The 119019-nt window shown below is 36.9% G+C and overlaps 2 protein-coding genes across 7 annotated transcripts; one reads left to right on the plus strand and one right to left on the minus strand.

Moving 5' to 3' along the window:
- Window positions 1–3618: 3618 nt before the first annotated feature.
- Window positions 3619–37509, minus strand: POLK (DNA polymerase kappa). Of its 5 annotated transcripts, none has more exons than XM_041414564.1 (15): window positions 37340–37509; window positions 28986–29164; window positions 26453–26572; window positions 20771–20923; window positions 20265–20396; window positions 18436–18589; window positions 16370–16585; window positions 14586–14710; window positions 14222–14388; window positions 12205–12237; window positions 10402–10498; window positions 8993–9164; window positions 7283–8203; window positions 6098–6149; window positions 3619–4958 (listed from the first exon to the last, which is right to left on the minus strand). In XM_041414564.1, the coding sequence occupies exons 2-15, from the start codon at window positions 29121–29123 to the stop codon at window positions 4892–4894; spliced, it is 2547 nt and encodes an 848-aa protein (XP_041270498.1). In that variant the 5' UTR covers window positions 29124–29164; window positions 37340–37509; the 3' UTR covers window positions 3619–4891. The 5 variants fall into 5 exon arrangements, with proteins under 5 accessions (XP_041270498.1, XP_041270494.1, XP_041270495.1 ...); XM_041414560.1 differs by having other exon boundaries at window positions 3619–5946; XM_041414561.1 differs by lacking the exon at window positions 37340–37509 and adding an exon at window positions 37019–37309 and having other exon boundaries at window positions 3619–5946.
- A 185-nt stretch (window positions 37510–37694) lies between these two features.
- On the plus strand, window positions 37695–116927 carry CERT1 (ceramide transporter 1). 2 transcript variants are annotated; one of them, XM_041414566.1, is made up of 18 exons: window positions 37697–38100; window positions 41424–41558; window positions 61416–61532; window positions 87050–87157; window positions 87927–88065; window positions 89005–89088; window positions 94470–94627; window positions 99342–99434; window positions 102047–102133; window positions 103075–103167; window positions 103748–103825; window positions 107994–108089; window positions 108775–108907; window positions 109036–109106; window positions 110396–110524; window positions 111281–111410; window positions 112657–112793; window positions 113973–116927. In XM_041414566.1, the coding sequence occupies exons 1-17, from the start codon at window positions 38005–38007 to the stop codon at window positions 112782–112784; spliced, it is 1875 nt and encodes a 624-aa protein (XP_041270500.1). In that variant the 5' UTR covers window positions 37697–38004; the 3' UTR covers window positions 112785–112793; window positions 113973–116927. The 2 variants fall into 2 exon arrangements, with proteins under 2 accessions (XP_041270501.1, XP_041270500.1); XM_041414567.1 differs by lacking the exon at window positions 103748–103825 and having other exon boundaries at window positions 37695–38100.
- The last annotated feature ends 2092 nt before the right edge of the window (window positions 116928–119019 follow it).

Here is a 119019-nt window from a genome sequence, read left to right on the forward strand (position 1 = left end):
GCATTTCTTGACAGTGGCTAGGCACTGAATGGGATCATCCTTTCCCCATCCAATCCCCCTCACGTCTTCCCTAGTGGCTAGTCTTACGTGCCAGGAGCACCCTCAAGTGCTCACGTCAGACAAAAGGCAGTCCTCTTGGGCCAGACAACTTTTGAAAAGCCATGCCATAAGCAAATGTGTACACACACATCCCATCCTGGATGGGATGCCTGGAGTCAGGTGGATTTATTACTAACTACTTGGTAGTCATGGAGCTCTCTATGGAGGTTGAAGACCATTTTTGGGGAGTTATTCTCATAATTGTAACCAGTGTTCAATGGACAGGAGAGGGTGACCATCCCTGCACTGCTGCGTGCTTCACTCAGCCTTAGGATGTGAGAGACTGAAGTGCTTCTGACATTAATTTGTGCATAACTATGCACACATGGCAGCAGTATTTGTCCAACCACAAGACCCTTGAATTTCAGGTAAAAACTGTTTGCATTTGCTTTTGTCAAAGTCCATTAAAACCAAAACACACATGCCCAAATGTTCAGGTTTTGTGACTTGACATACTGATATCCATCTAACCTACCAATTTCTCAACTTATCTTCACATCCATGATGACTTTGGTCTTTGGTATTTCCTTTCACATAGACAATTGATTTTTCCACAACAGGGCATATATATATTTTTTTTTAAAGGGACTACCTTGAATTTTACTTTAAAAACAGCCTTTGATATTGCTATTCAAAATAAATATAGGAAAAGTAGTTCCAAGAAAGCAGAACCACCAGTATTCAGCCTCACACAACTATAGACACATTGGAGTTCCTTTGCTGTAATTTTTTCTTAAATTAAATTACACGATCACATTAATTTCCGAGATGACTAACACTGTATCTGTCCATAATAAAATTAATCTAAGACTCAAGAGTTTGTAAATTTAACAAATTTGGATACAAAAATTATTTGCTCAGATTCTGTTTACCATATGATAAAGAGATTTCACAGTTCTTATCTCCTTTAAACATTTTTGGTATAGAGAGGTTGTGATGTAAAAAAATCTTTTCAATTGATACACTTCAGTCTGATAAGACAATTTCACCAACTGTAGTTCCAGCAGGTGAATGTAATTCAGCTGAAACAAAAAACAACTCTGGGAAAGTAAGCTCAGTGAGAAGAACAAGCCATAACTGATTTAGCCATAACTCAATCATGGAGGTTTCCTCTGAGTCAAATGTTCCAGCAATTTCTTAAAAGTAAGAAAGGTAGGTCTGTATTATTTATACTAATACAGACTGTTTTCAATGTTAATGCTCAGTTTCAAAATGAGTGACAACAGACAACTACGGAGTGATTAGGTTAGCCTACAAAGGTGGCACCAAAGGAGGGACAGATTTGTAGTCTCATATAGAGCATCAGTTACAGTAAAATCATAATTTTCAGTCATGACACAAGCTGCTAATTTCCAGTTCTAATTATTAATACATAATACTATTTCACAGCGTATCCTGTGCTTAAGCGTTATATGTAGCAAGTTTAGCACATTCTCTAACCACTTTCTACCATCTTGAGTCTTTCAGATGGCCCCCATAGACTGCAGGCAGCCTGGGACAGAAACTTACAGAGCTGAAGAATCTGAAACAAAGTGCAGAGCAAGGAAGTACTGTAACATACTCCTTACTTGCCTTCACAGAGCTCTCATTCTTACAGGAAATTGAGCATTTCCTTTAATACTTAAGATAACAATTTCATACAGAAATGAGCAGAGCCAATATAAAAATAAAATGTAAGGTGAGACCCAAGCAGGTTGAATGTATAGACTGTCTAAATTTCTTTCTTTAGAAATGGCAGAGGAAATAACATTAAGATCACAGAATCACTACCCTTTTTCTCTGTTATTCAACTAAAAGAGGAATTCAAGATTAAGTACTTACATGTATACCTTAAATAAGGAGGTACTAACATTGCACAAGAAGTGGCATCTGCTGCTAACCTAGATCATTCACATGCTTCAGAACTATGGATATACTAAGTGTGGAATGGCTCACATACAGGAAATAATTTACACTTAATTAAGGACAGCTAAAAATAAACTGTCACATATTAATAAAAACATATTTTAATTTAAGAGCAATTGAATAACACAGAGTCACTGAGGAAAATGCAAAATAAAGACATTGCTTATACAGTCTTCTCCACAAGAAACAAGAAAAATTTTATCACAGAAATTGTCAACAATGCTTAATCATGAACTAAAGGCCTTCTTCAGATGAAAGCAGTAATAAGCATGGTATAAAAACCTGTAAGAAGTAGGGAAAAAAAGACTTGTAAACCAGAAACACGCACAATTTTGTATTGGGTTTGCATAACCAAACTTTAGTAGCAGGGATGCTACAGGAGTGGCTTCTGTGAAAAGCTACCAGAAGCTTCCTCCATATCCAGAAAAGGCAATTCTAGCCAGCTCAAGATGGGCCTGCTGCTGGCCAAGACTGAGCCAAGTGGTAAGATCTCTCTGATAAGAGATTTGAAATGAAAAAAGATTATTGCAAAATTGTCATTGTGACCACAGAAGAACAGAGTGAGAATACGTGAGAGGAACAGCTCTGTACACACCAAGGTCAGTGGAGAAGCAGGAATATGGTGTGCTCCAGGCACTGGAGCTGGGATACCCCTGCAGCCCATGGAGGTGAGGGGGGTGCAGGGACCCATGCTGGAGCATAACTGAGACGGATGGATGGATGTCTGAGACGGGGCTGTGACCTCATGGGAAGCTCACACTGGAGCAGGGACCTGCAGACCTGTGGAGAGAGGAGCCCATGATGCAGCAGGTTTCCTGGCAGGACTTGTGACACCGTGGGAGACCCACACTGGAGCAGCCTGTCCTTGCAGGACGGCACCCCATGGAAGAGTGACCCACACTGCAACAGCTCAGAGATCTGTTGCCCACGGGATGGACTCATGTTGGAGAAGCTCATGGAGAATTGTCTCCCATATATGAGGGACCTCTTATATTGGAGCAGGGAAAGATTCCTCTCTGTGAGCAGGAACAATGTGTGAGGAGCTGACCATAGCCTCCATTCCCTGTGTGCCACTGGGGAGGAGGAAGAGCTGGGAAGGAGAGATGGATGTGGGAAAGGTGGTTTTAGGTTCTTATGTTACTTCTCATCCTGCTCTCATTTTTTTTTAGTGATAAATTCAATTCATATCTCCAATTAGAGCCTGCTTAGCCCATGATGGTATTTAATGAGTGATCTCTCCCAGTCTTTATCTCAACCCATGAACCCTTCATTACATTTTTTCTCCCCTGTCCGCAGAGGTGAGTGGGAGCAGCTTTGGTGGCTGCAATTTGGCATCTAGCCAGGGTCAACACACAATGGAATTGTAATAAATAATTTACAGTCACACTATGAGTTTTATTTTCACGTTAGTACTGACACATCCACAACTTTTTCATGATACTAGGATAACTCTATGACACTTCCCTTTTAAACAAATGGCAAGGCAACTTTTGAGGCTAAGCCAACTAGCTTATTTTTTTAACCACTTAAGAGCAGCTTACTTTTTGCTATGTAATGCTTATGTAAAAATAGACGTTTTAAAGATAGACACACAGTGACAAGGTAATGCTTAGATGCTACACTTTATTGAATCAGAGATACAAACTAAAAAAGGAATAAGCATTCACTTTCTAAACAGCAGTTTTTTCTAAACAGCAGTTGGCACACTTATGTTCCCTCAGTTGCTTTTACATCCTTCCTACCAGAAGTTCCCATGTCTGTCAATAGAACAGCTCATGCTTAGTGCTCACTGACCCAGTTTGAAGCAGTTGACTGAATCAATTTACAGTCTGAACCAGTCCTGCTGATTTGGTCCAAAGAAGATAAGGGAGCACTGACATGAATTCAAATGACAGAGCTGTGGGCACAGTGGCATCTGACAAACAAAAAGGTAAGCAGGTAGAGATGGTGTAATCATTCCAGCAATTCTGGAAACAGGAAAGCATATTCTGAACTGAGCTTGGGCAGCTAATACATACCACGTATACATTGGTTTGTTTAAAAAGCAAGCAAATCCCAATACAGTTGAACAGCAAAATAGATGCTTCTACTGCAGCCTGCTCTTTAAAAGACCTTAGAGTTAAAAAAGCAATTTATATTTCCTACAGGGCATGGCACTGTTTGTATAACTTCTAAGAAATATGCTGTTATAATAAATTATTTGTCTGATAAATATTTAATTATAATAAAATGTCTTTAAACAATTTGGTGTGAACAGAAAAAAATCTAAACAGAGCATTTTAAATATTTGCACTTAGATTCCTCTTTCCACATATGCACTCACAGAATTCACTTAATTCAGAAACACAAAATAATTTAAAAGAGGAAGATAGCTAAACAATAAGAAAGTTCATTATCTTGTATTTGCACATCATTCATTATTATTGCACCATTAAACCTTTCCTTTAGAGTAAATTTAGTGTTACTCACTGGTAACAATTTCAAACTGTAAAAAAGTTTTCAGTCCATCTGGAAAGGCCAAAGATCAAACAGCACTTTTCTGACTATCCTGGAGGGATCCTCTCAATCAACAGATTTTAAAATATTTTTAAATAAGTGAAGTCACTGTATATCTCACTGCGGGAACCCCTGGGCAGGTGCTGTTGGGGTGACTGCCTTCCCGAGAGCAATCCCCTCCCGGTCCAGATGACCAACTTCTCCAGCCCACCTTACACTCAGATGGAACAAATGCACACTCAACCAGAGAATGAAGGAGGGCTCTTGACTCGAGGCATCCAACTGGGTTTTATTACAGCACCAGTGGAGGGTCCAGGGAAAGTAGAGTCCAGGTGAGGTGGAAGGTAGGATGAATTGGAAGGTCCATAACCACAGTTGAAGGGTCTCAAGATCAAGGAGCCGCGGAGTGAGGATATTGCTCTCTCTCACAGAGGCACACGGGACCCATGCACAAGACACTGAGAGCCGTGAGGGGATGAAGTATATAACCAGGGATGAGTGGAGGGGTTTGGATACAAAAAAGCAATGGGGATAGGGGAGAAGGGAGGAGCTGGGAAGGAGTGACACAATTATAGCCAATGGAGAGCAGAGAGGGTAGTGGTGCTGAACAGGGGCCAATGGGCGAACAGGAGGTACAGAATCTTCTAGAACAGAGAAGGGAGTATTATTTGAGTGATGAAGCTAGACTTACAGAGAGGAATGGAGAACCTTGGGAAAATGTTTTAGTTTCTCACCCTAAACTAGAAAGCAGTTTCTTCCCAGGATATTCCTACTTCAAGGCCCGACCCATGGCCTCCCACATCTCACCACGACGAGTCCTTCAGATCTGGTCAATCAACTCTTACTTTAGTAATTTTCAGTAACAATAAGAGCTTCATAGTGCTCTAAGTTCTTGTTCTTACCCTGTGCAACTGCGAGACTAACACATTTTTGTGTCCACTATGAAGACAGACATTAGCTGAAATCCAGCAACTCAACTCTGTTTTCGCACAGTTAATCTCACTATTTTATTTTTACAATAGGGAAGACAGAAGTTCAGGTGTGGGAAGATGGCCTTCAGCAAGTAGAGTGCAGCACCCTAGCTAGTAATTCATGTGTATTCTAGGGAGCTAAATCAAAGTGCTAGCAAATTCTGATTCGTGGAAACAATTGGGAAAAGAAGTATTATTCTTCAAAGAAAAGAAAAGAAAAAACCCTTCATTTTATCGCTTCTTTCATCTCAGACATCATGTTCTTATTACACAGATATGGAATGGTTCCAAAATGACAGGAACCTGAATCCAGCCTACTGCCAATGCTAAATTAACTTGCAGTCATAAAACTCTATGAAATGCTTCATATAGAACACGTTTGCTACACAGTCATTTAAAAAACATTTTGATTGTATGTTTGGAATTGCTTGACTTGGGTTTTTTTGATACTGACTGTGAAGCTGTTAGTCCAGACCTAGGGTTAAACAAAGGAAAGGAAAATAAAAAAAGTAAGAGGTTAAAATATACAATGCATACCAACACAGGTTTTACAACACTGAATCAATTTTTCTAGACTTCATTACTTTAAAACAAGTTGCATACTCAAACTTCCAAAAACTACTTACCTTTTTGTTCCTTGTGATGGATTTGTGCATGGCTGCCCTTTGCTTAAACCTCCTTAAAAGTAATTCAAAACAACCAAAATTAGTTACTTCAATAAAGAAAGAATGCTTCTGAAATTACATACATGGAAGGACTTTTTTTTTAAAATTTAATCTGTCTCAAGAAGCAGGTAACATTTTATTATCTGCAACTTGAATACTGTAATTTATATTACCATTTTTAAAAGAGAAAACCAAAAAGCCTTTATGTTACTGAATTGTAAGGGATTACTTTGAACCTTGTAACAGTTTTCAGAAATATTTCAGCATAATGTTGTTGATTTTCAAGGTGGTAGTTAAAAATCGTGGTTTTAATTTTTTTATCCTGCAGGGGGCAAAAAGAAACTTCACTTAAAGTAAGTCTTCCATTTAAATTAAAGCATGCTTGCACATGTAACAGCAATATCACTTTAAAAATTTTCTTGTAAAATATTCTTATTTTAAGTCTTAATTGTATTTTGAAAATTCTAACACACTAGCATTTTAATTTCCTTTTATAAGGCTCCCAAAATAGATTAGGGACTACTTTAGGCAGATACTTTACCGCCTGCACATGCACTCTAATCTGGCTGAAGATGAACTCTTTGTCAAAAAGAGAAACTATTTCACAAAACATGAATGATACTGCTGTGGCATGTTACAGATGGAGTTACGTGATATGTTTTATAAGCTACAAAACAGAATTGGAAGTTTCTTCCTTTAAGCTCTAGTTCTCATCTCTCTATTTTTGCCAGCACATGACATAATGGAGCCTCTCTGTTAACTGAATCTGAAACAATACAAGTTGATGTTTTCATTAATATTCACTTCAATCTCAGTGACCTCACAAACACCTTTCTGAATCTGGTTGGGTGTAACCAGCGTACAATTTCCATAAATGAGCGTACAATTTCCATAATTCCTGTGTCACTTCTGTGGCAAATGGGAGGGCACTGACAAATTAACATCACATTCATAAATCTAGTTTGTCATGAAAATCAATTTGATATGTTTTAAATAAAAATGTTCACTCCTATACAGACCTTAAATAAACTTGTTGAAAAAAAAAATTCCAAGTCCCAAAAGTTCAAAGTACACCACTGCCAAAGTATCTTAATTGCAAAAGCAGACAATTTGAATAATTAAATATATACTAATGCACATGCTTACCAGAGAAAACTCTGTTTGAGTTTTTCATATTATATGTCTTAGTAGGAAAATCCTCTTTTTCTATCAGCTCCTGGATAAGGCCTTTATTTAAGCAGACATCAACATGTCTGTTAAATGACATAAGATTAGTGGTTTTCTGTTCCAAATTACAAACTGGACAAACAAGAACACTGTCTTCTTTGGCTTCAAAGAAACAGGATGAACTACTTCCTTCTGTATCTTCAGTCTTGTCAAAATGGTCTTCACTGTCTTGTGATATTAGTTTGGGGAAGAGACACTGTTTCATACACACATTTCTAGCAATGTCACTGAGATTGCTAGGCTGTCGTTCTCTGGGAGATTTATCAGGTATTATCTGACCAAATTTTTCTGTGCTATTGTCAGTAGAGCTGTCAGATAAACTTGCAGACTGGTCTCTTCCTGATAATTGATCTGTTTCATTTTTTTGACATTTATCAACCCACTCACTTTTAAATTGTGGAAGAAAGTTAGATGTATTTTTTCTTGAACTGTCGTTCTTGGATATTTCCATAGTATCTTTAACACACATCCCACTGAGGCACTCATCAATGTGTCTATTAAGTTCTTCCAAATTATTGCTGCTTTGCTTCTCAAAGCACACAGGACATGTGAAGATCTTACAAACATTAGAATTCGGTAAATCTGTGACTTTCTTTGTTTCTTCCACAAAATTTGCTGGTGATTTATCATCATTACTGTTTAGCTGTCTTGCTGCTCGCTTTTGATCAAAAAAACTCCTTCTATGAGGTGCTTCTGAATTTTTTGTGAAATACTCTTGGTTGGACTTCTCTGGCTGAAGCCTAAAGAAACCAATTTCTTTTCCTGATTTTAAGAAACTAGTAATGCTTTTTTGTTGGTATTTCTTTTCTTCTTCTGTTAGAAATCCTGATACTCGTACACCTAATGATGAAAAAGAAACTTATAATAACAATTCTATGAAAGCTTGATAACAACTCCTAATTAACACCTTTTGAGGTATACATTCACTCAATAAAGGCAAAATTTATCTTTAAAAAGATGCCAACCTACCTCCAAACACATCACAATGCCAATACCATTTTATCAGACCCAAGCACTAGTCCAACCATATTATTAATTTTAGTACTCTGAAGTTTTAACTCATTGCTTTATAACACAAAGTTATAAATACAGTTACACAGAATTGAGTCTGAAGGTTTTGCATGAAATTCACCCATCAAAACATATTTTTCTTCAGTACTTTCTAATATCTTAGACAAGTAAATTTTATATACCACTCAATGTTTTAAGTAGAAAGCATAAGGACCTGAAACACATGTCTTAGGGTCACAACAGAGAGTTTACTATTAGAAATGTTCACATCTCCTGCAGAACACTGCATTTTCATATCTGTAAGCACTTCTGTTGTTGTGGCGCAAAGTAGATTTGAAAGTTCTTCTAAAGAAGCAGAATTAAGCACTGCTATGATGAAGTATCTACGGTCATGATGACGTGACTGTTGTTGCATAAAACAAGTATGACCTCAATTAGTAAAACTTCCTAAGTTACTCACTCAGCACAGATCTGTTTCACTTTGAAAAAAATTACCAGGGCAATAGAAAAATGGTAAATGCATTCATACCAGTTTTACTTTAAAGTATGGTGTGTTATTTCAGAACACTATCAGATTTCCTGACTCTGAAAAGGAAGAATGAATTTGAAATATCTTACCCATAAGTCTTATCCGTAGAGGGTGAGGAGCAACACTACCAATTTCTGTTCCTAACAAATCTTTAGCAACAGTAAATATTTCCTCCTCAGTAGAAACAGAAGACAGCACAGTTGAAGCTCTTGTTTTAACTTCGAAGTTCACATTCTTAAGCTTCAATGTAACTGTTTTACCCTAGAAAAAATAAAATTATAAATAAGGTTTAAAAGATATGTCATGTATGACACAAAAGCAATTATTATGTAGAATCTATATAAGGGCTCTTAAGCCATAGTTAAGTCTGCTTATATTCACTGTGTGCTTATCTGTGCACACCAAGGGGCACTCCCAAGAATTTGTCTGCATGATTCTGTACTTGCCCCTAAATTTCTGCCAAAGTTAAACTGGGTCATTTGACTGCAATTCTCAGCAGACCTTCTGCCACTAGTGCATGTTCAATTGAGTTCATGTTTTGGCTACAGATGCAACTTCTATCCCATCTAAAAAAATTATTTCCTCATATGGAAATTTTCAGTGCTGGATATCCTAACTATGAAGAACAAAAAAGTGATACCCCATTACAAATTCATAGAAAAATTACTTCCTCCTGCACAGTGCTATCACAACCACACACAGTATTTGTGTTTGGTGCAGATATTTCCCTGGCAGCACCTCCCAAACAATTTGTGTGATTTATAATGTCCATCCAAATGTAAATAACTAGCACTCTCTTTGGTGCTTTTGTAAGCTTCTCCCCTTTGTCCTCGTTAGCTGATCATCTCCCTTTCAAACTGTCATCTTTTGAGACAATCTTTTATGGCTGAACATTAACAACAATTATTTTAGGCTGTAAATGTAATCCCTTGCTTTACCGTAAGACCTTCAAAGAAAATATTTACTCTTTCCAAGTAAAGAACAGGTATCTCGGGAGAAGGAATAAAGGGACTGTTTCTACTATTGATACCACTGAATGGTGTGAGTAACTGGTCATCAAGTTCAGCACATGTCAAGATCTTAAAACTAAGAAATTGGCTACTGAATGGGTCCTGTATGAATACAGGAGAGAAACAGTGTTTTAAATACATTAGTATTACACAATTGACCAAAACATGTCTTATGGATGATGAGCTCTATTACTGCCTTACAAACATTATGCTTTTAGCATAAAATGTTTACATGCCAAACAACTTCATTAATTTTTCATATTTCAAAACTCGATTTAATTTTTATCCTACACATATTGCTAGACAGCCACTTGGCACAACAACAAAATGCTGCCTAAGTCATCCTAAACATCTGCAAATTAAAGAATGCAGGCTTCTGAAGAAAGATTGCATGGTACAATGCTTACTGAAAGCACACATACTAAAACTGCATAGAATTATTGGAGTGCAAAGCATCTTTTTGCAAGTGACCTAAATAATATAAATACCTTAAGTCCCTCTTTCTGTAAGTCTTGAGCAAGGTCTCTGCAGAGCTCTCGACACAAACTGTACTGGTCTTCTGCTGTGTTTATTTCACTGAATGTTCTAAGACAAAAATATGATATTTTTCAGTATGAATCCTATAGTATGTTCATTGTCTGCAATCTATAAGTATTTTTTATACAGTTAAACAATACTATAATCAGAAGAATGTTATATAGGTTAAAAGTCTTACTTCAAGACACAATAATTATTAATAGGGATTTTTTTTGCAAAATGTTTCAAAGATCCTTCAAATAATGAAATAATTTGGTTTCAATTTTTCATGTACTATTTGAAAATTATTCAAATTTAATGTCATTAATGCTTAAGCATTTGCAAGGCAGAAGACTAACAGTAAGTGAATTCATAGAGCCAGCCAAGTTATTGGTATTTAATCTCATTTGTATACACCATATAACATCAGAAGAAAGCCAGGAGATGGAGGTCAACATCAGAGCCAAGTATCAGAAACAGATAATGCAGACGCTAAGAATAAGATGCCAACTAGGATAATTATGTCTAGCCTCAGAGGAGGAAAAGCTGTCTTTCTGCCAAAAAATCTTGCCAACTGCCTTTGCTAGAGCTTCTTAGGACAGAAATTACAGTGTTATCTTTTTGTTGTACATTTGCTTTTCAGTAATAACATCACAGGAAAAGCAACCTTCAGTTGTTTCAAGAGAAATAGAAAGCAAAACTTACAGACAGCACAGGCTTTGGAAAGGTCTCACATTGTCAGGCTTTATATTTACAAATATAAGGTCAATAAAATTACAGTGGATTTTGTATCACTAAGTTATAGTCAGTTTTACCTGACTGAACCAAAAAGACATCCTCTATTATGATTCACATTCCCCTAAGAATGTTTGCATGCTGTCAAACTAATCGGCTGAGTATTTCACTGTACTGCTATCCAAGGAGTAACTCATGCTGTTCAGACAATACTGCAGCGACTGAGAAGTTGTAAAAGTCCAAGGCTTGAAAGGGATAGGATAGAGAGAATGCTATTTCAGAGGTGTCTTTTCCCCCATATAAAGTAGTTTCATGATCTCAGAAGCCTGTAAACATTTCTGGTCTAAAACCATTCCCTTGGAGGAAAAAAACAGAGGAAAAAAAGCAGTACAGACACTATAAAGATGTCCAAAATATCTGTCTGATTGCAAGGCAGCACAACACCAAAGCCATAAATTTTTCACCTGTGATGGTACCAAAATCGCATTAGGCTTTTTTAAGCTGCTCACAGCTATTAAGTCACAAAATGACAGGCCTAAGCATCTTTTCTTACCACCTTTTCTAAGAAGACACATGATGATGGGGATAATTATTAGAGTGCTTTACAGATTCTCCTGGCAGAACTAATTTTAAAAAATTAACTACCTTCTTAAGAGACTTTACTCTAGTAAAAACTTTAGTTAGGAAATACAAGTGACTGCAGACTACTACACTGATATTGACATTAAGCTTAAACAGATAAAAAAATTTCAAGTCCTTATATATCTCCACCTTATCTTATGGTTTAAAGATCACTTTGATGCATTAAAGGCTCTAGCAGAATTGGATGATAAGAGAATACTCAAACAAAAATACCTCCATGGAGTTCTGGAGCCAAGGACAAAAAATAATCAAAGCTTGAATCTGATTTAGTGAGCCTATTGTATATGTGCATTTTTAAATAAATACACAGTAAAATTATACGACTAATAAGTATACATTACTTGGTATTTAGTGCTTCCAATGGTTAATGTAGTTTTTTCAATACTAAAGAAGCATACCTTTCAGTGCTCATACTTTTTCTTTCTCCATCCCTTTAAAGAGAAAAAAGTTGATTATACTTACTTGATGTAGAAATGTTACCTTTTCAATAAACTCAGAGTCAACCAATCATGCTCAAATAACTAACAGTAGTCTCTTCTATGAAGTTGGGATGTTAATTTTTTCTACAAATCTTTTACATGAATTTTAAGCAAGTGCAAAAACGGTAATTCAAAAAATACTGTAGATTAAGTAAAGACATAGATCAGACACAGATGTCTTATTTTAAAAAAAAAGTTTAAAAAACCAAACAAATAAAAAATTCCCTCAGAAATCACCTATTATGTCAGAGAAAGACTGATTCAAAAAGAAAACAAACTACAAATCCTATGCCTATAGTCTTAGCTATAACTGTGAAGCATGGCTATTAGAATCCCATACATACATGTATGTTTGAATATTTCTTTTATCTGAGGATTTGAGGAAATATTTTGCTTTCAGGCTAAAAGATTGTTCAGCTTAAAGTTGATGTGTTAAAGCTTTTTTTGTTTGTTGCTTTCTTTCTTCTCAGTGTTAATTGAGTATCCTTTAACAACTCTTCTGCATATAAGGAGATACAACAGAGCAATTTCAGGTCATTCTTCTGTTTTCAATTATTGGAAATAAGAAATTTGGTATTGTCAGATTTTCTTAAAAGAAGGTAGTCAGACACAATAAGATTAACTATTTACTGAAGACCCAAGTTTTAATATACTAAGTGTTTGCTTTCTCTACACAAAAATCACTGAAATCAGGTTGGTGCTGACCAAAAAAAAAAAAAAAATTTCCCTTTTTTTTTTCCAAAATGTACTGGGAGATATCCCAGGCTGTAAAATACCTAACCACCTAACTAGGGTGAATAAGAAGAAAGAGTGCACCAACTGTTAAAAGACTATCCAAGGTCTGTTTATATATTAACTGAAAAAAATATTTTGAAAATTGTGTTTTATCTTTTATCATGTCACCTTCACCAAGTCAGTCTTACCACATATTTTAAAAAAATATTTTTATACTCTGAATAAAAAAAAAAACCATAAAAATTTGTGCTAGCACATTACTGGGCTTCAAACTGCTAACTACCTATATTATTTTGTAGTCAAATGGAAAAAAGGGAAGATTATTGTCAGAGAAATTACAGATATAATACAGAATAGGTCTTTCAGAAGTGCATAAGACACTTTGGAACTTCTAATAAAATCAAATCATTGTCAAGCATTAAAATAGAATTTCAGTGCTGTGGAAAGGAATATATTTTAAAAAGGAGTCAATTCTTAATTAAGGCTCTTAGTTAAACAAACAGTAAAATGCTATGTTTTGGGTTTTTTTAAAGAACATGTTTGTCTCCAGGACAGGCTTAGAAATGACAAATATTGTTGAAAAGATATATACACTGCTAAGACTGACTTCTCCCATCCTAAAAAGGAGGCTAAAAGCCATTGAAGTACAGCCAACCTTAAAGGAACATGTATTAAGAAGGATATAATAATCTTCAGTTCTATTCCACCAAATTCACATGTTGATATTACAAATACGTAATCCTGATAAGAGACACAGAAACTTCCCGACAATTCACCACCAGAAAAGATCAAATACCTTTGTGATTTTCATTATAATCCCAGAATCATAAACACCAATGAATGTGCATAGTTTTTGAAGAAAAGGGCGTGCAGAACTCTTTTTAGGACATCTCAGTTATGTTTAGCTATTTTGATAATTATAAGGTTATCCTAGATCTCTTGACATACACTTATGTACAACTTCCCTGATGAGATTTTTTGGATTTCATATTTAGACATGGCTGTACAAACCTTTGTTTTTTCATGTTTGGATACTGCATCTTAGACATAACAGTAACAGGCATCAGACATTTAAAAAAATACATTAAACAAGCGTATTTCCATAATATTTGCTAATTAAATAATACGTTCAGTATGTAACATACACAAGGAAACATTCAGAAAAATGTTAACACAGAAGGAAGAAACCTCCATGACTTACTTTTCCAAATGTGTTGAGCCCAAGCCAAGGGAAATATCCAAGAAATGACGCCAAGATACTTCTGAAAAAAGAAGAGAAAGCAGCGCCCTCTGCTGGTAAAGTTCTGAGCAAGTTACAATTCCAAGGGCTTTTAACATCTTCTCTGTTACTTTTCCAATACCTGGCACCTAGAAGAGTATGTAACATTATAATGAAAAATTTTAATTTGTAGATCCATTACTAAGAAAATCTGAATCAAACACAACATGGAAGATCACCTAGAAAATTCTACCTCTTCAATAAAAATCTTGCTTCTAGAACATAAAAACAGTTCTAGAACATAAAAACATAATGACAGAACAGTAAATGTCCTCGTGTCTCTTACCTTTCTAATGGGCAAATCTTTTAAGAAGTCTAGCACTGCTAGTCTCTCAGGAGAAATTCTGTATTGGCCATTAGGCTTATTACGATCACTGCACATTTTTGCTAACATTGTATTTGGTGCTATTCCTTAAAAACAAACAAAAACATGGCAATTTAAAAAACGTAAGACAAAGTTTAATTTCAACTACCCAATATTTATAAGCCACGGAGTAGTCTTTATACTTGGCAAAAACTAAATTAAGGAAAAGAATTATGATTACTGATAACCACATTTGATACAATTCTGCAAAGAAATTTTGTGACTATCCTGAAAGAACACAAACACATGTAATACATAAAATATAACTTAAATAAAGTGTATTTTAAGACAGTCAGGGTAACATAACAAGCACTCGTCGAGAGGGCTTAAATAGTAAGTCCTTAAAAATGACATCAGTTACATGAGTCAACAATTTTATGATGGTGATTATGGCAAGAAAGAAAATACGTACTATGGTAGTTACAATGAACTCTTAAGTGAGTAGACCTTTCTTCCTTGTATTTCAGCAAAAAGCCTTTTTTTGAGAGACTTTAATAAATTCTATTATTTTGTGGGCTACCATTGGAATGTAGTAATTATAAATTTATATATATTTCACAGACATCAGAGGAATTAGGAGGGATAGCTCTTTCCTATCAAAGTAACTGTTTTTACAAATTAACTCTGAAATTTGTTTAGCAAAAGAAAGAATAATTTTGTCCTACAGCCCTAGAAGTCTGCTCACTGATATAACATATTATTCAAGATGGCAGAAATAACTCTACTTATTATTGATTATCAGTATTTTTTCAGTTACCCTTTTAATTATTTTTAATTTTGGAGCTTAAAACCCATTTGCACTTGTAAAAGCTATGCCTGTTTTCTACACACTGACTTATCCTTAAGAAGACAAAACTTTAGTAAGCAAAACCATTATTCTGCTATTATTCATGAGATAACATACACGGGAGGGGGTTTCATCCTGCTTCTTCTTACTAGCTGTTTCTCCGCCTCTGCTTACATTCCACATTTTCCTGACTCTCTGCAGCTGCTTCATAAAGCTCACCGTTTCCTGATGCCTCACTGACCTGTTCATAAAGCAGTTTGGATGGCATCCAAACAAAGTGGCTAGAGACACACATTGGTTTTAGTCAATCGAAATAGCTGAGGTTTAAAAGTGGGTTGTCTGAAGTCAAGACATAGAACTTGATTGATAAATATTAAAAAGCTATTAAAGAGTTCATTAACTTCAGCATATATTTACTTCTCCAGGACTAACATTTTAATGAATTTTGATATTGTTTTAAGCAAGAACAGTGTGAAGTTAGAAACACATAATAGCACACATCTGCTATTCAAACTAAAAGCAGTATACAAATCAGTGATAGATTTCATTATGACACACCGTCTAACAAAAGCAATTTACACGATGCACTAGACTAGCCAGCAGTGCTAAGATTAGTTCAAGTGCACTGCTCATTCTTCCTCACTGCTTACTCTTATTTCAAGTAGAAAGAAGCAAAAAGATGACATAACTGTTTTAATTTAAAAAAGAGTAAAAAAGAAAATAAACAGTAGTGGCTTGGATATTCATGATATCTCTTGAAATAACTCGAAGTCACATTCTTTGCAGACCTTCAAAGACAGCATATTTTTGTTGCACAAGTAGACTGTGGCAAGGGTAAATTTTTAATTAATGCCCTCTGAGATGAAAGTAGAAGACATTATGGAAATACAAAGATTAATTTTCCTGTGTGTCTGAATACCTGCACTAGCAGTCAGTTGAGTTTTCTGCTCAATCCTAAAGCGAATTTCCTTCACAACTTCCTCTGCAGAAGTTCCAAAGACAACTGAGTTTTCCACTGACAGACCTCTTTGTTCATGTTCGCCATCCATCAGAGATGAGTTGTCTTCAAACAGTACTGGTGAAGAAGAGACTTCACCTTCATTAAATTTGGCAGACACATTCATACAATCTTTATCTAAGTTAGACAGAAACACGAACAATTAATACATCCATACAGACTGATTTCCTTCTTCAGTGGCTTCAGTGTTCATAAGCAGTTTTATTTCTTTCTATCTTTATTTAGAGAAAGCAGTTGCATTGTTTGTTGTTTAAAGACTGGAGAGATGTAACTGCTTCATTTTTGCTATGATTTGAGCTTGGCTGACATTGAAGGAATTGGCTAGTAAACTGGACATAACTTCCACAAAAACAAAAGGTTTAATGGCCTGTTACTGTAGCAAAACCAGTGAGATTTTATCATTGTTTTTTTATATCAGATTGGAGGTCAGATGCTCTCTTCCACAGAATTTTTTTCAACATTCTCCAAATAAAATAAGGAGTCTGGAATATCTAGTTCTAGAATGATCAGCCTGATGACCTTCTCATTTTCAACCGCAGGCATAATAGAACAAGTAATGTCAGCAGCCCTTTATTTGACTGTACTAACATTACTATTACAGTTTCACACTCTGAGCACTTGTGTTTGAGAGGAACAAAGATATCATGCAAGTGTGAAGAAGCACATGACCACACATCAGTGACACTGATTTTGTAAAGACTACGCCAGTTTGTTGCTTTCTATTTTATTAATGCTTTTCTGTAGTAGTGTACACTTGATTATCCTCTTAATGACTGTTAGGAATTTAGAATACAGGTAGTATAAATATTCCAGTTTGTGCATCATTCAACCATTTGTATGACTACATATCTTCTATTATTTTCAAGTGGAAATACAAGTGAAATCCAGTAATATCTTGAACATTTCTAAAATCCTGCAGTGCCCCTGCTACTTATTTCCAAAATTATCAAGCTGAATTGTAACGCAGACCTAAACCACACCATTTGGTTTAGAAAATCTAGCACCACTTTTCAAACATTTTATTCACATTAAAAGAAAATAAATTCTCCAAGTCCAAGTCATTAGCAATGTACATTTTATTCAGAGGTAAGCAGTAGAGAAAGTTAATCTGTAAACTAAATTGGATGCAGAGAATATATGAGAGGACAAATTATGGAACGACCGAAGTATCTACACTTTTAGTGGGTGCAGCTTATCTGAAGCTTATAAGCACATGACTGGCAACCCCTGCTCCCAACCCCATGTAATGGAGTCAGCATGTCTTATGCCATTTCATAAGGCAAGTAGCATTCTCTGCTGCCGTGCTCACTCTGCTCCTTGTCCTCCTGCATATCCCAACACCCGGCCAGCCCAGTGCTGTGGATGACCCTGTTGCAGCACTGGGAAGCTGCAGCTCCCAGAGCAGTGTCTGCCTGCAGCCCCCACAGCACTGCCTGCAGCCCCCACAGCACTGCCTGCCTGTAGCCCCAGAGCAGTGCCTGCACCCCCAGAGCTGTCTCTCTGTCTCCTTTGACAGGTTCTGAGGAGGACCTGTCAAATGTGACAGAGACCTGGGACCAGAGCTGGACAGTGAGACCTGGGACATCCCAATGGCCAGGGACACCTCTGCCTTCATCTGCTTCCTCTGAGGATTGAGGGAGTTACTTATGTTCTTTTATATTATTTTTGAGTCTAGATTATGATTGTTATATTGATACAGCAAACTGTGTGCTATTCACCCAGTACAGGTCATACTGTACTATAAATTTTTTATTTTGCTACTTATAGATTGCACTGCACTGATTCTGCTTGTAGAAGTCCTTTGCCATTTGAATGACAAATTCTGTACTATTGTAATAAAGTAACCCTACTAAGGAAAATAAATTCTAACTATGATTTAATGCTTTCATGGTTCTGCCTAAGATCTCTAAAAGAAACACTCTGTCTCAGTGTCAGGTGACCTCATGAAAAGTGAGTAATTTGCTTACCTATTCCTGTAGTGCTTTCTGTATTAAAAAAGAACCTTCTTCTATCTTCAGGCCAGTTCAGCCTTTCCTCCAAGTGTTCTGTTATGTTCAGGTAGGCTTCATCTAGGCCCATAGGCATAAAATTGGGATCATATTCAGCCAGTATTTCTCTAACCTCAATAAACACATAGTAAAAGTTTAAAGCCGTGTTGCTGCAAGAGCAGATCTTGACACAAAATCAGGACATGAACCAACGTACTCTGAAAGTTCCAGATGATCAATAAATAATAACGATACTAACAATACAAATTACTTCTTGATATTGTAAAATTACAGCAATGCTTCTCCAAGTAGTGAGGCATTAATAGTAAGTGAGAGCTAAACAGATTTTGAGCAGTGTATTTAACAGCAAAGGTTAGTAAGATAAGTGTATAAGGACTGCACAGCCATGGGTTCACTGACACTACAATAACCATCTGAATAAAACTCTGTTGACCTGGAAACTCAGCAAAGGAGATAAACTGATGTCATTTTCTGTGCTCAGTGTGTCAGATATCACATATACAAAGGTTAAAGAAACCCACTAGGAACAACAAAATCCTAAGTTTTAGGTTACATTAAACTGAAGTTACAGAAAATATTTCAGAGCAGTGGTTAATGCCACAGGCAAAACCCACTGGGAAAACCTTAGTTGTAAGTCCATTTTTCTAGAAGGAAACATAATAAAATAAAAGGTCAAAAAGAAAGCTCTACCTTCTCTCCTCTCTCTTTTTTAAACCTGAAGGGAAATCTGACTATGTTATGGTTTTTTCTGTTTTTTCCTATCAGTTTGAGTCAAGTTCTTAGGTATTACATTTGTCCACATGCACTTCATCTTTCTGAAACTCAATGAAGATAGGATTCACTATAAACTTTAAAAGACAAAATGAAATAAATTTAACTACTTTCAATCCAAATCCCAAGAGAAAACCATAACTGAAAATCCAGACCAAGCCAGATCTCTAATTCTTAATACTTTACCCTATCAAACAACAAATTAAATATGCACTGTGAAATACATATCATGAAATCCAAGATCCTTAAGTTCAAACCCATTCTGAAATATGGCATATTTATATATGCCTTTTTTATGTTTTTTTTTCAGATGTGAAAAAATCAACTAATATCTTACTTTATATTTGTACATTTGTTGCTTCATAAAAATAAAGAAGGCCTGACACAATTTTTTTAAAGTCAGGAGACTCGTGTCATACACTAGTTTGATTTAATAAAATGTACAAAAGACCTCTTATCCTTTTTTTTAAACAGGATTTTATCTATCATAACTATTTCCTCTGGCACTAAGTAAAACTACTTCCATTAAAGCAAAACATTATTTCTTTTCTCCATATTTCTTTTGCTCTATGAAGTCCCTTATTTTTTAAAAAAATCAATTTGCATTTATAAGTCACTAATGCTCTGTTTTTCTCTCCAGTAATTAGTATTCAAAAGTATGATTACGCATTGCACGAAATTAACATCTCCATGTCTCCTATGTACTTGCAACTACCTAGTAACTAGATTATGTTCCATGATTTTAACTTTTAAGAATAATAAAGATCAAGAGATTTTTCGAAACTTCTATCAACAACACTACTAACTTCAGTAGAATTGACAGATTGGGTAAACGCAATGCTTTTTCATCTCCTTGTCCAAGAGCACCAATATTTTGTTAGGCTTATGTTTAAAGGTACATTACTGAAGAATTTAATATTTAAATTATCACTTTTTATACTATTTAGAACTGATGTTATTGACACAGTCTAAAAACAATGCACTCACTTTTGGTTAGAGACTACTTTCAGACTTACCTCTCTACTCACTTTGCCGTATTTTTCAAAGTTTAGTGGTACTATAGTTAGATGTGGACATAACCTTTTAGCAATAAATCCTGGCATGGCTGCACGCACCCCGAATCTTCTAGCATGGTAATTTGAGGTGGACTTAAGAGAGATTAAGTAAGTTTAGTGTTCAGTAATCAAACTTTAAGTTTAGAATTAAATAATAAAAGTTCTAATCACGTATCTCCGTACAGAAAAGACTGACAAAGCCAAGAGTTTATACACATTTTCACACCCCCTCCTCCTGCCTTTTCATTTAAAGTATGCTTACATACTTTAAAGATTAATTAGTACACTTTTTACTGAAAAACCCAGCCTACATGGTCAAGTCTAACAATTGATGTTTCCTTTATTATTTTTGGGTTTTCCACACTTCATATAAAACAGTGTCATTATATTTATGCTATTGTTTTATTGTTTATTAGGCTTAAGGTCCATGCAATTGTTTTTTGTATTAGTTTAACAGTCAGCCTTACCAACATACTCATTGATCCCACTGCTATAGGTTTTTCCTTCAGCTCTGGATTGTCTCTCATTTCCACAGCTGCATAGAAGGCATCCATGTCAATGTGTACAATTGTACTGCTAAGGTTACGGTTCTGTTCCAGTTCTATCACAAGTTTGTCCACCTGAACAGAACAAACCAGTAATTTAAATATTACTAACCTGGCAGAAGTGCAACAGTATAGATGATCCTAAAACTCAGATGAATCTTGCATATAGTTAGAGAAAAAAAACCTCAACAAATCCAATCCCCACCAAACCAGTACCAACTAAAAACCCCAACAAAGCTTTGGACGAAACTTGTTCTCAGAGAGAATGCTGCTGCAGCAATTGCTGAAAAAAACCACCCCAAAACCCAATGGAAAAAACCACAGCTGTTGTGGTTTAGCCCAAGCTGGCAACTAAGCTCCTGCAGCCACTCAGTCCCTCATTGTGGAAGAGTCTGAAGAATAAAAATGAAAAAACCCATGGGTTGAAATAAAGAGAATTTGTCACAGAAAGCAAAAACTGCATGCAAGCAAATCAAAAAGAATTCATTCACTGCTTCCCATGGGCAGGTAGGTGTTCAGCCATTTCCAGGAAAACAGCTTAATCATACGTAGGAGTCACTTGGCAGATAAATGCCAAAGCAGCAAAAGTCCGTCCTTCATTTATCTACACCTCACTTTGTAGGCTGAGCCTGATGCTATGTGGTCTGGGATATTCCTGTGGTCAGTTGGGGTCAGCTGTCCTGGCTGTGTCCCCTCACAGCCCTTGTGCGCCCTCAGCCTCCTCATTGGTGGGGTGGTGAGAGGAGCAGAAAAGGCCTTGGCTCTGTGCAAGTGTTGCTCGGCAACAGCTAAGCATCTCTTCATTATCAACACTGCTTTCAGCAGAAAACCAAAACACTGCCCCATGCCAGCTCCTGTGAAGAAAATTAACTCTATTCCAGCCAAAACCAGCAGATAACCCTACCCACCAAACAACGAAACTCCTCATAACATGACAAAAAAAAAAATGTATTTGATTCAAACAAACTTTGTAAGACCCTTGAGTACGAAGCTTTACTTAAAGCACTTAGTTTTAGAAATGCAAGTTGTTAAAAAACCATGAAAACATGCTATTAAAGAATTCCTAACATTCCTAAATAAAGCTATCACACTTCAAAAAATTGGCATAGAATGGTGAAGAGAAGATCAGCAGCTCACAGGACATATCCATCTATTTTGTCTCGCCAGAAATAACGTCTCAAACATCCATGTTCAATTACTACAAAGCAAGCTACTGTCAATCCCCCAATAAAAGTCCCCAACTTTTGTCACAGGAACCCATACCATTTAAGGCTAGATTGCTAAGAAGAGTGCAAATTATTTACAGAATAGCCTATACACGAAGTGTGTTTCACTCCAAATGTTAAAGATGTATGTCTATGTGAGCAGTACTGTTTCATCAGCACCATGGTGTTTTGAGACAGATTGCTTTACAAAGTACTCTGATTGTGCTTGAAATGCAATGTGTTTTTACCAAAAGTCATGCATATCATGTGCTTGTTCCTGAAATACTGTTGACCTATGAATGAAGTATGTGCTGTGCTGTCATGAAAAATTGTGAAATATTTGACATGGGATTTTTATGGTAACTATGTTGGCAGCAGCAACACACATCATTCTAGAAGAGAAAATAGAGGAAAAAACCCAAAAGAACGTGCTATGAAAATAAGATTACCTAATCATACTCATGACTAGGCAACATCAATCTACACACAAAAGGCTGCTACTGCTAGTAATAAGTCCCAATAGGCTACACAACAAGACAACACAGCAAGAAACAGAATTAGCAAAAATGAACCAAAGTTTTACTTTGCTTGCAGGCACAAGGATACATACACTCTCATGACATCACGGTACCAGTACAGAAATGTCTCTGGACTGACTATAACGCATTTATAGTTCTGGAGAGGAATATTTACATGAAATTTGCATGGTTCTTCTCTTTTTTACCCCCCTCAACAGAACTGCTTAATAAAAAACCAGAAAAACCTCACCCACAAGAACCGTCTTTGAGCTCAAAACACTTGAACCAAGGCAAGTGAGCTTGGAATGTTCTATTTAAATTGCTGATTAATGATTTACAAAGTCTTTTCTTTGTTTTTTTTCCAAGTTGCTACGAGGGATGAAATGCTAGACCAGAGCCTTAAACTAAGCTACTCAATACAGAAGAGCACAGTATGTTCTCTGAGGCTGAGAAAACTAGTTCAGACAGATTAAAAACACAAAGGGGAAGCCATTAAAAGAAACAAACAAAAACCAAACAAACAAAAGTGGGGTATTTACATTATTTCCATTATATTACTAATTCAAAAAGATTCATGCCACAATTCATCAAAAACATCCTTATTCTAAATTCTACTTTACAGATAATTTTCAGGTTGCTCTCAAATTCAAATTGTGTAATTAATACTATCAAGTGCTGCTCTAGTAGCATAACTTCTGCATTTCAATTTATCACATTTATAACTAACTTCTGGTTTGCTTTTTCTCCCTAAATATATTGCTAGCATCATACTTACTGATTAGCTAATGTACACACCTAAAGAATGAAGCAAAATTACATTAAACTAATAAATACAAAAAGATTACTCTTCAGCGAAAGAAACTGATAAAAGTAATATGCCAAAACAAAACACAACCAGATCTGCCCAGGGAATTCTTGGCAACTACAAAACTTCTCCTTAAAATTTGTGGAGTAATTTCTTACATGCAAGCCAGGCTGACAAGTTTTTAAAAGCTGCTTTCAATAAACATTTGTAAAGCAGAGATACTTTTTAATATATATTTCTAAAATAAAAAAAAAAAAAAACAAACCACCAAAAAACAGAAAGTACAAATTATAATTAGAAGTTTAATTTTCCTTATAACTACTTTTAGACAATTTGAAGAGAAACTTCTCCTTTTTTTCTTATCCCACAGTAGAATATATAAGTTTTCAAAGCAAGACAGAAAAGTCAATAAAAGCAAGGCAATGGTAATTATTTACAGAATAAACATCTGGGATAAACCCAACATGGATGAAAAAAACCAGCAAAGATCAGTACAGCAGTTTCCAAATCTGGCAGCAGCTGCACACTTTTTAATTTATTATAAATTACTGCTGAACCTCAAGGAGTTCCACACATTCTAATGGCAAAAACAACAGTATTGTGTTGCAGACTCTACATTTTATTCATATTACTGTTTCCATCATGTAACAAGGATTTTGTCCAAAAGTCCAGTATGTGGAGATCTTTTTGTTTGGTTTTACCTTACAGGACTTAAATCAACTGCCAGCTTAGGAAACCATACCTGAGCCGTTGACCATCCTACAAACAAGACTTCACTTGCAGATGAAATTCACTTGCAAAATTTTAGCAGAACAGGTTCTCTTATCAGAAGGCAGTACTAAAAAGTAGAGTTAAAAACTCAAAAGATAAGAACAATAGAGAAGATGATGATAAGAACTGACTATATCCACAACTGAATGGAGCTGATTAAACAATACACAGCAATTATTAAGAAAACCAAACAAGACAAAGATTTGCAAAGCAAAAGGTGGAGGCCTGGGGAGATGTAGCTGGCAGGTAAGAAACAGAAAAAGGGCAAGGTATTTAGAATATCAAATACAGAGAGAGAAGACTGGCCTCAAGTCTACAAATCTCAATGAGGACTCTAGAACAAGGACCGTTTTGTAAAGAGGACTGATGGTGATCTGTGGATGTGGGACAAGAAATAAAAATTCAGGATATGGCAAATTAAAAGAAAGCAGAGGAGAGAGCAAAACGGTCAGAATTTGTGCTGGGAGAAAGATAGCAGCAACAATCATAAACCAGAGTTTATTGTCATACAGAGAATAGAACAAAAATGCAATATGTTTTTACATATTGCAGTAAGGATCTCAAATTAGCCAGTAAAAAAGTGTGCCTACTGTACTCCTCTAATGACATTTCTCATGCAGTATGACAGCTGATTTTACAGCTTATTTATTGGAAATAAAGATGACTGCTACTTCAGCAAGAAGTACATTCAAGCATGGAATTTGAAACCCAAGTCCCATTAAAATACATAGGAGAGAATTTATCTTCTTAAGTTTCCTATTTCCTCTACAGAAATCAGTTTTCATAAGAAACATTAAAAGATTATAAAGTTATATTGCAATATCAAGGAATCAATTTCTGAAAAAGACAACATGAAGACAGACAAAGCAACAGAAATTTTTGGGTTTCCAGAAAGTGCACTACATATTCTCTCATTACATAACTAAATAATAACCTTATTTATAGAATTTGTGTTATTAATGTAATTCATTCTGTAAGAAAGACTATTCTCTGTAAAATAAATAGTTCTCTGGTGAAGGTAGGATGGAAACAGAAGCATTTTTTCTGTAATTATATTACTTAAAAGCTACCTTAGCTAACTGAAAAAACCCTGGACAAGCAGAGTCATAACTAATCCATGTTAAAGATTCACTAAAAACAATTGTGACACACAGGCTTACAACAAACTTTTCAGAGGTAGTCAGAATGGCAACCTTTTCTTGGAACAAATTTGAAACACTGGCATCTAAAGTATTGAAGTGGTTTGTAAACCTGAAATGAACAAAAGGGTTGTACACCAAAAAGAGCTCAACCTCTAATCCTCACAATGGCACTGAAAATTAAAGGATGTGTTTAATCTTCATGTGTTTCAGCTCTCCATCTACAAACAAAAAAAAAAATCAGTCTACTTTGCTGGAACATTGCAAGAATTAAGAATTCACAGCATGTGGGGTATAACATTAAAAACTCTATTAGGAAATATAGAGTTTTTTATGTTGTAATTCTGTATTCAAAACTGAATTAGACTAGAGTTCAACAAATAAAACTAGAGCCACCCATCGAACATTACAGACAACGGTAAATACTGAATAATTTGCCCCTCAGTGAACACAATCTGCTATGTGCAGTGAATAAAACAGGAATCTTGTCAAGGAAAACTAGCAAGCAATCATTTAAGACTAAAGAAAAGCACAAATGAAAATGGAAAGGAATTCAGCTCCTACAAACAATTTTAACTGTTGTGCCTAGTAATGTTTGGTGTGCAACCTTTCTTTAAATGTTTCATACACTGTAATACTTCAGACTACTATCTATCATTTGAAAAGAAAAACAGCCTCTTCACCTGTCTACTTCCAGACACTTGCAATTCTTTTGACTGCTTCCCATTATGATTTTTATTAATTAGCTTAAAAAAGGCATATTATTGACAACTCTGATCTTTCTCATTCCATCACAGGCCACTGAACACAAATATACATAAATTCCAAGCTCAGTAGTGATATGACACTTATTAGCAAAGTATTTAACAAACCTTTACATAAATCATAATGACATAACTTCAAACTTGTCAGACTTGGAAACATAGGAATTGATTTGTTTCATTTTACTCATTTAGACAGCATTTCAAAGTAATTTTACGAACTATTCTTCTTACAAGTTTATATTAAGATGACCATCAAAATATTGTGCAGTTTTCCTTGTATATCTAATATCAAATGGTACTTTAACATCACGCCTGTTGGCAAAATTTAATGCAATAAACCAGAACACACCAAAATGTTTATGATCCAACATTTCGCCCAGGAAGTCTTTAGAAGATTAATACCTGCATCTGTGCTTTCAAGAGCTGTTGTGCTGTAATTTTCTCTTTCAGCTGCATCATTTTTTCAATTCGTTGGTTAACTTGTTGATCTTTCTTAAGTTCATTTTCATAAAATTTAGACCCCTGAAAGAAGAAACCACAAAAACACTACATTTTTCTTTTTGTCCTTATCTTGTCTTTAAGCAACCACATTTGATCTTTAAATACAGAAAACATAGAACACAGAGATGATTCCTAATGCATGCTTTGGATTTTCATGTAAAAATACACTAAAAAGACCACTGGTCCTTTACATCTCTTCAAATGACACATATATTTCTCCTGCATAAAGGAGTTTAAGGAGTTTTCAAATAACTTTGTATGTTTATTTAGCCTAACACTTGACAATAAAAATTTTGAAAGAGTAGATAAAAGTCAAATTATTCTTTGCAACACCTCCAAGGTATGGAGCACCAAACTCTAATAAAATTTATTTTAGCATTTTTTCAGACTTCCAATATTAATCTGTATTTATTATAGCTTAATAAATATGGAAATGTATAATGACGTTGTATAAGTCAAATTCACTTGTAATGTTGAGTATTTTGTTGGCCATTTAATCCTGAAGGACACTGCAGAATCAGAAGCTACTTGGAAGAGGACGATGAAAACCAAATGAGTATAAAAAAAGCCCTGTTGCTCTCACATATGTAAATGTTCCTTCAAAAAAAGGCATGAATACAAGGAGACACAATAAAAAGACAATAATAATGTACAGAATGTATAATGTGACTCTCCCTCTTGACTCAGAACAAAGAAAGGAGGGCATATAATGAAGTAGAAAAATTCAAAACTAGGAAATAAAGTATTTTTCTTGCAACATGTCTTAGCTTACAAGTGAAAGCAAGAAAAAAATCTTTTGTCGATCTACTTGGTAAAATCTGCAAAAATGAACACATCTTTAGGTCAAAGTGTCTGACCACCAAACTGTCACTGATACCAAGAATTATGCCTAGTCAAGTCAGATTCAAGCACTTATATAAAAAGCAAAAAATATCCACTTTCATAATAACTATAAAAAAGATGTTGGCAGAGCTGTAATATGTCATGTTTCATTACAAGAAATATCAAACTAGAAAAAATTAGGGTGTGTTTTGAATGTCAGATATGCCCTTTATCTTTTCTCCCCTATGCCATCAAATATGGCTTGCTGAGACTCACTGAAAGAAATGAGTGCCAAAATGTAGGTGTGGAAAGCAACACAATTCTTGAGATTATTAGTAAGATCTTATTTTTTTTCCATTTCTTCCAGTATTTCACAGTTGAAATGCTATAAACCTTCTTGCAGTTTGTGCAAGTGTACCTTACTGCAGGTAGTGTCTGTGGTGTCATTTTAAAGATTATAGAAAAGCTTCAGGAAAAGAATCAATGCTTCTTTTTGGATTTCTTGATGTGTATCTGGCAATTATAAACTCTTGCACTTTTTTGACAGAAATATATTCTAGTAGTTAGATGTCTATATGTCAGTTTTGAAAGCCAATTTTATAGTTCACTCTATTTCATACCAGGAAATAAACCAGTAATTGCCATAACAAAATATTTTATGTAAATATCATTATCTGGGATATGTCTGACAAAGCACTATTTTCCAGAATGAGTGAACACAATATACAGAAGAAACACTTATCAATAATGAGCTAGATAGCATATAAAGTATCATCAATGTGAAACTGCAAGCAGGAAAAGGAAAAAGCTTGCTACATAAGAACTGTTTGCAGCATGTTTTCTCTCTCTCTCCTCCTTTCTCCCTCTGTCCCACCACTGCAGATCACTGCAGAGCAATATTAGTCAACACAGAATGCATAAGGAAAACATCAAAGCACATAATCTCAGGCCATGGTGACAACAAAAAAATACACACTTGTGCAAGGAAAAGTTAGAAAACCCTGAGTTTCTCAGATAAAGTATCATCCCTATATTGCTCTATTGGACCTCTCCAGTAACAACTAGGATGACAAATATTTCAATGGTTTGAAGAGTTGTGAGGGCCTCTGTGGATCTTTAGTATAAAGCTGCATGCTACTGGCCATTTCTCTGGAATACCAAGAAGACAGTCACGAAGACAGGCAGTAAAAATTTGACTATAAAAAGACTTGATTACATCAAATTCATCAGTTTCAGGAAGGTGACCAAAAGAAGTAAATCTGCTTGGCTGATTAATGATGGGGTGGACAAAAGGAATGGAAAGCAGGAAAAAAAGAGGAAGCTGAAACCTTCATGATTACCTCTGGAAAATGCTGCAGTATTTATGTACTGCTTTGGACAAAAAGGGAGCACTTAAGCCTATACTCGGTTGTCCTCCCCAATGTCCTTGTGGATGAATCCAACAACACCCTGAAGTATACTAAACTATGGCTCCTCTCCTTCCTCCCCACATATAACTTTCTTCTAAGAAGATACTATCCATATACACATGTGAGGGATAAAACTTGGGGAAGGGAGCCTTAAAATACTGAACCACAAATAAAGCATCAGGAAAAAAAGTAATCAAACCAACCTTGGTAGCTTCCATGATGATTTTATTGATCTTCTCCTTATCCAAACCCTCCATTCCAGCTTTGTTATCATTAAGGCCCATTCTAAGTAGAAATCCATCATTGCAAGAGCTGTTAGAAACTTTTTGCATGTCATCCATTGTATTTCTTGAAAACAAGTACCTGTTTTATGACTTAATATCTGAAAAAAAAGTAATCAAATATTTATGTTTCAACTGAACAACAACAATAATTAGATTAGTCATTAGTTTTATTTATCATAAATATGAAGACTTATATTGCTACGAAGTGGCTGACCTGCCATATAAACCACATCAAACCACCAATAACTCTATCAGCATTTGAAGAGAGTAAGACTCTTTTCTCATTAAATTAAAACCATTTTCCTTTAAAACCTCCCCTACAGAAATAAGTGAGCACAAAGTAGCCCCACGTAAAGGCTAGTACCTTTAAATGAAGCAGACTATGTACCTTTATGTGAATGGACATTCACTATACCTTACATATGAACATGACTTTTCTGCCTTACATTATCCTGTCAGATGAAACATTACCATCTTAAACACAAAATACTGCTCACTATTATATTAAAAGAAAAAAAAATTGCAACATCTTCAAATTGAAGAAAACCACCACTCATTTGTTCATCATCCCTGCCTGAGTCAACCTGCAGAATCCTTTCCAGTAATTAGTAGCTCAAATTCAGAACTTTGTTTGTGTCAAAACTCATATTTTAAAATCAGATGGCTTCAATTAAAAGTTTTGAATAAAACCCTAATGCAGGATAAAATTAATGCACTTTTTTTTTTAATGTGTTGAGTCATGGTATCCAGCTGGTGGAACTTACCAAGTCATCTGTAATTTCTTATACACACAGATACTTCTGGTACGTGACCTTCTGACATCTTCCCTTGTTCTTTATGAAAGTAAATTGCTGAATTCTCAATAGGCTCTTGTTATATGGTGAACTGTTTAGTTATTAACTTGATCTCAAAAAAATAAAGAAAGCAAATCTCATCTTCTGTACCATGAACCAGTGGTCTTATTTTAGCCGATTCAAATAGGCAGACTCACAGGTTAGTTTGAGTTGGAAGGGACCTTTTAAAAGTCATCAGGTCAAACCCTCTGCAATGAACAGGGACATCTTCAACTGCATCAGGTTTTTCAGAGCCCTGTCCAACTTGCCATCAGATGTTTCCAGCAATGGGGCATCCACCACTTCTCTGGGCAACCTGTGCCAGTGTCTCACCACCCTCACTGTAAAAACATACCTAATCTATACCAATTCTCCTCAGTAAAACCATTACCCCTTGTAATATTGCAAGAGGCTCTACCAAAAAGTCCAAGTGTGATAATGCCATAAATTATTTAACATGTATTCATTACTGAAAAAGCATACAGAAACCATTTCTTCCTACCTTGAGTCCCTGACTCATAAACCACTCATTTTATTGTCATGCAGAATGGACATTCAACTGTCAACCTTACCCTGCTCCCTGTTACAAGAACTCTTACTATTTGGAGAAACGCCATCCTTTTAGGCAAATATACCAGTTTCCTTAATCACAAAATACAAAAATATAAGAGTGTGTCATTTTTCCTTTAAATGCCCCTTTCCCATACCAGAACTTAAGTGGGCCTCATTAGCAACCAAACACAATCAAACACAAGAAAGTCATTATTTGTTTTTGCATTAGAGGTGAATTTTTGTTACTAAAGAACCACACGAGTCACTTCTAAAAATTAATGATGGCAATGTTCATATTTTCCTGAAGTTCTTCTACTGAAACATACTAGCCAACTGAAGGCAAGATATTAAAGAAACCCATGTTTACAAAAAGTATTCTGTCAAAAACACATGAATTTCAATCATATACTATTAATTCACATTACTATTTATGGTGTCTGCTGAAAAATGCAAGATCAGTTACATAATGCTGTGTTTATATACAGTGTGTTGTATTACAAAGAACATGAGTTGATGTAGAGATCAGAACTCTTCTCTTAATCCTTTGGTAGCACTTGAGTTTCTGGGAATGGGAGTGGCTTCATAGCTCTTATGTGTATTTATCAAATAAAAGACTACAATGCTGAACATCTTCACAAATTTTTCAGCTGCAGTAGGACAATCTCTTACAGCTAACATATACATTTATCAGAAGAGATTTGCTAGACTTCAATCAAAGCAAAAAGCACTGCATCCCAACCAACATTACAAATTTCATCTCATGCTTATAAGCACCCCTGTATAATTATCTCCCAGTAATTCCATTGTTACTGGCAATCTCTGGTAAGTAATGAGCAACATTTCCAAGGAATACTTTCATCAAAGTAAATATCCCTCCACTATTCTCCCTTCTTTTATCATCATTGCCTTCACGGAGCAACAATGAACACAAGATTGCTTCCATTTCTTAAAATGTTTTCAGTTGTTCCTTATTCCTGAAAGTGTCTTTTCCCCTACCATGTACAAATCTTTCTTCTTCCTCATTCAGAGCACTCTTAAAGGCTCTGTTTGTAGCAGAGGCTTTAAAAACTAATTTATGTTAGTCAGAAGAAAGTCTTCTCTATCTCATTGTTACATATCTAACAATAAAAAAAATTACCATGATAATCACAGTGACGGAAAAAATAATTTTCATTATAAAGTCTCATAAATGGTGATCACTTGGTGTATTTTATCTTTTGAGCTTATTGTGTGGAACAAAATATATTGCTAGTCTCAGATGAGAAAAGGTATAAATAGCAAATAATACCTTAGCAGAAATTAAGAAGAAAATATGTATCTGAGGACACGACATTTGTTGCCCACCAGAGCTTACAGGTGTACAGAAAGGAAAATATGAATAACAGGTGATATGATTTCCAGCTGCTTAGTATGAAGAAAGCCTGAACATTATCTTGGTTTCAAACTAACAAGTCTGGAAAAAAAATCCATAAAATACTTAACATATTGAAATTAATCACAATAGCTACCATAAGACAACTGATATAGAACTGTCAGATAAAACCAGCGCTCATTTGCCACAGATGAAAATTAAAATATTTAAATGCAACAGACAAGCAGCAGAGTTTTAAAGTGTGCAAAATGTGAACAGTATGTCAACATAGTAACTGTTTCAATTAGGCTAGAGAAAACACTAAACTTGTGGTGACCATTTTTTTGCTAAAAAGATTTGGAAAAAGTGGGTAAGGGACTAGAATCTAATGAAACAGTCTACACAGAGTGACATGCTTTTGGCATACTGTTACCTCAAGAAGCTGTTGCGTGACAAAGCTGTTTCCTCTACTACAAAACATGCCATCTCCGACATGAAACCAGAGAAATCTATGACGGTAGTCTACACTAATAAACTACCCTATTATTCCTGTGACTGGGGAATGAGGGGAAGCAGGAAAATCATATGTTAGTGGAAGGAGAAAACTTTCCAATTGCTAGGGAAGGACTTCTAAAGGTAAAGACTTTGGCAATGAATGTCAACAGTTAATGTAAAGGAAACCACCGAACAAGCAAAAACATTGAGAAGAACCACAAAATACCATTACTGTGTAAAAGTTTCATGAGTAAGCTGGCATTCCTACAAGTGGGAAAAGATCACTAATTACCTGTAATCAAGCTCTTCTAGAATCAGGCACAGAATCTAAACTAAAGTAGTAAGACAGGGTTATATAATATTTGAAAGTGTCAAGAGATTGAAGCAGCAATAAAATTAGAGCAACAATTTAATTTCAAGTGCCTCTACCTTCATTCAAATTTAGCATTTTTTAAAATGGCTTGTATTTGATCCTGTGCAACTCTTCCAGCTTATCTTCATTAAAAATCCTCCAATTCCAGCAACTTAAACCCTGCACACAGTATGAAAAGTTAAATGCCTTCATATTACAGTTTCCATGTAATAAAATAATGCAAAATATACAGTATTTGTATATGAGAATATTCAGTTCAGTAGGCGTAGTGCTATTATGTACATTATTAACATTTGCAAAGTTTGTTAACAGTTCATCTTTTGTTGACCATGTTAACAACATGGGAAGAACTATTAAGACTGGAAAATAACACCAGTATGGAAAAGCTTGAAAAATAATTTATTTGCATACTGAGTTATAGTTTAATGCAGGTAAGTTGTGTACTTGTCCTCATAATTAAAACAAATTCTGATATCTTTGCTATCACATATTCTCATGACAATGTGAACTGTAAAGAAGTTACTAAGAGACACAATTGTCTACTGAGCCCAGAGCTCAAAAACTCAACAAAGGAAGCCAATCATAACATACAGATATAAAAGATTGTCTTTTACACCCTAATTATCCTAAGTAAGTCTCCATGGTATGCAAGAAGAATTGAAATAAATGTTGCAAACAGCAACACAAATATTAGAGACTATTATTATCCTCAGGATGTCTAAAACAAGCATCTAAATTAAATATTTTCCTTAATTTCTGTAAAACTCATAAAAGCCACCAATAATATTGCATCAAAATCTGATACATCATTTACTGTAGCAAGGGCCCAAATTAAAACTTCCTATTTTCTCTCAATTAAATATTTCAGATATTCCTTTATTTAAAGGCATGTTCAAGGAAGCATATCATACTGTCCTTCTAACTATCTGCTCAACTCCTCAGGGTGTTTGATTTTTACTTGAGGCTTGGCTTCTGAATAGCCCTGAGAGGACTCCTGTCAGTTTTAATCCTGTAGCGATTTACAAGAAAAGAACTGGCAGAAGGAACTGCACAACAGTGTTGTCAGCATTTAATACATATACATTTAACATACATGGTGTTAACCACATAGATTCCTAGCTAGTCTGTTCAAAACTACTGTTTCACTACTGTCTCTCTCTCAAACTACAACACAAACAAGTTCCTTAGAAAAAAGAATCTTTCAATAAAGATGTAATATCTTTACAAATGTAATAAGCCAGAGCACATGATAAATTAATATTGAACAGAAAACTGGGCCAGAATTCATGAAAGTGAGGATTCCAAGTGCTCAAGCTGACACATATGAAATGAGAGTACTTTTAAAGTAGCAGATGACTCAGCATTTTACAATAATGTAGATCCCATACAAGCACCTGGAGTTAGCCCTGAAAAAACAAGGTCCCAGAATTATGTCTTCGGTATACTCACCAACTTTAAGATGCAACAAATTACAGGCAAATCCATCTTTTAAAACATTAAATAATTCACACGTAAAGTAAACAGTTAATAGAGACTGCTTCTGATAATGTTCAAAAATGTCAAAATATTTTATGCCATTCACCAAACTGTCTGATTAATTTTTTGCTTATGTGACACAAGTAAAACAAGTGCAACACTCACCCCTATCAATTTTCTGTAGGCAAAATGCAAAGCAATTCTGTTCTAAATTCTGCTTTCAGTTTCTCTACCAAAAAATACTCATGTCTTTAGAACATATAAGTTTATTTGAAGGGTAAAGAACCATGGTATCTTCTTCTGCCTCTATTCAGTATTTTAAAGGACCTTTTCAACTCAAAGCTTTATCTCAAGTCTTTAACTAAGTTTTCCTTATGCTTCTAGATTACTGAAAACAAAGGCTTTAGTAGTTCAATCCATAAAGAAAATAATGAAGGAACTGAACACTCATCACTAAAAACTACACTACAGATAGCATAGTTATCTCCAACTGGGCTTCTACAGACAAATTTAGTGCCAACGGATTCATATATGGTTGTTTTGGGTTTTTTTTGCTTAGAAATAAAAGCTTAACACAGTGATTCAGAGAGCAAAACTGTTTTAGAACAAAGTGTCTGAATCATTAATATTTCTGAACCTATGCTATTAAGCAATATGCTGTGGCATAACAAAGCTCCTTTAAGGATCCTCCTAAGAAAAATAGTCTTAAATTTCAGAACAAATATAAAGGGAAGCATGAACACACTAGAAAGTGATGGAGATTCACTTTTAAAAACATGAAATGAACACCCTAAAATAGAAGGTATGGGAGTGGAAAAAAGATACATAAAAAGGGAGTAGAAAAAAATAAAAGTATTTATAAAGTTACCCACTTGACAGTGCTTATTATGACTGACATTCCAAGCAGCAAAACTCAACAATCCCAATGTTTGTACTACAAGTAGTATACTCAACAGTAGTACAGAACACTATCTGATCCGCTGTTCTAAAAAGGTAATGACTATTTCCACTTAAAAAAGTAAATTGCAAACTTCTTGCAATCCCTATGACTCTAGAAGGGGTACAGACTGAGTACAGAGACACTTGCTATGAAAAAACAAACACAGCAATAAATCACAAAAAAAAGGTTCAGTAGAAAAGGTATAGAAGGAGCTGAAAAGGAGCAAGTGCATCTGGAAACCAGTATGATTTTGTACATTTCCTAGGCTTTGGTTTGCATCCCAGATTGGTTTTGGCACAGGCAAACCTGATTCTCTTCAAACAATATGTAACTGAAAGACTGCTCTTCCAGAGCATACCTGCTAAACCACAATTGTTAAGGTAGTGCCCTCCAAGGGACCAAACAACTGTAGTCTGAAAAAAACACCTCTCAAAACATAAGAAAAACTTCAAGTCCTCAGCACGAAACCTTTTCTTTACAAATCTAGTCCCTCTGCACCCCATGGTTGCTGAAAAGGGTATGGCCTTATCTCATTAAGAGTGACAGACAGTACGTTATGCTTCTAAAAAATGGTCAGAACATTGGAAAGAAAGGGTAATTTACATAAGGCATTCACAGTTGCAGTACAGCTTTTGGAAGAACACAAGCTGGTGACACTGTGTTGAAAAACAAGATCCATTGGGAGCATGTGGCAGATATAAACAAAAATCTAATACCTAGCACAGCCAACACATTATATGAAAAGCTGAAAATGCAAACCTTTAAGCATGCATTTTTTCACTAAAAGTTCGTAAAATGCTAGCCACAATTAATAAATAATACAAATACTCTCTCTAAAAAGGATGGGTATGTTTGTTGAACAATCTGTAAAAATATCTACCCAATGCATTCTTAGTATTGATTGACTCAATGTTCTGGAGGGGGAAAAGAAAAAGCAAGCTTCCTCTGTAACTAAGTGAATAGTTTCAGATCAAAAGCATGACAAGAAATGTCTGTGTACATGCTACTGCCACTGCTAAAAGGACTTGCTCAGACATGTCTCTTCAGCTCCTGCTCCTGATAAGAAGTTAATTCAGAATTTAACTGGGAAAACACAACTGGCTTTACAAGTAATGTCAACTAACTTCAACAACATATTGCAGAGAAGAAGTATAAATTAGTCTCATACATATCGATACTTACAAAGCCTGCTTGACAAATACAATACATTGAAACAGACACTAAGGAGAAAAACTATGCACTTGGTTTCTTTCCAAACACATAGTGAATGGTTTTTGGCAAATTGTCTGAAGTAGCACCCACAGCAGACTTCTCTAAGTTTTTTCCTGTACACTGCAGTGATCACACAAGTATTAAGATGTCTATTTTTTTTTATTTTTAATAATTTAGGAACATGATGCTGCCTTTTGAATTATCCTCAGTTCTGCATTCATGGTAAGTATCTTTATATCTGAGGTATAGTAGGTATGAATATTATTTAACTTTTAACTGCTATATATAGAGAGTGCATATAAGTAGATGTGTCAATGCTCTTTCAAAAAAAAAAATAATAAACCCTCAATGGAAACTTTAGAACAGCCTAACAGTGGAAAATTTATCACAATGATTTATAGTAAGGAAAAAGTCAGAGAAAACAGAATTGTGCAGCATTGCTCTAGCAATAATAACAGAAGTATATCTTCCTGACCCGAAATTTCCTCAACCAACATTCTTTAAGACACTTTTCCCCAGCCCAAGAAATCAAGAGAAAGGAGATGAGTTAGTACAAACCTTAAGTCTTTCCCAAACCACTATATTCGCCGTTCACAAACCGTGAAGTGACAGGTACAGGGTGGGTTTTTTCCCCCATCCTACAAACATATCTCCACCCCAAATATCGACAAAAGCACGTATTTCAGACTAAGTCTGAGGAACAAAAAAATAAAATCTCACCGTTTCTTTCCCTAAACTACGAAAGCGGTTTAATAAACGGCAGGCAGGACACTCGCGGCAGCCGAAGCGGAACGCTGACGCACCACTGCGCCTGCGCCTGCCCTGCCTTGCCCGCCTTCGCGCGCCGCCGGGCGAGCGCAACCCGCGCGCCTCCGAACGCCTCGCCTTCCCCTCTCGTTTCACCCAGAGCCGGTACCAGCTCCCGCCCCTCCCCGCCGCCTCCACCATGTTTGATTAGGGAAAAAATTGGCGCTCAACCCCCTCAACTGTCCTCCGAGTCCCGCCGGTTTGAGGCGAGGAAGAGAGGCTACATCTCCTTACCCTTGAAAGCAAGCAGAGTCGGACAGACGCTTCGCCTCGCTAAAGATAAAGCGAATATCTCTGCACAAAAGACAAAGCAAACATCGCCCTGGGTAGCACCGTCGCCCTTGGTAGCGGACGGGCCCCTCCCCCAGTGGCACTGAGGCGATACCCGCCGGCGCCGCCACAGGAACGACGAAACCAAGATGGCAGCCGCGCTCCGTCGGAGTGAGACTACATCTCCCAGCACGTCCTGCGGCACGAGTGAGGGGCAGTGGCGCCCAGATTCACGACCGCTCGGAGCAGGACTACAACTCCCGCGGGGCGCCGCGGCGGGGCGGGGTGCTTGTCGATGGTGGCATTGAGCGCCCGCCTCACCTAAGATGGCGGCGGCGGGAGCGCGCTGAGCGGGTGCCCGGCAGGCGGACGCGCGCTCGCCCCTCCTCCCCTCGCTGTCCCGGTGTTGTGGCTCTGGCCGCGGGCGGGGTCTGAGGGGCCGCGGCGCGGGATCCCGGGGCTGTGAGCCTGGTTGCCGGCCGGTCGCTGGCAGGGGCGAGCGGCGCTCGGCGGCGGCATCCGCTCGAGTAGAGCCCGGCACTCCGGTCCCTTCGGCAGAAGAAGGCTGCTGTGGGCGGGGGCAGCTCCGGCTCTTTCCCAGCTCGGCGGTGGCTGCGGCTCCGGTCTCCATGTCGGACAACCAGAGCTGGAATTCCTCCGGCTCCGAGGAGGACCCCGAGACCGAGCTCGGACTGCCTGTTGAGCTCTGCGGGGTGCTCAGCAAGGTAAGCCGCCTCTACCTCATTCCTGCGCCCTGCCTCCACCCATCTGCCTCGCTGTCAGGCCCGACCGCCCCGGGGGCTCGGGCCGAGGGGCCCGGTGGCGGGGGGGGGCGGGCGGCTCCGCGGGCGGCGCTGGCACGGCCGGGGCACCGCCACCTGACGGCGGAGCCGCTGCCAGGCAGAGCCGCGGTGGCGCCGGGCGCCCCCTCCCTCAGCCCCGCCGCCCCCTGCGGCCGGGGGAAGCCTTTCTTCGAGCAGAGTCGCTGTCCCCGCCGCCGGCGGAGCCAGCCGGCCGCACGGTGCGGGGCTCCGGCGGCCGCGCAGGGAGGGCGTCTCCCCTGCGCCTCGGGCTCCGGCCGGAGCGGCGCCGGGCCTGGGTGTCGCGGCTACTCGGGAGCTCCCGGAGGCGCCCGCAACCGGTCGTGTGTCCTCGGGAGCGGGCACGGCTTTGAGTGCAAGTATCCAAACAGGGCATTGAAAGACTCCTGCGGCAAGAGATAGCGGGAGGAGAGGAAAAGGAAAATGGTTATACGGCTTATTTCCCCTTTTAGAAATAACCATAGTTATTTTCTCTTTTATCGCTGAAGATAAGGTGGCTTCCGAGCATGTGTCGGTTTATACTGGAAAATTTTATTTTCAGCAGTACTTCAGAGTAGAATATTGAATTACTTAGTTTTCATATGGATATTTTTTTTTATTATTACAGAAAGTATATTGAGAATAATATTGAAATATCTGTAAGATTAAAGTACTATGTTTTGTATTTTTTCTTGTCCTACGCAATAAGGTTAGGCACAAACCAACGTAGGAGGCACGGGATACGGAGATCTTACACTGCCCTGAATGCGTAGAAAACAGCCAGAACTGAGTTCACATTGTTGTGAGGGACTTTGTGAACTCCTTCCAGGCTGGAAATGTTTCTAACCCCAGAGATAAGAGGAATGGTTAGGAGAAGAGAATGATCTCTGCTCTCATCTGTAAGATCTTATCTAATAGTGGATGGGGGAAGGAGGGGATGAGATGGATGTGAGATAGTGTTAGAGCAGTTACAATAAGAGATTTTCGTTTGGTGTACTTTTGCTGTTTTGTTTGTGTTTTTTTCACAGCAAAGTTTTCATTGGGTAAAATGCTTCTGTCCTTAGAAGGGAAGTAATTTGTGGGATGTAATTAATTTTTATGTTAGCAAGTGAAATACAAAGTCCAGGTGTTCTTTCTCAGTGGTGTAGCAGGTGAAGGCATAGCTTCAGACATTCTAGCTGAGGTATGTGCAAACTTTTTACTTTTCTGGATGATAATGCTGAGTGCAGCAGAGAGTGTCTTTCCCATGAGAACCCAGAATTTAATCTGAATAGTCAAGTATGACGAAACCTGTCTCAGTGAATATGTTTGAGGGGTAAGGTTACCTTTTGTTAGTTGATACCTCAGTAATTATTAAGGTAAACTAATTAAAATGGAATGGTAGCATACTGAACTTTCTAATAAGGAAATACCTATTTTTAATATCTTACTGTGTATAATTAAGTTCTAAAATCATAGAAGTAGGCTGCAGTTCACTGTGTGAGTAGTAGTTTTAGTAGTTCTTGACTTCAGTATAGAGAAAAGCTGCGAAGGTAATGGAGGAATTTGGTAAGAGAAACTTTTTAGAAGTATATCCTGCTGCTCTTTTGAAATGTTTTGAAACTCTAGGCTTTTTTTCCATTGTATTTCCTGCTAATGGTTTTAAGGTGGAGGAAAGAACTTCAGTGGAAGAGGCTTTCAGGAAGCATGAGAATCTGGATGCTTGGAAAAACACTGATCTTTTCTCTGCCAAAACCTCATGCCTGCCCAAGTATACTTTAAGGATGGCACATTTGGATTGCAACAACAAGCTTTGATTGCAACAGCAGATGCAAGATTCACTGCTATACATGTTTCTGTTAACTTTTTCGGAGAAGGAAAGCTCGTTGTCTTTGCTTTTTTTTCACCCCAAAATAACTTTGGACTCTGCCTTGCATATCCTGGGAGGAGTTGGGAACATGAGAGATAGGAAAAGAGGAAGGCAGGAAATAATACACCTCTGAATGCTTGTGCTACCACTTCATGTACTAAGCACACTTGAGGCTTTCTTTAAGTAATGCTGTATTTAACAATTAGGTGTAAGAGATGAAAAAGGGCTTTTTATTTTAACAGCAAATCAAGGTCTTGCCTACATTTGAAAATTGTTAAGAATTTCTTAGCTATAATTTTTTTCTTTAGACCTCATCATCTTATTACAAAAGTTAACATGTAATTATGGAGTATGTGTTAACTAGTGTATGTAGTATGATGTGGAACGAGAATGAGAGTTGACTCTTCCCCCTCATTTTTTTGATTACAAAATAATGAATGATGAATAGACTTAAATGTTAACCAGAGTTTTTAATCAAAAAACATTTGTCAAAATCAAAGAAATGCTTGCATGATAAGATTGGTTCCAGTGCTTTTGTTTCTATTTTTATCAAACGTATGACATTTGCACCATGATTGATTAATAAGGATCAGTGCATTGTCAGAATTACGGGATAGTCCTGATTTTCTATCAGTGCCAGATGATGCTATGAAGTTCATATGATTCTACAAAGTGCAGTCAGAAAAAATGTTGCAAATGTAAGAATAATAATCAGAACTTCTGGTCACTTCTTACTAGATATCTCTAGAATTAATCCAGAATTTGTTCCCAGAATATTGGTTTTATTCAATATGTGAATGTGGAGTCCCTAGAAAAATCTGAATAGCAAATACCTGATTGGCTGTCTGCAGATAACCAAAGCAGTATGTATAGGCAATATTAAATTAATAAAACACTGAGTCCCCCAGGCACTACAATAGTTATTTACTGTGCTGTGGGATAATGGCATGTTTGTATTTTTATGAGGATAACTTCATATAGTATTTTATATAAAATAAATTATGCAGTGTTCCACTTAAGTCTTTTGGCCCAGCTCCAGCTTTTAAATCAGGTGCCTAAACTCACCTTAGTCATTAATGTTTGATTTTTTTGTCCCCCTCCCCTTTTTTCCTCAATTTGTGTCAGTATGTTTATTGCCTTGATTGTGACTGGCCTTGGCAGTTCAGTTGGAGTCCAGGTATCTGTTGTCTTATTGACCCTTCAAAACCACTGCTTTTTGGTTGCTTTGGGAGTTTGTAAAATTATTCTAGGATCTCTGAGGAGAAAAAAGTTCTCATTTAGAAAGAACTTGTAAAAATAAGTTACCTTTTTCTTCAGGTGCTCAAAAGCCTAGAAGATATCCATCATTCTTTTATTGTTGTCTTTCTGTTGGCTGATCTCTTGAAAATTTTTTTTACAGTGGACCAACTACATTCATGGGTGGCAGGATCGATGGGTCGTTCTGAAAAGCAACACACTCAGTTATTACAAGTCTGAAGATGAAACAGAGTATGGCTGCAGAGGCTCTATCTGTCTGAGCAAGGCTGAGATTACAGTAAGTACAATTTTATTGTTGACATCATTCATGTTTTGAGGTGCTAGATATTTGTGTCTGGTGAGAGCAAACGCGGATATGGCAAATTCTTAAAGGTCATCTGCTTATGACATTGGCGTCAGCGGAACACTGTGGAGCAGGGCAAGGAATTCCTAATGCTAAAACAAACTCTTTTAATTTGTGGCTTCGGCAAGCAACTTTTCATTTCTTACGTTAGAGGATTTTGTGGGTGGATAGACTATCTGCCTCTGAAGGGTGCAAAGATTTCTCTATGGGTCAATTGAAGACCCCAGACGAACTTCCCAGAGGAGGTACCATCCTTCACAGTCTTTGCTCTAGAAAGAGGGTAGTGGTTCTTTGTGGTTGTTGACTTTCTGAACACAGCTCTGTAGGTTTCCAACAGGAAATGTTCTTCTCTGTACTTCTTTTTCTGAACAAGTTAGTGTGTTGCTGTTTTTGTCAAATGCTAAAAGGTTTGGAATAGACTGGTAAGAATAAAGAGCCTATATATAAATGAGCATAAGTATTATGACGAGTGGCTGAGGGGGCTGGGGTTGCTTAGGCTGCAGAAGAGGAGGCTGTGCGGGGACCTTATGGCCCTCTTAAACTATCTGAAAGGAGGTTGTAGCAAGTTGTATTTCAGTCTCTTCTTCCAGGTAGGAAGTGGATGGATGAGAGTAAATGCCCTCAGGTTGTCTAAGGGGAGGTTTAGATTACACAGTAAAAATACTTCACAGATGGGCTGTAAAACGTTGAAACAGGATGCTCAGGGTAGCAGTGGAGTTACCATCCCTGCAAGTGTCAAAGAAAGTGTGGATGTGGCACTTGATGGCATGGTTTAATGGTGAATGTGGTGGTGCTGGGTTGGTGGTTGTACTTGATAACATTATAGTTTTTTTGCAGCCTTTATGACTCCATTAAAAATTTAAAAAGATTAATTTGTCTTAGAAGATAAAAAAATCTGCTTTTTTGGCTTTCAGAATTACAATACACATTATGACTATGGTTGTCAAGAAACATGCTGTAGTCTTACTGCAATATCATTAAATAGTCTGTCCAGTTATGTGATTTAGAGTAAAAATAGCCAGACTTTGACATAGCACACAAATTCCTAAAGTAGCAGTGTTAAATCTTAGCATGTATGTTCTTATTCCACCAAATACGTGGAATTTTTCAAGTTGAATTAAGGATGACGAACAAGAAGTATTCTTCCTTACTGATAATCAGCTTACAAAGAGAATTTTATTTAACGCCTCTTGGTTTAAAAAAAAAAGACTGGATTGATTATATTAACTGGATATATTTTGGAGAAAAGCTTGTGAAGAAAAGGAGGTTTTTACATTTAGATGTCTGGCAAGTATTCTAGTCACCTAAAAATTTAAACAGATCATATAATGTGTTTTATTTTTTTGAACTGTTTGCACTTCTAGAACTTCCTCAACATGTGGCTTAATCAGGATTTGATTGTACAGGACAGTCTCTAGGAGTTCTCACTGAGGTGTATCTATGGCAGTCTGAGCCTATGATTCGAACTTCCAAAAATCTCTCAAGAGGCAAGAGCTTAGCGTACCAACCAGGCAGAGACAGGAAGGTGCTGGCAAGGATGTAGCCAAAGGGCATTTGCACGTATTCTGTACAGCACATCTCAGCAGCTTGAATTCCAGCTGTGGTGGTAGAGTGAGAGGTTACAGGGATACTACCTGGAATGTTTTGGTAAATTGCAGTTTACAAAGGGAAGCTGGCAAGCATGTCTTCAGACTAGGATGTATGAAACCCTGGAACTTCTTACAGGTACCTTTTTTCTTTTTCTCTCTAGCACTTGTTAGACATGGTAATTTGGAGTTGAATTGATGCATCTGTTTTTTAAGTTCTTGAACTTCTTGAATACATGGAGAAAGAGTTAAAAGCATCCACAGTTCTAAAGGTTAATCAGATATTTTAGTTCCGTTTTTGTTCAGGCTCGTGCTTTGTGAATGCTATTTGACAGTTCAGTTGGTAGATGGTATTCCTGAAAACTAGTAGGTTCCAGTTAATTATATCTAGCTGCAATTAAAGTTATTGTTGTGGAAATTTTAGAAGTTGAGGAATACTATTGGATCATTTCCTGTCTCTAGGATATAGAAATATACTTTTGAAACTGTCTTGTAATTATTCTCTCTTTGTTTTTCAGAGGTTGTGCTTTAATGCCAGAGTTTTAGCATTGATGCTTCTGTTGCTTCTGCAACATTTATAGTTGTTTGGTAGCAAATTGAATATTGTGTTTTATATTCAAGTTAAAACTTAAGTTTTCAATGGAAAATTTATTATGCTCAAAGATAAATATTTAAGATATTCTTCCTGAGACCCATAGTTGATCTTTACTTTTGTATCCTCATAGTGTCTTCAGAAACTATAACTATCCAGCATGTATTTAAATGCATAGGAAAACACCAATAGCTGATAAAATAAGTGTTGAAATGATAATGCGTGGAAACTGTCTTTGCTCTCAGTGGAACTTATTATTTACTGAATGATTGGTAATTAATTTGGTAATGAGGGGATGTCAAGTTTCTTACTGGCTTAATTCAATTGCACTGATTTGATGTAGTTGAAATCTTAATCTTTAACATTTTTCAACAATCTTTCACTATACTCCTAAGTTCAGTTTCCCTTGATCTTGCTGATCCAGATTCAGTAGTATTAACTACTTTTATCTTAACCTGTTGCATTTCAGTTTTCTGTAGTATGAGATGGTGTTAACTGTAATGTTCCCTTGTAGGAAAGGGTAGCTGGATTTTCATAAAGCTTTTAGGCACTTGGATTAGATATGCATGTTTGAATCTGATGGGGAATGTAATGATTTTTTGTGCATAGTTAACTCTACTGTTACTATAGAATGATGACATTTTGTTAATATATAAGCATAAATTTGGAAGTTTGCTGTCACTGAGTAGTATTACTATACTTTCAGCAATGAAGGTGAGTCTAATTATAAGTTGTAGTATTAACTGAGACATGAATATTGTATGCAGAAAACCACTGTTGCTTCTGCTCTTGTTGTATTATTTGTATTTTACTGGATAGAGATTGATAGATAATTTCACAGGAATATTTTGTAAGACACTCGCCTCTTCCCTTATTTGATGACAGAATACTAGTTAAATTTGTGCTTATTAGAATAGCTTTTTTGTGTTTCAAGTGCAGAATTACTCTCATACGTCCCAAAAAGGTATGGCCATGTGACAGTAACCTTTCATTGAATGAAAAATATGGGATCTGGTTAGACTACTGGGACTGAAAAGAGCTGATTTCTCTGGAATAGATGAACAAAGGATGAATATTTATTGTATTCTCACTGGATTACATCAAGTAATGAACTGGCCATATGAATTAAGTTTGGGGAAGGATGATGAAAGTCAGTGTATGAGGCTAGGTGGCTTGCTTTTATCCACATAAGACAAGACACCTCAGAAGTGTTTAGTTGATCTATAACAGGCTGGAGGCTGAAAGTGAAGATGAAAGTTCTGCTGTATGGTCAGTGGATGAGATGAAATTATGCATATTATAAAAAGTTCATATATGGACAAACTTAAGCTGTGTTGTTACTAATATAGGCTGTGCTAAATTACTGCTGTTGATGGTAGTCAGTGCCAGTTGGTCTTTATTAAGAATACCCTTCTTTATTTTAAAGTTTTGTTGTTCATTCATTCTTGAAGTCAGACTTCCAGTGGGGAATTCTGTGTACGAGGGTAAGAGTGGGTGTTCATGGCAGTCGTGTAAATGTGGATCCCTGGGGCATGGTTTTGGAGTTGGAAAGTCTAGGATCTGTTATTAAAAGAACAAAAAGAAAATGTCCTGTAGATTTGGAAGTCCAACTTTCAGGCAACCCAGTCCATAAGGTTGTGCTGGCTTTGCTTTGATTGCTGTGTCTGTTCTTACAGTGCCATCACCACTGTTGTACAGAGTGACTTGCACTAATTCATGTAGTCACAGCATGATAAATCAAGAATAAAATTGTATGCTCTGCTCCCACTTCAGGCAGTCTAAGAGGAAGGCCAACATTAATTTGATCATGGTAGGAATTTATATTAATAGATTCTCAAATCTCTTTATAGAATTCTTAATAACAAAGTGTTTATCTGATGAATTTTAGGGGGTTTTGTCTGGTCATAGTGGCTTTTCTGCATGGATGTATATGGAGGATATTAAAAAATATGTAGAGAAATGTAATGCTTGGTAAAATTTTAAGTGCTTAAACTCAGCTGTGTGTGAACTTAGTATTTTTTGTCCCTAGAGGTGACTATCTACACAGGAAGAGTTCCAGAAACTTATGTTTCAGTTTAAAACTTCAGCTTTTCTACTGATGGAATCTATATTTGCCATGTAGCTTTAATCTAGTTATTGATATTAATCTTCTTTCCTGTGTATCTTATTTATGTAGAAAAACCTTTTGGTTTTAGTTGCTTAAACCAGCTGCAATAACTGTGATGCAATGGTTTTCCTTGGCTTTGGTTATGCTGCAATTATGTATATACATATCAAAACCTTTATGGAAACTTGCTGTTGATTTGTAGTTTGGGGTTTTTGAAGTATTTTGTTTTTTAATTGTGTTGTAAAGAGACAGTTAGACAGCTCTGTGGAAATGCCTGAACTAGGACTGCACAATAAATTCAGTTTGAATAGTGGAGATATTTTCAAGTAAACACATTTGTTGGGGCTTTTTTCTTCCAGAAGCAGCAACTGGAAAGCACAGTTGCTTAATGAAGGCAGTAATAACATTTTATATTAATATAAAATTGCAAGCCAGCCATTTAACTTTAGAATGAACTTCTAAAAGGTGTGGGAGTTGAGTATCTATTATGAATATCTGGAGCTCAGGAAAAGCAAGAAGATAGAAAATGGAAGTCTGTTTGAGGGACAGCTTAGTGAATTGTCTTAGCTTTTTTTTCCTTTAAGTAGTAGTAAATTGTTGTTGTAAAGAACTTCATAAATACTCATTTTATAAATTAGAACAGATGTAAACATGTGTTACTTTCAGTTTACAAAATGAACAAGAACATTGTACATGAAAGAGCTAAACTGGCATTTTTCAATATTAAATTTCTCATTTCCTTATATATAGTTTGAAGAGAGACTGACATGTTTGTATCCAATAATCAACCACTAAAAATAAAAATCTTCTCCACTTTTTAAAGATATGGTTAGTTGAACAGCCACCTTTCCTCACTCTAGTAGTATTTCTGTTTTATTTATAGAGTGATACCACTGTTAATAATTGGGCACTTGTGAGAGGAAGTACACAATTATACTTGAATTGACATTTTTAAAAATAGATTGACAGGTTAACAGAAAATGCTTCATGCGCTTATCAATTAAAACACATGCAGAACTTTCCTATGAGTTTTTTTCACATAAATGTCAAACCTACAAATCTCTAAGTTTTATAATAAAGATGTGTGTTTTTAATTGAAGGAGATGTCAGTGCTGGAGAAATGTTCTTAGTAGCATGAGGAATCATGTCTTGCAAAGCAGACTTTCAAAAAGTCATCTTGACATTAACAATGTATTGATGTGTTTCTTTTACGCTTTATATAGTGTGAAATCTAACAGTATTTTGGATTCAGTTCATGTGGTAGTGTATAGAAGTGGTATAGAGGAAATAAAGTTTGGATTTACTTTTTTTTTCCTAGCTACTGTGTCAAAATTTGATCTTGCTAAGATACCTGCTTATGATAAAAGAATGCTGTAATTGCAGTTTGTATCTACTGTTAGGTTTGCTTGAGTTTGTTGCTAGTTAAGTTGAATGAGAACAGATAAGGTGTTTGTGAAAGTTTTTATTAAAAAGGCTAAGCCATCAAGACCATGCCCTGGGCAGAAACACTAGCAGTAAATTTGTAGTAGATACTAATTGCTTGGGTAAATATTGTTTCCAACTCTCTGAGGCTGGAAAACAATCTGGTGTAGCATGACATGATGGGCATCTAATTGAATAATTAATTTTCTGTAATTTGATAAAGTGCCTTGTCAGCCTTAGTTACTACTAAAAAATTACTTGAGTAAACGAAGACTTACAATACAAGCTCTAACTAGGTCGGGGTTTATCTAGGTCATGTGGCAGTTAGTACTGTTTGGCTTTGGTATGTGTCTCTATCAAGTAGTTAAAACAGAACTGGTGGGAGATTTTGGCTAAATGGGAAATGGACGTTCTAAATAGAGGCAAATGTATTTAGGAATACTTAGTCACATGTGAAAGGCCTGAGGTGATTTTGTTCTGGAGAGGAAAAGGCCAAAGAGTAACAGGATAGGGAGGAAGAGAAAGGGAGTAAATGCCTAGGAGATAATGGCACTGGGCTGCAGTTGGTGCAACACATGGAGTTCCTTGAAATACAGGATTTTGCTGGACAATTTTGGCATTCACATCCTCTGTACAAATTTGTGTATGCCGCCTGAGTTACCTGAACCAGCTGTTGATGGGTTGATGTGAAATGAAAGTTTGTGTATATATTGAATTTCTATAAAGTGCTAATATCCTGGTCAAGCAAAAAAGAATTATTTGGCATGGATGAGTTCTTCTGTAGTGTGTAATGAAGAAATTAAGGCAGAAATGGAAAAATACACATCCAGATCAGCTCAGTGAGGCTGTTCTTTGTACTATGATGCAGGTTCTGAAATGATTAAAATGTAAAAAAAATCTACAAATACCTTACCCTTACTTAATATTTTTCAGGAATTAGTTTTTAGTATTTGAATATAATCATGTGTTACCACACTCCGGAAACTAGGGCTGTAATCCAGCAGTATTTTTGTCATTTTATTATCAGAGAGAATATAGTTCCCCAATGTGACTTTTTATTAAGAAAATTAAATAACACAGTTCATTATTTGACATACACTGCAGGGTCATAATGCTTGCCTGTGGATCAGTTTCATGCTGTGGAGTATTTCTTGCAGACGTATACCAAGTTTTGAAAAATTCTAGTTGTTTAGGTATTAAAGCTATGATTTTATAGCTCAGCAAATTTTTCTGTGCTACTTGCAATCCTTATTCTTGCTTAATCTGAATTTCTGTACATTTTGGTAAGATTGATTTATAGTTGATTTCTTGCTCATGAATATGGTTGGTTCATATGTCACCCCCGCCAGGGCTGTACTGTTGCTCAACAGTTGTCCTAGGCAACTTGCTATTTATTATCTGGTGTGTCTTGTGGTAGCTGTTAATGACGTTTTCAACAGCACTGTTGAGGTTTTGTACAATAGTAGACCTTACTTTTGGATATGCATTCATAGAATGTATAGTCAAAAAGTCAGAATGTTTTTCATCTGCCAATATGCAGCTGCAGCTGGCCATCTCTTTTTTAGGTGCTTCCCGAAGCTTAACTGCACTTTTTTCTGTTCATACATTCAAAATAGTTTGTCATAGATGACTGCTTGAGTGTTGTTTTCTTCTTCTCCCAGTTCATCATCTTGTCTTCTTTAGGTGTATACTTTAGTTGCTATTTTCCCATTGAATTCTAGTTAGGGTGAAATCAATCAAATAGTGTGGCCAATTCCGCCACTTTTAAAATCTGTTTGATGTGTCCTGCTTCTCAGCTGAAGCCCATCATTCCTTAGTTAAGAGGACTAGTTGGAACAGAATTGACTACCCCAGGTCTCCAGGTACTTAACTGAGGTTGTACTGTAAGTGGTGTCCAATATGTCCTTAAAGCTTGTTAAGTTGCTGTCTTTTAAGGACAAGTGTTGCTCTTTCTTAAGTTCTCTTTTACAGCTCTTTCAAAACTAATTATGTGTGCATGTATGGATCTATATGTATACACATGCAAATATATATTAAAGAATTAGAGGTAGCTGTGATGGCAGAGTTTAGACTGACAGTTCAGGTCAATTTTAAACTTCAGAATGAAAGCTTTTAGACTGACATTCATTAGCAACATGCCTTGTCCTTTTAATTAGTTCTTGCATATTGTTAATTATTGCTATAAGTTACTTATTACACAGTAACCATTACCATCTTGTATTCAAAGCAGTCACTTTTATCTGACTTACATCCTAAATTACCTGTAACTGTGCGGTACCATCTAACCACTACCATATTTCTAGCCTGATACCTTTGTTCTTGATGGTCCTAGTTGCTGAGGTTAAGGTAACCTAATTGGAGAACTCTTCAGTGAGGGATGGGGAAGGTTGGATGACAGGACGGGTATAGAACCGAAGCATACATTTTCTGCCAAAACACACACACAGGCCCAAAACTCGATCTTTTGTAAGCAGCTTTAAATATATGACTGGAGCACTGTGATGCTGGAGAGGTGGTCCTTTCCCAGGCTGCAGCCTTGTGTCTTCCTTGCCCTGTTGCTCAGCTGTTTGGGTTTTTTCTTTTAAGCAGCCTTTGCTACCAAGAGCAAAAACAGCCTTCCCAGCTGTGGAGGTTGCATGTTTTCACTAACTGGTATATGACCATTAAGGAATTGTTGGTGGTTCTGGGGCTATTGATTTTCATCTGTGTCCATAGTTCCAGGTCTTTGATATCTCATGCTTAAATTTTGTATCATAACAAGAGACATCTGGTTCCAAGGTCTAGTTGATAGAGCCGGTTTTCATAACAAGTTAATGAGATCAGCTCAGGACTGGGAATTGCATAGTTAACATAAGTCCTGTTGCTAATAATGTTCATACTGCATTTATAGAAATGCTTACACAGTCGTACTGTGTTAAGTTGCTTATGTTTGGATTCAAACCAAGCTAATCTTAAGTCGTAGTGTGGTGCTTCTGCAGGTACATCAGGCCTTTATTCTAGTTGGAATGCCACTGATTTCATAGAACAGGAATTTCCATTCCCATTGCCATGAATCTAGGTCCAGAATGTTGTATTCTATCTCAATACAGTGCTATGAAGCATGGCTTTTCAGTTAGAGTGGAGTACCTTCTCTGGGTATTCACTCATGGTTTACCTGCGAAATCCGTATTGTTCTTTTGCCAGTGGTGTATGTGAGAGTGCTGGGTCTCCTGTGCCACACTACAGTACATTGTGTGAGGTACAAGTAAATTAATCAATATGTAAATACTTATAGGAGTGCAGCAGTGAGAGTGTGATTCCTGCTCCTATATTTCACTGTCCAGTAAAATTAACTTTTAAGAAAAGTGGCTCAGACAGTATTTTCTGCGTTCTCTAAAGTTGATGCAAAATTGCTTGACTTCCTTCCTGATTAATAACTCTAGTTTCTTGCTGTATGTTATGTGGTTCCTAAGAAGTTTAACATAGTGATTTGTCATCAGTTCTTCCTTGATGTTTTTCTATAGTTTTTTAATGTGACTGGTGCATGTTGTTGGTGGATAATGCAAATATTTTGTTCCAAGTGGAAACCTGAGAAGTATCATATGAATTTGTTTGCAGGGGATTCACTTAGACTTGGTTCTCACCAAAGTAATAACATGTATGCTTCCATTTCCATAACTGATAGTTAGCTCTACAGGTAAGTTTTATAAGTTAGAACAAGTTTCAAGTTCTTCAGACTGTGTTTAAATAGGACAGCCCCATTAGTTATATCCTGTTAAGTCCTACAGGCCGAGAATTATATCCTCTCTGTGTGTCTCTAAATCTGTTAATACCCATTTACTAATCCATGGAACTTTTACACGTATCTGTATTCACTAGTAGATCACTTGGGTTACAGCTGCGAGCACACGCTGGTTTACAACTATTTCAACCTTGCCCCCTTTATTCTAGTAACACAGTGCCAGTCCGTGTCTTTGACTACTTTTTAGCTGACATTTCAAGTGTACATTTGTTATACTCTGTCTTGCCATTAAGTAATTGTTTTTTCAGTAGGCAGTTGAGAATAGGAATGTCAGGGATATGTTTACATATAAACCAACACAGCATGACTACCTACCAATTCCACTTCATTAACACAAAAATAATTTGATAAAATACTAATTTAAAAAATCATATCAAGTAAGATACTGTCCTGTAAGATAGATTAATTCTTCACAAATAATTATGAAATTTATTTTTTATATGATCACTTTCTGCATCTGAATCTATTTGGCAGATGTGCAGAAAAACAGATTGGCCAGGTTTACACTCGAGATCTGTAATTTCAAATTTTAAGTGTGATACTTGATCCAGACTTAAAAGCACGGTTCTCCCATGGGAGAGCTTCTTTGCAATGGATTAAACTGAGCTAATTTTAAATTTGCATGCTATGCTGACAAACTAATTTTAAATTCTGCTTAGATGCTACTCCTTTCACTGGCCTCTACTTTAGCTAGGTTTTGAAAAGAAAAGATCATGATTTAGAAGAAAATTTAGTGTTCAAAGGCATTTTGAGAAGAAAGTAACCTGACTCAAGACCTGAAGCAGAATATTTGGATAGTAGCAAATAATGTAAGAACGTTGAATAGCTTTTATATTTTTAAGCCTGTTTTCTTTATAAGTTTTTTTTCTACATGTGCAAATATGCCATTATGAGAGTTTTCTTTTTAATGTGCTAGTGAGCAAGAAGTTAGATATCCCATATTTTGCCCCTAAAGGTTTATCACTTCCAATAGGCATAGAACTGTCTTATTTATTTGATTGTAAAGCAAACTCCTAATCTGTCATAAAAAAAAATATAGTACAAATAAATATAAAAAGAATAAAACCAGTCAGTGTAACTAAAAAGTGGGTTCTTATTGTTTATGAATAATGACAAGGAAAGGCCAAGACATTGTAGTCCAGTGTTTCTATTAGGCTTTGATGGGAAACCGGAATTTTGTGTTGTGACTCCTGGTAGACCTTAATTTGCCAGATTTGTGGATCTACTTGGCTTTTCTTGGGGGCAGCAGGGCGCAAATATAGAAAATTAGAACTTGTAATGTCTTTTGGGACTTCAGTACATTATTAATAATATGTATTATAAGTAATGAAGTATAATGCTGTCCTTAGGTTGTTCCTTCCTGAGACTTAGATCCACGATAGATATTGATATTTAAAAAATCCTGCAAAATTAATTACTTCGGTGTTTGTGGTTCTAAAGCCAAGTGTCATCAAAAATAAGTCATAGTGAGAGAAGAATCTTGATGAGCTGTTATGATTGCACTGAGTGTGTGTCATGGGGCTGGGGTCTGCCATGCAGCCTCTGTAAGGAGACTCCTGGTTGTCCTGCACAGAACATGGTCAGCTTCAGGGGACAACAGTGCAGGGCACAGCTGAGCCTCACAGCCACTGTGTGACATGTCAAAGTAAACAGAGTTAAATGGCAAAAATGCTGCTCAGCAGTGTGTGAGAAAGAGAGGAGTGAGGAAAAGGTGTGAGAAACAGCTGGCTGGGCAGGTAGAGATGCGCTAGCCACAGAGTGAGTTCCCCTGCAGCCTGTAGAGGAGAGTGTTGTGCAGGCGTTTTTGGTGTAACCTGTGCCGAGAATGACGCCAGACCAGATGACCACACTGCAACCTGTTTAGAACCCAGCAGTGGCTGCTGGATATGTCTTAACAGAGCCTGCAGCCTCCGAAGAGCCCATGCTGTAACAGGTTTAGCCTGAAGAATTGCAGTGATGGATACAAACCTTGCTGGAGCTTGTGAAAGCATGAGGAAGGAGTGGCAGAAATAAAGTGTTAGACCGTAGCCTTCTTGTTTCTCACCATCTAACTCTACTTTGCAATAAATTAAGTCAGTTTTCCCTAAATCAAATCTGTTTGACCATGCTGGCAGTAGGTAAGTGGTCTTTCTGTCGTTATCTTGACCCGTGAGCTTTTCAGTGACCCTGAAGAGAAATACACTAACTTGAAAAATACTGCTATTTAGTATTCAGTAAGGCATGAATGACCATGTTTTGACTGGTCTCGTCAGGTAAAATCCTAACCACACATAATATTATTTGGTAAAACACACATTGTGATTCAGCTGATAGAATTTTTCTATTGATGACTTTAAGTAATAGTCACCATTTAGAATGCAACTTTAAAATCATGTGAGTGGTACTTTTTTCACTACCTTTCTGTTTAAAGTTTTTTCGAAAGTTAGCATGTTCTCAGCCATTTTACATTTTGGAAGTAGGGGACAAGTTCTTCACAGTTTAAATCTCATTAATTAAGTGTTTTCGAAAAATAATTTTAAGATGTGCACTTTTTCAAACTTGTTTTTTTATTTGCTTTTTTCTAGTTAACTAATGGCAGCCTTTGCCAGTTCCAAACTGGTTTTACATGATAGTTGAAATACAATTCTCATGTGTGCTTTTAGAACTAATTCCTTCAGTCACACAGCACAAATCTTCACGTAAACTTTTTTGGGAGGTTTTATTAGCACCTCAATATAGATACATGTACAATGTGTTCATATAACTTTTTTTTTTTTCCCTGATATCAAATAGGCTCTTTTTTTCCTTTATTCTCATAGTCAAAGTATGTACTTCAGTGTTAGCCTCAATTCCCAGTAACTGCAATATTTTCTTGCTTTGATACATGCTGCTTACTGAGAATCATGGAGTGATTTTTTAGTTTTCTTTATTTAATGTTGTTACCTGCTACATTGCATTGCTTTCCCTTTTTTATTCCATCAAGTTAACTAATTTTTAAGGTGCTCATTATCTTAATTCTATTGCTCATCATATGTTTAGCTTCTCTTTTTTTAACGTAGGATACTGGTGTTGTCCATTGCATCCTAAATTATCACATGCACATCTCTCCCTTTGACCAGTTTGCTGCCCTCTGTTGTGAGTTCTCCTTGCTTATGGATGAATACAGTGCTCTTTTGAACTTCTGTCTGTTTCAAAAGTACTACTACGTTACAGATGCAATTTATTTTATTCTGATAATGGCTTGTGCCCCTCTGTCCTTTCTTGTCCTATCCATATTATCCTGGAGTGATCTTCTGAATTTCTTGTTGAAAACTTGAGAGGATAGAGGTGGTTTTGGCATTTGAGTGAATACATCCAGGTCCAGAACATATGGAATGATCTGTGAAAACAAATAAGCAAATCTGTAGGTTGGTGGTAACTGCTCTGAACATTTGGGTTTTTTTGTGGAGGAAGTGGTAGTTTGTTCAGGTACTCTGTAACTGGAGAATTTCAGGCAGTTGAAGAACAGTGCAAAAGGGATGCTTTTTCCTGAATGCCATGGGAATTGTAAAAAGCTAACCAGTAGATAAATTGTACCTTGCATGGTAGGACAGTGACACTGTTCGCATGGGAAAAGTTGTGTGTTCAGCTTTGTTGAGCTGGAAAAGTTGTCTATGAATAGTTATAGTCTGGCTTGTATCTCATTTTCTAGGGTATAAGTTTTCATGTCTACTTTTATAAGAGGTATTTAAGTTGAAACTGGTGAAAAGATTTATAGGCCTATTAACATGAAGTTGTGTGCAGATAGACATCAGAGTTGCAGAGTGGTGTTTCAGTATTTCCTCAGCAGATGAAGCAAAGGGCAAAATGCAAGTTGTATTCCAAGTGGAAAAGAAGTGATTGCCGGATGGTTTGTCCCTATACACATGCTACATGCAGAACAAAGCAAAAAAAAAAATCTGCAGGCATGAGTTACAGCATTTGCATGAATGAAATATATACAAAATACTTGTTAGTTTTACTTGATAAGGCTGGTTTTTGTTTCTTAAAAGCTGAGTATTTGCTTTTTTAATAGCTTTAGGTACTCTGATATAAAGCATGTATGTGTAGGCCATTTTTCAAAGAAAAAACCTGGAGTTTGATTACCAAAACTTGGATTTGTCTTCTCAATTTTCAGTTAAGTAACTTCTGACACCATACTCAAACCCACTCAGAAAGAAAGAATGTGAAGTTCTCTTAACTTGCTTTGAGTTGCACTAAGAGAAGCAAAGGGGGAATATCAGGTTTCATGTTTTTCTTATCAGGCTAGGTGACAGTCTCTGTTGAATTTATGCTAGTGACATTCATGTCTGAGATCTAAGGAATTGTAGTTTTCATTTTCTGTAGGCCTCTATTGTTTGTCTTGTGCCCTACTTCCAAGCTCAGGATTTTCTAAATAAGAAAAAACTTCGAAATTTTAAAATAATCTCAGCTTAGGTAAATTCTAGTTCTGCAATGAGAATAGTGGCAGAAGTACTCTTTAATAATGTAATATGCAGACTTGAATTGTATCTGCTGTGAGCCACCCTGGCTTTCCTCAGTAAGGAAAGGACAAAATGCCATTAACACCATTTGCAGTAATGAGAGAGATCAAGCAAAAGTTTTTTCATTCAGTGTTTGATTTTGAGGGTTTTTTTCTGTCATGGAGTACTCTTGATGGTTATAAAGTATATAAAAACACTTAATCTTTCCTGTGTGATTTGCCTTAAACACCTGAACCAGTATTTTTCAAGCAGATACTGCTCTGAAGCTTGTTTTATGAATATCTCAGGCTTGACAGCTGTATAGCAGGAAGGATTTTGTGGCAATGCAATCAGCTATGACTCATGAGACCGGGGCTGGCTACTGACTTCCTCAGTAACTGTAAGCCAAGTGAGTGTTTTCTCATGTAAACTGTTCTTGCTTAGAAATGTTCAGAATTTATGAGCTACTGTTCATTAGTTTTGGAAAGATCTAGGATGCTTGAATACTTGGAATTGCTTTTGTTTCTGCAGGATTTTCTGCAGGTGCCTTGGAAAAAAGCTTAGGAGTCCTACAGAAGGGCTGTTTGTGGATCCTGGAAGCCTATTTATTGTAGCATGTTCTTAAACAGAATTATGATTTAGCTGTGGGGACTTTCTGTTGGTTTTGTTTATTTTTTAATGAGGGCTCTTGAAGGCACCCTTGGCATACACAGAGATTACCTCTGCCACAGACAGTTAAATCTGTGCTTAAAACTCAGCTTTGAAAATGCTGTAAATATTTTCAGGTGCCCTCATTCAAAGTGTCTTGATCTGGGCTTTATTCCCCAGTGCTCTGTCAATTTATGTACGTTGCTTGAGACTGCAGTGAGTTGGGAAAAAGCAGCTGAAGTTTTCCAAGGTGCTTTAAATCCTGAGGATAGATAGCGAACTCCTACTTTCTTCCTGTTTCCTGCATAACATTCCTCTTTCTTGCCTTATCTTTGTTGTGAAAGGTCATTAGGACATATTCTGGCCTCAGCACATGTCCTTAGCTTGTTACAGATGAAAATCCCTATTTATCCTCCAAGGTCCTGTCATGTGACTGGCTAAGAACTGTACCATTTTAAAACAGCTTCTGAATGTAAAAAAGGGAAAAGCAACACTACGCTAGAAACAGTGACTCTCAGAAAGAAATGAGACCTAAATGAAATGAGTTGTGGTCTACAGGAAAAAAGGCGAAGAGAAACGGAAAAACATAAAGGAATCAAAGTAGTCTTATGAGAATGTTAGAAGAATAAAGGACAGACCTGAGAAGTTGTGAATAACACTTTGTGGTCTTCGCTAGATGCAGCTACAGAAAACAATAAAAGCTGTTATAGGCAGAGGTAAACCAAGGAAGTTTGTCTGTAGCTCAGGGGGAGGAGAATGTAACAGGTGCTGCCCATTACATACAGAGTATGTATCTGCAAAGTAACATACAGAAGCCAAGTTACCAGTGAAAATGAAATATGAATTCCATACTGGTGGAGAAGGGGGTTAATCAACAACAAGCTTATTTGTTCTGTGTTAAGAAAAGAACACATCACATGATTCAGGTGATTTGTCTTTTGTGTTCAGTTAATTCAGGGTTCTTCCAATGAAGTGTTTTCAAAAAAAAACCAAACCGATCAGAGGAGAAGGATGATAAACAATTATTTCAGTTGCCAAAAATAAGGAAAACAGGTAAATAATACATACTATTAAAATAGGTAAACAGCAAATCATGTATCACCTGCCTAAATTCCTTTTGAAGCATATTTAACCTTGTAGTTGTTATTTCTTTTCTTTAAGCAGCTTGATCTAACAGGATCATCTGATCAGCTGTACTTTTTTATAACATGAAACAGCATGATGAGCTGAGTATAATCCTAAACCTGATTTATAGAATCACAGAATATGCTGAGTTGGAAGGAATGCACCAGGATCACTGAGTCCAACTGCTCGTCCTGTGCAGGAGAGCTTCAAGAGTCCCACCGTGTGCCCAAGGGCATTGTCCAAATACTTCTTGAACTCTGTCAGGCGTGGTGTTGTGACTGCTTCCCTTGGGAGCCTCTTCCAGTGCTCAACGACTCTCTGGGTAAAAAATTTACTCTCTATATCCAAAATAAACCTCCCCTGACTCAGCTTCATGCCACCTCCTCTGGTGCTGTTGCTGTCCGTGAGAGTAAAGAGATCAGTGCCTGCTTCTTCATAAGGATGCTTCTTATAAGGATGTTGAAGACCCACAATGAATTCTCCCCTCAGTCTCCTCCAAGCTGAAATGACCAAGTGACCTCAGCCTTTCATAAGGCTTCCCCTCCAGACCCTTCACCACCTCCATGACCCTCCTTTGGATGCTCTCTAGTAGCTTTATGTCTTTCTTATATTTCCATGCCTGAACCTGTCCACAATGCTCAAGGTGAGGGTGCCTAAGTGCAGAGCAGAGCAGGATGATCCCCTCCTTTGACTGGCTGGTCAATTATATATATGTGTGTCTGTATATTTACAGTATATATATATGTGTGTGTGTGTGTGTATATGTATATATATATATATACACGTATATATATATATACACACAGACACACACACATGTATATATATACATGTGTATACACACACACACACACACATATATATATATATAGATAACTTAGTCTCTTAACTACATGTACTGCAGAAGTGTTTACGCAGTAAATGGTAGAGAAAAGTGTTTAAAGTATTCTCTGGACCTGGACAGAGAAAACGTCTTCTTTCCATGTCTTAGCAACAAGGCATGAATTTTCACGTCTATTAGAAGCTGTTTTGGAAAGAAGGTGAGTACGGAAACATGTCTTTGAAAAGAAGAGAGGTGATAGTCTTTAAGTTGCATTAGAAGATATTTAGGTTAGATATGAAATTCAGGGGAAAGCAAGGATGATGGTGAACTGAAGTAAGTGCAGCATACGGAAGTGTGGGATCAGTAGTGCTGCAGGCTTTTAAGACGAATTTTGGGAAGTCTTTCTAATTGCATACAATGTAATTGCTTGTAACACTTCCCAAAAGACTTCAAGAATGAGAGATCAAGCTGAGGAATGCTGTCATGTCAGGAAAAACCTTGATAGCTAATCTTTCTGTTTGGGTGATTTTTTGGAGTATCTTTGGTTGTTGTAAATCATCACATGACTAAATTAGGGCCTGTCAGAGGAGTGGCTGGGAACAGGAGTTTAAGCATGACGCATTGCCTTGGCAAGTTTGCTGTTCTAAAGCAGATAAACTTCTTTTACATATATAATAATAATAGTAATAGAAAATTCAGCTTGAAGGGACCTGGACTAGAAGACCTGTTTTGTCCTGTGTTAGGTCTGTGTGGCAGGTTTTGGTGGTGGGGGGCTACAGATGTGGCTTCTGTGTACAGATGCAGAAGTTGTCTCCTTATCTCACAGACCCAGCTCAATCTGCATCCAAGATGGACCTGCCAGAATGGAGTTCATCAGAGATGATGGTATATTGCCTCTGTGATAACATATCTAAGAAAGTGTAAAAACTGCTGTGCAGCATGGATTGGGAGAGAAGGCTGAGAATATTTGAGAGCCATAGCTCTGCAGAGACAGAATCTGTGTGGAAGGAGGGGGAACGCACGATCAAGTGCTGGAGCATAGATTCCCCTGCAGCCTGTAGGGGAGACCATGGTAAAGTAGATTGTCTCCCTGCACCTACCAGCATCCATGGGGTGTGGGAAACCCATGCCGGAGCAGCCTTCTAGCAGGACCCGGGGCCCCATGGAGAGAGGAGCCTATGTTGTAGTAAGTTTGCCAGCAGGACTTGTGGCCCCCTGGGAGACCCGTGCTGGAGCAGGGTGTGTCTGAAGGACTGTGCACTGTGTAAAGGACCCACGCTGGAGCAGTTAAGGAAGAACTGCAGCTTCTGGGAAGGACTTATGTTGGAGAAGATCACAGAGGTCTCTGTCCCATGAGAAAGTTCTTACGCTGAGCAGGGAAATAGCATGAGGACAGAGTGACAAAAAGTGTTTGAACTGACTGTAACTCCCATTCCCTGTTGCCCTGCAGTGCTTGGAGGGATGAAGTAGAGGAAAATAGGTAGTGAAGCTGAGCCTGGTAAGGAGGAATGGGGTGCCTTTAAAATTTTCATTATCCTACTCTGATTTGACTGGTAATAAATGAAACTCTTTTCCCTGAGTCAAGTCTGTTTCGCCTGTGGCAGTAACTGATGAGTGATCTCCCTGTCCTTATCTCAATTCATGACTCTTTCATCATATTCTCTCTCCCCTATCTGGCTGAGGAGGGTAGTGACTAAGACTTTGGGCACCTGGCATCCAGACAGGGTCAAACAACATTGTGTCCCTTTTTACACCCTTTTGTCTGGTTCAGTGAAGGCAAAGGAGTGTATAGAACCAGTTTTGAAAGTTGGTTGAATTTAATTAACATGAAATGGTCAGGTATTAGGTAATTAGTAGCTATAGTTGTTTGACTTGATTTTCAATTCTTTCAGTTACTGGAAATTTTTCCTGTGGGAAGTTTAAATTTCTTTCACATTGAACATTCAGGTGCCTGACAAAGTATATGGAGCTTTAAGCTTACACTTCGGTTTTTTATGTACTTTTGTTAAACTCTTTCCAATTCATTTTTTAAATTTGTAATTTGTATTATGTTATACTTTTCTTCTTCCTTATATATTAAAAACAGAAAAAGAGAAAAGTGTGTGTTTGTTTGTTTATGTGAAAGTAGCTTCTGGTTTCCAAATTCTTTGAAAAAAAATCTCACTAAAATTGAAATGGTGTGCATGAAAACAAATGAGACTTAGTTCTAGGTTTTCTTTTGTGGAGTGTTTAGTCAGTGATTAACAGTGTTTTAGTTTGTATTGGCAATGTGGTCCTTGTGTTGTAAAGTATATTTCTAATACTTGTCTTTAGCATCTGGTACCAATATTTGTGGTCCTTCAGACTGTGTCACTAGCCTTTATCCTGGAGCCTCTTAGCCTCCTGCAGTTATTTTCATGTGTGTTTTTTCTTTGTATTCAATTTCAAAAAGGTGTTCAGCTACATCTGTATTACATGTCTTTAAAACTGGCTTTCAAAGATGAAGGGTGTGGGAAATATTAGGCTCAGTTGGATGTTTGCTAAGGAGTAACTTTGAATTGACAATGTCAGGGTACAGGGCAGATGAGATCACTGTTTCCTGTACTTTCCTTACCAGCTTCACTGTTGCATTAGTAAAAGCTTACTGGTATTTAAGGCATGAGAACTGAAAGTTAGATACAATTGATTGGAGAGTGATGTGAAAGGATTGCATATGGCCTCCAATTATCTGTGAATATTCATGGTGAAAATAGTCGAGGCAGGACATGTCACAGCTTGTAAGTTCCCGCTCTGACTTGTCATTTGGATATAGTCTGCTTTTATGGCTCTATCCTGGTATTTTTTCGCTATGATGGGTGTGTTTACCTAAAATTAATACTGGTAGCACTAATGTTATGGAGTTCCTGTCCTGTTTTGAAATTAAAATGTATATGTAGGAATATTTTCCAGTATGGTAGATATTTTGCTGAGGGATTTGTTTCAAAGTATTTGAAAATATGGAACTTATTATGTATGGAATTTATTCATGAAAATTTTATTTAATAAGAATGTATTACACAGGCTTTTCTATTTCAGAAGACCAGCATCTTTCCTTATGAGAGTATATGTTCATTATTTGAGACAGCTACATAATACAGAATTTAGAATCTAGGATGAATTTGAGACAATAGAGACAGATTTTCAATTTAGTGTTTGATTATCAAAATCTGTGAGATAATGTTGATCATGTTGCTAATTTTAGCTACTCTTACACTCTCTTCTGTCACAGCCCCATGACTTTGATGAATGCAGATTTGATATCAGTGTGAATGACAGTGTTTGGTACCTCCGGGCTCAGGATCCAGACCACAGACAACAATGGGTAGATGCAATAGAACAACATAAGGTATGTTATTTTCTATTTTCTAATTTCCATTCTCATTCCCTCATTAGGTCAAGCATAGTGCTTGCAGAGAGTTTAAGATTCCCTGTGCAGTCACAAAAATGCTCAAGGTATTTATGACAGGTAAAAGCTCAAGACTGAACCTGTGTTAAATGTTTCAAAGGAATTGACTTGTTCTTCACATAATGTCGCCCTGATTTTGTAAGACTTTGTTAAGCCTTCTGATGTTTACATTCTTTCAACAAACTTTCTCACACACAGTTCTGTAAATAACCTATGTTTTGCATTCTTTCATGGAGGTGGAGAGAATTGATGGACCCTTGCAATGTCCAGTGGCACTGGAGAGGTGGCACTGTCACCCTCCAATCCACTGTCACCTTTGGAAAACTATAAATGTTAGAGTCAGAAAATAAAGTTCTTCTTTTTCTTTTTTGTTCCCCTCGAGAGCAGCAGTGTCTGTGTCATCATTTTGTGCCTTATCACAACAACATACGACTTTACTGGGGGCTAGCAGCTGTGAGCCTTTCTTGAGCTCTCTAGCTTGAAACTAAAAAAGCCTTTATTATGTTTGAGTGATGTTTTCAAGGTTTTATCCATCTTCTCCCTGACTGTTGAATTGCTTCTTAGCTATCTTGTTTGTCTTAGAGTCAGTTCTCTAGGTTATCATTCTGGTTTTGGGCTCCTCTTTTTCATCATTTGACCACTTATACTGTACCTGATCACTGACTTTTGTCTCTTTGTCTTTTAAGGCACTATTGTTCATCCGCATTGTTGTTCAGCTTTCTTGATCTGTTCTGTATATCTTCCAATTAATTAAATTAATTTAATTTTAAAAATACCTGACCTTCAAGCCCTTTAGGTCAGGTAGAAGGTACACAAAACATCCCTTATGTTTTCAGGTATAAGACAGGCACTGTCTCAAGGTGTAGCATTGAACTACAATACCTAGCCCAGTGCAGCCTCTCAGTCTGGGTTACACAGGTATTACAGGAATACAAATTGAAATAGGTATCCAAGTAGGTATGAATTTTTACCTTCAGCTTCTTGAAGTGTTGTCTGCGTAGGTACTGTGTGTCATTAAGAGATTTCACCTTGTATTGGCCATTCCTTGCATTAAGCGGTACATATTCTTAAATTTAAAGTGCTGCCTTTTGATAAGGGTTCTCTAAAAAAAAAGTCATCTCAATGGGACTATTCATCCCTTTGTAACTTGGCATTTTGCCTTCATTTTGATGCAGAGGTAATATTAAAGCATAAGAAATTAAGTTGAAAAGCCAGGATTATTTCCTGTAATCTAATGAAAAAATATAAAGTTAACAGTGGCATGTTCTTGAGACAACAATACCACAATTTATTCCTAGTGCAGTACCTGAGAGAAATTTCTTACGAGGATACACTGAAGAAGTTACAGGATTCCACATCTGTAGAACTGGCGTTTCAAAAACTGGTAGGCTTGGGGCTTTTCAGGTATGGTTTAGAGTAGTCATGGAACTTAATAGCCCTAGGCTAAAATTTAGACTGTTTCATTAATGATTTAGCTGGGGAAATGCAGAACTTTAACCTGAAGCTGGATAAGCAGAAATGCAGTCTGTGTCATTGAATTCTACCCTGTAGGAATGAGTGATGAAAAAACCCAGATCCTATCTTAAACTCTGCCCATCACTACCTCAAACCTTTTTCATACTATTTTTCTATTACCTTTTGTAAGATTCATCTGAACGGTTGCTGAGTTTTGAGCTGCAACTTTATGGAATCACCAACTCATACTACAAGATTATTGAATAGTAGTAATGTAGAGTTTGCCGTCGGAAGTGTTGATTTGGTATTGTTTCTCTGTGCTACTTAAAAAATCCTGCGTTTTTCAACACTGATTTTTTACCTGCATTAATACTCAGCCCTATCATGAAGTATCTCTTAATTTACTTTTTATTGGTAAGCTTAAATTGTCTTATTCAACCTTCTTTTCAGATCATGAATGAATATTGAAATTCTAGCATTCCAAAAATTATCTCCTTTTATAAAGAAGACTGATTACTTATACAGTTTTTTTCAGCTTTAAAAAATGATCTTTTAACATAATTTAGGTTTGGACAGTTTAGACTTCGATTCTTTGCAAGAGTTTGGTAGTTAGTTAAATAAATAAATTGTGCCAGATCTCTGCCTTTATGCTTAAAGAAGAAGAACGAAGGTTTGATTATTTACACTACCTATTTTTTTTGAGTATTTATAATTAGTATAGAAATAGGGATAAGAAAGTGTTTTTCATTATTTTAATGAAGTTACTTTTCAGCTTATTTTTTTAAAGAATTAGGGTGTTCTGGAATGTTGTAAAAACAGAAGAAAAGTATATCTACAAGTAGGAAGTGGTAAGAAGTCCTTCTGTATATGCTGAACTAACAAGAAACAGTTCAGTTTGCATCTTGCTGTCCTAAGGAAATTATAGTGGATTTGACTGTTCTGAGTCTTACAGCTTTTCCACTATGTGTAGTTTGCAGTTTCATGGCTATTTGACATTTTTCTGTTTCTTTCATACTCTTTTTTACTCTCTAGTGTTTACAGTACTTAAGGCAAATAACAGTTGTTCTCATTCTTAAATGGAGTAGAAAATACTGTGGCACGTCACTTCTAAATAAGCTATCAAAACATTTAGTATGTTAAAGTAATACATTATTTTACATACGTACTTACAATACATATTTTTATTTTAAAATATAATTTTTGTATTATACAATTAAATATCAAGAATATAATTATCAAAACAGCAAGGAAAACAGTAGAAGTTACTGCAGTCTTTTAATAATAGTTTAAACTCAAGTTGAAAGTATACAATAAATATCAGAGTTACTAATGTCTTCTTTCCAGTGCAATATTCTGTTGTCTTCATTATATGGTAGGAGTTTTGTGTGATAAATATAGGTGTAGAAGTGCATCTGTTGCTTCTAATGATTTTAGAAAAATAAACAGTAATCTCATGACCAGAAATTTGGAAATCTTGACCAGCACTTGAAAAAGTGCTGTATTTACGTAAGTAGGTGTTTGGTAGAATTAAACACAACACAGAAGTGTCCAAATCCAGTCTTTAATCTGATAATTATTAGCGGTTCTTAATGAATATGTCTCCAAATATCTTGTTTCTGTACTTTCATTGAGGGATTAGTGCTATAACCTGTAATTTTTAATATAGGTTTGCATGGAAAATATTTAAGAAACAGTACATTTTTCCAATATAACTTTGATGGGATCTGAAAGAAAATATTTTCATGGAATCTGGAAGTCAATCCCACTTATCATTCAAATTTGTATGAACAACACTTAACTGAACCTTGGAGTAACTCTTCAGTCGTCCTTCAATTTACTTCAGCTTGTGGAAGTTTTATATCTAAAACCTTGACTGAGAGTAGGGGAAGATGGCCAAAATACCTCGTTGCACTGAAAAAATCAGATCTGTCACCTTACTCTGACATTTCCTGAAGGAGCTTTCTGGTCAGGTTACCTAACCTCGTGCAAAAGCTCCATTTGGGTAAAAAATGTTTTTGTTTGAGAAACAGATCTTCGAATGGCACATAATAATTTGAATAAAATCAAGAGAGGAAATTATTTCCTGTACTAAACAGCCATTTTTCTTAACATTAATCTACTGCTGCACAGAGTACTTTCTTGTTTGTTTTTGAAGTTCTTTGTTGCTTACTGAGTGGGTAGATAGTTCTGGTAGGCTGCTTAAGCTATTTGCTAACAAAAGTGTGTTTGTGAGACTTAATGGAGCATGTCACAAGGTTGTTGATCTTCCGAGTAAGAAAAATAGACAGAAACTTTGACTGCGTTTCATTGTGCTCCAAACAAAGAGAAGACTGATTTAAAATTAATTTTATATCAAATATAAATGAGTAGCTGATGGCTGAGAAATGTAAAACAGCTTATGTTCAGGCATAAAAACCATTAGAATTTTCAGGGGGGTTTATAATTGTACTTTTTTCTCTTGTATTGAGGCTCCTGAATCCTTACCACATTAAGTGTTTCAAGTATAGCTCAAAATGTTTATTCATTGCCCTGAACTGGAGGAGGGATACATATAAAACTACTGTAAAGCCATCAGTGAGACAAATGAGGAAGTAGTTTATGTGTAACCAGGAGTCCATTCTTCTACTTGAATGTTTCATTAGATGTATTGATCAAGCATTTCTCTGGTGTCAAAACATTGATGGTACTTGAGCACCACAGTGCTGATCTGTTTGGAAAGTTAACCTCTTCTCAAGAATAATTTGAAAGATTGCCTCCTCTGGGTCTCTCCCATGGTTTCAAAATGGAATTTGGAATTTCTAACCTAATAGTAGATAAACTGGCTTAAATGCTGTTAGTTCAGTGTTGTGAGAAAATGAGAGTGAATTGCTGTTTGTTGTGAGAAACATCTGTATAAGTAAACTTATTTTGAGCAAATGAACTCCTGAGATCAAGATAATGATTTCTTGTAATGTTAATCTACCACCTGAGTTGAGAACATGATGAGAATTTATTTAGAAATGAATACTTTATGAGAAATTTTCCATCAGTTTAGGTTTGTCCAATTTTGTTCCATCGTAGGTTTTATTTTCTGCACACAGACTCTTAATGTCTTCATTATTGACTTCATGGTTCTTCAGCAGTATAGGTTGATAGTTTTTTTGGTCTTTTATTTGAAAAATCTTTTGTTTGTCAAATCAAAAGAAGTCTTCCTGAACTTCTTACAATATCTGATTTTGCTGTTTCAGACTGGAAAAGGTAATTTTTCAGAGGAGTACCTAGATATCCAGCAAATTGGCATGTAGGGAGTAGGTAAATTTTCTTTTTAATTTTGAAATGATTATGTACGACGTGTTTATATCTAGAGTAGAAGGCATGAATCTCAAAGTTTGACTGTGAAAGGCATCAGGTAGCTATTTTCTGAACCTAATTGACATACATCCCTTTTTGGGGGATGAAGGGACCTGTCCTCTTTAAATGAAAGTGGCCTGTCTCCCTCAGTAAGAATTTTCCTTGAAGGAGTGGCTACTGCTTTAGTGTTTTCACTCTTAATTAGATACTGTGGAAGGAGTTAGCTAGTTAGAATAGAGTTATACAGAAACATCAAGAAGAGTAAAAGTTTTATCTCCTTTTTTTAGTGTTTTCTCCCCAAATGGGGAGAAGACATGGCTAGTTGGAGGTCCAAGATAATTTAGCTTTTAAGTAATTCTAATTTTGTGCAATTCTTTGTGTACTACAACTTGTTTTTTAAAATACCACTTGTCAAACCAAGTAAGATGCTTGAGATACCATTTTTGCGTTGTTAAATGGTGGGAAAAGCCAAAAACACCGGATTTGACAGTCAGATAAATTCAAATTTAAGAAAAAGTTGAGTAATTATTAAAGCAGTTGATTAATTTTGTTTCTTTAACACTGATACATTTTCAAACAAGTAACCTAGAATTGAGATACTTAGTTGTGAGGTGGTTATTTTCGACTGTTGATCTCAGTTCATAAGTCAGTTTAGAAAACTGCACAGCAAACTTGAAACAGCCTAATTTTGATTGCTGTCAATAAAGGCACTTCATGATACTGTTGTGAGAAGATTCAAAACCCAAAAACATCATGTGAAACTTTCGGAAGATTGTTGTTAACCACATAAAATGAAGTTCCTTTTTTCCCATGTAACCTAAAAAAAACTAGTAATTACCTTATCTATAAAGTATTAAGAATCATTAATTTCACTCTTATGGTAATCTGCCTGTTTTGTTTTCCCTTGTCAAAGGCAATTACTGAATATGCTGTTACACATTGAAAAATGTTGCTAGTAACAGTAATGGTAATGTTGAAGCAGGAAGCCAGATAGAGAGAACAAGGGGTAGAAGTGGGCTTTTACTAGTCTAACATGGCTGCAAAACCATTCAAAAGCAAAAGTCCCAATGGATGAAACCAGAGCACTACAAGATTTTGCGCTTGAGAAGCATCTTAATAAGAAAGTAACTCACAGAGTACCTACCCAGTGCTAACAGATGCCCCCTCTACCTGCTGTAATTGTTCCTCTTCTGAATGGTTGAGCTAATTGCTTAAATCTGTTGGTAATACAAATCAGCTTGTGGACTGAGGCAAAGGACTTTGGGTAAAATATTGCAGTAAATATTGAAGTATTTATAAATTCAAATTCCTTTCTATCCTTGTGTTATTTCTCTTATGAACTTAAGTATAAGAGGTTATGCATGAGTAACTTATTAAACTCAGGAGAAAGCCTTAAATTTCACTTCAGACTTGGTTATAAGCACCCTCAGTTCCTAATTTTTGTTCTGTAATTGGAATGTGTCACCTTCAGACTGAGATTCAAGTGCATCTACCTGTTCCTTCAACTGCAATGCCTTAAAAATTTTCACATTAACCATAAAGTCAAGCTTTTGTTTGAATGCTGTATGTAAATACTGATGTATAAGATTATTTTTATTTAGCTGTTCTAAGAAAACACTAAAAAAATGCAAATAGAGTTAACTTTCTCATAGTAATATTTTACTAGCAGCGGATGCCAGAGCAAAAAAATTGACGCATTAATCAGGTCAGAAACCAATGTCAGAGTTTCAATTAGTAAAATAATGAGCTCGGGTTATCAACCAGAAGGGGAGAGTACAGAAAGGTAGCACATGTTTAATTTGTCCACAGGCCTTCAGCAATTTTAAGCGGAGCTGTAACATTTTGTGAAGAGAGGGTAGTTTTCTCCTTTTTTGCACATTTCTAACCCTGCCATAGAATGGATTTAATATACCAGTAATGGCAATAAAGACATGCCAGTAAATCACTCCAAATCTGTTGCCAGTCTGGACTGAAATTAAGATAATTTCTGATAATTTAGAATGAATAGTATATGCAGAGAAATTATACAGAAATATTTTAACTCAGCATACTAATGTAACAAACTTTTAAAATATATACAAAATGAGAAGTATATATTTCTGCCATCAGTAAATAGTTTTGTACATTAAATTTAGTATTCCTGTTATCTGGCAGACCATTGAGGAGCTGCTGGACCAAATAGTTTAGAAGTTTGTGCAGACTGCATTTAAGTGCATATTGAAGTGCTGCAAATAGTCTTCAGAAGTCTATTTTGATGTTCCGACCTTTACAAATATATTTATTTTATCAGCTTACTATATTATTGACAGCTAGTCACTGTCAATTTCTAGCAATGGTAAATATTCTAATATTGATGAGTGAATGCTAATTATAAATACAGTCTTGTTAATTATTTTAAAATAAAAACTTTCCAGTAGTGTAACTTCAGATATATCATATAGCAGGGAGCAACAGGAACAGTGTCTGGTGCCATTTCTCCCTCTACTTCCTCTCCTGAAATTCATCTGTTTCAATAATGTGTAGTGTTTAAAGTATTTGCTTCCTCAGTAGTTATTGCTGAGGTCTGAAAAGAACTGTGGCTCCCTAATGTTTTAATTTTTTGTCAGTTCATACTAATCAAGTTCCTCTGGCCGTACTTCCCCCTATACCCATTCACAAGTAAGACTGACATAGGTGAAATTACAATGCAGATCAAGGAAAGCAGGGGATATATGGGAGTAGATATATATTGTTCAACTTTGGTTTTATTTATCAAGTTCATAAAGAGGATTGTAGGAGTGCGATGATGAGACCTCCTTTTGCCTTATGTTGGTGTCTTGTGTCCTAAGTGTTGGAACAAGTGTCTTAAGTAATCTTGGTGTCAGCTATTGTTTCCTATTAACTTGATTTGGATTTCCTTGTTCTTTTCTTGGATTTCCTTCTCTGGTGCTCTGCAGCATGCAACAAACTCTAAATATTTCTGTTGGATACTGATATGGATTGTGTAGTATACACTCTTACTGTTTTGTGGAATGCATTTTGCTTCAGAAGCTAGTGACCTGCTCTCCCTCTGTGGCATTGTGAGGCTCTGGCTTGCAGCAGTAGTGCAGCTTGCCTGAGGAGGCTGGAGGACAGCATTCAGATACCTATATTAACCTGTAAAAAGCTGTTTTAAAAGCCTGTTAACCTGTTTAAAGGACTGAAATGTATAGGCAAGTCACTGGTGAGTGGCAGAGACACTCTTAAAGGTGTTAGAAAAGCACCCTGTACTAGTTTGAAACTAAAAAGTCATGAACTGTTGCTCAAGCTTATGCAGGAGCGTAGATGTGGGTTTTTTGCTGTTTCTGTCATTGTTTTGTGTTGATGTTAAAATGATGTGTAACCTAAGTTCTTGTGTATTCACATTTGACATCTCCAGCAAAGCTGAATTTGAGGTGTTTGCAAAACTGCTCCTTGGTAACTAAATAGCAAAATATGTTCAAGCAGAGGCTTCTGAACTTGGCAGTAATGAGCTTACTTATTTTATATTTTGACCAGAACCTTAGGTAGAGTGGGAAATAGATAGGAGAAGGATGTAGCTGTCTGAAGTCTGAGCACCCTGTCTTAACTTTTCAAATTCATTCGTTCTGCAGTTGGGAATACTGTCTTTTTTCTTTTTGGTCTTCAGTGACATCTGAGTGGTATAGAGATCAGCAAAGAAATAAAGTGAAGTACTGTCCTGAAGGCAGACTTATAAAGTTAATAGTAATTCTTCCCCTAATGTGAATGAAAGTTATCCTTACTAAGTGCTATGTTTCACTGTAAGTTAGATTGGGAAGTGTTGTAACAGTAAAGGCTTGTAGAATCATTTTAGGCTGTTTCTGCCACCAAAGGGATTTCTTGCCATCCTCACAAAATGAGCTCTCCTTTATTAAGTAGTCTTACAGTAAATCTAGAGAGATTATTCTGTGCATTTCTGAAACACCTAAGGTTTCTTGTCTTTTTCTGTTAAAACAGTTCCCTATTCCTTAGTTGTTGTTCACGTGGATGTCTTTTACAGCTCTCTGATGCCTGTCATGGCTGTCTTCCAAACTCAGTCTTCATCTTTCTGTGAAGTATAGCACCAAAATAGAACTCAGTATTCCCACTAGGATCCTATATGTGTTGTATAGAATGTAGGATTATTTTGTCAATCTTGTATGCTACCATTTTACAACACCATGAGTTTTTTAACTTACTCAGCTTGCAAATCACTAAATCTGATTCATCTGTAGAACTATCTGCAGATCGTTACGTGTCCTGTATGTGTACAGTGCAGTATTTCCAAGTAAATAAACAAGTAAACTTTGAATTCCATTTTTCTCATGTGTACATAAGTGTTAAGTTTGTGTTGCTCTTCTGTCAACTTAAGTCTTTCCAGCTCAGCTGCTTTGGGTAATAATTATTGTGCTGTGTGGGTTTGGTTCTGTTCCTTAAGTGACGGTGCTTCTTCTATTATGTTGTAAAATTTGGGGACATGAAGAAACTGCTAAGTAATCTAACCTGTCTCAGTTCACAACTGAGCTTCCCTGTTACTCTGTTGGGAGCTGCTTATCTAAATCTGAAGCTGTACATATAATGCACTTAAGATAATTTTAAATCTTTGTATCCCTGAAAGCTGTGATCACCTATATGTTCCTAATTTAAAAAGTGTTCTCTTCCATGTAGTCGGAGCAGAGATAGTCTTCACAGTCTTAATAGAGGTCTGGAGCTCTCCTCTCAAGCCCCTGCCCCCAAAAGGTAGTGAACTTACGAGATGGCTTACTCCTATCTTTCCCTTAAATTAGCTAAATCTACTCATTGATTCAAGATTCAAATGCACAGAAAGGTTAAAGTAAATTTTTGATTACTGCATAGCCAGGCTGGTGAACCAGGGTGTTCTGAAATAGCTAATGAATGCCTGAAAATTACAGTTCACGTTGCAGTTTAGCAGAGTGTTGCCTTTTGGGTGCAATACTGTGTGAAGGAAGACACAAAATTGGTGACTCAGTATCAAATAATGTGAAAGGTTTGTGACACTAAGCTGTTGAGTATGTCAGTCAACATTTTTGCAGTGCTCTTTAATGAAGAGTGGTCTACATGGCTGAAGTAAACTTGGTCTCAAGACTAATGCTCAGTCTTGAGGTGACCAGAGCTCTAGAAGAGTCATCTTGCAGCTGACTGGGCAGTAAATAACCAGTGTTATTGCTATAAACAAGTGTGATTCCAGTATTAAACTCAGAAGTGTTATTTATTTACTTTGTAAATCATTTGGATAGTGTATACTTTCATTTAATAGAAGTAAGGGGAATGTCACCAGCAGAATGACATGCAGCTATCTCTAGGAGTCTGAGTTCTCCAAGTGGTAGCGTGTTTTACAAGGTCTGTCTGAAAACAGTATTGTTCAGTGAGCGAGACCTTTGTCAAGCTTGACTTTGGTGTTAAATGCCCCTTCAAATAAGGGTAAGTTCTTGGTATCAAGAACAGAAAGTAGAAAGCTGCAATGTAAAAGTTGTGAATGCTTAAACAGTTCAAAGTTGTCACTTACCAATACTGTATGCTACTTACTCAGAATTATTACTCATTACCTCAAAAAATACTAGGCATCAGCAGCTTAATAGAAAAGTCTTGGGTACTCTGTAAGTATGTCTCAACCTACCAAAGGTGGTCTTTTATAGCTTTCTCAAATAACTTTTTAGGAGGTAGCTTTTCTTTAGTGAGTTTTCATTACAGTGAAACTCAATGAGGTGATATTAATAGATTATAGTTGATCCCCTTGCTACGGGGACTTGTGCTCAACCACATGGGTGGGGTGCACAAGTACCAATGGGACATAGTGACATTGAACAGAGGTAACTTTTTGGGTCTTTTGAGAGGCACACACACCCCCGCTATCCAGGGAAACTCCTGAAAAAAAGAGTAACTCCAGAACCTAACATGACTCAAAAGAGTTGGAGGAATTCTTTTGGAAACACATCATGGCTTGGGGCACCTGTTCTTTTAATTTAATGTCCTTGCCATTTATCAGAACATCTTAAGGTAATTCTTCCAGTATAATTTTCACCATAGGTCAGCAAAAAAGATCTTTTTTTTTTTCCTCTGAAAACAGATCAAGCAGGAAAATATGCATTTGCTGTTATTTTAATATTGTCTATGTATAGACTGACTGCAGAGGAAAAGAAAGTCATGCTCTTGAGCATACCTATTTTAAATAGTAGATGAGAAAGAAGGGATTTAATATTTAACTGCTACTGTTGAAATATCCCATATTGCTTGGTATGAACATAGGCATCAGAAAACTGGGGGAATGGAGGGTCAAATAGAGAAAAGTGTCCATCTTTCTATAGGTTTTGTGAATTATTGTAAAATTGCTTGTTTAAGCAAACAGATACACTTGAGGATGCACAGCTGATAAGAATTACTTGCCCTGATGTACGGTATAATGATGGTACTGAAATTTGGTTAGAAGCTGCACTTTCAGGGAAAGATTAGATGGGTTATTCAAGTTATTATTCCTTTGCTATCAATAACAGAGTTCATTTTTAAAAATTGAATTAAATATTAATTAAATTTCGGTGAGGGAAACTAAGCTTGGGTATATGTCTTGTACATTTCATTATTTTAGCACTGCTATCAGCAGTAACTCTGATACATATGATAGTGCCTGTCATTTGATGTTGCTAAATTTGCTAAGTGCACTTACTGCTGAAAACTGTATTTCCTGAAAGAAGACTAGGGGAATGCCCGTGAATCAGCAGTTTCGGTTGACTACACAAGCATGTTTGCTGCAGCAAACCTAAATGTTTTCACTTCCAAATTGTTGAAACTTCCCTTTGAGGACTGAAAACAATAGTTCTTTGTCTGTCTTGGCACCCTTTTGCCCATTCTTGGGCCCATGATCAAGCAGCAGCTGTTAAATTGCAGCTTTATTAACAAGTAGTTACAGGTAGCACTGTCTAAAGCTGGACTAAAGCTTTGTCCATTCCAGCCCAACACACTTGATTAATTATAAACAAAGCAGATTGTTTCACTTTGACCAACCCAGTCTTTCTTTGCCTGTTTGTTCCACTTATGTTTCATAACAATTGCTTTGGCTTTGAAAATAGATACTATAATTCTCTAGAGATTGAATCCTTGTGGGGTGTAGATGTGGGTACGTAATTGGACATGCTCTGATCAGGAGGTGGTACTAGAGAGATCTTGCATCCTAGTTATTCTGATTCTATGGTAAAAAGGTTAACTGCTTCTTACATAGCAGTTAATTATTCCTTTTTTGTGTTATAGTATTTTCTGCTTCCAGCAAAAGCATTCCTCTGTCTTGAAACAGTTCTTTTTTAACGAGATTAAGGGTTTTTGCCTCAGTTTGCTGGTTCTCAGACTTTCAGATGTAAATAAAAGGTTTGGTTAAATTCTATCTCCTTTAAGTTTTGCTTTATTCTTGTGCTGTTCGAAAGCGCATCATTTACTTATTTCCATTCTTGTTTCTACCTGTCTCCAAATATGCTAGGCAAGGTTAAGCAGAAAATATTTAATTTGTGTGCTTAGTGATATTTAGTGGGCTTGAGGAAATCTGTTAGGTAAACCTGCCAATTTTGCAAAGTAGGAAGAAAGAGCAAAGATAACAGCTACTTAGACTATAGCTCCCATAATCTAATCAAACATTACACACTGAATCACTAGGCTGGAAGAGACTACAAGATCATTGAGTCTAACCCATGCCCTAACATCTCAACTAGACCATGGCACCAAGTGCCACATCCAGTCTTTTTATAACACATCCAGGGATGGTGACTCCACCACCTCCCCAGGCAGACCATTCCAGTACTTTATCACTCCTTACGTAAAGAATATCTACCTGTGTTTTCCTTGGCTCAGCTTAAGATTGTGTCCTCTTGTTCTGTCAAACTGTGTCTCTTGTTACTGCCTGGAGAAAGAGACCGACCCCCACCTGACCACAACCTTCTTTCAGTATAAACTGTTCCATTACCTTAGCGGGTACCAAGGTCAGGCCAACTGTCCTATAATTACCAGGATCCTCATTCCCACCTTTTTTGTGAATGGGTGTCACATTGGCCAGCTTCCAGTCCTCTGGAACCTCACCAGTGAGGCAGGACTGTTGGTAAATGATGGCTCATGTGCCAGCTCCCTTATCACCCTGGGATGGATCCCATCTGGTCCCGAGAATTTATCAACATCCAAGTGGTTTAGCAGTTCTCTGACTGCCTCCTTCTGGATTCTGCTCCCTGGCATTATTTGCCAACCCAGGAGGACAGTTGTCCTGAGGACAAGCTGTCTTCGCACTAAAAAGTGAGGCACAGAAGGCATTAAGCACTTCTGCCTTCTCATCTGCAGTTACTGAATTCCCTCCCTCATCCAGTAGAGAGCAAAGGTTGGTCTTACTCTCCCTTTTGCCTTTAATATATCTATAAAAACATTTTTTATTTTCCTTTACACAAGTTGCCAAATTAAGTTTGAACTGAGCTTTGGCCTTCCTAGTTTTTTCCTACAAGCCCTCTCAATGAATTCCGCCAGTTCATGAGTTGAAATTTTTCTATCTGTAGCAGAGAGATGCAGCCCATCCAGTTCCAGCAGGCCAGGTGCTGAAAAAGTTGGCCCATGATCAAAGAACTCAAAATACTGCTGACACCAAACCTCGAGCCGCTTCTTGACAATGTGGGATCTCATATTCCTTTCATTGTTTTTGTCTGCCACCAAAGGAACTGAGCAGAACACTACCTGTACTCCTGCCCTATCAACCATTTGACCCTGTGCCCTAAAGTCTCTTTTAATTGCCCTGACACTCCTCTTTTCAATGTCATCATTGCCAGACTGGAGTATCAGCAGTGGGTAATAATCAGAGGGCTGAGTCAGCCCAGGAAGTCTATCAGTAATATCCTGTACCCGGGCCCCAGGGAGGCAGCACACCTCCTTGTGGGATGGGTCCAGTCCACATGTGGGGCCCTCTGTTCCCCTCAGAAGGAAGTCACACACTATGACTACCCTTCTTTTCTTTTTAATGTTAGACGTGGTGATCCCTCTGACAGATGAAATGTTACTGGGAGGCCCACTGGGCAGATAATTTTCTTCTGTATCATCTGGCTGACCCTCTGGATTCAGGGCCTCATACCTATTCTGAAGTGGCACCTGGCTAGGTGATGGGGGTCTGGAGGAACTTCTATTACCTCCCCGAGTAGGAACCCATTTGCAGTCCCCTTCATCCACCAGGTGTCTTCCTGTTGCCTGGCAGTGGGAAGCATGGGAGTCCTCTGACTCCTGGTGGGCCTCCCTCAAGGTTGGCCGGGCAGAACTCCACCAGTCTATTTCCCTTTCACTTTCCCTAATACTCCTTAGTGTTTCAACTCCCTCCCTAAGCTCAGCCACCATTGAAAGGAGGTCGTTCACCTGTTCACACCTCAGGCAGGTTTCCTCTGCAACGCCCCCTGCTACCACTGACAAGCTCAAACACTCCGCGCAGGAAGGGGTCTGGACAGATGCGTCCTTTTTGGAGGGCTCCATCAGTTACATACACTTGTGGTAACTGCAGTTTTTGACTGTGTAAAAACCATTACTAACAAAAAACCCAAAACCAACTAACCAACAGAAACACTACAAACAAACTAAAAACCCCATTAGTAGAAGGAAACCTGCAACCCTGCCTGTGTGAACTGCCAGGTGAGCTGCTGTGCCACACCCCTGTTTGCCCACTCCTGTTCACCTTGCTCCCTAGAGCTCTCTTTTAATCACCCTGCCTCTCACTAAGAGGAAAACTCCGCCCTGAGCCTGGGTGGCTAATGAGAGCAAGGAGCCAGCCTGCTCAGCGCTCTTTTAATCACACAATACATCGGACTTAAGGTTTGTGCAAGTATATCTAATCGATCCTCAGAGTGTGACAGGACTGGATTTTGTTTTTAATTCTTGAAAAGAGGCCATCATGCTGGCTAGACATGTCTTCAACAGATGGACTGTTCAGCTGATAGTGCTGGTCATATGTAGTCTCTCTCAGATATCTACCTGAATAGACAGAACCTGGAGTGAAAAACATGCTCCATTTTGCGTTTGAACTTGGTCATAGGGGAAGAAAGTCTGAAATGTGGGCCTGGGGCTGCATTTAGGAGAAAAACTGGTGTTACACTTGACTGGAAAGGTTCTCTGCCCTCTTTGTTGATTGATACTGCCTTGATATAAGAGCCCTGTGTTAAGCAGCAAATCTGCTGTTTTTCTTAACTTTTCTCAACTGCTAAGCAGATTTGAGTCTGGAATGCTTTTGGATGCAGATAAAATAGCTTCACTTTCATAATTTTTTGTGGCTGCTGCTTTTTCAATGCCTGAACTGGAATATAAGATCTGTCAGAACTTGAAAATCTGGTAACAGAATTTATGTTTTGTCATTGCCATGCAGAATGGTCAGGAAACACCTTACCTACCATCAGGTGGGAGCTTCCCTCCCCTCAGTTCACAAGGGGATAAAGGCAAGTTTTAGTGTGTTGCAGTTCAAAGTAGTCAACAGCAAGAAAATCACCATTCTCCTGAAGTCTTAATGTCACCCATATGCACACTGGGATCTCTGCAAGCAATAGCATCAGTTTCAGTTTGCCAGCTCTTAACACATGTGAAGCTTTTTCACAATGAATTGTTGGTTCTCTCACTTCTGTGAGAGAACTAACAATGGTATTGGACTTCAGCAGTATGGAGGAAATATGAGTCTACAGAACAATTGATTACGTAGATGCTGAATGTGTTTCTGCAGTTGCCTGGGATTTCATAGTACGATGGGCAATTAAGGCAGAAGTTCTTACAGAAAGGGTTCTACAGCTTGTACAAAACAGGCTGCCATGAAATGAGATAATTTACTTACTATAGAAGACCTAAGTTAAAATAGGCACTAAACTGCTTGTTTTATTATACTATTCTCTATTCTCTAGTTAATGCTTATCACAGGGAGGTTTTTATGTTGATACCAGCTCTGTTCTTGGCACCCTTTATCTTGTTTATACTTTTTACCCCTCTGGAAAGCAAAGTAAGGCCAAAATGTTGTCCCACGGCTTAGTGCATAGCCTAATAAGGACCAACAGTATTACAGTTCTGTGTAGAACTCATGATAGCATTTATCTTCAAAGTCCTGAACATTTTAGGGCTAGATGCTTTGATTTGCTTTCCTCTAATGTACTAGAAGCAGCCTTTTGTGAGCTGTTTTCCAAACACTTTCCAGATTTTTCCTTCAAGGGCAGGGTAGGTCAGCTTATTGTAGAGACCTGTGCTGTGCTTGAAGTTGTTTTTCCTATCACACAGAGAGTGTTTGCTTTCAGCAAATAAAAGCAGTCTGTTTCTTTTTGCATCAGTAATAGTGTGGACGTTGTTTTTGTATTGGCGAGTGAGTTTAATATCTTTACTGGTATGTTTGTTAATATTGTATGTAATATCACTTAATATTTTAGTTTTCAAAGATGAGTTTTCTGAAAGTTGCATTTCATAAAATAGTTTATTATTCCCAAATAAGCCTGTATAAACTTAAGTGTTACAGATACAGTAAATAACTTACTTGAGATGAAATATGTCTGTATCATTACTTCATGACTTTAAATGGGTTTGGTAGGCTTTAACTAAAGCTTTGTTTCTTCTAATGCTTTTCAAATTGAGCATACATTACAGGGAAAACTAGTTTGGTGAGGGCCTATTTAATGTATAACCTGTATATGAAGAAATCCTGTGCCTATAAGTTGGGCTGGTATATAAAAGTGATTTTAATGATAAGCAGAGTGTTTGCAGACTAGTAACAGAGCAGCTGAATGTAAAGAAAAATCTACTTGGACATGATGCTTGAGACACATATGCCCAAATTTCTCTGAGACAAGTATTAAACTTTTTTTAAAGCTAAATTATATTGAGCCTAACTACTTGTTGTCAGATGAAGTTCTAAAAATCTGAGTCAGAACATTTGTCAGATTGATTTGGTAGTATGTCTTTGGACAGTCTTAACTGAAAATGAGTTGTGTTCTTAGTTGCTTCACTGTTTTGAACTGGCTGAGAAGTCTGACTTCAGAATAATTTCTTCAATCTCTGTTACAATTTCTAATTCACTGTCATCCATTCAGCACTAAATGTCATAGTTGCAACTTGCATGCTGTGTGGAAAACTTTATCTTCTCTAAGCAATGTGTCTCAAATGTAATTATAAAGGCTAAAGGTAAAACTGCTCTGATTTTAATTGTCTACCAAGAAAAGGAGGTTTCTATGCCCAGGGAGTGAAGCAGAAACAGGGTAAGGGTTACTATTGGTCAAAGACCACTAGTAACCTCCAGCAGTATTTGTTTCCTTTTCGCTATTTCCCTCTAGTGGTCACACACGATACTGACTTGGGGAGATTAAATAGATGAACTGGTACTAACCCAAAAGTAATATGAGTGTATGACAACTTAATTTTCCCAGTCCTGATCTGTTAGACCACAGAGTATTGTGAAACCTTGTGACAAAAGGACATATTCTCATGTTTGGAATTGGTTTTGGAAATTATCTGAATTTTTATCCTTTTAGATATCCAAATGTGTCTTTTATATGAATATACAAAGCTTTTAAGTTAGATAAACTCATAATCTGAGTTTGCTTATAAAGTTTTTTGATGTGACATCTGCTTTATATGCGTATCTTCACCTTTCTGTATATGTGGCTAGGTCTTACATCTAAACATCTAAACAACTTTTCCCTTTAGCATTATGTTGGACATGTTCTTAACTCATAAACTAAAATGAGATTTATAGAATCATGTGGTTTTATTCTTTAAAAATATTAAACTTCTTTTATTATTGGTAAAACAGTGTTTTCATGTAACTTTTTTAGATCTTGGTAAGCCATCATGTATCAAGTGTTTAATAGAATTGCTAAGATAGAAAAATACCTTTAATATTTCCACATTCAGTTGTCAACCCAGCACCCCCACCATGTTCACCACTAAACCATGTTATCAAATGCGATATCCACACATTTTTTAACACTTTGTGGTATGATGATTCCACCACTTCCCTGAGCAGTATATTCCAGTGCTTTACAACCCTTTCCATGAAAAAATTTTCATAATGTCTAAACTAAACCTCCCTTGCTGCAACTTGGGGCCATTGCCACTTGTCCTGATACTTGCTACTTGGAATAAGAGGCTGACACCCATCTCACTACAGCTTTCTTTCAGGTTACTGTAGAGAGTGATAAGGTCTCCTCTGAGCCTCCTTTTTCCAGGCTGAGCTACCCCAACTTCCTCAGCCACTCCTCACCACACTTGTGTTCCAGACCCTTCACCTGCTTCATTTAACTTAAGCTCCTGCAAATGTTGCTTCCTATATAGGCTGGGGCAGGCACCTCGGGAAGAGTATGAGGATATCGGAAAGTCATGTAGAGAAAAAAATCAGAAAGAGGAAACCTTAGCTAGAACTCAGTCTGGTCACTGCTGTATAAGAGAAGATGTTTTTCCAAATGCATTAACAATAAAAGGAGGGCCAAGGAAAGTCTCCATCCTTTAATTGGCATGTGGATAAGGAGCACTGTCACCAAGGATGAGGAAAAGACTGAGGTACTTAATACTTTCTTTGCCTCAGAGACATCAAATATCCTCCCTTAGCTGCTAAATAGGAATGGTGATCAGAATAGACTTCCTGTATCTCAGGAGGAAGTGACATGACACTTAGCTACTCACAAGTCTACGGGGCCAAATGAGATTCACCCAAGAGGACTGAGGGAGCTGATTAAATACCTTTCCAAGCCACTCTGCATCACTTACGGTCAATCCTAGTTTAACCAGGGACACCCCAGATAACTGGAGATTTACAAGTGTGGTGCCCACCTACAAGAAAGGTCAGAAGGAGGATCGGGGGAACTACGACCTGTCTGCCACACCTTGGTGACCTCAGTGCTGGGGAAGGTTATGGAACAGAGTATATTGAGTGTGATGACTGGAACATACAGGACGGCCAGAGCATCAGACCCAGCCAGCATGGATTAGTGAAAGGCAAGTCCTGCCTGACCAATCTGGTCTCCTTTTATGACAGAGTGACCTGCTTAGTGGATGAGGAAAAGGCTGAGGATGTTTTCTATCTAGACTTCACTAAAGCCTTTGACACCATTTCTGATAGCATTATCCTGGAGAAGCTGGCAGCCCGTGACTTGGATGGGCACACTGTTCACTGGGTAAAAAGCCAGCTGGATAGTTGAGACCATAGAGTGGCAGTGAATGGAATTACATCCAGCTGGTGGCTGGTCGCCAGTGCTGTTCCCTAGGGCTCAGCATTGGGTCCAATTCTGTGTCATGTTCTTACAGACAGCCTGGATGAGGGGATCAAGGGCATCCTCATTCAGTTTGTAGGTGACAAGTTGGGTGGGAGTGTTGATCTGCTGGAGGACAGGAAGGCTCTGCAGGTTGGACATTGGGAAGAATTTTTTTACTGAAAGGGTGATCAGGTATTGGAATGGGCTGGCCAGGAAACTAATGGAGCCTCTGGAGGCATGCGGTAAAAGTCTGTATGTGGCACTTAGTGTTGTGGTCTATTTGGCATGGCGGTGTTGGGTCAAAGGGTAGACTCAGTGATATAGGAAGTCTTTTCCAACCTTAATGATTCGGATTATTTTCTGTCTGTCATGCAGGATGGTAGAGTTTGTCCTTAGATAATTATGCTTTCAGAACTCTGATACTTTATGAACAATATGTTCATTTGTTGTTTGAAAGTAAAATTACCTTTGGACAGAATTATTGCCTAGATAGTTTGAGCTTAATATATGGAATCTTTATATTGTCAATTGATGTATGATTAGAAATGCTGTTAAAGCTTCTAGAGATGGCAGAATGCTGTTGCATAAAGAGCTTTTAAATCAGACTGGGCTTTGTTTTTAAACAAACATGGTTTTGACTCAAGTACTGGTTTTTACGAATCTTCAACCCTAGACAACTTGAGCAATCTGAAACTATATCAGGAACATGCAAAAAAGTTGCCTGTCCTGGAGTCCTTTATTTCATATAACTTTTGATTCAAATGTATGATAGGTCAGTGAGCCTCTGTTGTTTTTGAAGGAAGTAGGTGTTGAGAGCTGACAAGGGCTACAGCAAGAAGGAAATAAGAGTAGGTAATAGGTTTTGAAAGTGAAGAAAATTGTGTTAGTTTTAATAGGGTGTGAGATGCAAAATAAGAAATGTATTAAAAGTAAACCCTTTTTCCCCCCACTTTTTCCCAAATTACTGTTAGGAGATGGCAGTTTAAACAGCATGTGTTTGCATGTATTCCCTTAGGGTGTGAGATAGTTTTCCTAAAATTCTTTGTCAAATATATTATAGAATTTGACAATTCCAACTTTTTTATCCTCCAATGTTTCCTATATATTACATTATGCCAGCCATTTGATAGAGATATCTATTCTGATGGCTAAATGTTTAAAGATTAGGGGGGGGGAAACAATCAATTTCTGAATTTAACAGGGCCAAGGTAACTGGTAATTGCACTAGATGAACAAGGGACTTTGTGGGTTTTGCACGAGCATTTGCTTTGGCAGTTTTTCTTCTTATTGATAAGATGCATAGATAGCTAAGACTATTTATCTGCTGATAAATAGTCTCTGTGTGGCTTTAAAGCCTTTTGTAGTCCATTTCTTTTAGTACAAGTAAGAACCTTGCCTGCACCTGTACTTTGAATCCTAGTGTTTCTTGTTGGAAAATGTTTATTCTGATTAAGCAAAGTGTAGGCCTCTCAAGACCATATCCAAAACAGGCTCATGCTTGCAACAAGTACCTTTTCACAAAGATGAATAAACCCCCATTGCTGTTTAACTATGCCCTTTGGAAATCTCATTGTGGTCTTTAGCCCAAGATTCTTCATCATAATACTGATGGTGGATACATTTTTCTGCTTCTACAGAGGTGATATTAACATAACACTTAACTATTTTTGGTTAAAATAAAAATAAAAAATAAAACTAAACCAAGAATTGGAGTAAGAGGCAATCACTCTTTCCCTGCCATTTTGAAGGATAAGTAGGTTGTCTAAATGCCTGTTAACTGTGAACACGGTGTGTGTCTTAGTCTTCTTGCTCCATCCCCTTGTTGAGACGGGCTGGGTTATTCCTGCGTGCTCAGTCCCTGCAAGGCACGGACTTCTCCCTCCACCTAGTGGATGCTCCATGAGAGGGCCAGTTCTCCGACTCCTGCAGCAGTTTTTCCTGCTGCTCATCTGCCTGGCTTATCTGCCTTAGTTAGCACTTAACCCTGGCAATTCTCCCTTTTGAATTTTATACATTGTGATGATGTAATAATATTAATATAACTATTACGCATTTTTGTATAACTGCTGAAAATACCGATGTGACTACTTCTTTCACTTGGGCTCATAACTGTTCTTTTTCTTAAAGGCACAGTTACACAAGTGCTAGCCAGACAATATGTAATTAATTAATTCTTTAAAATCCACTAGCTTTCAGAGCATGAAAACAAGTAAAAGCATTTTCTTTAGTGCGTTGGGAACTGACACCAAAACATCAGTGCTTTTTCGGCCAGTGTCTAATAGAATGGAATTTATTAATTCTTGTATTACAATACAGACCTTATCTATCCCTTTCCTGACAGCCCAGGTTCATGGAAGGGATAAATGTAGCCTCTCCCAGACTTGCTTATAGTCCCATGACCCAGGAGTACAAGCTGCTTTAGTTTTATTACTAAATACACTAAATGTAGCAGTTATTGTCATCTTGGGTTTTCGCAGTTTTGCTCAATGAAGAGTTTTATTTTCATGTGTTTTTCAACTTGGAATTCCTGTGCACATAACCTGAGTGTTTACTGTGGAATTGCAACATATGTCACTGCTGGAGGAAAAAGTTAGGTCTACATGTCTTTCCTTGTTTTTGCAGTTGCAAAAAAAAAGGTCAGATTAGAAGCTCTTTCCTTTTAAATAGTCATCTGCACTCTGCCTGGGAGGGATGTTGGTGGAGGAATCACTATCCAGCTGCCCTGACCTGGATTGTGGAATTTTTATCTCTGCCTTCCTGCTAACTACTACCTTAATTTTGCAACCTTAAATTTCCATTATCAGCAGCTTCAGAACAACTGAAAAATCAGACCTACAGCCACATGATAATTATATGTTTAATTTCAGTCCTCAGAAATGCATCCTGTACTGCCCAAAGCATAGTGTCTGTTGTGTTTTTACTGTCTGCAATAATTTCCTAGGGTAGCCCTACCTTGGCTCATCCATGCACTGACCCATCTTTCTAAAGCATTTGCAGCAAGACTAAAAATTGCCTTTGGAATATAGTTGTTTTACAGAGCTTTTCTGCTTATTTTCCACCAAGCCTTTCATAGTACCTTCCAGCTCTTTTCTGTTACTACCTTTTCTATCTTCTGTTTTTTTCATAAGATATTGTGGCTTGATCTCTTGGATGTTTGAGTGAGATTGAGCATATTTTCACAAATACTGTAGAAAATGAGATTAGAGTCACTATGTCCTAATATCTGTTCCATCACCTTCTGAGTGAGCTGTATGCCTTAGAGGGAGGAGCTACCTGCTTGTTGTGTTATGTAAAATAATAAATAATTTATAATGCTAACTGAATATATTTGCCTTGGTGAACGAATGTACATTGAAGTGCTTCACAGGCACATATTGAGACAAAATCAAAAGAATTCCTTGAACATATGTGAGAATAATTTGCTTTATTTGATTTTTTAATCAAAAGGAGAACTTTACTGTTCAAGGGTATTATTTTCCACTTAAGGATCAGTGCAAGCAGTAACAGAGATCTGCAATATGATTCTGCAAATACTTAGCTTTTTTTATTGAAAGCAGCTTTTCTGACGTACTGCATTGTTGCTGATACTAGCATCTGCTCCTGTTAAAGGATCACATGAAGCTTTGGATCATGTGGCTCTTTCCTCTTGTCTTTTGTAACAAAAGGATTAATGGATTTTGTGCATTGCCTTAGAAAGCTGAAGGTGTTGCAATTACTATCAAATGCCAATTTTAATGTAGCTTTGAAGCTGTGGTATATGCATGGAGTTTCCAAGAACTGCATCTTTTTACCGAGCATGGCGATTTGCTTTAGTGCTTGATGGTATGAATTGATACGACTTCTACAAGTAATTTTGTTTTGAAGCAGAGACTGTTGATTCCTATCATATGAACTCTACCGGCTTTTCCAGTTTTTATCTTGGGAAATTAAAATTTATATAAACAGAAGAAACTTTGTCTACATTCCTGTTCTCAATGTAAATGATTATTTCTGCAGTGATTAGTTAACGATGATCTGCTCTGCAAGACATAAATGCAGCAGTGACCTGCTCTCGTTTAGATGTTGCGGTAGTAGAATGGTGGGGCTTTGCATGATTCATGCTTTCTTTGTTTGTGTTCATCTGCCTGCATGCGTCTGCTGTGAGCAGGATGGCTTGTCTCTGTGGATCAGTTTGAAATGAGTACTTGTTTTCTGGTTCTTCTGAAAAATAAGTATTGTCTATGTAATTTTATTTTTTTTCCTCTTGACTATTCGAACATAATTTTTTGACACAGTTTTCTGAACGTGGTCTGTAAATGTCCATGCTTTTGATTCATGATGTGTGCTGTTCAGTCTGCTCTTAATGCCTGCTGAATTTGCTTGTCAATAACAAATAATTGATAATGTTGCACCTTTTTATTGGTAGACTTTGCAAGCTGATAGCTGTATCCATATAATCGTGTATGCTGGTACATGTACGATTCTGTAGCATGGATAAGTTATTTAGTGGAAATAATAAATCACAAGCATAAATGAGAGAAATAAATATTCTGCTGAAAAGGTACCTTAGAAAAATCAAGCTTACATATTGATGTGGAAAGAAGGGTTGGGTTTTTTCCTTTCACCTTCAGTTTTTATTTGTGAACTAAATTAGTTGAGCATTGGCTATATACATAATATATATGTATATATATTATGTATAAACAAGAAAAGGATTTAATTCAGATGTAGAATATAAGGCATCAGATTTTCTACTTGTAAATTTACAAGTATTCTTGGAAGTTCTAAAGTAGGACTATATACGTGTGGCTTTGACTAAATCTCAAATAAAGAAATCAGAAATTTCACTTTCTAAGCTTAAAGCAAGGTCTTGAATAGGTGTGTCTTTCTCACTTTAAGGACAAAATCAGAAAACACTTCCTATCCTTAGTTAAAATACTCTAACCTCAATTCATTTTGGCTACATTTTAAAATTGATCTGTTCTTTAAGCCATATCCTGTTAAATGAAGTTTTATCATCTTTCCTAGTGTGTACAAGTTACAGAGAAAATTAAATGAATTTTCACTGTCAAACTGACTATAATAAAAACATGTTGGGTCATCTTAAGATTTGTGGCATATGCTTAAATAAATATTGAAGACACTGATTAAGCAGTGAAGTCTTTTTATATTTATGTTTAAAGGAAATTTTTAAAGAAATGTTTCAAAGTGTTGGGTGACTTCTTTTCAGGTTTGTGCTTATTAAATGCTTTTGAAACAAAGCTGTATGCCCAAACTCTTGATTGTAACTCAGACATACATGCTTTGTCCCACTTTGCCCAAATTCTTAACCAACACTTCAAAGAACTCTTTACCTTTCCCTGCTTTTTAACTTATCCACAATCTTTTGCCTTCTCAAAGCGTATACATCTCCCAGTTTTTCCATAAAATGTGCAACAACTGGAATTTCATAATTGCTTCTTCTTTGTTCTATACCATTTGTTTTGTCTCCCCTCTCCCTGCCCCATTGGAGTTTTGGTGCTACTGCAGAATTTATTTGTGTCAGAAGTCCTTCGCTGTTGTCTCTGTCTACTTGATCAAACTCATCTACTAACAATATTTCATATGTTATTCTGAACCATCTGCTTATTGCTTACGTTCTCTATCAAGATCTTTCATCTCCTTTGCCATGCACATCATTAACATTTAGAGAAATTTATTTTCCTTCAGTTCCTCAGTATCTGCTTCTGTTTGACTTGTGAGGAAATTTGTCAAACTCTTTGTTTGATCTTCTAAATGTTATTCTAATAAAGAGATGTTTTTCTTTTTTTATTGTTTAGTTAGTTACTATTATTGTATCTTCTCTCTTACTTTTAGTCTTATCTTGGTTAATGTAGACTTTTGTTCTAACGAAATACTAATTCCAGTCTAGTATAAATAATTTTGCTGAAGAAGCCTGAAACAGGAAAAAAACTTGATAGAAGTAATTTTCTGATTTTCTTTGATTTCTATTTTGTTGCTTTTAAAAAGAAAATGGTACTGTTTGTATGATTGGACAGATTGACTGAAGTTGATTGTCTTGAGACTGAACCATGTTTAATCCCTCTATTAATTATAGAGTAATGTAAGATTTTTAATAGGCTATGTGAAAGTTACTTAGGAATTACACAAACGAAATTAATGAAACACTGTCCCTTTTTTAAACCATTAAATATATATTGCTGTGTCCTTTGGGGAACACATAATTCAAAACAAATTATTTTACAAATTGATTAATTGTTAATAAAAAGTTTATAATAATTTCACAGATACTACATCAGCATTTTAGATGCAGGCATCTAAAATGCTGATGTAGTTTGAGTTATTTAAACCTCTACTGCAAAAAACAAGTGGGTGGATTTCAGAGAAAATTACATTAATCTTGTTTTCATTATTTCTGTTTTATCAAAAGCCTCAGTACTCGAGTTTTTTGTGTGGTTTGATTTTTAGACTGAATCTGGCTATGGATCAGAGTCAAGTTTGCGACGTCATGGCTCCATGGTGTCTCTTGTCTCTGGAGCAAGTGGATACTCTGCAACATCCACCTCTTCATTCAAGGTTGGTGCAAAAAGTTTTCCTAATATTCGTGTGTAAATAACGTGCAACTGGAAAAGTAATGTATGAAGACTTATAATTATAGAAAAGACATGAAATGTTTAGTTTAAATGTCAGTAGTCCATCATACAGATGATACAGGGATCTCTCTCATGCTGCTCCTGCAATTGTCCCTTTTAAATTGTGGTGTCATCTTCTGTGGCAAGAAAATCAAACTTGTGGCTGTGTTCATTAACTTTTTGTAGTTTACTCACCGGAATATCTGGTTTTCATTTTCCAAATGAAAGCAAACACTAATTCTGTAGCTTAATATGTGTGATATAGCCCTGCCTGACAAGTTATGGCTTTCCTTGTGTTACACGTATAAATATTTAATATATGAACTGAATGTGCTGTACTTCTGGGAGAGCAGAAGAGGAACAACACAAGAAAGATCTTAAACTGGAGCTGACTGCTTTCAGGCAAATATGTATAAAGCTGGTAGCATGCAAGTTCACATTTTTAATAAGTTTTTGTGGAGTGCTCTGAAGTAGCAGTTGCAGTCAAGAGAAAACATTGAGACCAGTGACAAGATAGTAAGGAATACTTGATTATGTTTTCTTTTGACCTAACAGTATTTCATAATTGATAATATCTAAAATGCCCTTGGTACTTCAATTTCTTTTTCATAGCTGCAGAAATATATTTTTTTAAGTTAAATTGTAGCTATACGGCATCAAGCTATTGTTGAGTGTGTAGAAACATTTCAGGCTTTTTTCATTTGTGTTTTCAGAAGGGCCATAGCTTACGTGAGAAGCTTGCAGAAATGGAAACCTTTAGAGACATCTTGTGCAGACAAGTTGATACTTTACAGAAATACTTTGATGCTTGTGCCGATGCAGTTTCCAAAGATGAACTCCAGAGGGATAAAGGTAACACTGTAGCTGAAAACTCTTCCCTCCCCCAAACATCTTGATAGTGTTACAATACAATTTAATGTCTTTTAAATGAAATATGTATCCTACATTTAGTTTAGTAAAGCAGCAGTCATTTGCATAAATGCATAAACATGTTGATTATTTTTACTTTGGAATTCAGATTTGCTTTAAAATCTGCTTGATGTTAGCCTGTAGCTGTCAACTGTACAAAAGCAATGCTCTTAAGTGTTTTGTTACAGAATACCAATTGCTAACTCTCACGAAATAGATTCATTGCTGTCTCTTACCTGTTATTTTGAAAAACTAATGGGATATTAGTTTTGATAGAAACAATACACTGTTTTTAAAAGGTATAAAGTGCTGTCTTAAGTAATGTTTCTGAGGTATATTGGCTGGAAACAGAACACTGAATGCACACTTGAGACCATACTAGACTATGATATGGGTGGGTGTCTGCATATCTCTGAATTGCTTATACCAGAGCACAGCTTGTCGCTGTATCTGCACACTCTACTGAGGCATCCCTGTGTTTGTTCTGGCAGTGTGAAACTTTCTGCAGCAATAAAACACCAGAGAAGTGCAATTCCACTTTTTTTTTTAAACTTTCCAGTGTAGATGATTAGATAAGTACTGAATCATGGCTCCTGCTTATCCACTTGTAACACAAAGTATGTTGCTCTCACCAGAGAACTGAATGCTAAACTTCAATGCTGAGCAATGTTAGATTCTGCTGTTAACTGACATTTATGCTGGTAGTGGTCTTGGGTCAAAAAATAATAAAATAAACCAAACCCAAAAGGGAGGGAGAAGTCATGACTGTTGTTACAGGAAGAAGTGGTGGCTAACCGTGAAGATGGTCTTAATTCTTTCTTGCACACCAAAGAATTAGAAAAGCTTTCTCACTCCTATAATAACACTCTGTCTCAAATCTAGTGGTAGAAGATGATGAAGATGATTTCCCTACAGTACGTCCTGATGGAGATTTTGTACATAACAGTAACAGCAGTAAGGAGAAACGTAAGTGTGTCCCAATTTTTTCACTGGTGAAAATTAGAATGAATGGTATGGTGTTATGTCTGCTACAAGACAGGTGTATTATGCTCTTTTCTAAGCAGAAAATTGCAAGAATAGCTATTTAAGTGTATGTGAATGGAAGTTCTTAGTCACGTTATAATTCTTTACAACTTCTAGTGATTCTCTGAGTTATTCTTAATTCACACAAATACTAATGCAAGTTTGTCAAGCTGGAATTTCCTATTCTGTGTCTAAAGTTGTTGCTACAAAATTCTGTTGAAACTGCTGCATTATTCAGATATTGGGAACTGAGATTTTGTAACAGGTTATTGCAAGTGTTACCTGCTTTAGGAGTTTGGTGGAGTTCAATGCTTTTCCACTTGGGGATGTCCCCCTGTGGTTTTCACAAGTATTATGGCTGTGGAATGGTTACGACAACACTGTTACTGATTCTCATTTACCATAATTTTAGAGCTTTTGTGCTGTCCTTTTCATTGTTATAATGATCAGAATTCTGATTTTTATTTTTATCATAAATGAACGAGTTATTTTACTCACTGTATCCATGCAGCAAATGTGAAGAACTCATGCAAGTCTTGCTGGTCAAGAAGTCTGATAATTCTGGCTTGGAGGAAGTTGTGTGTGCTTTTAAACTGTATTTGCATTTTTCTTAGACCTTCTCTTGTTTTCTGACTGAAATATTCTAGTGTTTACACTCTCTACTTGTTGGCAATTCAGTTAGTCCTAAGGTATTTCTTAGACTTGATTCACAAAGCTTGGAAATTGCACCTCCAGTTTCAAGTGTGATGGAATCTCCCAAAGTACTCACCAGAAATGTTTTTTAAAATGTAAATACTTTCATGACAAACCTAGAAAATATAGGGCAAAATAAGCCTTTTCTGTGTCTTCCGTTTTCTTTTTAATTGGCTGTTATTCCCATGTATTGCATATGTCCTTCTTGTATTTAAGTGCTTTTTCTAAAGCATATCCAAAACTGTTGTGATGGCAGAGGAAAGGAAATGGAATGGAAGGAGCTTTTCAGATTACTTCCAGAATTCATCACATAAGTAGATTTTTCTATGGAGTATTAATTGTAATGCTGATTTCAGAGACTATGTAGCATAACACAGAAGTTTTGAAGCAAGTGTAAGCAGGTGTATGGTTCCACTAACCCTGTTGTCTGTATTTTTTTTTGAAGAACTGTTAAGTTAGATTTCAGAAAACTGAAAAAGCCTTCTTTGAGAGTTTAATTTTACTGCATGATTCATTTTGGAGGAGATGTCTTTGTCAAACTCAATTTTTATACAATCATGTAGGAGTTTCAGCTTAATTTACTGGTAAAAATTTTTTTCATAGCTACATTGTTCTAGCACATCTGCAATATATATGCATATACTATGGGGAATGTCATTAGGAAAGTCCGTATTTTTAATGGAGCTGGTCATCAAGCTTTTGGGAACTTACATGCTAAGAAATTGATACTGGGTGCTATGGATACCTGTATAAATTCACTCACTATAGCTCACTACAGAAAATAATTCTGCAACCCCCTGCGTTTTGCAGAACTTCTAATTCCAGTTGAGTCCTGTATTCCATTGAATTTACTTTCCATCAGTTATTTATATGAAAGTATTTTTTCCGCATTTTAGTTTTTCTATGCCTCAGTCTGATTTCTAGTGGCTAAATTAATTAAATATTTAGTAGCTGAGTGCTGCAAAACTTGATTGGAAATTAATAATTAGAGTCTCTGTCTTAAAGTGGAATTAAAAGTGATACAGTGGGGAAAGTAGATGTCTCAGATTGAGACAGACATGCTCATGTATTGGGCAGAAAAAAAAGGTCAGACTGAACTTCAATGAAAGATTTATCTTGAACTTTGCCCTTTTTAAAGCTTAGCCTCAGAGCAGCTGTTAAAATTTGCTTTCTCAAATTTCAGGTTCTCAAAATTTCTATCTCGTCCTGGAAGGACTCTAACAATCTTCTTAACTGTAGCTTACAAGTGGTTGCCTTTATATTCTGAAATGGCTCTCTATTCAGTGGTTCAGGAAGTGAGGCATAGGTTCAACCTCTTAATTTAGCTTACTATGATATGATGGAGTGTTTAAGCCTACTGTTCAAACTACTAGTGCAGCAATCTAAAGCTCACATTATTAGATTTAAGACTGACTTGAGTAAAAAAAAGACTTAAAGTAAAAAAATTACTTTTGCAATTTGTTGTCTGGGTGGGAGGAGAAAGTTAATGTAAGTATGGACTTTAGTGTACTGCTCTGAAGGTGATTTGGATAGGGGCGTTTTCTCTTTTCTGTGTTCTATAGGATCTTTAGGTGAAGAGGTAGGTAGAGCACAATGAAGTTGTTTAAATGTATTGGCCACTTTCCAGTCACAAGATCTGGTAATTGGAACTGTAATAATTTATATAAAACACCAAGGTATGGTGTCTGGCTGATGCATATTTGCCCATTGGGATCTTATATTCAGAGTAGAGTCTTGATCTCTAAGTGTTCCCATTCATCCCCTCAGGAAAGAGAACATATTTAGATTTAAATTTTCTAAGAACAGGAAGAGCAGGAGTAACCTACTTAAGGAACCACCTTGAATATGGAAGATGTCTTTTGTACTGGAACTATATAGATGGAAATGGTGCAAAGGCTGAAAGAGAGAAATAGCATGTAAATTACAGCAGAGATGTATGCTGGATTTTTGTGCTTTGAATGGAGGAAAAATATTTGACAAAATATTGCTGAAAAACTGGGGTTGTTAGAGGAAAACTAATCATACTTATCCTATTGCAACCCACAGAAGATAACAACAGTAGACATCAAGAAATGGATCACGGACACAAATGTTTGTTTTTCACTTAGAATTGCATTAGTGACGTAGTATGTTAAGGGAGCATAAAATGGAAAAAAATGGAAGAACATCATTCAACTTAATCTCTTTAGAATACTTTCCTGTTTCTGTGGAAAAAAGATTTGATCAAACAGTGGGAAGATGTTACCAGCAGAATCTTGGGAACAGGAAGGGAAACATCTATCCTAACAGACACAGAGGTCTAGGAGAGAAAAGCTAAAGAGCGATTGAGAGTTAAAGAAAGGTATGAAGAATTCCTTATATGAAACAAAAGAGAAAGCAAGTCAGAAATAGAGTGTAGATGGGATAGTGAAAAATTAACTGCTTGGAAGATGTTGAAATTGAAGTTAGGGTGGGAGACAAAATTATCTTGTTTCTTTCCGTTGACAGCATGCAGTTTGATAACAAAAGAGCAGTTGCAACAGTAAGAATCCTTTCCTATTAGTCTTTACCTTTAAACATAGATCACCAGATGCTGATTTAATTTTGAAATAGTCGATTTGTAGCTGACATGAAAAAAAGTGTGGAAAAGGAATCAGAAATTTGGTCTCTCCAAATAGAAAATCTTCTCACAAGTACTTGTAAAATGCTGAGCTCAGTTGTTGTTCCTGAGGTAAGGGTTGAGGTCATCTCCCAACATGCTTCAGAAAGACAGATATTTCCTGTGATTAGGAATGAATCAAAATACTTGTATCCATCATAAGGAACCTGTTGAGTGACCATCTTTTTATAGAAATAGGTTTTACATCCTTCTGCAAGATGTTCATTTTTGCCCATAATTGTAATGACTGAAAAACTTTGGGTACTGACTTTGTCCGCAGCTCTGCATCTATCAATCTATCACACCTACTCTGAGACTAGTCATTAAACAATGGCATAGAACTCTATGGAATTGTTAATGAGATGTGGCTGAGACTTAGAAAGGGACAAAAGTTCTCTCTTTTCCAGAAAATTAAACTGTGTTGCTGTATTTCCCTTAAATTCTACTGCAGAGATTTCTGAAATTATTTGTATAGTGTTGCAGCTAGTGGCAGTTTCTTCAGCATGTCTACGTATTTCCTAAGTGAGAGAGAAAAATCACATCTGCAAGCATTATAGCTGTGCTGTTAAGCCTGCATGTGAACATAGCCTACACCAGCAGGAGGAATTATTAGTATGAAATCATCTTTTTCAGTTGTCAAGTATTATCGGCAAAGTTCTTGTATAATTTTAATTTTTTTCAGTGGAGACACTGCATCACCTCCTTGGCATCTTATGCCACTGTCAGTGTCAGTCCCTTCTGTGTTCCCTCTGCAGCTGTTGGGGAGGAAGAGCTGCTCTGCTCATTATCATTTCTGAAACAGTTTCTTCGTTCTCTTGCTTTTTTTTTCCCTCCAGCCCCCATCATTTTTACCTTTTAGGGAATGTTCCTGATTAACATTAAAAAAAAAAAAGTTGTATTCTGCCGTAGTATGTTTGCTTCTTGAGATATTTGAAGCTGTGTGTAGTCTGTAATTACTTGTTTGAAAGAGAGTTTGATTCCTTCTGAAAGTGGAGCATGTAAAATCTCTAGAGACTTAAACCACTGCTGAAGACCATGTGATGATTGCATTCTGTTCCCAAAGTGCAGACACTGCACTCTGTCATTATAGAATAGAACTGCTTGAAAGTTCTGCTTTGCTCGTGCAGACAAATAAACTTACTCAAAAATTAATTTGTACTTTTTAAACTGTAAAAGTCATATGTTGACAAACTGACAGACAGGAGAAAAAAATTATGTTAGTCCAGGTGATAAGTCATGAGCTTACTCTTTGGTAATAGCAGGAGTTACTTTAACTTGCTGGGTTCAGTGAGCTTCAATTTGAATGTTACTTCTGCTTTGTAATATTTTCTGACATTCATGTGCAGTGCTTGTTATGTTATTATGTCAACCTACGTACCAGTATGACATATAATAGGTACTTTTTTTTGCACACATTTTAAATGACTTGTTTAAATAGCCTTAGCAACAGATGGCCTAGTTGACAGCATGAAGCAATTCTTGGAACTGTAAAACTTACAGTACTTGGAAAATTCATCACATTTCATGCTTTTATCTTATACCTTTTTACTTTTAGGTTTTAAAATTTGTAATTATATGCTTAAAAGAACCTTGAATTTTACATTTTGGATTTGATGACATTTTGAAATTGTGCCCTTCTTAGTGCTGAGTCTGATACGTTTTAAGGTTGCTCTGTGTTAATTAGGCCCCATTTCAAGCTGTCAAACTGCTATTGTTACAAACTATTACCACTCCCTCCACCCACATGATTTGCAGAGTGCAGAGTAATACAGCATTACAAGCAGGCTTGAAATACAGTATAGCAAGATGAAGCTGCAAGGATCTGTTTCGCCTTTTGAGTATTTTTCTTTATCCTGTGGACATTGTTATCACTTAGATTTTTATTTTTAAATTAAGTTTGTAGCCAGTCTGTTGTCTTCAGATAAAACACATACGTGTGAAGCGATTGTTTGGTTAAGGGCAGCTATCAGTGATCTCATATATATGTTTTTAGTGTTTCCACATGTGACACCCAAAGGAATTAATGGCATAGACTTTAAAGGAGAAGCTATAACTTTCAAGGCAACTACTGCTGGAATCCTTGCTACACTCTCTCATTGTATTGAACTCATGGTAAAACGTGAAGAAAGCTGGCAAAAAAGGCTAGATAAGGTAAGATAATTTTCCTTTTACTTTTGTTGGAAAAAAAAGTTTCTTTAGCTTGAAATTGAAATTTCAAATAAGCTGTTACTAACTTTTGTACTCAAACAACTGCTTTTATTTTTATGTACAGCGTTTATTAATTTCAGGTGCTTAAATTATTAACCCTGTAAAATGTTAAGGAGCCTTGTTCTGACTGGTAATATAGTAGCTCTTTTCATCATAGTCTTTTTTCACAGCACTTACTCAGATAGTAGTCTTCTTTATATCTATATAGATATGTATTCTATGTATTCTTTATATCTATAAAGAGCCTGAAATTATCTCGTAGTAGTAAGTGTATTGCTTACAGCCTTCTGACATAGACCTAATTATCCATGTATGCAAAATGATGTGCAAGTCTGTGAAATGTTTTAATATGATAAGAGGTGGTGACAACACTGGGAAGAACAACAGTTCTAACTGTATATGTCTCCTCAAAATAAAATTATTTCACTGTCCTCTAGGAGATGGGTGAAATTAAGTTATACTTTGTACTAATCGGTTAAATCTTCTGTGTTGTGTTAGAGTATCTGTTATTCTAGGCAGCGATAGTTCATTCTGAACCTACTCAACCAGTGTAACAGCTCTAAAGGAGCAGTGTCTTCTTGTCTGAGATCTGTTGTTGGAGGCATGGCAGGTTGGAGTTCAGGCTTTAATTTCTAGAATCTTGCCATTACTGGCTGGTGTGCACTGCAGCTGTCCTTCTGTTCTCTTTACGCATTTTGATGTGGCTTATACGATGTATCAAATTTTACTCTATATAGCAATATATAGTGATTCAAAGGATGAATATATTCAGACAAAATACATCCATATTTCAATCCCCGACCCTGTCTTCTGTATTGTTTGTGCATATGTCAGTGGCCTGGCCCTGTGTGACTGTACTGTGACTTCTGACAACAATTCATTACTGGTTCAGCTGAGTGTTGGAAGAATTACAGTAGGTCCAAGACTTGTTTGTAGGATAATAGGGGAGTTCAGATTGGATAGAGACCTCAAGGGCTCTCTCTTGCTCTAACCTTCATCTTAAAGGAAGGACAGTTTGAGTCAGACCAGGTTGCTCAGGGCTTGTATCAAGACTCTCGACAGCCCAGCTTTTCTAAGTCTGTTCCTCATCTAACAACTCCTGTTGTTAGAGTGAAAATTTTTTGCCTTGCATCCTGTTGGAGAAACTTTTATTCCCGTATCTGATGCTTATTTTCCAGCCTTCTCCTGTAAACTGTGAGGACACTGGCTCAGTTTCTTTATTAGTTTCTTGAAATACTGGAAGATATTTTTAGATGCCACAGCAGAAGCCTTCCCTGTGCTGGACAAACACTCTTCATTTTCTTCATTTGTGTTGATGAGACTTCCATTATAGCATGTGTTCCTTGCCTGTAGTTCAGTATATTTTAATAAAGAATAATATGTTAAAATATAATTTAAAATTACTTAGGTTTGGGATTTGTCACTTTTTTTGTTGTCTTCTGAACTAGCTTTAAAGCACTTCTGGAAGATGCAAATGATCGGACATCATCTCAACGTCCTTCCTGAATTGAAGGTCCCAGAACTGAACCCAGAATTTGAGGTTTGGCCTCACCAGTGCTGAGTACAGGGGGACAATCCCTGCCCTGCTCCTGCTGGCCACCCCATTGCTGGTCCAAGCCAGGATGCCATTGGCCTTCTTGGCCACCTGGGAACTCCCTGGCTCATGTTCAGCCGCTGTCAGCAGCACCCCCAGGTCCTTTCCAGCCACTCTGCCCCAGCCTGTGGAGCTGCCTGGGGTTGCTGTGACCCAAGGGCAGGAGCCAGCACTGGGTCTTGCTGAACCTCACACCACTGGCCTCAGCCCATGATCCAGCCTGTCCAGATCCCTCTGCAGAGCCTTCCTGCCCTCCAGCAGATCAGCACTCCCACCCAGCTTGGTGGGTCACCTGCAAACTGACTTGAGGGTGCACTCAATCCGCTTGTCCAGATCATCCACAAAGATATGAACCACACCTTGCCCAAATATTGAGCCCTGCCAACAGCACTGGTGACATTCCACCAGCTGGATGTAACTCCATTCACCACCACTATCTGGCCCAGCCACCCAGACATATGTTTCTTAACTAGTGAAGAGTATACTCAGCAAGACCATGGGATGCCATTTTCTCCAGGATTCTCATTTTCTTTTCTCCATTCTCCAATTCTCTTCATTCTCATTTTCTCTGTTTTCTCATCCACTAAGCAGGTCACCCTGTCATAGAAGCTTGGTAAGAAGGTTAGTAAGGCAGGACCTGCCTTTCACAAACCCCGGCTGGCTGGGCTGATTGTCCAGTATGTGCTGTGTGCTCTCACTTGAGGTAGTGTGTTCCATAACCTTACTGCCTGCTAGCAGCAGGCAGTGCAGGGTGAGGAATGAAGCGTTTGCAATTAATCCAAAACTTCATCTTTGCCATTCCTTCCTCCTCATAGTTTTTTCCCAGCTCTAGTGCAAGTAGCTCTAGTGCCTCCATTGCTGACAGCCCTCTTGGAAAAAAATCTGTTGCAGTGTGGATCCTTCATGGGATCTAGTTTCTTCAGGAAATACCCCTGCAGTTTGGACATATATGTTCTCTGCTCTGGAGCTGCACCTCCTTGTCTTCTTGGTCTTGGCATCTCCTCTGTGATTTCTCGCCTTTTCTTCCAATTCTTCTCTGCACAGAGTGTATTTTACTCCTTTTTTTTTGCCTCAGAGAAATGTCACATGCATGGTGTTTGGGCTAAACTGTGTGTTGCAGTGAGTCTGTTTTGGAGCTGGCAAGAGCCGCCTGAGTCTGCCTCAGGGCAGCCCCAGTCTCCTCCCACAAATGCTACCTGCGTGAGCAGCACCTTGATGCCTACCTACAGCAATTGACTGTTACCATTATTCCACAGTGGTAGAGCTGCTTTTGGTTTAGTTTTTATCTTTTCATTTTAGTGCTTAAACATCACTTTTTAAGAGTAACTTTTATAACTATGGGCCTGATCAAAAGGCATTGCATTCCATATGATAGATGGTGGGATGAGAATAGTGTAGATCTTTGTACTTTCAGTTTTCTTGAATCTGTCTGTAAACGTCTCTAAAAAATAAATAATACTGTGAGATGATAGAAGTATAGATTCTGTGGTTAGTTTTCTTTCACTACCAAAATAGTCAAATGTCCAGAATAAAATTGATGTGAAGCGTGTAGTATTATCTAAAGTTATTGTAGTTACAGCTTTTCATTCCATCTTCTATGCTTATCTCTTAGGATCTTGATCTTGACTTTTTGTTTCCAGTGCAGTATATAATACATTGAATGTATTTTAAAACAGACTTTTCTTAAAATGTATACACATTGTATATACAAAGGATTTTGTCATTAGTATTTGATCCACTGTTTTACTGGCAGAGTCTTTGTGATAATGCTTTTCATGTTGTCTTGAGTGCTGCAGCATTTTTCTGTTCTTGTTTCTGCCTTCTCTAATATTATTGCTAGGAGAAGCTGGAAAATTTGGAGAGTCATATTTTGACACGTGAATTTTAACTAATTTGAAGATTGAACTACAGAAAGTGTGGGGATTTGGGATTTGGGGTGAGTGGGAGAATGAGTTGTGTTTTGGGTGGGGTCTGTTTTGTTTTTCATTCCAAGTCTGGTAACATTTCTGCACTTTTTTCAGTGACTTATACTCAAGTCATGTTTTATGTATCTTCAGGACTCTCCAGTTCCTTTCAAAAAATATAAACATGCAAATTTTTGTGTGTGTGTGTGTCTAGAAAACTATACTGCTTTTTTCTGCATCAAAAGTGTTGCCTAAATGGAAACTAGAAAATGTGTTTGAGGCTATGTTACCACCAAATTCCCAGTTAGTAAACTCGGCTTTTCAGTATTGCTTCAGGGTTTTCCACTGAATCTTTAAATTTCAGTTTGGATTGCTGAATAATTAAACCCATATCTGCAAGAAGTGTGATGTCCACCTGTTAGACTTAACTTGCTTTCAGCTGAAGTGATTTTGCAAGGGGTCAGAGAAACATCTTGCAAAAAAAGCTGATTTTTGCAAGAATTTCAGAAGTGTTTATAGCTTTTTCATGGAAAGTATCTGGCAGTATGCAGAATTTATAAAGGCAATATTAGACTTAGTCTGATTTTGGCATTACAATTGTTTTATTTGAAGTAGACAATGATATAGCCACCATCAGGTTTCTACATAGACTGGCTCCTAAACAACCTGTTACGGGAGAAGGATATCAAGTTGCACTCTCTGCATGGAGTCCACAAAATTATTCATGTTGCCCTAATTGTATATACAAACTGTTAAGTGTACACTACATTCAGCATGTTAGCTTTTTACCCTTTTTTGTTTTTACCCTTTGTTATCCCTGCCCAGGTATCTGTGTCAGGCAAGTTTATATGAAGTGTCAGATACAAAGTATGACTCCCAGTGAAGCATGAATAGCTATGCTTAAACTAGAAACCAGTTTTTGCTTGCTGATCTGGTTTCTTCCACATGACTTAGAAAGTATCCTCAAGGTAGCTAGTTCCCCAGACTTTCTATTATATATGTGTATATATCAGCACATGTAATGAATACATGCAAATAAATTCAGGAACTCATCAGTTTTGCAGTTGCTGCTTGGAAAAAAACACTACCCTGGCCATTCCATTTATTGGGATGTTGACATTTCATTTTTGCTGCATCAAATGTTTATGTAATTTTACAGGAGACAGAGAAAAGGAGAAGAATTGAAGAAGCATACAAAAATGCTGTGACAGAACTGAAGAAAAAGTCCCACTTTGGAGGGCCAGACTATGAGGTATGAATTTTACTTCAGAAATTTTTTATAATACTATGACTTTTCCTGGTGGGTTGATCCTGGATGCCAAGCGCCCACTAAACCACTCCTCTACTCCCCTTAGGTGGACAGGGGAGAGAGAATATAATGGAAGTCTTCTGGGTTGAGATATGGACAGGGAAAGGTTACTCACCAATTGCTGACAGAGGCAAAACAGACTCAACCTGGGAAATACTGCTTAATTAGTAATCAAACCTTAAAAACCACCCTTCCCCTACCCCTCTTTTCTTCCTGGGTTTAACTTTATTTCCAGATGTTCTCTTTCTACCCCTCAGCTGTGCAGAGAGAAAAGGAATGGGGGTTGTGGTCAGTTCATCTCACATTGTCTCTGCCACTATTTTCTCATCACAAAGAGCACTCCTTACACCCTACCCTTCTCCAGTGTGGGATTCCTCCCACAGGAGACAGTTCTCCATGAACTCTTCCAACATGAGTCCTTTCCATGGACTACAGTTCTTCATGAACTGCTCTGCATGAGTCCTCCTCACAGAATGCAGTCCTTCAGGAACAGGCTGTTCCAGCATGGATTCACAGTCCTGCCAGTAAACTTGCTCCAGCATGAGCTTCTCTCCATGAGGCCACAGGTCCTGCCACAAGCCTGCTCCTGTATGGGCTTCCCACAGGATCACATCATTCTTTGGGCATCCACCTTCTCCAGTAGCTCCTCAGTGGGCTACAGGTGGACCTCTGCTCCTCCGTGGACCCTCCATGGGCTGCAGGGGAACAGCTGCTTCACTGTGGTCGGCACCAGAGGCTGCAGGGAAATCTCAGCATATGGAGCACCTCCTGCCCCTCCTTCTTCACTGACCTGGTACCTACTGAGCTCCTTCTCTCACATACTCTCACTCCACTCTTCTCTAGCCGCAGTTTTTTTCCTCCTTTGTTAAATACATTATCCCTGAGATAGTCGCTGATGGGCATGGCCATGGGCAATGGTAACAGCAGGTCCGTCCTAGAGCCAGCTCACACTGTCTCGGTTGGACATGGGGGAAGCTTCTATCAGCTTCTCACAGAAGCCACGCCTGTAGCCACTTCAGCTACCAAAACCTTGCTAAACTAATGCAATCCACTTTTAAGATTGGGCTGTTTCTTAAAGAGGGAAAGTGAAGTTTCAAAAGCCGGTGCAAGCATGATTTACAAGTGTGTTCATGCCAAACGTACTTTTTCACCATGGAAACTGAAACTGCATGAAGAATCTCAGTCCTTAATTTCTTGAGTGGAAGTATATCTTAACCTTTGTTGTTTTGCTTTTGTCTGAAGTATGTTTCTTACAGATATTTCTGTTGATTATTTCTTACTTTCTAATACATTTGATACCGCTTATATGTAATTGCACTTTATCTTTTTATTTGTTCAGCTGTAGAGTAAAACAAAAATATGAAAACTCTGACAGCAGAGACAGTCCTAGAAGATGACATTTAACTTTAACTGATTTTTAATTTGTCACGGCCACTTGAAATACTGTGCCTTCAAATTCAGGGTTTAAGTTCTCCTCAGTGAGGTATTTAGTTCTAGCCCAAGATGCATAAACCAACTTTTGAGGAGTAATATTAGAATGGTTTAGGTTGGAAGGGACATTAAAGATCATATAGTTCCAATATCCCTGCCATGGGCAGGGACTCCTCCCAGTAGACCAGGTTGCTTAATGCCTCATCCAGCCTGGCCTTGAACACTTCCACAGATGAGGCATCCACGCTAATGTAAGCTGGTGCACCTGTAATACAGTAAGCTTGACCCTTTCATGTACATTAATGAATGTACACGTTTCTACTTTCAAATCACAGCCTGAGAAACAGCAATACAACTACACAGCTATTTAAGATACTTGACGTTAGATTAATTGTTGTCACTGAGACATTCACTATAAAAGAATTAAATAAATAGGAAGTTGAACTTTGTCTACTTGGTTATGAACCCAGCTGCTTCTATCACTGCTGATACATAGTTTTGGGTGTTTTTTTAACTTGCAGGACTAGGTTGTTTTAAAATACAGTAAAAGCAGTAAACCTAAATTTATTGAATTATCATTTTAATTAGTACACTAGAGTTTTGAGTCCTTCACTTAACTCTACCTGCTGTTTAGTGTTAAACTGTTGTTTCCGAGAATTTTCAATAGAGATCCCCAAAATTGTGTCTTCCCTTGTTGTATTTTTGAACACACATGAATGTCAGTGCTGTAAGGCACTGAAATACTTGTAAGGAGTCTAACTCCATGGTTATGTTAATAGATGTACTTTACTGACACTGTAAACATTTTCAAGAGAAGACATTTATTAATTAAGTCCTAAATTTGGAGTCAAAGCATACTGACACTATTACTCACTTTCCTGGGTTTTTTTTTTCCTTCTTTATGTAACTATCATTAAATTGTTGTTAGAGGAAGACACTTCATTTAACAAGTAAACGTTTTCAGAGAACTTGTAATCTAAGAATATTGGTGAAAATATTTGAGATCTGTAGAAGAAATTTGCTTCATCAGTTACATGTAAAACATAAATGTATTTCTAATGTTAAATTGAAGTGGAACTTTTATGTCTCCAGGATTTTTAACGAGTTTTTTTCTTATGCTCTAGGAGGGTCCTAATAGTCTGATTAATGAAGAAGAATTCTTTGATGCTGTTGAAGCTGCTCTTGACAGACAGGATAAAATGGAAGAACAGGTACTGAAACTTGAAAAATATCTTAATGATGAGCACTTCCTGAGAGACTTCTGCATCTTACAGTCTGTCCTGAGATGTATCTCCTAAAGCTCTAGTTAATTTATTCTGACACTGATCAGGGAATTCCCCTTACTATTTTTACAATAAAATACTGTTGCTTAATACTAATTTTGAGAAAGTAACTTCATAGCTTGTCTAGAAAATAATAGTATAAGTGCTGAGTTTGTTGAATGTCTCTAGTTTCTAATTCCTAAACAAATGTCCTGTATGAAAATTATCTATATGTGACTGCTGCCCTGTTAAGATAAAAATATCAAATACTACTCAAAATCTCAGCTGTCTCTCAAAATATAATAATTGGTCTGAAGTTTCTTTATGCTTCAGTGATATATGGAATAGGAAAGACATTGTTCTGCCTGGCTACTTCACTAACTCATTTTTTTAATATACTTCAGGGACAAGTATCAAAAAGGGATAAGATGCATTCTAGAAAATAGATAGAGTTTGAGAAAGTGTAGCAGCATACAAAATGAGAGGGAATGACAAAGTTGTGCATCCTTTGTTGTAAAAGACTTTATGCTTAGGAATGTTGTGAATAACAATGACTTGAGAATTAAAAGACTTTCTAGTGGACCTGTAGTACCCAACAGAGTTTACCTTAAGTTGGAATCTCTTAGCAAAGAGTAAAGGTTTTGAGTGACTGTGATAGTACTACATGGATCTTTAGTGCTGCCAGTGTGTTTTCCTTAACTCAGAAATACACCTTGATGAATTCAGTCTTCAGGCCCACTCACTGAGAATTCCAGTGGGATGACAGCTTCATGCCTGTCATGGACAGCATTAGTTGTTGTAGTCACTATGTAGATTGAGCATGACTCACTCTGTTTCACAGTCCACCCCGTAGCAGCTGACTAATAATAATTAAACCTATGTTGTTGCAGTCCCAAAGTGAAAAGGTTAGATTACACTGGCCAACATCCTTACCTTCTGGAGATGCATATTCTGCTGTGGGGACTCATCGATTTGTGCAAACGGTAAGATATTTAAGCTGATCTTCTCAGAATAATGGGCTGGTCTGTGCTGTTTCTATGTAATATTTTGTATGGGTAGGTTTTTTTGGTGTTTCTAGTAACTTCCAGTAGCCTACTTATTTAAAAAAAAAAAAAAAAAGTAGTTGGAACTGAAGAAAGACTGCTTTTCGTCTTAGTTCAAAAATACTGATTTGAGAACCTATTTAGAATATTCTTTACTTGTATCAGGCTTGTCGGGCAGAAAAAAAGGAAAAATCCCAATTGGCTAATTGCAGTATTTCCAAGATACCTTCACCCAGATTCATTGAATTGATTTTATTTTAAAAAATAACAATCCAGTTGGTTGTATCAGGATTGGTTGACTTGTTTTTGAATGTTACTGGAAACACTATGCTCCTGTCAGGGCTACACTGGGAGCATAATATATAATAGGTGCATGAAATCAGCATTTGCTGCTGTGCTTGCTGCTTATGGTGCTTTTGTTTTCCTTTTCTTCATTATCTTGTGCTTGCAAGTTGGTACTGAACGCTCTGTTGTGCCTTTGTTCTGATTACTTGGTTTTTTCTTTGTCTGTCTCTGGTAGCCCTATAGTCGCTCTTCCTCCATGTCTTCCATTGATCTAGTCAGTGCCTCTGATGATGTTCACAGATTCAGCGCCCAGGTACTGTATTGATGTGTCAAGTGGGGGTTACATATCTTTATATCATCCTTTTCTCTAGAACCTGGGTTTTTTTGTTGTTTTTTGGTTTTTTTGTTACGTCAGTCACTGCTTGCTTTAAACTGGTACATTGAGACAAAGGAGTTCTCTATTCCTGTACTAAATGGTTGTCTTTCTTTACATCCAGCTTGCATGCATACCACTTGTGCAGAGGCCCAAATCTTGTGAAACTATTTGGTTTACTTAGGTAGCTTTAATAAAAATGTCTATAGTTTGAAAATTTTGTATCTCTAGTTAAAATGAAAGTAGAATAACATGTTTTACGGAGGCTGGAGATGGTCTTTTCTTCAGATTGAATAGTTTTTCTGGCTTTTAAATCAAAGGTTTGATTTTTGTCTGAAGTGTTAATATGTAATGATATTAATACATTGAGTCTTATGGTTCACTGTTACCATTTTTTACCTCTGTGGCTAGTTTGATTACCTAAAGGCCATTAAACATGTTGACCAACAAGACTGTGGGTATGACAGATCATGTTGAAGTGTTCATGTATCTCTTGTCCTTCAGAAATTAAGTCCGACATCCTGAATATGTCAATGTTGCCATAATGACATATTCCAGTAATGTACAAAATTACTTTAAGTACTTACTAGGAAGATGGTAGTTTAGAGTAGAATTAGAGTAGATTAGAAAAGCGTTGCTTTTTAAACCCCAAAACAATAGTTCAGATCTGTTATTCATGCTATTTCTTTCCTTCTGTGGTCCATATGTGGTGGTGAATATGGAGTTTCCTTATGGGATCTGCTCTTTTGGAGGCTTTTTAAAAGCTCTGACCAATCTTTTTTTTCCTAACATGAATGGATTTTTATTTTTTTTTAACAGCCTGGAGTTTTATTACCTGCAGACCTTACTACCAGCTCCATGAGCAAAACCAACACTTAAGGACTTGCCTAGTGGACTAAAATTCCAAGACCTTTTGCAGTCACTTTATTTCTGAAATCTGAACTTACTGCAAGGGAAAAAGTATACAAGTCCCATTGCACAACAGTGATAGGCTCATCTACTGGTACTCCAGTAGCTGAGTTAATTTTCCAAGTTGTTTTTTCTTTGGGAGGAGGGATAATAAAGTGAGGGGATAATAAAGTAAGGGAATAATAAGTAATACAAAGCAAATTTGACTGCCAAGACGGGAACTAGTACTCTGTCAGGTTGTGGTTGCAGAGATCATTCAGCATAAGGGGAACTTATATTTTCCAAGGTATGCACATGTCCTCATTTGCACCTGTTTTATGCCTGTGATAACATTTCTGTATTCATACGATAAACCTGAGTTGTAGAGTACCACTGTGACTGCAGAACGAATCACTTGCAAAGACACCTGAGGTGAACCATATCGTTATATCTATAATGCAAATTGTGGTTAAGTATCAGGATCTAATGGACTGGAGTAAAGTTGCTCTTTTTATCTGCTGTGGATTGTACTACGTGAAAGTTACTATGGAGTGCCTCCTAATCCAGTTTCAAGTTAATGGACTCACTACAGAAAGTATGAATATCCCCACATGCAGTTCCACCCTCCAAGTATTTTCCCGAAAACAAATTTTTGCTGGACTAACAAGTCACTCCACCTGCTCTAGAGTTTCAGTTCTACAGAACAAAACAACAGAGAGCATGATGAGAATAGCAGACCTTTTCATTCTACCTGCTATGGACTTTATTAAAAATGTATTTTAAATGGGCTTCTGTTCCCAGGCTGATAGTTCGGCTTTAGGAAGGAAAACTAATATCTTGGTTCTTAATAAATGTGATTTTTTTCCTAGATTTCATGTGAGTGAAGGAAATGTTGGTATCAGTAAAAGGTCAGGTAGCAACCTGCAACCCTGTTTTTAAGACTGAGAAGTATGAACATGTATTCTGATGGGAGCTGTTTCTTCAGTGTGTCTCTACAAAGGCGTTGTTGTCTCTGCCAGTTGAGTGGGAGTTCAGATTACTTTCTTTTAAAGATCTGTCAGCTTTATAATAGGTTCTGAGTTGTTCTTAGGCCCTTAAAAGGGAAAAACTTGCCACTCAAAGTTCAGGTGAAGGCTGTATGGCACACAGGTCACAAGTATTTTTGCAGACTGTTCTTGTAGCCAGCTGGGAACCCAGAGGTAAGAGTGAGCCTGTCAGGTGGGAGAGAATCTTTGGATCTTGACTATGCCTCTGAAATTGGTGCAAGTTGACAGATGGTGACCAGTGCATAGACTAAATACAGTTTGAACAGACAATGTGCACAAGCAGGTTGTGTAAATACTGCATTTCCTGATGAAGCAGGTGTCTGTTCAGATTGCATTCCTGTGGGTGCCTCATTCTCTTCTTTCCGTGATATTTCCTTCATCCCTTTGTATCTAACACATAAAGCAAAAAGTATCAGAAGACAAAAGTAAATGTATAAACGTAGCTTTTTCCTTAATAAATTAAGAAGTGGGATAGAAAACACATGAGAGCCTGAAGGTGTGTCAAGTATGTGTTGAGAGCGTAACAAGGATTCCTTTCTTAATGCAGTATGACCTAGCGCTAAATCATTACATATTTAAGTAGCCCACATCCTTACCTGGTTTGTCACTGGGAAAAAAAAAGGGAAGAAACTTTTGTAGGAAACCTGCTAGTAACTGGCAGCAAAAGTTGGCTTGTCTAGAAGCTGAAACTTAAGTCTTGGTGATGCTTTTCACTGAAGCTCAGAACCACAGCACCCAAAACCTGGATTGATAACTTTGCCTTGTCTAGATAAGTCTGTGCTTAGTTAAACTAAAACAAATTAGGATTTCCATCCAATGGATTTTATTTTTTCATGTTGTGATTCTAGAGTTTTATTAGATTCAGTTACCTTTTTTCTTTCTGGCCTTAAATGTATTGCCTGTTGAGTACATAGTACAAACAAAATTACTGCCTTAAATTAAAAGTAAATAACGTCCTGCAATTCTGTAAATTAAAAAAAAAGATTAGTTAATATTACTTTTGCTGTCTACTTGTTTGCATACATGCTCAAATAAGCCTTACATATTTTACTCCACACTAGGCTTCATATTTTTTAAGATGTGCAAAAGCACCCTGTTAATTTTTCAGACCGTTAATTTTGTGATTGTGCACTTCTTCAACTAAGCTTTGTGTTGGTCAATTAACTAGTTTTGTTTGTAGTGCTTTTCCTTTTGGGGAAAAAAAGAAGTATTTCTAGTAGTTCAGGAGAATGCTGTGAATCGTGTGGACTTGCTTTCTGTCACAAGTTTTAGTAGTCATCTATCTTTTGGGTGGAAAAAAGTTATTAAAGTGTTTCAAATACTTGAAGCATTACACAGCAATGGATACTCTATGATTTTGCTTCTGTTTTTATTTGGGGCATTAGGAAAAGGGTGGGCAACCAAAGCAATAGAATAACATATTAGATCTAAAATAAGCATCATCTTCCTGTCCCAGTACCCATTTTCATGCATATTGTATGGAATAAAAAATAAGATATTCACATAGCTTGTGAAAAACTATAAAAATATAGCAAATATTTGGCTGTTAAAAAAGGCACAGCTGCTAGCAAAATAAGTTTTAAATTAGCATTTTGTAATTATAGAATCTCTCTACCACCATAATCTTTTGAGTCTGGGCATTTCTGATTTTTTTCTAGCTGTCAGCTGTGCAAAGATGCCTCTGAAACAGAGGAGGCATGCTTTGCTTGTGACTGTTTTCTTCACTTCTCTTCCAATATGACTTTTGATGTGCATTTGGTTTTAGAGCTTGTCAGTTTTCCTCCCTAATCCCCTGCCTTTGCAGAACTTTTAAAATGCTCTTCAGTGAATATCTCACAGTGCATTGTAATTCCATTTAGAGATACTTGCATTTTCTATCTGCTGAAATAAAGAACTGTTTTAGGTGGAAGTGATGAGGTTTGACAGTTTAAAGGCACTAAGGCAGGCTAGGAAGTAGTGACAAAGGATGAAATTGGAATTTAAATCAAGATTTTGGCTTTTGTTTCCGAAGGTCAGCATTATTTGTTTGTTCCAAACCTAACAGAGAACACTCGTTCAAATTCAGCTCCTGCACAGGAATTGAAGTATTAACTTGTGACTTCCAGTGCTGTACAGTATCTCCCCAAAAACATGGAAGGAATGAGTTAGAAATGCCTGGTTTTTTTCTTTTACAGGTGGAAGAGATGGTACAAAACCACATGACGTATTCCTTGCAAGATGTAGGAGGAGATGCCAATTGGCAGCTAGTGGTAGAAGAAGGAGAAATGAAGGTAAATGTTTCAGGTTTGGTTAATTCTTATAAGATGATACACTGTGAAAACAGATACTTCCAGTGTACATTTGGCAGTGTTATCTTTACTGCTGGACTCTGTGATCTTAATGGTCTTTTCCAACCTGAATCATTCTATGATTTTTGAAAATATTCTCAATCAGCAAGTTATGCTGTTTTAACTTCTCTCTGGGAATAGCACTGTTTAGGTTGGGACTGGAGTCCATGAGTACTGTGGCTTCTAATCTGTTTATTCATACAAAATTCTGTGTAACTCTTGCAATAGATTCATCTTTACAAATTCCTGTATCACTCTCTCCTACTTAAAGCTTGATGTCAAAGAAATGTGTAAATTCTGTGTACAAAAATAACAAGAGTAACAAGCTGCAGTGTTGGCTGCTCCACCATGATTATAAATCCATATGGATAGTAATAAACAAGCTAGCTTAATAATTTTTGGAGTAGAAACCTTAAAGAACTGGTATTTTAATGTGAATTGCCACATAATAATGTCTTCAATGGATGTTACCACAGAACACTTTAATGGCAAATTATTTGCATGATAAGCTTATAGGTAAGTGGTTTGTTAGTTCAGGTTTTTTTAGACTGATTAAATTTAAGCAATTAAAACATGAACAGTTTTGAGAGCTTCTGACCTATATATCTTTCTTTGTGTTTGGCTGTAGGTATACAGACGAGAAGTGGAAGAAAATGGAATAGTTCTAGATCCTTTGAAAGCAACCCATGCTGTTAAAGGGGTAACAGGGCATGAAGTTTGCCACTACTTCTGGAATGTTGATGTTCGTAATGACTGGGAAAGTAAGGCATTGGTTCTTCAGCTTTGAAGGTTTATCAGCAAGCATAGTATTTATAGCATTGTCCTATTGTCTGTGACTGTTCACTGATGTGGTTTTTTTTGCCTTCCCCCCACTCCCCTCCCCTTTTAGCAACAATTGAAAATTTCCATGTTGTGGAAAATTTAGCTGATAACGCAATCATCATTTACCAGACACATAAGGTAATAACACTTCATTTGCATACCTTACTGAGACATTGGAAGCATGCGTATTCCAATATTCTGAATATTTTACTGGCCTGACAACTTTAAAATACTTGTTTCTGTTCTGGACAACATTCCCAAACAAGTTCTCTATTCAACTGCAGCTTACATCATTTTCTCAAACTTTTCTTGAGAGCATAATTGGTTATGCATGTGTCTGAAAGAGCTTGTAGTAGCAAGTGAGGCCTGCTTTTAATGTCATGATTATATCCCTGCCAGCAAGGCCAGATTCACCCAAAGCAAACAGAAGCAATAAATCACCACTGACTATAAGGAAGAAATCTACACCACTGTATCAGATGTTTTTTTCAAAAATGCAGGTTAGCGTTCACCACAATTACTTGACATACCACCTCATAATTCAAGTGTTTTTAATTGTAGGTGCAACATTTTTTCTTGTACCTTAATTGGGTTTTCCCCCAAAATGGTTCTGGTGTCAATTTATAAAAATGGTCATTTGAATTACAACCCAACAACTGAAATGTAAAGATCTGAAAAATTTATAGGAATAAAATTATGTACTCATCCTTAGTCTTACATGTTTCTAAGTATTAGTATATTCAAATGTTAAAACAAAGGTTTTTCTCTGACAATTTTACTAGCAGTGTAGTTACATTAAAACTTATTTAATAGAAGACTCATAATTTTGAGTAAGACAGTTTTATCATCTGTATTGGTTGTGTTAAAAGCCAGAACTTTTTTCTCCTATTGAATGTCAGGAAAATAAGTTCTGTATATTTTCGTATTTTGTCACATGTTTCACTTCTGAAATTTTCTCTTAGATAATATCAGTTTGCTCTATCTATCTTACTGAAGTAGTAGCTTTTTGAGGTAATATCTTTTTCAAATACATCCTTCCCATCTCTTCTCTGGAAAAATAAGGAACTGTAGATGCATCCCTATACACCTAACCATTAGTTCAGTTTGTAGCTTACAAGTATTAATTAAAACACAAACCTGAGGTTCAGGAGTGTAACTGCTTATTCCTATTTTTAACTGAAAAATTCATTTCAGTTTAGTGCTCTGTATTTCAAAGGCCTTGAAGTTTTGCCTTAATTTTTTTCATATGAAGTGTAGCCAACTTGAAATTTCTGTTCCCTATTTACAACAGTTGTGTTCTCTTTCAGTTTTCAGAATTAAATCACTTTAACTTAATAATATAACTGGTTTGCCTTGCTTGGTTTTTAATTTTAACTAAGGATAGTAGTTAAACCTGGGAAAGCTTATGTTCAGGTGTTTCTCTGCAGAGAGTGTGGCCAGCCTCTCAAAGGGATGTGCTGTATTTGTCTGCAATCAGAAAGATACCAGCATTCAGTGAAAATGATCCGGAAACATGGATTGTGTGCAATTTCTCTGTAGAACATGACAGTGCTCCTGTAAGTATTAGTTTGATTCTGTGAAGTTCTGCTTTTAAGGTAGTTTTTCTCTTCCATGGTAATGCGTTTGCAGTGCTAGTGCATGGGTGATGGAGGGTTTTTACAAAAATACAGTTGATTTAAACCAGGTGGTAAAATGACTTGATGAAGGCATTCCTAGCCAAAAGCTTTATTGCTTTATCTCTCAGTTGAATGATCTAAGCTGTTACAGCATAATGGAAGCAAAATTTCTGGAGATGTGAAAACATTTTAAAGAATTGAGGTTATTTTGTATGGTATCAAATCAGTATCTCTTCAGCATTGTCAAATATAAGAGTAGGTTTGTATAATTACAGATAGGGTTAAGTCTCCATTTTACACAGTTTTGCCTTAGTTCTGTGAGATAATAGGAATGGTTGTTTTCCTTTGATTGCTCTTCCACAGCTTTCAAGGGAAAAGTTAACTGATATTTGTAAATGCTGATACATTATTCTTGAAATGTTTCTTTACTGATTTGTCACAACAGTTGAAGTAATTCACTTATAATTTGTTAAGTCAGCAGAAACCTAAGATTCAGACATTTAAGATCCTTTCCCTATCCACCATATATCTTTCACTTTACTCACTTTCATATTAAATCCATGTAAATACTAGAAAGTAGACTCTAAGAAACACAGCTTCTAGAGTGTCTTAGACTTCATGATGAAAAGATGTTCATGCTCAAGTATGCTGAAACAAATGTAATTTAAAGCTTACAATGTTTCATATTTTTGGCAGCTGAACAATCGTTGTGTCCGTGCCAAAATAAATATTGCAATGATTTGTCAGACCTTAGTAAGCCCACCAGAGGGCAACAAGGAGATAAGCAGGGACAACATTCTGTGCAAGATTACATATGTAGCTAATGGTAAGTATAAAATTTTCCAGTATGACAATCATGATAGATGTTAATTTTGGAGAGTTGAACACTGGCACAAAAAAAAAAAAAAAAAGCCTTTGCCCTTGATGCCTTTTCCTTTTTCTATTATATCTATATATAGCATCACCTTTGTGTTCATCATGTTCAAAAGGTCTCAAATTAAGGTGCTACATGAACTGATGAATGGGATCATTCATTATGTGGTACTCTGGGAGGAATAAATGAAAGAGCTGTGTAGCTCAGCCTTAAGTACATAACCTTGAGGTGGAGGAAGGTGGGCAGAAATGTCTATAACTGGAATGAGTTGGCATAGCTTTTCAGTAATGGTATGTTGTGCTTTTTTATGTACTACTGTATTTTTTTTTTCTCCCAATTCATCTCATTAGGCTGAAAAGCTGCTGATAGTAAAGATACAGCTCTTATCCACTGATGCCAAGAAGGAGTAAATATATTTTGTATTAAGATGCTTGCAAGCTATATAATTTAGCCTACATTTCTTGATTTTTTTTAGCTGATAGAATCCTTGGTATTGACTGAAAACTTGTCAAAGCCAAATTGTATTGTTGCTGTACTGAGTATTTAGAAATGCATTGTAGTATTGGAGATACATGCTTACTATCTTCTCTCCCAGGGCTACAAAACACTTCAAGGGTAGCTCACTCTGCTTTTTGCTTTTTCTAAAGTTTCCGAATTACTTAAAAAGTGTATTTTCGCTGCCAAATTCTGAACTGTGACTATATGGGAAGTGATAGCTTTTTCAGCAACTTACTTTCCCTGGGAATGAAAATGTAATTAAAAATCAATTCTAATTTTGTTTAAATGCTTTATAATCATTTGCAGGGTGTTGCCTATGTGGCAGTTCTCCAGGCAAATGCAGTAATTATTGAAAAGTTAAGACTGACTCTGCTTTCTTTGAAATAAGGAGTCACTCGAGTGTCTTTCTCTTTGTTTCTTGGAAGCCTATAGAGAATATCTTCTTCTATTCAGGCATTTCCCAAGACTCACCATGCAGCATATTTAATGTTTTCTAAATAATGGCATCATTAGGTCTGGATTGAGCTTGAGTATTGCACACAGAAAGTGCTACAACACAAGCCTAGGGGCATAAAAAATCTGCTGATGGTTATTCTTTCTAACTTCAGGAAGAGTTACAGAAGTAATTAACTAAAATTTACTTTTTCAGCATGTAGCGGAGTTGCTTTATTTTGATGTCCTTCTTCCTGTTTACTTCTAGTGAACCCAGGAGGATGGGCACCAGCATCAGTGTTACGGGCAGTTGCTAAACGAGAATATCCAAAGTTCTTAAAGCGTTTTACATCGTACGTGCAAGAGAAGACAGCAGGAAAGCCTATTTTATTCTAGTACTAGCAGGTATACATACTTTTTAAATTCTTGATTCACCATTTTAAAGGCCAGATGGAAGTATGCAATCTAGGAATGTCTTACATTATTAGCTTGGCTTCAGTACTTGCTTTAGCACGCAATATACTTTTTTAAAACATGTAATTTGTGTGTACAAGCTGCAAAAGTTAGCTAGCATTAGTTTTCTTAGAATTTTCGTGGTTCATTGTGCAAGTTTTTGCATACATGTCAAATTTATATAGAAGTAAAATAGGATTAAGTACTGTTTTTTTCCAGCTATCACAGGCATTTTGCACTTGTTCTGAAAAAATACATAGTGAAGTTACTCTAGAGCCTCATGAGGTTTTTATAACTTAAATTCTACTTAAAACTGCATATTTCATAGACTATGAGTACATTTCAGTTTTCTTTTATACTGACAAAATAGTTTTGACCTAGGATTTTTATTAAGGGAACTTCACTGACAGACCAGCATGAATTACTAGAGTATTTAGAAGACTGTGACTTAAGTTCTTAGCCTTTCTGATGGACCTAGGAAAGAAAAGGGATTTCCAGGCACTTTCTGAAGTTAATGGATATATTCTTCATGGTATAGGTTATTGGCTAATCGAAAGTTGTTTGAACAGTTAGATGATGATAGAAGAATGAAGATGGTAGAAGATGATATAATTAGAAGAGGATTTCTTGATCACTTTGAGGATATCTGAGCCCCTTAGTGCTAAATAAGGCTTAACTTATTTTTGCTAGTTTTGACTCCTGCTATGTATTTCATTTTCTATAACTGTCATGTCAACTCACAGAATTCTGCTTAGTTGCGCTAGTGTTACAGCATCATTCAGTCATATCTGAAGATGAGTCTCTATCACTTACTCTATGTGTGACATAGGTTACTTCTATTTTTGGGTTCTATTTACAGTGTCAGACTCAGTAAAGTTACTGTGTCAACTAGGACTAAAAGTCTTAGTTGTTTCATTCTTCTGTGACAGCTATCCCTGTAATGATTCACAATTTTAAATGTAAATTATTAGAGAAGTAATGTACATAAAGCATTAGAAACAGGGCATCACAAGTTAACTGTTAACACGTGATCATAGCAGTCCTGACAATACTTAAGGTGTTTAACAAGTTAATTTTACTGTCAATATACAACGTTTTCAGTGCTGTATTCTTCTCTTTGCTTACCTGCAGCAATCAGAACAAGACTGGGTGAGCATTCCACATTGGAGAAGTGACCATGCACAAAGCACTCCATGCTGGAACGAAGGATCTACAGTCTTTTTATGGCCAAGGTTCTAGGCTTTGTATACTGAAGTGAAGAAGTGTTGCAACACCATGGGGCTGAATATTTAACAATTGCTCTCTCCTGCTAACTTTCTTGCTGAATCAGTGTGTAATTATAAATACATGTATTGATAACATGTATATGGCTCTATTTTTATTTGCTTGCTTTAGAAGAAGAAAAATGCATAACAACTTTGAATCACCAACATGGGCTACTGTGTTAATTTTAAACAAGTTGTAGAATTTCATTGTCAACCTTCCTAAGATACTTACGCAGTTTCTGTGCATGTGTAAAAAGCACAAGAGACAAATGCACATATAGCATACTGTATGTGCTTTATATGCACAAAAATCTGTGTGGTATTTTGGGGGTGTTGAAAGGAGTGGCTTCAGTAAAACCTAGGTAACTTGTTGGCAGGTTTTGTTTTGCTTTGTATAATCACAGTTCATTACTGCTGGTTTCTATAATGAATCATCTTGTTACATAAAATGCCAGTTAATATCTGAGGGCTGTCAATATCCTTAATGACTTTGCCTTTTCTATTGTCTTACTCTTATGACGATCTTCAGTTCTGAAGGAGTAAGAGTGTGAAAAGCTTTATTTTTTCCAGATATCTTTATATTTCTATTGTATTTTTTAGTTATGTAATATGTGCTGCATAATTTCTGTTATTAAACATGATCTAGAAATACCTAGAAAGATTCTGTATGAGAGGGCAAGAGACTGCCTAAACCCTAGGAGACATCTGTCCATGCTATCTGTGGACTGCTTTCTTGGATGATATCTGGGGCTTTCCCAAAGCTGTGAGAAGGTACACCATAATATTTATTGAAATAATTTGGGTTATATAAAACAACATTCCCAGTCTAGATTGAGGATGAGTACATTATTTTCAGATTCTGCATGTGTTTTCCTCATCTCAATAAAGCTGTGCTATGAGGTTCATGTAGAAAATTATTTGCCTCTTGATCAAACACCCATCAGAGATACAGGAATGCATAGTTCTTACTGGAAAGTTCCCTTTAGCTGCTGTGAAAATTTAAATGTCAGGTGTTTGCCTGCCTTTGATTCTGGAGATACTTGTTAAGAAAGGACTGTGTTGGGCTAGTACAGACTGTGAGGTCTTTTATCCATGTCCTATAGTTGGAAACTCCTCAGAAACTGCTCGGTGTTTCACTGAACTGAGTATCTTAAGGAAAAAAGTTGCAGATATATTGTCTTTAAAAGAAAGCTGAAAGTCAAATTTATGTCATATAGTGTGCTAGGTGCCTGAAAAGAGATACACAGTAACTTAGTGAAGATTTGGTAAATGCGTAAATATGATCTGCACAGTGTAAAAAACTTCTCTGTTCATCTTCTCTGTAGAGGTGAAACCAAACCTAACACATGATTACACACGCATGCAGATTTCATGCTCCACAACTCTTCCCTTTTTATTTGCCTTTCTCTAATGGTGTGCATGGAATATGCCTTATTACAGAGTTATTCTGTCCATTTGAATATGTAGAAAAGTGCCTATATGGTAATGTTAGCAAGGCAAATAAGATGAAAATTTGTACATCTTTACTATATCACCAGTGAGCATTTTATATACTGACGTTAAAAAACAAAATCTTATACCTCAAAATGTACGTCATCTTTTTACAATCAACCAGGCAGTGGTACATTCCACCATAGCCACTGATGGGAACTTAAAAAAAAAAGTCCAAAATATAAAGAGTTTAACTCCTTATTTGCCATTTCTGGTAATTGTTGGAGCACGGGCAAGTTTATTAATTTAATAGAATAGCTTTATTTTACAAAGGTATGGAAAGTTTACAAAGCAGTATATAAACTTATATCATTAGTTGCATTTGCACTAAATGTGATGTACTTTTGCAATTTATTCTGTAAATAAAACGACACTACAGATCCTATTTGTAAAGAGTATGTTTTACTTTTAGATAAAGGCACTGGTACTTCACTGTAGCTAGCCCTGCCCAATCGGATTTGTAAGAGGCTTTTTAAAGACTATGGAAGGAGTTACATGACTTAGAAATCATTATTAATGGACCTCTGAAAAAGTAATCTCAAAAGGCAGTAAGCCTCTCATATATTGTCCTTGTGTGAGTAGCCATTATATCCTTCCTTTTGGAAGAGATGTTGCTTTTATGGTTTTGTACAATTTACCCTGTCTCTTGAGCCCATCCCTCTTGTCATTCACTGCCAGGTCTGTGCACTGTGAGTTATTTCCTCCTGTTAACAGATCAAGAGTGTTAACACAGCTGTGGTTGTCTTTGCAGAAGCAGCTTCTGACTCTAGAATGGTTGCTTTGTAAGCTGAACCAGTTCAAAAGGCTAAAAATTCAGCTATCATCAGATATTGTTCTCTGGATATCTGCATCTGTTTGGAGAATTTGGATGTTGCCAAACTAGATCTGAAGGACATGACTTGACAGAACTTGTACTGGGAATGAAGATGAGATGGTCATTGTTATTCTGTCTTAGAACCTGAAAATCTTTGACAAATTTATCTGTGAAAAATGTGATGCACTTTGAAAAAAAACCTTACCTTTTACTTAATTGGGCTGAGCTGGCTTATCTGAAGTTGTGCAGATTCTCTTTAATCAGATTGTCCACCTGTATTTTTGTCAAGTTGTACAGATAATGCTGTATTTGAATTGCCACTGTTCATTTACAGACTTAAAACATGAATCATATTTTTGAGTACCTTGAGTGTGTAGAGTTGTAACTGTTCTATAATAGCTTTATGATTCTAATGATAAGTTTTAAAAATTAAAAGAAGTTGGCTCTTACATGTTACAATCACAAATTTAAAACCAGTATTTAAAATTTAAAAGTATTAAAAATTATGAAGAAAAATCTTGGGTTCTTGTTGTTTTTAACTTTCAAATGTTTGGAGAAACCTTACATTTTAACCAACTTTTAAATCATGAATGAAGTTATATACCATATTCTAGTGCATGGAAAACATTTAACAGGAAAGCAGTTTACTTGTGTTACTGAGGTCACTAAGATGAAAACCTGAATGCCATGTTAGTTCAAACATTGACAAGCTCATTTTGTGCAAGCAATCAGAGGGGTGTTAAAAAGTGCTCCAGGTAGAGTGTAGTCATAATAAAGAGCACTTCCCAGAGTATGTCAGCTCCTCATTTGTATGGAATAACAAGATTCTGGGAGCTTCCACAGGAAGGACAGCAACTCAGGACTAAGTTGTGCAAAAGCATAAACTTACGGCTTTTCCAAATAAGATTAATTTTTAGTAACTGAGATAAGCTTCCATGAGAACTTTTCTTAACAGTAGAAATAGGTGGTGCCTAATAGATCAGTAACAATCCTACCTTTATTTCTCATGCAGTGATTTCTACTTCTTTATATACCAGTCAGGAAAATTGTAGAAACCTTACAGGTATGCAGGACTGGAGGAACAGTTTGAAGTAACAGAAGGCATTACTTGAACAGGAACAAAACTTAAGCTCAGCTGTTACAGGCCTCTTGTAATATATTGCAAAAAATAGAGAGTCCTGAGGTAACTTCTGACCTTGGAGAATGCAGCTATTTTACCTGGTAAAAAGAAATTCCCGCCCCCCCCCCAAAAAGCCTCATTTCACATTCATGGTACCATAACTTATGTGCCTAATTAAAAAATTACGTACTTTCCAGTAAAGAGGGGCTGAGCTGTGTAACTACAATATAATTTGACCTTGGATGATGAATGATAATTAGGGCTATGACACGCAATTTATTGATGAGCGTTACTAATGCTAATCATCTTCTGTCTCCACCTTTGACAAGCTAAGTTGTATAGGAGGCGAAAAATACATTTTGTTAGAAGAAAGGGACACACTTCGGGCATTAGCAATCTGAAAGTGTCCTTGGCTGTAGCCATTGATGCAGTAAGCTCTTCTCTCTGCACACCTGCCTCTTCTATGCATGGACTACAGCCAGCATAAGGAAGCCTGGTACTGAGGATTGCTGCAGTTTTTAGGGTTTAAACTCATTCTCCGTAAAAATAAAAACCTTTTCATTATTTATTAATTTGGATCAATTGATAGTTAGACCTATTGTCATCCACAAGACTTTCTAAACTTTTGTGTGCCAGGAGATAAGCCACAGATTGTACAAGTCTGTAGCTAGTGATTTTTAACCAGTGCTAAGAATGGCAAAATATGACAACAGCCCTGACAATTCCCATTTGCTGGGATAAGACTGCCATTCAGCCATGGAACAGCCTGGCACACACAGCTCCTAGGAAGTTATGCCCTGTATTTGAAGGAATTCCAGCTTGGAGGCCCAGGATAGTGTGCTGTTTTGGTGAGGGCGAGTCCTGCCCCCCAAGTATGAGCAGAATTGCAGGAGTGTTTGTACCCACCAGAAAATACTTGTAGTCAAGGTAATGAGCAGTCACGCTGGTGACGCCTCACTGTGTGAGCTCCTTTAACTCTCCTGACCTTTATTTGACTGAACTGTATTTGAAAATTCTCAAATCTAATTCAAATAACACTGAATTATCATGGCACTACTAGGGTGATTAACCATCCTACTATCAAGAGGGGTGCTAAGCAAAATCATCAGTAAATCAACTAGCAGTTTCTAATTTGTTTGTAATACATTTTTAATGAAAAATTGTGAATAAATTTTTTAATGTAAAGCACTCAACATTTCAGTATTTAACACAGCTGTCAGCTGTGAGAAATCCAGTAATAAAAAGTACCTGGTAATTTACTTTCTTATTAACTAAAACTGTCCTAACCAATTGCAGTGAAAATAATGGAACACTATTAAAAGATGTGAAAACCACTTGTACAGGTTAATATTACTAGATTTTCTTCCACGTCTAACTTTGGTTACGTCAGAAGAAACAGTTTCCCTAACAAGTACCAGTTCCTGTCACATAAGCTTTGGTGAAGTGGTGTACAGTTAGTTGCTTTTTTATACAGCAGTTTCTGTGTTT

The sequence above is a fragment of the Onychostruthus taczanowskii genome, unplaced genomic scaffold (genome assembly GCF_017590055.1).
Source record: "Onychostruthus taczanowskii isolate IOZ18803 unplaced genomic scaffold, ASM1759005v1 scaffold46, whole genome shotgun sequence".
Classification (NCBI taxonomy): domain Eukaryota; kingdom Metazoa; phylum Chordata; class Aves; order Passeriformes; family Passeridae; genus Onychostruthus; species Onychostruthus taczanowskii.

Bases quoted from the DNA above. Each gene is read 5' to 3' on its own strand.
- POLK (XM_041414560.1), bottom strand. From the start codon at position 29,123: ATGGATGACATGCAAAAAGTTTCTAACAGCTCTTGCAATGATGGATTT. The intron at 26,573-28,985 runs GTTGGTTTGATT...TTCTTCTTTCAG, and splicing joins TCATCATGGAAGCTACCAAG to GGGTCTAAATTTTATGAAAA. The intron at 14,711-16,369 runs GTATTCAGACAC...TTTGTTTTTAAG, and splicing joins TCAACTGACTGCTAGTGCAG to GAATAGCACCAAATACAATG.
- CERT1 (XM_041414566.1), top strand. From the start codon at position 38,005: ATGTCGGACAACCAGAGCTGGAATTCCTCCGGCTCCGAGGAGGACCCC. The intron at 88,066-89,004 runs GTAACACTGTAG...TCTCAAATCTAG, and splicing joins TGAACTCCAGAGGGATAAAG to TGGTAGAAGATGATGAAGAT. The intron at 89,089-94,469 runs GTAAGTGTGTCC...ATATGTTTTTAG, and splicing joins TAACAGCAGTAAGGAGAAAC to TGTTTCCACATGTGACACCC.